This window comes from Meriones unguiculatus, chromosome 6 (assembly GCF_030254825.1).
Source record: "Meriones unguiculatus strain TT.TT164.6M chromosome 6, Bangor_MerUng_6.1, whole genome shotgun sequence".
Lineage (NCBI taxonomy): Eukaryota > Metazoa > Chordata > Mammalia > Rodentia > Muridae > Meriones > Meriones unguiculatus.
The window spans coordinates 46873858-47000591 of record NC_083354.1 but is presented as its reverse complement, the minus strand read 5'-3'; the positions used below and the strand labels follow the sequence as shown (position 1 = coordinate 47000591).

Below are 126734 nucleotides of genomic sequence, written 5' to 3'. Positions count from 1 at the left end.
CTGAAGTCCTTGCTGTGTGAACATGAGGACCTAATTTCCATCCCATGCACCCCATGTTAAAGCTGGGCTTGGTGGTGCACCTGTAATTGAAGCCCGGAGCCAGGTGCATCTCTGAGACTTGCCAGCCTGGCTCAGCCCACCTAATCAAATTAGCAAGCTTTAGATTCCGTGAGGAAGCCCAGCTCAAATGAGAAGGTAGAGATAATGTACCGCATTTTCACTCTCCATTCGTCAATTGGTGGGCATCTAGGCTGGTTCCTTTCCCTGCTGTTGTGGATACAGCAGAAGGAAATATGGGTGTGCACGGCTCAGGTCTGCTGTCTATGGAGCAGACTGTTCAAAAAGAGAATAACGGGCTGGAGAGGTGGCTCAGGGGTTAAGAGCACTGGCTGCTCTTCCAGAGGTCCTGAGTTCAGTTCCCAGCAACCACATGGCGGCTCATAACTGTCTGCAATGGGTTCTGACGCCCTCTTTGGCATGTACCATATATGCACACAGGACACTCATACATAGATAAATAAAAATTTAAAAAATGAGAAAGAGAGCTAATTACCTTATTAAAAAACAGTATAACGACATCTAATAGCTTGTATGCTGATTTTTCAAATTAAGAAATTAGAAAAAAATTAAGGTACTGCATAATTTGAGGGAGATGCCTGCCATCAACCCCTGGACTCCACATGTACCTACACACTAAACGCACACACACACACACACAGAGACAGAGAGAGAGAGAATAAAGGGAAAATGATTCTTAAATTGACTATCCCAACACATAACATGCGTAAAAACAAGATCTATCAATGTCATGATAATAATTATTAAAATTTTATAACCATGAATAGATCCTATCTAAATGATAAATCTTCTGTTGTTAAACTCTTAGGTTAAGATCAACCATTTTAACACACTCATAACTTGTGAAGGGATTTAGAGTGTTTACTTGTCTGTGGGAGCTGGGGACGTCAGCCTGCTCTTCCAGAGTCTCAAGGAATTATTTCCCTGGGACAGAAAGGGGGAGCGGCTGGTTAAACCTGGCTCCTCAGCCGCTTCATGGCACGGGGGTACCTCGTGTGGTAAGAAATTATTCATTTCAGTGGCAGAACAAGAGTCAGAGGCTGGGGTGGGATAGAGAACAGCCCTGAACTGGAGAAGTGAAGGGCCATTCGGCAGTGAGAAAGAAATAATTGGCTTCCTGAATCCTAGGGCTGTGTCTGCTCCAGAAAAAGAGCCACGTTGTGTAATTGAACAAGCATCTCAGATGAGCAGTGTGGTTCGGATAGGACCCCAGGTGAAACATTTACTGTCCTACTCTTGACAACACCAGTGGCGGCTTTTGTTGAAGCTGCGCCTTCTTTATGCCCCGACCAACATGACATAGCCTGGGGCAACCCCACTCTGATGCGGAGCGGACGTCCCTTATTTACGATGCTCTCACCCCACATCCCTGCCCACCGCGCCGGCTTGTGCACGCCGAGGCCGTAAAGCAAAAAGCAATCCAAGCTCAGAAAGCCTTTGCGGAGTTTATACATCTATTGAAGATTTGAGGGCGTGTGGGGAGGCGGGAGCCATTGCACAGTGGCACCTCATGGGTTTTCCTTCTCCTTTACTGTTCTCTTCAATCATCTCCCTGCGAGACTGGAGGCTGTACCAAGCTATACGCCATTCCCAAGACCAGGCTTACCACAGACATCTCCTCTCCCTTTCCCGTTCTCCCGTTGCCCTACATTCGCCTCTAGGGTGTGAAATTGTAGGTGTGTGCCGCCACACCCAGTTTTTGAGGTGCTGGGGATCAAGCATGCTAAGTAAGCGCCAACTGAGTCCCACCCCCAAAGGAGCGCTTTCTTGAGAGCACCCCGGAACCTAAGCTGTGCATCTATACCTTTTCTATCGGGAGCAGTTATTTCAGATATTAAAAATATGGCCTACACCGAGGTGGGCCTTATCTACGCTACCCAAAAGAGACAGTTAACTTGATTTTTGGCTTAACGGTTCCTTCAATCGGAAGGAGCTTTTTGTTGTGGTTGCTGCTGCTTTGTTGTTGTTTGTTTGTTTGTTTGTTTGTTTAATTCAGTTGCATAGATGAGCTCCGCTCAGAAATATTTTGATTTAGTAAATGTGATGTATTTTGAAAAAAAAAAAAAAAACTCAAAAGTTTTAACTGGTGCCACGAATAATTCTAGAAGCCATCCAGGCTTGAGGAAGACTCCTCTCTCCTTGTCAGGACCCAAACCGCTACTCTTCCCTCCTTCCTCCCCCACCCCGGGCTTAACCCAGCCAACCACTTGGGGCTGTACATAAAGGTTTATTGGAATATAACCATGCTTTACTTCTGAGTATCAGGTAGGGGCATGTTTGTGCTATAACGACAAAACCTAATAATTTGGGCAGAAACCTCAAGAGCTGAGGGTCCTATCTGGTCCTTCATAGAGAAATGTGGAACACTGCTCTAGTATGTTTGATAGCTAATTGCAGAATCGTGTTATTATTTTTAATGGAAACTAGGTACAGCGGCGTAATCATGAGTGACTAGAACACCACCCTGCTGGTTCCTTTACTGTCCTTCACATCCCAAAGATGATCTTAGGCCATTTACCAGCCAGGTTGATTTTTTTCCCCTAAGTTGTATTGCCACCTACTGGTCAAAGTGTGAAATCACCGATACACGGACAAATCCTCTATTCATTAATTCCACAAATTAGGGTCTTGCTTCTGGACTTTGTAGTAATGGACCTTTTTGGCGGAAATGAGAAAGACTAGCGTGATTAACAATCAGTTTTTCCCAGGTGTTTTTCTCTTCAAAGACTTAATTGTAGCACTTCCAGTCCGTGGGGCATTTATCCCAAGGTGCTACGAATATTCGTGATGGTATTCCTGTCTTTAAGGTTCAAGTACAATGCTATTGAAGACATGAAAACTTCAGATTCGTTCCCCTTCTCAAGCTGATGGAAGGAAAGGATATTCAGACATTGAGATGCTTACCAAATGGGACTGTGCACACGCTGGCGGTAAGAAGGCAGACAGCAGAGATGGAACCATTGGTTTGCAACCTTGACTACCGAGTAAATGCTCAGCGGAGCTTTTAAGAGGCAATGATGTGCAGATCCTGTTCCCTGGAGGTTCTGGTTTAATGAGTCTGAGATGAGGCCTGGCCTTTTTGTTTTTTTGTTTTTTTTTTTTTTTTCCAAGTTCTCCGGGTAATTTTAATGAATGAGCAGCAAGGCTAAGAGCCCTGTTCCTCGGCAGTGTGTCTCAAATGATATATCATTAAACCATCATGGCTCCCTGTTCTTATCATGTCTCGGATGATAGGATATATTCCAACCATCATGGTTCCCTATTCTTATCTTGCAGATTTTAATTTGGTAGCTCTGTGATGGTGTCTGAGGACCAGATCCCTACTAAGCTTCAAGGAGATGCTATGGGTGCCTTCCGGAACCATCCTACTAAAATCAGGAAGGAATTAGGCCATTCCTGTCCCCACTTTCTATGCAAGCTCAGGGTGCTGAGATATTTAAGTAGGTGAGTTTCATCTAGAAGTTAGCTGAACGTGGAGATTTTAAGGATGCATTCTCGGAAACTCAATATATCGCCATTTCTAATAAATACCCAGGGAATTCATTCACCATTTCTTTCTCTTTTCTTTCTTCATTCCTTCCCTTCTTTCTTTCTCCCACCTCCTCCTTCCCTCCTGTCACCTCCTCCTTCCCTCCTGTCCCCTCCTCTTCCCTGTCCTCCTTCTTGTGTGTGTGACAGTCTTACACTCTACTCAGTCTGGCCTGGAACTAAGGTAATCCTCCTGCCTCAGCCCCCTTAGTGCTGGGACTTCCGTGGAAATTCAGAATCAGAGAAACAGATACAAAGTGTCATTTTCTCTGAGACATTTTGAAGAACAGTGTCTCTGTTTGTTAATTTAAAATGCTACTCAAATCATATGGGAACATTTTTTTTCCTCGAGAGTGAGAAAAAAAATATTCCAAAAGTTAGTGGCTGAAAGGAAGAGCAGTTTCCTCATATTCCTGACTTTACTTGGCACACGGATGATAAGGGACTTCTCAAAACAGGAAAGATGACCTTACAGCACATAGCTCAGGAAGGGTGGCTCAAAGGCTGGGCCCAGCAGAGACTGCCACCTGCACACGAATTCATCAGTGTGGCATGCTTGGTTTACGGGCTCCCAGGGAGTTCCAGGATACCCTACATAAGGTGGCCAGTCTCTCAGGGATCCATCTTAGAGAGGGTCACAATGCTGCTTCTGCTACAATTTATTGGTCAAAGCAGTGACAGGGCTCACCCAGACCAGAGGCACGAATGTGGCCCCAGGAAGACTCCCACATGCTGCCCCCAGCTAGGGCCCCATACTCAAAGGGCTGAACTTTGGGGCTAATACTCTGATGCTGTTGCTTGAAATTCCTCATGATTTTTGAACAAGGGCATTACACTCCTCTTTGGCACTTGGTCCCACAAGTGTAGCCCCCTCCTTGTCTCAAATTCTATCTTTCAATGGGAGAAGTGTTAAAAATGTCAGTAACCAAGGCAGTTATGGTGATGCCCATCTGTAGTCCAAGCTCACTGGAAGTGTGGGATGGAAGAAGTGAGTTGAAGGCCAGCCTGGGCTGCAGAGTGAGGGCCTATCTCAAAAAGCCCCTCCTCGTATGCTAGCTTTTAAAACCACACCGTGGCATGTGTTTGCAAGTCGTGAACAACTTTCAGGAGTCAGTTCTCTACCTCTATGACCTAAGTCTCAAGAACTGAACTCAGGCCAGAAGTCTCAGAAGCAAGGGCCTTTGCCATTTCTGTCCCCCAAACATCTATCTTCAATCAGTCACCAGCCGCCTGCCAGAAATTTCAATTCTCACTCTATCTCTGTGTTCAATGTTGAACTTTCAAAATGAAAAGTTAGTAGGTTCTATTAAGCATAAAGAAGAAAGACAAATTATGAAATTGAGATTAGGCTATATTCTGCCATGCTTTAGGATTAATAAACACAGCCTGAGTCTGCTACCCTGTCATACCAGGCCCCTGCTCTCTCCCCACTTGTGGTAACCTTTGAGCTTGCTCCATTGGTTTGCCCACTTAGACACTGATCAGTGTTTATCCAAGGTCAACAAGGAGGCTGAATGTATGTATAGTTACTTGATGAGAAAGATGGTGTGTCTGCCATTGTCTCTATAGATGCAGACACGTCCGGGGTCTCGGCAAACCTGGATGTGTGTTTGGAGCATCTAAAAGAGCCATGTGAAGGTATCTGAAGATGATAGTAACAGCTAGTCTAGTCCGTGAGCTCTCTGCAAGCTGAGGTCACACTCTGTCTCTCCCGATCAACAGTTGTTTGCACTCCCTCATATGCTCAGGTGAGGTCCCATAACTGGTGGCAGAGCAACAATAGCAACCAGAAAATTACAAAAAGCAAATCTCTCCCAGTTGGTAAAATGTTGCATTGCTTTTCTCATGGTGACAATACTTGTCAAAAAGTAACTTAAGGAAGAAAAGAAGGTGGGACAGAGGGAGGGGGAAGGAGGAAGGAGGGAGGGAGAAAGGGCTTATTTGGGTTCACGGTTTGAGTGTACTGTCCCCCACGGCAGGAAGGAATTGTGGCCAGACTATGAGAAGGCTACTCACATTGCATCTGCAGCCAGGAAATAGAGAGAGATGAATCCTGATGGCCCAGTCGCCTTCTCCTGTGTACTCACCCTGGAACCCCAGCAGGTAGAAGGTGGTGCCCACAGTTACCCGTTGTCAGCTAAACCTCTTGGGAAAATGCCCTCCCAGACATGCCAAGATGACTCAGAATCCTATCAGGTTGACAATGGAGATTTATCCTCACGTGTGTGGATGAACTGATGCAGAACGAAAAGTGATCCTTGCAGGGCTTTGCACAGAGTATGCAATGACTGTTGTAACTGTTGGCATGAGGATGAACTTTCAAGAGATACGAACATCCAGCATTCTGGATAACTGTCAGAGAAAAGAGCTACATTTTGAAGAAATGAGAGTTGGCAGAAAGTATCACAAGGAAAACAGCAACCATGTTGTTGACAAAAGGAATGTGTCCCAACAAAGGTGAAGTATATGTCAAACATGGAGACATCACCAAAGGGACGATGGGAAAAGAGAGACTGACTGTTTTAGGGCTCTTAGGAGAATCTGAATTCACACAGTGTCAGTAAAGTGCAGTTCGTTTCTGTCATTTGGAGAAGGTGGGTGATGAGTTTTATGCATGCACACTCATGGATGTCCTCAGCTGAGTCACATTCCAAAGATGGACATTTTCAAATGAATTGTCAGCTGTCTAGAGGTTGGGACAGAATGTGTTTGCCTAGCATGTATAAAGCACTAGGTTTGATTCCCAGCGCTACATAAACTAGTCATGGTGGCATATACCTGCATTCTCAGCACCTGGCAGGTGAAGGCAGGAGGATCAAAAGCTTAAGGTCATCCTTAGCTACAAAGAAAGATTGAGACCAGTCTGGGCTACAGGGGACCATGGCTTAAAAAAAAAAAAGGAAGGAAGAAGGCAGGAAAAAAAATCTAGAGAATGGTCCCTAAATCTCTGATCTATGTTAAAGGAGCAGACATTAGAAATCAGCAACTAGAAAGGATCTGAGAATGTAGGGAAGTTCTTTGGGTACCTAGGTAGAGCAAATGTTTTCCTTTAGAAACCTTATGGTAATGAGTGGAGAAATTAATATGTAATCCTTCAACTTAGAAGAGTACAAAGGCCAGAAAAATATCTACGGGGTCAGAGAAAAGATGGCCAGGTACTTTGAAGGAAGGAGTTCGGGGACCTTTGTTCAGCGATCAGAATGGACCAGCCTTCCCAGAGTTGTTTGGAGAAAAGGCTGTTTGCTACGCGGTAAACGTGATGAGTCAAAGATGTGACTTCAGCTCCTGAAGGTGCTGACAGCAAACCACTCTCAGCCATCAGTCTCCACCAGCTAAAGGGAGCAGATGGCTAGCTTAAGTGAAAATTTGGAGTCCTAGCCCCCAAAGCAACCTAGGACAACTCTATAGGGCCATCCCGGCCTCAAAAGTCCCTGTGGGGTTGGCAATGCAGCACTGTCCTTCTGCCAATCCTCACAGCTTCCCCTTCCTTGCCTCAGCATTCCTGGTAGGCATCTTGTTTGGTTATCTACATCTGAGAGTATGGCTTTCCAAGAATCCCGACGATGCCTGTAGATCAGATGGAAGTCTACGGTCAAAAGAGCCACCAAAGACTATCTCAGGTCAGCCTAAGGAGGTTCTTAGGATAGATGCTTAAAATGCCAACAGATTTCTTGCAGCTGGGGAAGGGGTAGCAAGAGCTGGAATAAAATCATATCATCCTTGGGCAAGGGCCTTCCAGCAATGATGGCAGAGCAGAGAAAATGGCTGGCCTTCTGAAGAAATTTCAAGACTGCCTAAGAAGGAAAGGGCAAGTATAAAGAGGACCAGCGCCCATCCCACGACAATGTCAGTCAAAGACACTTCTGCCCTTTTCGTCTCCTCTAACCTGGAGCACCAATCTGGGATGGGGAAGAAGATAAGTTAACAGACCAAGGTCAACTAGAAACAGAATGAAAAGATAGCGAGTTCCCTTTCTGCAAACCCTGCAATTATAATTTCGTCTGGTTATACAGCTCCCAGCATCCCTCCTTGTGCCAGCCGTTATAAAACCTGAGCTTATCAAAGGCCGGTCCTGAGTGGTCTCAAGTGCTGACGCTTCCAAGTTCTTTCCTGGCTGGCGTTTATTGATGACATGCACATTGAGAGGCACCCTAGGCCCTGAGCTGTCTCTGGAAAGGAGCCGAGGACCACGGAATCAGCGGCGGTGGAGCAGGGTCTGGTGGGTATGCAATCTAGTTCTTGCTGACTGAGACTTCACGCAGAGGAAACCGAGCAGCTAGCTCCCTTCCCGCTTGCAGGCTTGGGCTTAGTCTGGAGCTCTCCCTTCTGGATGTCCCAAGTCTAGCTCTTCTCCTGGTTCTGCCCTGCTTGCCCAGCTCAGTCTCCCCGCCTGTTTCTGCCAGCTCCCGGCCGTGATACCCACAGCGCTCTTCCTTTCTTGCGAGCCTCCCCCATTCAGCCCTTTTCTCCCAGTCTCTCCCTCAGAAGCCCACGCCCGCTATGACGGCCACCGCCCGAAACCTGACTCCCGTCCCTCGAGGCGCGGCCTTTTCCTCTTCTGGTTGTCCCGCCAGGACCTTCTCCAGACTCTGACTCTGACTCTCTCCCTTCCCCCCGCCCCGCTGCCGCATTTACGCCCCCTAGCCGGGTTAAGCCCCCCAAATCTGCCGCAGCACCCTCTCCGGGCCCTGCTCTTACCTAACCACGCCTCCTCTCGTGCCAAGTCCCACCCCTCCCGTCCTGCCAGTCCTCCTCTCCCGCAGCCGCAAGGCGCCCTGCCTGCTTGGCCACGCCCCGAAATTATAACCACGCCCCTCCCCAGGCAGCGGTTCTTCTTCAACACCACCGCCCCTCTCGGTGCCACGATCCGCCCCTCTCCCCAATCGCCAGGCCGGGCTCGCTCACGGCCCCGCTCTTTCCTCCGCACCCCGCCCCACCCTCTCGGCCACGCCCTGAATGTTCGTGCCCCGCCCCTTCTAGCCCCGCCCTTTCCCTGGCCACGCCCCTCCCTGGTTCCAGCGTCTCGCTACCGCGCTCCTCCCTGCTCGCCAGACCCCGCCCTCTGGCCCCGCCTCCTCCTGGCACCCAGCAGGCAAGAAACTTCGGCGGGGCCACGGGCACCATGGGGACGGCCTCGTCGCTGGTGAGCCCCGCTGGCGGGGAGGTGATCGAGGACACGTACGGGGCAGGCGGCGGCGAGGCCTGCGAGATCCCGGTGGAGGTGAAGCCCAAGGCCCGCCTGCTGCGCAACTCGTTCCGCAGGGGCGCGGGAGCCGGGCCGGGGTCGCTGCCTCGAGGGGCGGGGGGAGGCGGGCTGGTGGGCGCCAGCTTCAAGTCCACCGGCTCGTCCGTGCCCGAGCTGGAGTACGCGGCGGCCGAGTTCGAGCGGCTCAAGAAGGAGTATGAGATCTTCCGGGTCAGCAAGAACCAGGAGTTGCTGTCCATGGGCCGCCGAGAGGCCAAGCTGGACACCGAGAACAAGCGGCTGCGGGCGGAGCTGCAGGTAACGCGGGACTCCGCGCGCCGCCAAGCGGGAGGCCCTGGGGAAACTGAGTCGCGGGCTCACAGCTCGGCCGCTTGGTGGCACCACCCTCCTACCCCAGGTGCAAACCAAGTTGTTTTCCAAGTTGGACAGAGGCCGCTCCTGGTTTAGGACGACGTGTTATTCGAGTCTTAAATAATTTCTTACCAGCATCTTCACAGACACCCCGCCCCCTTTAACTTCCGTTTCTCTCTTGTAGATGCCCTGAATCAATCAACCCGAGCCCTGAAGCTTCACACAACTTCTCCCGGTTTAACCTATCTCCAAGAAGGAGCTCTTGGCTCAGCTTCTTCGTAACGTTCTGTAGACATAATGATAGGACAGGCATTTTTCTGGAAACCTCCCGATGTCATCGTCTTTAAGTGTTGTGTTTGAAAACCTTCCTTGAGAGTACTCAGATTCCCTTAGTCCATTTGGTTGGTGGACTCAACAGTTATTGCCGCGCTATTGTAGGCCTTATAAGAGATAGGAGGGAAAGCAAAATTTCTCAGAGCAAAACTCCGGGACTACACAGCATGGTCTCAGAGCCTCTCGGAGGGTCATGTGTTTAAGCCTTTCTTTTCTGTGGGAAGGATCTCTGACAGCCCGAAAGCTCCAGGGCCCATATCGAAGTAGGACTCAAATAAACAGATTTTTTAAAAGAAGCCTCCTTCGTTCTAGTCAGGCATCATCCCATGAGGTTTTATGAAGTCCTTCATCATCTGTTATGCATATTGGGAGGCCGAAACAGTTGCCTATGTAACGTGGACTTGCGTGTTTCTTGTGTCTGGCTTCATGTGTGTACACTGAATCATGTGAGTTGGCAGGTAGAAAAGGGCAGGATAAAGAGACCAGTGCAGGAAAGGCTGACATCCACATAGTCACAGAGCACCCCTGTCAGCCATCCCAATTCCCTGTGTAACCCATTGTTCCTTTCTTACCTGCGTGATCTTGAGAAAACTCTTCCACATTTATTTCACTCAGCCGTGTTGGCATTTACTGGATCTGGACTGTGAATGGCTGTGTGTGGGGCGGGGAAGGGATCAGTAAAATGATTAATAGATAATGCCAAGGAGCACAGAAACTTTCGTCCTAATTATTCTTCAAGCTGAGCCTTACAGATTGCAATTTTGTTCTCTTAAAAACATGAGGCATAGAAAAATTCCAGAGCTGGTAAATTAGTTCAAAGAAGAAGCATCCATTTCTTTTGAAAGCTCACTACTGAATTCAAACATGTTTGCATTTTTTTTCTATTTTGCTTGAAAAAAAAAAACAAAACCAATAACATAGAAGTGCTTTATAATGGATGAAATAGGGAGCAGAGTATTAGAGATCCCAACATAGGTAAACATATGTATAAGCATTTAAAATGCAGGTGAGAGACCGTTTTTGTTAAGAGGTAACAAGATGAATCGTTGCAGGCGCTTCAGAAAACTTACCAGAAGATACTTCGGGAAAAAGAGGGTGCCTTGGAAGCCAAGTACCAAGCCATGGAGAGAGCAGTCACATTTGAACACGACAGAGACAGAGTCAAAAGGCAGTTCAAGGTAAATGCCTGGTATTCCCACCTCTCACCCCAAGCGACACACATTAAAAACTACTTTCTAAGAGCTCGTTTGAGCCAGGTGTGGTGGTGTACATCTCTAAGCCCAGGACTCTAGATGCAGAGGCCGACAGAGTGAAGTGGAGGCCAGCCTGGTCTACACAGTAAGTTCCAGGACAGCCAGAACTGCATAGTGAGACCCTGTCTTTTAAACAACAACAAAAATTTCATCTGATATCATATTGAATAAAGATAAATTGAGTAACACCCATGAAGGTCAGAAGAGCTAGAGAAGAAAGCGTTTTGTATTTTCAGTTAGGTATCATTTATTTGATAAGGAGATATGAAAGTGATCATTTTATTGGAAATATTGAATGATGAGAGGGTGAAATTTTAAGTTTTTATCTTTAATTAGTGTGTGTGTGTGTGTGTGTGTGTGTGTGTGAATGCAGCACCTGCAGAGGCCAGAGTTGTAGGATTCCCTTGGAGCTTGCGTTCCAAGTCGTTGTGATCCATCCAACGTGAATGCTAGGAACCAAACGCTGCAAGAGTTTGGGTTTTCTGAAGGAGCAGTAGGTGCTCTTCGCCGCTGTACTATCTTTCCAGCCTCCAGGAATGTGTGTGAGGTGAAGCATGTGAACTGTTTGGGGGAGATTCTGTACTTTATCTGTTGTGAGGAAAACAAACTTATTATATGTCACACAAGACATGCACCCATGCCGCCAGCCTTCCAGCAAGTTCCATTGTGGACAATAAAATAAGGGCCTGGAGACGCCATTCTGTTACAGATGAGGAGACTGGGAATCCCATGGATACTGACTTTATGAATAAATGGTCCCCCCTCCCACTGAAGAGTTGGTGGCACAATTTTGTGATTATGAAAAAAAAAAGTTTCAAAATTAAATTCTACTTCTTGAAAGATTTTCAGGGAGACCAAAGAGAATGAAATTCAGGACTTACTGAGGGCCAAGCGGGAGCTGGAGAGCAAACTTCAGAGGCTGCAGGCTCAGGGTATCCAAGTGTTTGACCCTGGGGAGTCTGACTCAGACGACAGCTGCACAGACGTCACAGGTAAACACACTTTGTGTTCACGCTGCGCTTTCTGCAGAGATGCAGTGATGCCCAGAGCCAGCTGCTGCAGATCTTTTACTCTCTATGCACAGGCTTAAAGTGCCTACTCTACCCTTGCAAACAGTGGAGGGCCTCCAGTATCCTGTTCAGCTGTCAGGACCTCCTCTCCTTGAAGTGTATGATACCAGGGGACTAGGCTTTCTCTTGTCATCATATTTACCAACTATCCTAGTTCGTGGTGTGCCTGTGTGTGCTCTCTCTCTCCATCTCTCTCTGTCTGTCTGTCACTGTCTCTCTCTCCAGCACTCCACAACCCACCACCCCCATCCAAGGTAGCTGTTCTAGATCACATCTGCATTTTCTCCAAAGGAAAAAAAAAAGAAGGGAGAGTGTGTGAGATGCTTTTCTTGTTGCTGTGACAAAATGCCCGGCAGCAAACTACCTAAAGAGGAAGGTCTTGTTTCCGCCCACTGCAAGGATGTCACTGGAGTATGAGGCAGCTGGTCTTGTATTCACAGTTAGGAAACACAGCAAAGATCTGTGCTCAGCTTGCTTCCTCACTTCTACGCTGTGCGGGACCCCCAGCCCCTCGGGTGTGATACAGCCTACATTTAGGGTGGCTCTTGCTACCTCAGTTAACCTAATCTAGATGGTCCCTCTCAAACATGTCCAGAGGTTTGTCTCTGCAGCGAGTCTAAATCCTGTCACTTGGACAATCAAGATTAACCACACAGGCCTGGCTTCCCCCAGGCCTGATGACCTGAGTTCTCTCCTGGGACCCCCACAAAGTTGCAGGACAGAACTGATTCCTGAAGCTGCCCTCTGACCTCCACACACGGGCCAGAGCAAATGCGTGCCCGCACACACACACAAATTATAGCACCACAGGTACACACCTTGGTTTTCCTGAAGGCACAACCTGAAATACAGTTACCTCTGTTCAAATGCCCCTGGCGGAAGCCAGGCCTAGGAAGACTGGAATGTATACTGGATAGCCAGGCAGACGTGTGCCCAGCTAAAGTGTGAAGAGGGCCTATGCATCCTGGAGTTATGTTCCACAGATCACCTCCCATTTAGTGATGTATTTGCAGCCTTGTACAATACCTGCATTGTATGTCACTGTTTTCAACGTAAAACCTCCGGGTTGAGAGTGAACATATAAAGCACTTTTCTAGTAATAATGAAAAGCCTGAAACCACAGAATCGAAGGCATTTTCCGTTCTTCAAGGAAATATTAATCAACTGTGAGTAATATGAGAAAAGGAGAAAGCTTCTTGTAGGTGTAAGGAGAAGACACTGTGGGACCTCTGTTTATAAAGGTCGTAGTGTGGACTTACAGAGTGATGTATCTGGGAGTAAGATATGGCAGCCAGCAGTTCCTTTCTAGTGTTCATTTTATTCCCATTGGATTGTGACTGGCAGCCTGGGACTCTTATCACTAACTTTTGAGAAAAAGATGCAGTGATTCCCACTGGCCAAGAGCAGTTGAGAAAGTGCCTTCTGCTGTGGCATAAGTCTGACTGACTGCTTCCATATTGGCTTTTTCAAATGTACAAGGTATCAAAGCCACTGTGATGGTCTTGCAGGTTAACAGAAACAAGTTAATGCTTTCTCCTTGGTATTTCTCCTGGGTACATTGGTTTAAACCAGAAGGATACTAGTTGTCAGCGCCTCTTGACAGTCTCCCTTCAAAGTCCCTTCATAAACTGGCCATGGTGGCATCCACCATTAATCTCAGCAATAAGGAGGCAGAGGCAGGGAGTTCTCTGTGTTTGAGGCCAGCCTGGTCTACCTAGTAAGTTCCCAGACAGCCAAGGCTAAGTCTCAAGAGAAAAAAAGTTCCTTCACATCTTAATTGATGTGTAAATGTCCAACTGCAAGCAGATTTTTAGAATTGTTTGTGGTGTTTTTAAGCTGCCTCATCTTAATTTTTCATCTCACTTATTAATTAATTTATTTTGTGTATATGTGTGTGTATTGTACTCCAGGTTTTGGACTCAGATCCTCAGGCTTGGTAGCAAGTGTCTTTACATGCTAAGACATCTTGCTGGCCCTAAACTGCCTCTTACTAAAGTCCCTTTGCTTCTTAAATTCCCTTTACTTCTTCCTTTTCCTATTTTAATCCCTTCTTTGATTTTGAGATGATAACCAGAATTCCATTAACCAGATTCCGTTAACTGGAACAGAGGTGCTTTGCCAAGGGTCAGTGCCAAAATGTTTTGAAAGCCAACATTTGGATGTGCTTATTGCATTTGTAAGTAGCGTATCTTGACATGAAAACCCCTCTCTGACATATGTGATGAGTTTTAAGATATTTGGTAACCGGGTCTTAATGAAATTCTGATTTCTGGTTTATGACAGCTGCCGGAACCCAGTGCGAATACTGGGCCAGCCGAGCCTTGGGAAGCGAGCACTCCATAGGCAGCATGATCCAGCTTCAGCAGTCCTTCAGAGGCCCCGAGTTTGCCCACAGCTCTATAGACGTGGAAGGCCCCTTTGCAAATATCAACCGAGGTAACCGGTCCCTTGCCCAGCAGCTGTGACCCTCGTGTTCTCGAATCTTGTGCACCAGGGCCTGATATTAGTGTTGTGGCACCTTCCGTTGGCAAGCCAGTATGTACAGAGGCGGTAACTAACCAGTCTGAGGTGAATCGCCGTAACATGCTACTCCTGCCATCCTGGCCACCCAGGTGCTAGCAGCTGTGTCAGTCTCTGAACTTGCAGGTGCTTTTGTTGAGCTGCAGGACTGTGACATAGCGGAAGTGAGAAGCAAAGTCTTGCTCCTTTGATAGTACTGAAAGAGGGTGTTATAAAGCAAAGTATGAAAAGGCCTGTTAGATCACAAGAATGTGTCTATCATTTTAGTATTCCTGAGTACCCCCAAAGCTCTGAGATGTTCAGAACTGCAGAATCACTGCAGACCCAAGAGCCTGTGAGGAGCTCCACTCTATTCCTTAAAACAGTGAAATCATCTCACTGGAACAATGCAGAGCGTTGTTAGAGTGTGTTCTTGACTGTCACATAGTTCACAATTTCCCCTTCCTACTAAATAGCATAAACCTGCTTTCCGTTTTACGCTGTTCCTGAGCTCTCTTTTTGCCTCGTTGCATGCAGGAATGAGGAGGAGAAATGAGACATCACCTTGGGAATGCAGGCTCCCTTCAAATAGCAGAACAACTGAGTGGCTCGCGTAAAAATAGAATTGGAGCCACTATCCTGGGGATCCATGGCTCTCCAGGGGACACCACTAGTGGCATTCATTGCCTCAGATGCCACAGGAGAACATGAGGCTAGAAGTTGATCACATTCTTCTAGCTTTGTTGGCGTTAACACGTGGCAACAGATTCCAGCCCGTGTCTGTTGGGTTTTCTCAGATTTACTTGGAATTCTTCTGCCAACTGTATTCTGGTAAATTGCTCATGGATTTATGGGAATTTTACTTCCAGATGACTGGGACGCTGCTGTGGCTGGTTTGTTGCAGGTCACCCCCTTGCTGTCACTCTCCCTGTGGAGTCACTCAGTCCGATGTTACCTCATCTACTCTGACGAAACCCAGCCCGAAATGGAACTTTTCCTCAAGGTGAGAACAGTCATAAATTGTGTATCGACTCATTGAAAATACAAAATCTAGGGCTGGAGAGATGGCTCGGGAGCTAAGAGCTCTGGCTGCTGTTGCAGAGGACCCGGGCTTGTTTCCCAGCACCCACGTGGTGGCTCACAACCGACCGCAATTCCTGTCCCAGGGAGTTGGATGCCCTCTTCTGTCCTCCGTGGGCACCAGGCATGCGCACAGTACATATCCCCAGATGCAAGCAAAACACCCATATGCATTAAAAAAAAAATCTTAAAAAAAAGATAGAGAAGCTGGGGCGGTGGCATACACCTGCAGTCTCAGCACTCAGGAGACGGAGGCAGAAGGGTTACAGTTCGAGGCTAGCCTCGACTCCACGGTGAGATCCCATCTCAAAACAAACAAAATACAAATTAACATTACATTCAGACTGTAATTGACCTAACTAAGTAGCTCGATACCTGTGCGATTATCCAGCTTAAAGTACCGAACATCCTGGGCTTGCTTGTGATACAGTTCGGGTGAGTATTCACGTGTGTGAAGATCGACATTATGCTAAGACGACTAGTTTTTTTTTTAACTTTCTGCTAAAACAGGGACAGGAGCTAAGGCATGAAGATGAAACTAAGAGGTTAAACCTAAAACACATCATTAAGATGCCACTGTCTTAGGGGCTCGTGCCTGTAATGCCAGCATTCGGGAGGCAGAGACAGGTGGATGTCTGTGAGTTCGAGGCCAGCCTGGTCTACACAGCAAGCTCCACAACGGGGCTGTTATATACAGAAACCCTGTCTTGAAAAACAAAACAAGCAAACAAAAGCCAATGTCTTAATGTCTTAACTTTTAGTAGAAACTATAGTTAAAAATTTACATAGTAAAATGGCCTTTTCGTATTAAGTATTCTCCACAGTGTTTGAGTCCTTCTTTGGCTATGTCTAATTTACTTTAAATCTGTTTTAGATAATATCAAAGTTCAATCCTTATCACGACTTTGAACTTCTCAAGGCATCCCATGGGCATACTCTAAAGTAGAGTTCGGCTACAGCCTGTGGCCACTCCTGGCTTACTACCTGGTTTCATGTAGCCCAGAGCTAAGATTTGCTTTTATATTTGAAATTACTGGAAAGAAGAAATATAAGAAGACTGTTTCATTATGTGAAAACTATATGAAATCCATACTTTATTATCTGTTTTAAAAAGTGTTATTGGAGCACCTCCAAATCTGTGTGTATGTGTGCGACTATGTATGTGTGTGTGAGAGTGAGAGAGAGAAAAAGAGAGAGAGCAATTGATCTATAGCTGCTCTACTGAAGGAGTTAATTGGGACGAAAACCAAAGACACTGAAAAAGTCCCCGCTATAACATGAATTATTAAGCATTATTAATTTTGTAAAAATATTTGCCACCTGACCTTTTGAAGGAGAAATCTGTCTGCTACCGTCGCAAGTGAACTTTAAATGCATCTGCCCCAGGATAAACCTGCTGAATTCATAGTCTACAGATTGTTAACAGATTTATTTAACGTTACTCTGTGATATTACTTAATCTTGGTGAAATCATAGAATATTTTAAATCTCAAAGCTTCCATCTGTAAATTGGATGTAGATTACTCCCAAGGACAGCTGGAGACTTCTAACTAATTGCTAGCATAAAAATCATTATTTAGTAATATCCTTTATCATAGACCAATATTTTTTTCATTAAGCGTTTTAAATTTTTTATGTTTCTGGAAATGAAATCTAGGGGTTTTCATATGCTAGGCAAGCCTGCTATCATGGAAACTACATTTCCTAGCTAAAGTACCATATTTCACACACACAGAGAGACAGAGAGAGAGATTTACATTTGGATCCTTTAAAACAATAAAAGAAATTATTCATGATAAAAATATAATAATAAGAAATATCAAATCAAATTAACCTAATACTATCTTCTGTTGTTTGGTTATAAAATAAATAATTTTCTGAGCTAGAAAATAGCCATTTTGTTAAGCTATTTTTTTTCTAGAAAGAAATTTACTTTTGCTCTATAAGATTTTTTAAAATGTGATTATTTTGATTTTTTGTATTAGAATACAGCTTAAAGAGGCTGTTCTAAAGCATGCCTCTTAAGTGATAAGATTCTCTATACACCTATAAATATACCATTTATATATTTTAATTCATTTTTAGGACCATTCACCTAAACTTAAAAGAATGTGCGAGACAATGGGATATTTTTTCCATGCTGTTTATTTTCCAATAGATGTTGAAAATCAGTACCTCACGATAAGGAAATGGGAAATTGAGAAGAGTTCTTTAGTTATTTTATTCCTTCATTCAACATTGCCAAGGTAAGCCAAAAAAAAATCTCTAATTTATATTCGCACTAGCTGTAACTAATGTGAACTTGAAGATAAAGTCTAATTCCATTCTCATAGTCAAAAACAGTGTGTGAAATCTAATAAACTTTAAAATGCCTCACACTCAAATAAAAAATGTAAAGTTTATACCATTAGAGCTACCAGGATCGTTAATATAAGGACTGTTTAATCAGCAGGTGGCAGATCATGGCCCCCGGGCCAAATGCTGTTAGATACCAGCTTCTGTCAGTAAGTTTTTTTGTTTTGTTTTGTTTACAAGCCATGAAAACATCTCTTTTATTTATTTGAATGAACTTATCACCCCATTTCTTGATATAACAGATGAAGACAAAAATCACCAAGGCAATCTATCGAAACAAAGTCATTCTGTATTTATGACTTAAAACAGTGGTTCCCTTTTTTAATGTGAAGATTAGGTATCTGCTTGAATAGATGGATACAGTTTCTAACCTTACCAATTTTGGCAATAATTATGATCTAACAATTAAGTTGACAAATGTTCCACTTTAACTTGTTGAAGATGTAAATCTCTAGGACGCAAAGAATTTTTCCCTTTCTGCACAAGAAAACAAGATTATATTGTTGCTACCATAGTGGTTTTTTCTGGTTTCTCAAAAATCCTTTCACGTTTTCTTTTTCTTTTCTTTTATTTATTTTTTTTAATTTATTTTTTTATTAATTACACGTTATTCACTTTGTATTGTCAGTAAATTTCATTGGAACACAGTTACACTCATTGATTTGCGTGATTGTTTTTAGCATCTGCTTTCATACTATAACAGTACTGTGGAGTACTTACATCAGAAACCCTATGTTCTACATAGCCGAAAATGTGTATTGTCTGACTTTACAGAGCAAAGCTGGCGGCTTCTCATTTCAGTGCACAGTAACCCATACTGCCTTCTCTCTTTGGATACAATTTGAGAGATGTGCGGTTTCAACGTGAATGTAACCATGTTGATGAATCTTACCTATGAGGTTTTTTTTAATCAGTCCAATACAGATGGTGTAGATATAGATAAAAGACAAAATGGGCTTCACGGGAAGTTAGCTGTGCTATCCAGATGTGCTGACTGGAGGAAGCCGTGCGGGGCATTAGCTGTCTTTGAGGATTGCAAGTTGCAGACTGTCCCAGGCAACTTAGCAAGATCCTGCCTCAAAATGAGAAATCAAGGGCTAGAGGTATGCAGCCCAGCTGGGAGGGGGCGTTCCTAGCCTGCACAAGATTCTGGGATCAGCCCCCAGCACCACACAAAAACGGGCACGGTCATGCGTGTCGGTAATTCCGGCATTCAGAATGTGGAGGCCAAAAGGAAGGAGAGAGCGAGGATAAAGCCCAATGGTAGAGTAATTGTCTAGTGTTCACGAAGCCTTAGATTGAATGCCCATTTACACACACACACACACACGCACACACACACACACACACACACACACACACAAATACGCCACACTCATATACACAGTGCAACACACACACACTCACACCCGATAGATAGATCACCTCATGGACTGTAGGTATGTGGGAGCTCTTTGTCCATGGCTGATCTGCCTCCATTGCTCCTCTGCCCCACTGTTTTGGCTTCTTCCGCCTCATGACGTCATTTCTCCTCTACCGACTCACTGAACATTTGCCTCTCTGGCTGGATCCTCCCGAGCAGATGGGCGAGCTGGCTGGCCTCCTTCCTCTCGATGTCAGCAGTTCCCCACTAGGGAGCCGCCCTCTTTCCTCCCACCAGAGGGTTTGAACCACATGCCGGAGCCCCACATCCAGCTGCCCCGTGTGTCGACTTTACAGGGTGTGGTTCTGAAATAGGTCCACACTAGTGTTCAGGTGGACTTCAGACCTTTCTCCCAAAACAGCATGAAAGGACAGTTACAATGCTGGGCTTTCATGGGGTTCAGTCAGTGTGTCAACATGGAAAACGTGCGAATCAGTAGAGATGATTGGTACAGAACTACCTAATATGACATTTTTGTCTTTGGAATTATTTTAAAGTTCTGATTTTGTAAGCCCCTTTCCCTCCTTACATGCACATCAATTTGCCTCTCCTGAGATGTTTCACTTAGTATTTTCTTGAAAAGGGAAATTGCTTGCAATGTTTCTATGGTATAGAAAACCTCAATAGATTATATTTTTTCCAGAACCTTCTAAAAATTATGGCTGTGGTTTCCTATAGCAAAGTTTTTGTTTGTTTGTTTGTTTGTTTTCTTTTTTAACCTTTACCACGGGTTAGCCAGGGGTTTCGCTAGCCATTTGGCAGGCCCTATTGCCCTACCAGGTGTTTTCCTGTAGTAGACTCTGGATATAAGGATTCAGAACGTGAAGTAAGAAAGAGCTAGAGAAAGGAGGTCTCTTGAAGTTTTAGGGCTGGTGATATTTGTATTTTAATTTAGAAAGTATGTATTTAAATTAGAAAGTATGTATTTGAAATGGAATCTGTTTTCCATTTACTTTCAAAGTTTCATGAGCTTGGTTCATTATTTCCAGCTATGGAGAGTGTTTTTGAGAATCTGTATGTTTAAAATGAATCAGTTATGAAAGCTCTATAGCTTAAGGCATCATTTATGTGTCTTATTCTTACTGGCTAATGAACATACTTTATTTGCAAGACTATGTTACAGTGGTACTATAAAAATGACCCAGTCTGGGAACTGGAAAGATGGCTCAGTAGGTGAAGTGTTTGCTGTACACCCATGAGGACCTGAGTTCGAATCCCTGAACCTACATAGAAGTTGATAGTGCTATGAATATCGGTAATTTCAGCACAGGGGAGGGAGAGAGAGGAAGAAAGATTCCTAGGGCTGTGGTCATCCAGGCCAGCTGACTCAGTGAATTCAAGGTTCACTGGAGAGTGACTGGACAAGACATTTGACACTGATCTCAGGGCACACAGGCACATGGCAGTGTGTGCACACGCAAACACACACGTGTTTTTGGAAAGCTTTTCTTCCTCCGTAGCTCTTGTCACTGCGGCAAAGCCCATTTGGGCACTTAGACTGGTCACCCAAGTATCTGCTGCCACAGTGCCATGTAGCCCATGAAATGGCAATTTCCAATCTAGCTTTTTACTGGAAGACTGTGAGGAAGCCTTTCTGCAAAACCCAGAAGGAAAACCGCGATTAATCTACCATCGGTTGGAGGATGGGGAAGGCACTTCTGACTCTGTCCAGCAGTTACTGGATCAAGTTTCTAACCTAAGCAAGACCACCAAAGCCAAGGTAAGACACAGGATATGTCAGAGGGCGTGCATGGCAGAGGTAAAGCCAGATCCACGTGGGGCGGGGAAGGAAACCAGGGTGTCTAGAGAGAAGGGACACACAAAAGGGGTGACCTAATTAGATCAATCCTGAAAAGCCTCAGAGGTTGTTTTCAGGACATAGGCTTTTCCTTTGGAGTGGGGGTGGGAAGGATGGGTTGGCTTTGGGCAGCATGGCGGAACCGGCGTGGACCTCTCGTCAGTGACTTCCTTGAGGAATAGAGTAGTTTGGAGGGTAGGAAGAAGTCTGAGATCTGGTACTGCCATCTAGATGAGAGCTGCAGGGGCTCCCAACTGGAGGGTGATAGACAGGCTGAGACACCCCCCACACACACACACACAAAAGTATACATTGTTCACACTGAATCTCTGTGTGACCTCAGACAAAGTATTTAACTTGCCTCTGTTTCCTCTTTTAAACAAGGTTAAAGTATATCTTTCTTGTAAGGTACTTTCTAGGATAAAAGAGTTAAAAGTGTTAAAAGCCTTGAAGCAGCCTCCTCTTCCTCCTCCTCCTCCTCCTCCTCCTCTTCCTGCTGCTTCTGCTATGTTTCCTTATTACCATCAAACCCTCTTTTTCCCTTAGATCATCCATCACTCAGGAGATCCTGTGGAGGGAGTGTATAAAGTTTACATGGGTGTGGAAAAGATTATTAAGCAGGTAAATATGCTTTTCCTCTGTAAGTTTTTATCTAAAATAGCTTAATAGTATTTTTTTAAAAATAATTTTCCAGATAAAACTACTTGTGTGTCGTTTTTGAGAACAGGAGATTTCTATGGTTCTATTGGGAGCTGGTCCTGGGGTGAGGCCCTGATACTGTCAGGACCTGCCTCCCAGAGCAGGCTGCGCTTCGACACCTGTCAGGTGTAAAATGTATCACAAACAGGAAAATCCAGAGGAGGCATTTGAGAACACATGCGCATTTTATTCCAAAGAGAAGCTTCTTATGTTCTTTGTGTACTTTTTTTAAAGACGTATTTGAGATGTTACCTACCTTGCTATCTCTAACAGCAGCAGAGAAGGCAGGAGCACCCTTCAGGGAACAGGAACACGGTACCTGGAGGCATCTGGAGCTGGAAATTTCCTTGAAATCTTATGTACTTTTTTAAGCATAGTTTTCTATAGCTTGTTGGTATTATGACTGAGATTATTTTTCATGCAAAAAAAAATTTCAGGATTGTGTCAGCAAAAATACAAATAGATAATAGCAAAAGATGGAGGTCACCCTTCTCTCCAAGTAAAATGAGCAGGGTAGGAAGGTGTGCCATGCTTAACCTGAGGGTGCCTATGTTTCCCCAGGAGCCAGAGACCTTTTCCAAGAAGGAAGGAGTCGCATCACCTTTTGTTTTGTTTGGGTTTTGTTTTGTTTTTGTTTTTTGTACCAGAGATTCCTCTGTGTAACAGCTCTGGCTGTCCTGGAACTGATTTGAAGACTAGGATGGCCTCGAACTCACAGATCTGACCGCCTCTGCCTCCTGGGCACTGTGATTAAAGGCATGGCCACAACACCTGGCCCCACATTTTCTGCTTACATTGGATTGCAGCTATAAAGGCTTGTCATCAGAAAACATGATGGAGAGATACTTGCCAGCATGTTCGCATGGCCTGCTCCAGTACAAAGGTCGCCTGGATGATTCTGAGCTTTTCAAGCTTACAGTTTTAGGACCGAAATAAGTAAGATGAATGGAAGAAAATGAAATAAGCCATATTATCATCAATGTAGTTTCAGGGATCCAATATAGAGACTAAATGGGACAGCAGAGAGCCTTGGTATCAGGAAACTCCATCTAAAAATGGGCAGTGGTGGTACATACCTTTAATCCCAGCACTCAGGAGGCAGAAGCAGCTGGATCTCTGAGTTTGAGGACAGCCAGGGCTACACAGAGAAATGCTGTCTTGAAAAAACAACGAAAAAAAGAAAAGAAAAAACTTCATTTTAGTAACTCGATTTTATGCCATATCTCTTGGGCATAAGTGCAGCCTTTGAAGTCCTTCACTAGTGGGGCTGAAGGAATAGAGACAGCTCAGTCTCTAGGACAGTTGCCTCACAAGCGTAAGGACCTGAGCAGGAGTCCAAGCACACGCTTAAAAGCACCAGGCATGATGGTGTATGCTTGTAACGCCAGCACTGGGGAAGGAGAGACAGGAGGACCCCCTTGGGCTCACTAGTCAAACCCAGTGAGCCAGTGAGAGACCTTGTCTCAAAGAACATGAGCAGTCCTGGGGATAACACCCAAAGCGGTCCTCTTTCATCCATACTCGTGTACACATGCACACACAGGAGCTCTTTTTAAAAAGTGATTCACTAGCCAGATATAATTACAGCTATTATATAGAATTTTCCAGAGAACAGATCCCCAAAACACCCTGATTTTACTTTAGTTGAGAGGAACGCTTTATGTTTTAGTATTTTCATTTTATACTAGGATTCTTATGGTTACAAATCTATTGTTAGAGATACTTACAGTAACTCTTATTTTTATAAGCTGAAGTCTGGGCCTGTGCCCCTCAGTAGCTAAGGCCCTGCCACCTGGCCCCGGCTTTCAAGTCTCCGATTTTTGCTTCCTTTCCTGTACTTGTTCTTTGTACTCAGGACATCCTTGGCCTCGAGAACACAGAGGTGGAGGTGAAGGATGGGGGCAGCGAGGATTCCACTCCCGAAGAAGATGATTTTGGGGATGTTCTATGGGACATACATGACGAGCAAGAGCAGATGGAAACGTTTCAGCAGGCCTCTAACTCAGCCCACGAACTGGGATTCGAGAAGGTGAGCTTCTGAGCCCTCTGCCCAGGGGAGAGCAGCGGCTGAGCTGGGGAGATGGCACGGCTGGTAAAATTCTTGTCGCCTAAGCGTGGTGACCAAGTTCAGATTGTCAGCACCCATGTCAGAAGAAGAGTGGAGGCTTACTTCTGTAACACCCCGCCCCCACCCTCGTTGGTAGGGAGGGGGAAGGTACAGGAAAATCATTGGAGCTCATTGGTCAGTGAGCCTAGCCAATCAGTGAACCTGAGCTCAAGGAGAGCCGCTGTCTCAAAAAATAAGGTGGAAAGCGATAGCAGGAGACGCCTGATAGGAGCATCCGGCCTCTACCTGCAATTGTGCGAGCGCGTGCGCACACACACACACACACACACATACACACTTTAAAATAATGAAAAAATAAGTTATTACTTAAAGGCTGTCATATTCGGGTTCGTGACTGTTGCCCGCTCTCAAGGCTGGATGACCCATGTTGAGATGTCTTTAGATTTGTACCCTAGGAAGACTATGTGACGTTGACATGTATTTGTAAATACCAATTATTTTCATAGAGGATGGAGTCATCAGCCATGCACCCGTTATGCTGCCACCAGCAGCTCACCCAGATCAGGCTAGGAAATGTGAAGGTAGTAAGGCCCGGCTGTCGGTTCTTCCCAACTGTTAAAAGAATTAAAATGACAAACGTTCTGGTAGTTCACCCAATAGGTAGATCACCCATTCAGTTTTGGTCCAATCAGTGTCTATAAACATCTAAACTAATTAACAACCTGACATCTACTAAGGAATATACATGTCCAAGTTAAAAAAGTATGTAAACTAATGTACAAACTAGTTTTAAAATGTGTATGACCTTATGTATGGGAAGAGGAGAAGTGAGAGGGGAGGGAGGGGTCCTTTAACGGGCTGAGCCATCTCAGCCTGAGTCCACATATTAATTTTTGAAGACTATCACAGTAATTAACATAAGCTGCTGCATTTTTGTAGCACCCTTAGAATTTAGACTGTGCTTATTTCTTGATTCCGTCAAATCTCTTGACCACTCGAAACTTGACCTTCTTATCCGTAAACTCAGAGTAGCTAGTGCCACTCCCCTCATTCAGCCAGATGGCATCACTGGCATGGCATTAATTTTTATCTTACGTAGCAGTTGTTTTAAGAGAGGTACTGATTTTATAGTGCAGAAGAAGAAACTGAAGTCTGGCACATTTTCCCATGAGCACACATGGAATACATTTGAACCGTGGTCCACATCTGAGGCTTTTTCCTTTGCAACAAGATACCCCAGCTGGGGGATCGTAGATCTTCAAGTGGGTTTTCTGTGGAACCACGAACCATTGGGATCTATAGGGTAGTAAGTCAGCAAAGGCCTCCCCCTCTTCCTTCAGACACAAGCCTGCTATGGGAACCACTGGGGTTCCTTGGCAGTTGACTCATGCCTAAATATGACAAGCGGAACAAACCGAAAGACTACTCCAAGGATGGAAAGTTTCTTGCGGTTGGAGATCTTACTGCCATGAAGCCAGCCTAAAGCCCACCACAAGCTAGTAAAAACCTCATCAGCAATCAGCTGGCTGTTTACGGACACAACAATGGCTCTGGATACGCTTAGGAAATACTGTGATCTTTTGCCTTTACGAGCATGGCCTTCCAGGTCTAGGCTGGTTTTGTGTAGCTAGAGAAAGCCCGGGAAGGATGGATTCTTAGACTTTGGGTAGAGCTCAGTTTCGTGAAGGTCTAAGGTAGCCTGCCTGAGCCTGGGACTTGGGTAGGGGAGAGAAGCCTGCTTTTATTCGGATCCATTCATAGTAAGCCCTAGAAACCGAGGCAGACTCTGGAACTCTTCTGATCAGGAAATCTAGGGTCTCTGTCTGGGCCCGCACGGCCTTCTGAGATACTTCTTGTGGTTGGTGGGCTCCAGTGTGATGTGATGTCCTCCTTGTGGTATTTCACCAAGCACCTGGATGTTGCAAAAACCCACTAAAATCCAGGCTGCCCCTCACACTGCCCCTCAGTTCTAGCAATGCTGTGGGTCCCTTTCCTGCCTCCTGAGCCAGTGAATACAGACCAGCTCCTATGCAGATGCTGCTGGCTAGCAGCAAGTTTTTGTTTTTGTTCTTTCCTCACACACTTCCTCTAGTGTTTCCAGAGACTGATCAGAAGTTGAGCATCTCAGCTTCTCAGGGGCATATGGGTGTTATGATATAAATGGTTGTTTTCTGTTTCCAGTATTACCAGCGTCTGGACGATCTGGTGGTGGCTCCAGCCCCGATCCCACCCCTTCTGGTCTCTGGAGGACCAGGTTCTGGAAAGTCCCTTCTTTTATCAAAGTGGTATGATGCGATGCAATTAAACCATTCTTCTCACTGTTCTGTTTGGTTGGTTGGTTGGGGTTTTTTTGTTTTTTGTTTTTTGTTTTTTTTTTTTTTTTTTTTTTTTTTTTTTTTTTTTTGTGTGTGTGTGTGTGTGTTTTTTTTTTAGAGACAGGGTCACCTATGTAGTAAAAACTGGCCTGGTTTCATTCTCACTATGTACAACTAAAGATAACCTTGAACTCCTGATCTTCCTGCATCCACTTCCTCTAATGGCATGCTTCTAGTTAAAAGTGGATGTTTACTTTATTAACATTTTATGTTAGTTAACAGCAACTTGTAATTAAAAGGCTATTAGTTTAAAAGGTTCTTTAAAAATATAGTGAGCTCAATCATCTCCTTATTTGTTCTGTTGTGACTAGCCACGGAATTAAGGACTCTGGGGAAATGTTTGTTGTCTAGGTGTATTTGTGGATGTGGACAGCAGGGACCTCTGTCAGCTTTAACAAAAATCCTGTGTTTTCCCCCAAGGATTCGGCTGCAGCAGAAGCATTTCCCCAATACACTGATCCTGTCTCATTTTGTGGGGCGGCCCATGTCAACCAGCGCAGAGTCCTCCCTGATCATCAAGCGGCTCACTCTGAAGGTACGATGTGCTCGCTCTGGAGCTCTCCGGATGTTGTGGCAGGTTATGAAACTCTTGAAACTAAGTTAATAATAATAAAGAGACTTTCAGTATCGTAGGTAGGAAATCACTAATTTGAAATCTGAACTTTCTGAAAGCAGTGAAGATTGGGCATTGGGGCCTTGTGAGTGCGAGGCCAGCATTCTGCCACTGAGCTACAGTCCCGCTAAAATCTGAAAGCCTTTCTATTGAGCATCAACATGACAACTCATGTGAAAATTCCATGTCTAACTCATAGGACATAGCACAGTTAAAACACTGGCTCAGGCTACTTGTAAAGGGCATATATGAAATGTGAGTCTCATTTTTCAACTTCAGTCCTGTTCCCAAGATCACTCAATTACATATGTGAATATTTTCCAGATCCCCCAAATCTGAAATCTGAAACACCTCTAGTGCCAAACATCTTGCATGAGGCATACTCAACCTATGACAAGTTATTCTGGTTTTTATAAGGATTTAAAAAAATAGCACTTGGGGCTGGAGAGATGGTCCAGCGGTCAAGAGCACTTGTTGCTCTTGCAAAGGACCCAGGTTTGGTTGCCAACACCCGGCAGCTCACAACCACCTGTAACTCCAGTTCCAGGAGATTTGACACACTCTTCTGGTCTCCATGAGCACCGCATGCACATGGCACACAAGCATACATGCAGGCAACACATACACACATAAAATAAGAGTAAATAAATCGTTAGCAGTATACAGGGCTTACAGGCGGCAAAGAAGACCCAGCGGGTAACATGCTATTGTACAAGCGTGAGGCCTGAGTTTGCGTCCCCAGCACCCACATAAGCACTCAGGCATGGCAGCACGCTTGTCTGGTAACCACAGCATGACGGAATGGACAGAGGCAGGAGGATCATGGGACTTTCTGGCCACTAGCCTAGCCAGTTAGTGAACCCCAGGTCCAGTGAGAGACCTGTCTGAAAAGGTAAGATGGAAAAGCAGTTAAGGAAGACACCCAGCATCACTCTCTGGCCCTCACATGTGGGCACACACACGCACGCACACACACACACACACACACACACACACACACACTAATACTTGAACAACCACGGAGGGGAGTCAGTGCTGCTGCACACAGTGAGGATGGAAAGGTCTCCCTGCTATCGTGGAGTACCTCTGACTTACTTTCCTGCAGCTGATGCAGCACTTCTGGGCAGTTTCTGCACTGACTCTGGACCCTGCTAAGCTCCTGGAAGAATTTCCACACTGGTTGGAGAAGCTCTCTGCTCGGCATCAGGGCAGCATCATCATCATCATCGACTCCATAGATCAAGTCCAGGTGCCAGCTCTCACTCTGTGTTCTATTAGCAGACACCCTAGGAGACCCAGAATCCCAGCAATGCTGCAGCAGGCATCTCTGTTCTGAGCTTCAGGGGAGGGGATGATGCTGGTCTATTTCTGGGGAAGAAGCGTCTGAATTAAGGAAAGAAGGGAGGAAGGGAGGGAAGGAGGGAAGGAAGAAAAGAAGGAAAGACTGTATGCTCACAGACATCAAGTAAGTCTACATACTGAGCACAAAGTATTTGTTTTTATTTCTATATTTTCTGAGATAGGGTTTCTCTGTTTACCTTCAGCTAAACCGGAACTTGCTCTGTGGACCAGGCTAGCTTTGAACTCAGAGATCCACATGCCTCTGCCTCCCAAGTGCTGGGATAAAAGGCATGCGCCACCATCACCCAGCCCTATTTTGACATATTTTTAAGGCATGTACATTTTCTTAAATGTCCAGAATTCAAATATGGTGATAACAGTGTTTTGCCAACCTAGGGAAAAAAAACATTCCCAAATGAGGGTTGTATCCTTAATAATAAGGAAAGCAAAATGAGACTTGTATCCTATGGGAGAACTAGGAGGATTCTTTTGAAATGCCGTTATTGTAAGCTGACTTCTGCCGTGTGTTCTTAAGCAAGCGGAGAAACACATGAAGTGGCTGATCGACCCCCTGCCCGTGAATGTCAGGGTCATTGTTTCTGTGAATGTGGAGACCTGTCCCGCAGCGTGGAGGTATGGCCAAACCCAGCACTTTCGGAATGGGCAGTCAAGGAAAGGGTCCTGATGCGCTTCTGTGGTTTTATGTAAATGGCAGTGAGGCTGGGAAGAGGTGGATGACCTCAAGCAGAAGACACCCTCTGTAAAATCTGGGGGGAGGTTAGAGCTGGGGTGGAAGGGAAGAGGAGAAATTGGAAATGACTGTAAATTGTCTGAACCAAGAAAGGAAGCTAGTTGTGACTTCCTGGGCTGAGAAAGGAAATGCAGACTGGGCAGGCGTGGTGCGGGGGCCGGGGGGCGGGGGGAGAGTAGGTTGACTCTTGGGACAGTTTAGTTTGAATTGCAAATTGCAGATCCAAGTAATGATGTCTAGTAGGCAGGTGAGTTGGTGGGTGAGCAAAAATGGAGAGGGGCGGCCTGGGAATTACAGTCTAGATACCTGTTATCTAGAATGCAGGCCCGCTTTTATTGACAGCCCTCAGAAAAGTGACCTAAGGCTTGCATCTGGAGGGCAGTATTCCTTAGCCTATTTATTTTTAGCCAGGAAAGACCTTGTCGTATTTTCTTCTACAAGAAAACCTTTCTTCCCCGAATCGTGCCTCCTTAAGAAACTTGAGTGCTGTGTTCAATGCTGTATGTCGGTGTGCACCGGCAAACAGATATATGTGTATATTTGTGCTTTGTATATAAGCATAAGATTGTCTCTATCCCGTCAGTTGTCCTGTAGGGCAGAGACCATCTTGATCTTCTCCTCCTCTGTTTTTATGGCAATGCTGAATGTAGGGCTGACGGTGTTTCTCCGCCTCACTAACATACACGGCCTGTGACCCTCTGCGTTGTTTATTAGCAGATGCAATTATAAACCGTAAACAAATTAAATAATGACTCAATGTGATGAACAATTCCGTATGTTTATTTTATAAAGGCTGTGAAAATGACTCGTGTAATGTTAAAAATGCGTTTCCTTCTGTCCTCTTTGAACAAAAGGTTGTGGCCTACACTGCATCTCGATCCTCTAAGCCCCCAAGATGCAAAATCCCTCATAATCGCAGAATCTCGCTCTGCAGACGTGACGCTGAGTACAGAGCAGGTGAGCGTTGCCACTCCGATGCTTTCTCTGGATGTGACCCCACGTCCTCAGGCTTGCGCAGCCGGGTCTTTATCCACTGAGCTACCTCCCCAGACATCTCCGTCCTGTCTTTCATGACAGATACAGAAGAAGCGATGTAAATATTTTGGCCTTGAGGAATAGTATATAGTATTAAGTAGGGATTCTTTAAAATTGGAAAGTGGCTTTATATTGGATGCATCTTCCTTCTGCAGCTAAAAGTCTGTCTGTAGCCAGGCTCCCGCCACTGCCCCTGGCAACACCACTGATAGGGACAGTTTCTGTGGATGGATGGCTCAGGAGCACTGGCCCCAGCCTACTTCTCTTACTTCTGCTTTGTTTTGTTCGGAAACTGGTGCAGGAAAAGGAACTAGAACAGCACTGCCGCCCCGCCACGACCCGCAATGCCCTCTACGTCACGCTTTTCAGCAAAATGATGGCATGGTAAGTGCCCCTCCACCGTGGTGTTCCGCTGGGAGTTCATCCTGCTGGCCTTGCTGCAGTCCAGTTTCTCAGCAAAGTGAGGGCTGCTCGGACTGGTCTCACGGGCATCAGAGTTCTCCCTATTCTAATGTGACGCTAACACCTGCTCGGGAGAATGTGACTTACTTTTGAAGAGTCATCAGAAGGGATCTCCCATTGTCTCTGTTCTTACATCTAGTCATAAATGTCTCCTTTCCCTATCAGTCATCGATCCGCTGTTCCTAAGCATTTGATCCTTGGGCTTTGGTTTCTTCGGCCTCCCTCTACACTGTCCTCGGTCAGACCCCAAATCTAACATTCTTGCCTTTAGTTTTATGTTTTTGATCTTAGTCATTCTGACAGGTGTAAGATGGACTTAAAGTAGTTCTGATTTGTATCTCCCTGATGGCTTAAGATGCTGAGCATTCCTTTAAGTGTTTCTCAGCCATTTGACTTTCCTCTATTGAGAATTCTCTGTTTGGATCTTTACCCCACCCCACCCCCCCTTTTTTTTAGATTGGGCTATTTGGCTTATTGACATCCAGTTTCTGCAAGAATCTATTTTAAGAGGGACTGTGGGCCATTTTTTTATTAAAAAAAAAAAAAAAACTTTTGGGTGGGTGGAATTTGCTTTTGCAGTGCTTGAGACTGGACCCAGGGCTAGGCCAGGGTGTGCCCTCTGCTACTAGGCTACCTCCCAGCTTTATCTAATGTATGTGAATGTGTGTGTTTATCACCTATGTTTACTCAGTTTATTTATTTTGCAGCACTTAGGCCTGAACCTAGAACCCTATGCATGGTAGGCAAATGTCCTACCCCTGAGATGAGGTCTCACTAAGCTGTAAGGCCAACCTTAAACTCACTGTGAACCCTAGGCAAGTCTTAAACTTGGGGTGTTCCTGCCTTGGCCCCCACCGTAGCTGGGGTTACACTTGTACCACCAGCCCTGGCTTGTTTACTGAATTTCTTCAGTTCACCATGGTCTCAAAATCCTGCTCCGTACAATTTCGGTATGCAGGGCTAATGGTGCTTATTCTGTTCCCTGCATCGTGCTGGAGGTGGCTGGAGGGTAGAGCCAACCCTTACTACTCATTTTTATGTTCCATGGTGAACACTAATTGCTTGACATAAATTGACTCTCAGCACGTGTTCACTGGAATGAGTTAAATGGTATAATAAAATAAACCAAATGACTCCAGCAGCCCTAGAAAAACTGTCATTTTTCTGTATTTTTATTGAATTCCCATTACGGAGTTGTGGCGTAAAAATAGAGGCCACTGTTTTTCTGTGCCCCAATTCTTCACAGATATTGGCAGTCCGTATGAAATCCAGTCTGTTCTCCATTCCCACAGGGCCGGGAGAGCAGGCAACATGGAGGAAGCCCTTCATCAGTGTCTGCAGTGTCAAGATACAGTCTCACTGTACAGACTCATTCTCCACACCGTCAGGGAGGCAATGCCAAGTGACGTGGACAAAGAGCTCATGACCCAGGTGAAGCGCAGTGAGCCCGCAGGACGGCCTGGGGCCTTGAGTGGAGAGCTGTGAAAGGAAGTCAATCATTTTCTGTTTGAGTTTAAATGCCCTGCAGGTGTGCGTGGGAGGCTGGAGCCATGCTCACTACCAGTCTTCCGGGTTATCACTGAGAATTCTCTTCTCGTGGTTATTTAGTGTCCTGTTTCTTGTGTGTTGGAAGACAGGGTCTTGCTCTACAGCCCTGCCCGCCTGCCCTGGAACCGAGGCTGGTCTCAAGCTGGCAGCAATCCTCCTGGGCCAGCCTTCCAAGTGCTGGGATTATAGGCTTGCACCATCGTGCTTGCCATTTACTCCTTAATTTGGCTTGTCTTTTTTCTTATTGGTCTGTACTTGTTTTTCTTTTAGGATTAGCTTTGCAGTTTTGTTGTTTGTTTGTTTGTTTGTTTGAATTCTATGTATGCTGATGTGCATTTTGGGACATAAATGTGTATGTGAGTGCAGGTTGCCCTGTAGGCCTGAATAGGGCTCTGGGGGCCCTGGAGCTGGAGTCAGATGTGGTTGTGAGCCTTGGTGTAGAATGCTGGGAACTGAACATGGGTCCTCTGGAAGAGTAGCAAGGGCTCCTAACCACTGAGCCACCTCCCTACTCCCAGGTTTTCTTTTCCTTATTGGTCTGACGCTCTTAAATACTCATATCGAATACTAATTAGATATCTTTCCTTTCTGTCTTGTCATCTATGGTGGTATTCATTTAAAATTTCATTTGGTAAAATCAAATTTACCAACAGTTCTGATCTGCTGTGCCTTTAAAAACTCTCTGCTGCTTTAGGTGTTTCCTGTGAGGTGTGTGTACATGTAGCTTCATTCAAAACCTTTTATATCTTTGTGTGTAAGTCTTTAATTTGCGTGGACTTACTTTAGCTCATGTGAGGAAAAATGATCTACTTTTTAGCCCTTTGTCACGTGATTTATCTGATATATATCCGTCTGGTTTGGAATGCTACCTGACAGATGCCAGGCTCACATGTGGGTCTGCTTCCAGGCTTTTCTATTCAGTTCAGCATTTTTTTTTTCCAATGATATATTGTATTAGAACTTTCAGATGAGCTCTGACATGTTGTTGAGCAAGTTGTCTATGGGGGGAGGGGTGTTGGTAAGTGGTGTGTGTATGTGTGTGTTGCTATGTATGTGATCCTGTATGTACATACAGGTGTTTGTGTGGGAGAGGGCACTTGTCAGTTTGCCCACATGTGGAGGTCAGAAGTTGACACCAGCATGACTTCCTCAGTTGCTTTTCTACTTTCTTTCTTTTTCCCTTTGAGACAAAGTCTGAGTAAAAAGTTAAGCGTCGCATCGTAGGAAGTCTTGGCTGTGGTCTCAGAGTTGCCCTCTGGTCCCCATATGCCCTGTTCTCTATCTAGATCCTCTGCCTCATCAACATTAGTCACAATGGCCTGAGTGAGTCAGAACTGATGGAGCTGTTTCCAGAGATGTCCTGGGCCTCCTTGATCTCCATAGTTCACAGTTTACACAAAATGTGTCTGCTGACCTACAGCTGTGGCTTGCTCAGGTTTCAACATCTGCAGGTAAATGTTGTTTCTAACACCTTTTTAATACAAACGGTGTTTTTTGTATGGGTTTTGTTTTTGGTTTTTCTTTTCTTTTTTTTTTTTACTTATAAGTATCATTGTAGCATTTTGTGCTATGTTTTACTGTATTAAGTGAAATGTTTCAGATGTTAACATCAAAAGCTAAGATTTGGCACTATGATGTTTTTTTGTAGTGACTTTAGATTATGTGTGGAACTTGCCCAACACTGAGCATGTGTAGAGCCTTCCTGAGGCAGCTATTACTTCAAAGGTGGTACCCAAGATGCTTTAGTTCTAAAGATCTGCTGTAAAATGCTGTTTGTCGTTAACAATAGTGTATGGCACACTTCAATCTTAATAAAAGGAGCCAGGCTCAGTGGCACATGCCTCCCATGCCTCCCAGGAGCTGGGAGGTGGAGGCAGGAGGATCAGGAGTTAAAGACTAGTCTCTGCTATGTAGTCTAGCCTGGCTGTGAGATCATGTCTCAAAACCCAAATTTATTAAGAGGAGCTAGGTATGATGGCACATGACTATAATCTCGGGAGGCTGAGGCAGAAGCTTTGTAAATCTGAGGCCAGCCTAGGCTACACAGCAAGAGGCAAGTCTCAAACCAAAAAAATTAAAAAAAGTATCTCTCTAATTACATGTTACACTTAAAATGATTTTTTAAAAAGAAACCAAACAAGCAGAGACTAAGTTCTTGCCATACAGGTCTTCATTTGCTTGGTTAGAATTACACCAAGATGCTTTATATTATTTGTGGCTATTGTGAAGGGTGTAGTTTCTCTAATTTCTATCTCAGCCTGTTTGTCATTTATGTACAGGCTGCCGATTTTTTTTTTTAAATTAATTCTTGGCTCCAGCCACTTTGCTGAAGCCGTTTATCAGCTGTAGGAGTTTCCTGGTGGAATTTCTGGGGTCACTTATATATACTATCATAACATCTGCAAATAGCAATACTTTGATTTCTTCCTTCCCGATTTGTATGCCCTTGAAACTGAGGGTGGGGACATCTCTGTGACAAGCTGGAGGCCTAAGTCACAGAAGGCTCCTGGGAAGGTATGAGGAGGATTCAAACAGAGACTCCTAGTAGCAGAGGCCATAGAGACTGAAGGGGACACCCTCTAGACTAGTCTTCTAGTAAAGAGAGGGATCCCCAACCCACCCACAAAAACTTTGACCCAAAATTTACCCTGCCTATGAGATGTGCAGGGATAAAGAGCAGAGATTGAGGGGATGCCCAACCGATACTTGACCCAACCAAAGACCCATCCTACTGGAGAGTACCAACCAGACACTATGAATGGTACTCTGCTAAGCCTGCAGACAGGAGCCTGTCAGAGTTGTCCTCTGAGAGACTCTAAACAGCAGCACCTCAAAACAGATGCTGAGACTCAGCCAAACATTGGTTGATGCATAGGGAGTCTTGGAGAATAGTGGGAGGAAAGAGAAAAGGACCCAGAAATGACAGGAGCGCCACAGAAAAACAATAGAGCCAACTAACCCAGGGCCAGAGGGGTTTGCTGAGACTGAAGCATCAACCAAGAACCATGCATGAACTGGACCTAGGCTCCATACAAAGATGTAGCAGATGGGCAGCTTAGGCTTTAGGTGGGTACTCTAATAAGGAAAGTAGGGACTGCATCGAACATGGACTCACTTGCTAGCTTTCAGATCACTTTTGCCTGGCGAAACTGCCTTTACAGGGCACAGGGAAGAGGATTCGTTCAGTCCTGATGCAACTTGATGAGCTGGGATGGGGGAGAGAAAGAGAGGCCTGGGAAGGGAGGAGGGGAGGAGCTACAAGGATGTAAAGTGAATAAAACAAATAAATGAGAAAAAATGAACAAACCCAACAAATTCCAGTCACAAAACACATAAAGCAAAATCAGAAAGGATCTTTCTTTCTAGGAATGTAAATATAATGCAAATGTAAGGGTCAGACCCCTTTCACAGCTGCTGGCCCCAGCTCAGGAGCTGTTCAGTGCTTGGCGAGTTCTGAGCTGAGCAGACTGCCCAGCTTCCCACAGTGCTGTGAAGGGACTAGAGATGGTCCTTGAAGAGTTGAGACCTGCTGTGTGGCTCATAGTCGTAAATCTGCAGAAAGTATGGGCCAATAGAATCCCTATCATATCTAGTGCCATGACTGAATTGTGTATGGAATCTTTCACCCGAGGGTGCTGCATCCTCTCTGCCATTATAGAATGCTTGTCATTTCACAGTTTTGTTCCTTTGTCCCATATGAATTGAACATAATTTACTCTTTTGAGGTACCCTTTCAATCCACTTAAAATTTTTTTTTAATTTTTAAATTAAGCTGTGCTTTGTGTTCTTAATTTTTACATTAAACTAAGCTTGCAACATCAGCATATCCTGAATTTTTAAGTATTGTGGGGCTATCTCTACAACATAACTACAGGAATGAAAGGATTATACATTGCCTTTTGCAGATCCGCTCTCAGGTGTATAGAGACTTAACACAGAAACCAGTATTCTCTTCTTTCTCCTCCCAGGCCTGGGAAACAGTGAGGCTGGAGTGTATGGAGGATGCTGCTCTCATTTCTTCATATAGACAAAAGCTGATCAGCTATTTCACCTCGCAGCTCAGGTACCAGCAACGTCTGCTCTGTTCTTCTGCTGCACCCTTTGTGTTCTCCTTTCCCTTCCCTTGCTTGTAAGCTGAAGTGTAAACTTCAGCCAGGTCAGGAGACACAGGCCTGTGAAACAGGCTACTTAGGGAGACTGAGGCAGGAAGACTACAAGTTTAAAGTCTGCCTGGGCTACTGAGTAAATTCAAGGCTAGGCCTGCAAAACTTAGTGAGACCTTCCCTATCTCAAAATTAAAAGCTGGGAAGGTAGCCCAGCACCTACCTAGCATATGCCAAACTGTGGATTCAATCCCAAGTGCTGGGGGGGCGGGGGAGTAACACTTTAATTATAACCTGGAGAAATTTATCCTTTCTTTATTCCATATTACTATCAAGAATGAAATACCATTTTAAAGAAATATTTTGTTATTATGATAAAGGTGAAACTTTGGATGACATTGATACAAAATCAGTTTGTTGTCTTTACTTTTATTCTGTTTGAATAATTTAAAATATATATCACATATGTGCATGTTCTCTCTCTCTCTCTCTCTCTCTCTCTCTCTCTCTCTCCCACACACACACACACCTCTGTGCATGTATATTCAGGTTTCTTTTAATGCTTCTTCTTTTTCTACTTTTCTTTGCCTTTATTTAGGAAAATACCTTTAGCAAGTAGAATTCTAATGTTCTGGGCTTTCACTCTCTTAACCCTTTCAATGTTTCAATGTTTCATCTCCTTTCTCTTATCAGCCTGGGGAAGAGTCTGGTCCAGAATATCAGGGGTTTACCTTATAATAAGAATGGTAAAACATTTCTGGTATCAGCCTAGCTCTCTTGGCCTTGGGTTATTCCAGAGTTGGAAGTAGTGGTTACCTGTGTTTATGTCCTTCCTGCGGTCTCCTGACACCTTCAGAGCCCTCTGATGCCGAAGGTCTCACTGTGTGCTCTCTTCTCTCCCAGTCAGGACAGAGTGACCTGGAGAAGCGCCGATGAGCTCCCCTGGCTCTTCCAGCAGCAGGGAAGCAAACAGAAGCTTCATGACTGCCTCCTCAATCTCTTTGTGTCTCAGAACCTTTACAAAAGGTCCGAAGCTCATTCTTGATCGTCTCTCCCCAGAGGGACAGATTTAAACAGCTAGTTGTTCTGATTAACAACACTGGAGAAATGGAATTGTTTTTAAATTTTAACTCACAGAAGGCTTGATAGCACCTGAAATACAAACGGGGGGGTCAAGATAGGGGAGATTCCATAACAGTTTATAAATTGTCATGAGATCTTATTTGTCCAGGGGTGGAGGGAGTACATTGCTGCTTTTCAGAAATCAGCTGGAATATTCTCAGAGAGATTTTATATCTTATTCTTGCATTTAAGCAGATTTTAAACTGTGCAAAGAAACTGTTCCCAGTGTCTCAAGGCTTCCAGGTCACCCAGGTGTCACCTCCAACCAGATTCTGGGCTCCCAGTGGAAACTGACCAGTGTGAATGTAAACATTGCTCTGTTTCCTCGGTGCACTCTGTCCCCTCTTTTGATCATTTGAATTTGCTAATGGCGTCCCTGTACTTTTATTAGCCCAACTTTCCTCAGGAAGGATTTTGTTTGTTTGTTTGATTTCTGCCTCATTTAGAAAGTTAGAATGTCTCAGAAAGCAAAGGTGTAAGTTGATTTGCTCCTGAGCAAATGCTCACAAATTCTTGGACCCAGGGAGCTCCATGCCAGCTGTTTGTGAGTTCTGTGACCTCATACTTAGCGTCTGGCTTGGCGTCTTGCTCGCCCTCCTCAGTATGACCTGCAGATGAACGTTCTTGCTTCCCCCAGCTCCTTAAGACATTCGAGGTGGCTACGCTGTGAGAGCTGGACTGTTCCCTATTTTCTGCTATTCTAATTTCCATCCTTTAAAATGATCTGGGGGTGAGCCGAGTTAACCTGAACATAAACTGTCTACCAGGGATTCCAGTGAATCTGCACCAGACCCTAAGCAAGATTTTAGCAATAGCCACCAGCATAGCCAAAGGCCTCCTGTGTCCTCTGCGCTCAGACAGCAGGTGGTGCTGGTATCCCTGTCTGTACAGACAATGGTGAGGGGTGTCAGTGGTCAGCCTTCTGCAGATGCCACAGCTGGGAGCAGTGGATGGGTGACAGTGCAAGTCTGGCCTCACTGTCCCTGTTCTATGCTTGCCTCTGTGTAAACCGCCAATAGCTCCGTAGGGAGGAATCCCGGCATTTTCATTTGCCACAGACCCGAAAGGATTTTTCCCATCAAGTTAACATTGTCTGTTGGAACAGAGGACACTTTGCGGAGTTGCTGAGTTACTGGCAGTTTGTTGGCAAAGACAAAGGCGCAATGGCGACCGAGTACTTTGAGTCCCTGAAGCGGTACGAGAACTGCGAAGGCGAGGAGAACATGCTGTGCCTGGCCGACCTGTATGAAACCCTTGGCCGGTTTCTGAAGGACCTAGGCCTTCTCAGCCAGGTAACTAACCTCAGTGGACTCACAGGCAGGATGGCTCCCCCCATGTACACGTCTCTCCTAACCTGAAGGGGGAGCTGTTTTCCTCTGTGGGTGCTGAGATCTGCCTCTCACCTTTGTGCCCAGGCTGTGGTGCCTTTGCAGAGGTCCCTAGAAATTCGGGAGACAGCGTTAGATCCAGATCACCCGAGGGTAGCCCAGGCCCTCCACCAGCTGGCCAGCGTGTACGTGCAGTGGAAGAAGTTTGGTGATGCAGAGCAGCTGTATAAACAGGCCTTGGAGATCTCGGAAAATGCTTACGGGCCAGACCATCCACACGCTGCTCGGGAGCTTGAGGCGCTGGCAACTTTGTACCACAAACAAAACAAGTAAGTCTTAGATGACTCACACTCTGCTTCATGAAGAGAGGATATGTAAGTGGCAGGCTTTGCTTTGTGTTCAGATGGCATTTCCTGCGATACACAAAGAAAGTCAGAATTCCCAGGGTTTTCTTCACTGAAGAGGCATGAAGGATAGGCTTCAAAGTCGTGTAAGTCTGGCTCTCCCACCAGCCATCACTGTAATGCTGAGCACATTACTACTGCAGGGACATGAGCCATTCTTAGTGGCCGTGACTAAGTTTGGCAAGAAAGTTTTATTGGCTTCTAGCCATGTTCTTATGTATTACCTAAATCACTGCTATGCTTCAATGGAAGGAAGGTTTTCTTAGTTTTGCCTGAGGCAACAGAGCCCACAAAGCCTAAAATATCAACTTCCTAGGAAATGTTGGCTGATCAATAGTGTAATAAAAAGGCATTCAAAGAAAAGGTATATATACCTTGGCAACAGAGCGCTTGCCTAGCTTGTATATAGCGTGGGTGTGATTCCCCTGATTCCACATCAGTCAGCACACTTTTTAGAAGCTTTTCTACCTACTGGGTACCTGCCAAGTGGCATCTCTTCCTCTTTCAGAAATTCCTTCCCTTCCTCCACCATGTGGGAGACTTCCTGGAAGTTTTACTTAAATACTGCTTCATACTGACTTTGCCTGGATTTTTGCACTTATAGCTAACCAAAAATTAGTCTGTCCAGATAAAAGGTGTCCACTGCAGATTAAACTTTGGGATTTTTGAATGAGTAGATTGCTAGAGATTCGGGTAGCATTAAATCAGTTTGAAACAATTAAATGTGAGCTTTATCGAGGATTGTGTGGGTCTCTTCAGAGACTCTGACCTACATGAGCCCTGGAGTCTGGTTGTACTTGCCAGGCTGCACTGTCTCAGTGTCTGCATGTCCCTGAATCATGACTCTTGGAATTTGCTCTTTTCCCTGACTTACTGTATTCTCCCCTCCTTCTCTCATTTTTGTAAAGGTATGAACAAGCTGAACATTTTAGGAGGAAATCTGTTGTAATCCGTCAGCAAGCCACAAGGAGAAAAGGCAGCCTGGTAATAAGCTTTTGTTCCTTGAACTTGAGGAAAAGAAGAGGTCTGGATACCACGAGGGCATAAACCTCACGTTGAAGACCTTGGTTTTAAGTGACTTACAGACAGGCACCGATTGGGGTCTTCCCTTTACATCTGATCATGGTAGAAGAGTGGTATTGTTAAAAGCCAGAAGGTGTTTAAATTACAAAGCCCAGCTGAAAGGAGGTTCTGGAAGGTTCGGTTTCAAGCTACTTTGACTCTTTTCTGGGGAGAGCTAGGAAAGGGAATAGAAGTTTAATTAACAACTTCTGTGAGATTCAGACTCAAGGGAAGAATTGTTTCCCTTGAGCGAACAACGTTGTAAATGTTTCTAAGTTACTGATAAAAACCTAAATAGAGCATGTTTAGCTTCATACTTGTCTGTACGTCAGGTTGGTGAGAAAAGCGTTTGCTGCACGGGCATGAGGGCCCAAGTTTGATTCCCAAGCCCCCACACTAAGAAAGGACAAAGGCTAGCATGCTGACACACTTGTGATCCCAGTACTGGGGAAGTAGAGACAGGAGGATCACCGTCACTTTCCTGGCCTAATTGTCGATCCCCAGGTCCCAGTGAATGACTCCATTTCTAAGAATAAGATGGGTAGCAACTGAGGGTCAACACCTGAAGTTGACCTCTGGCTTTCACAGGCATATGTGTGCACATATGCATGATTATAAAAATATAGGTATAAAATGTTCTGTACAGGACAACCTGATGCTTGTGTGTGCAGCTGGAGTTCATAAAGATTGGTAAGCTGTTGCCTAGTCTTTTTTTTTTTGCAGTGCTTTGACATATGCCATGCTAAGATTCTTCATGATCATTTTTATAAAATAGTGCTTAATGAATTTGTAGAAATAAATACACAGTCACCTCATAAATGCTGTATTCAATGTGCTACTTAAAAGAACGGCCATCTAGATGAAAAAGAAAGGCTTTTGTTAGCACCCGAGTAGATGCTTCCAGGGTTGAGGCTGGTGCTCAGCAGTTGTGGTTTTGTGTCACTGCAGTATGGGTTTGCCCTGTTACGCAGACGGGCTCTGCAGCTGGAGGAACTCACCCTAAGCAAGGACAAGCCTGAGAATGCCCGAACCCTCAATGAACTGGGTGTCCTCTACTATCTCCAGAACAACCTCGAGTGAGTAGCATGGCACTCATAACGAGATTAAGTACCCACCGTGTCTCTTCGGTGTAAAGCTGTTTTACATGTCTTTCAAGTCCAGAGTTAGGAAAAACAAACACCTCTGCTAATTTCCTGTTTGATATTGGCTTATGAACATTCGCACACATAATGTCTTGTTTGCTTTCCCTTTCCACGTTGCTTCTGAAGCTAAGTGTTATTCTGCAGCTTCCCCAGCATGGCCTTCGTGCTTATGGTGAGTGGGTCAGTGTGGACATTGCAGGTGAGATCTCACAGAAGCAACTTCTAACTGGCCAGAGGCTCTTAAAGACAGTGGCCGGGCACTGCTTTCACCCCTCAGTTTGCTTAGAAAAGACTTCACACCTACACGTCCACTGTCTGAAAAGCAAGTGTGTCATGGTTTCAGGAGAATACAGCACTTTGCATCTGCTTCACTTAAGTTCCTTTTAATAGCAATTATTTGGTAGCAACTCCTAAGGACAAAGGAGCAGATGCCAACATCTTTCATTTGGCACAGATCTGATCACTGTTGAGGTCTTAGAAGGCTGTTTCCAAGAATATCTGTGGGTTTTTCTTTTAGGAGAAATGGAGTTGATACCTGAGCAACCATACAGATGCCTCCTGGGAAGCAATGGGAGGGAAGGGCGGGGTAAGGCAGAGGGGTGGGTGTGGGCTTCAGTGTGTCTAGGAATAAAAATGTTAAAAATGTTTCTGCTCTCCACATCACTAGGGCTTAGGGACCTGACCTCTAGAGAGTAAATTGTTTAAGGCATTAAGGTTTTATTCCTAGAACGGCAGAGCAGTTTCTGAAGCGTTCCTTGGAAATGAGGGAAAGAGTTCTGGGCCCAGATCATCCAGACTGTGCCCAGTCCCTGAATAATTTGGCAGCTCTTTGCAACGAGAAGAAGCAGTATGATAAAGCAGAGGAGCTGTATGAACGCGCCCTGGACATCCGGAGACGAGCCTTGGCTCCTGACCACCCTTCGCTGGCCTACACAGTGAAACATCTTGCAATCCTGTATAAGAAGACGGTAAGTTGGCCTCACCAGGCCTGCATGCAGTGCACCAGAGACGCCATGACTGCTGTCAGCTGCTTAGTTTACTGCCAGATGGGAGGATATTGCAGGTGGGCTTTTTAAAAAATATTATTTCATTTTTAGCAAACAAGAACATGAAGGTATATATTGTTTCAGATTTAATCCAGTCAACATACTGATTTGGTTTTTCTGAAAATACATTTCAACTACAAATCCATCTATCACCCTGGTGAATGAGTTCCTTTCAAATGCAAAACATTTTATCAACATTATGAATGAGATTTTTTTATATAATCTCAGAAACTTTCAAATCCCCCTTACTGTACTTGCTGTTAACCAAAACACGCCAAATCACCCAATGGCGTGGGCTGCAGAGAGTGCCATATTTTTTCCTTATTATTATTATTTTTTTTTTTTTTACAAAATTGTCATTTTATTGCACTCTTCTCTGATTCTGTCTGCAATTAAATGTCAGCCCTTTGCCATGGGAGTAAAGTTTGGATTTTTCTATCTGTTCAAAACAAAACTTGGCCACCATCTGCAGTGAATGGTGCAGCCACAGAGCTGCCAGCTGTCCTGCGAAGCCGTGAGGCTCCCTGGCTGGTGGTCCCGGCACAGAGGGTCATGTGGTAAGGAGGGAGTGTGTTGTCCTCTCAGGTCAGCTTCTAAGTTTAATTCACCAAGAAACCCCAGAGGGGACCTGTCAGTTGGCGGGGAGTGATTTTATTTTGATGCCTCTATGAATTAGGTACAGCAGCAGATCTACACCACTGCATTTCTCTTTTCCTGGAAACACTGGATGGATCAGTAAAAGTACAGATTATCTTTCCAAATTATCAGACAATGTTTGTGTTCCCAACAGCTTCATATAAGTATTATATTGGATTTTTTTCAGTGGCCTATAGGCATAACCGACTGTAGAAAATGCTTCTGCAGCTTTATGTCTAGGGAAAGCTCTGGTCAGACAGTATTTATTGTTTTAATGTTTTGTTAGATTACACTTTTGTTTTTAAGGGAAGAGTGGACAAAGCCGTACCTTTATATGAACTGGCTGTTGAAATTCGGCAAAAGTCCTTTGGCCCAAAGCACCCCAGTGTAGCTACTGCCTTGGTGAACTTGGCAGTCCTTCATAGCCAAATGGTAAGCGTCTATATTTCAACTGTTTACAAATGAATGATCTGAAGGTAAAAATATATAGATAAATGTGAGTTAATGGCACAGTAAGGAAAATATAAGGTTATTTAGCAGCTAATGCTTCCTTTTTAAATACTCCAAACATTATTGAAGTTAGACTTGTAAGCTGGTTCCTTTCTGAATGTAGGAGACCAGCTGACTGCTAAGTTGAGATCAGGTTTGCTCTTCGCATTCTGGAGACTCCTGTCAGCCACAGACAGAGCATCTGCCTGGGTACCACCGGGCGGCAGGCTTGAGCTTATATTACAGCATCAGGTCGGATTGTTACTAAACCAAGTCTAAAACTTAGAAGAGTATTTACTTTCTGTTACTCTGCTTCTCCAGTTATGAGTGTCCATGAAATAATGTTCACTTGCATCTCTTAGGATATTAAGATTTTCGAAGTGCTTACCAAAGTAGGTCAGCTCAGTACAGAATACATTAAAAGTAATTTCAGAAACACTGTTAGGTGAACACCATTACTTCTTGTTTTTTTAATAAGAAAAAGCACAGTGACGCCCTGCCACTATATGAAAGAGCATTAAAGATTTATGAAGATAGCTTGGGACGGATGCATCCTCGAGTTGGAGAAACACTGAAAAATTTAGCTGTGCTCAGGTAAGAACTTTTCCTCTTTTCTCTGTCCCAATATTTACTAGCTTTGTCTCATCACAGAGCAGCATGGCATATTTATTGCTGAAATGTCTTTCCTGGAGGGAAAGTAGTTGTTTTGGTCTCATGTAGCTTTGGAAACTCCTACAGTACTCAGAAGCACAGAGGAAACAGGTTTACTTTTTGGAGGTGTGCCAGTAGTGAAGATGGCTTATACCAGGTGCTGCCTCTGAGGTGATAGGGCCACCCACTAACCTCAGAGCTGATGAGTTAGGTGTGTGTTGTTTCACTTGCTCCTGTGTTCATTTGGGGATGCAGATGATAACAAGCCTTAGCATTTTTACCTATTACAACATGGTATTAATGGTGCATATACAAGAGACAGAAAGTTCTACAGTAGACAACAGAGTTTGGGAACCCTGGCTAACCGATCTACCTGAGTGAACGTCCTAGAGGAGAAAGAAAAAGTGCAATGGTAATGGGAAGTACTTGCAGCTTGTTTTTGTGTATCTTGGATGGCTATTCAGAAGCAAGAGCTTGATGTTAACAGCACTGCATTTCTCACGTTTTTTCCTCACAAAGCTATGAAGAAGGGAATTTTGAAAAGGCTGCTGAACTATACAAAAGGGCAATGGAAATAAAAGAAGCAGAGACATCACTTTTGGGTGGAAAAGCTCCCTCAAGGCAGTCATCAAATGGAGACACCTTTATCTTTAAGACAACTAATTCTCCTAATGTTTTCCTTCCCCAAGGACAAAGGTAACAGTATCAATTCTTTGCAAGAATACCTCAGGCTTAAACAGTATCTGGAACATTCTAATTCAAAACTTAATGCTTTTAAAGAAAATCACTTTTAACTTATAGTGTTATTTAGCTGGTATTTGTTTGAAGTTGTACTGGATCACACTGAATTGTTGTGTCAAGTTTAAGTTGATTAATGAACCCATTTCCTATGGGATGAGAGAGTATTCAATGGCATGAGGAGTTTGTTGGTTTCTGCAACAAGAGCTGGCAGGAGCCTGCTCTTTTTCTCCCTCAAGAGCAGCCTGAGCTCTGCTGTTCATCCATCTGTTCTCAGCAGGGCTCTGATACAGTTCTCTACCTCAAAGAACTTTCAAGGGCTACAGGGATGTTCATGAAAGGTCTGAACTGCCTCCTATGAAACAAAGTAGACAGTTTGTATTCTGGGTTTGTATGTAAGGATATGCGTGCGTAGACATGTGGAGGTCACAGGTCAGCCTTGGGTATCATTCCTCAGTTGCTGTCTACCTTTTTTTTTTTTTTTTTTTTTTTTTTTGAGGCAGGGTCTTGGTGACCTGGTGCTTAGCTAAGCTGACTGGCCTTCCAGCCTCCTAGTGACCTATCCTCTTGCCTCCACCTCCTTAGACAGGATTACAGGCTTCCATTTCCATGCCCAGCTCTAAAGTAGGTTCTGGAGGTTGAACTCTGGTCCTTAGGCTTACATGGCAAATGCTTCACTAACTGAGCTGTCTCCCCAGCTCGTACCATGTGTGTGAATCTGTGTAGCTCAGGGTGACCATGGACTCATGGTCATCCCTCCTCAGTGCTGGGACCACAGGAGCATACCACACCTGGCTTGGCCAATGAGTCTTCCTTTGCCCTAAGCTGATGTAGTCAGCCCCTGCTTTCTGTGCCGTCTCCAGGGAAGTTATCACTGTGCCACACTGTGCTGCAGTGTCTGCTGGCATCCACGCAACCACAGTAGTCAGGCTCCTTACCATTCTGATCTTCCTTAGTATGGTACCAGCCTGCAATCCCAGCTCCTCACAGGCTGAGGAAGGAGGTTCTCAAGGTCAGGGCCAGCCTAGAGTATGGGGTAAGCTCAAGGCCAGCCTAGGCAACTTGTGAGACCTTGTCTCACAATAATAAGGTAGAGCTGGAGACACAGTGGTAGTATGCATCAGATCCTAGGTTTAGTCTTAAGCACACACAAAAAGCCATGACAATTTCATTTCTTTCTTAAATGGTCTGAATCAATCTTGCTTTACCTCAGTCAATTAGTTGTTGTTTTCATCCTGAAAATTAAATATTTTTATAGATTTTGTAAATACTGTCACATTTTAGATATTGTTTTTTGTATATTTATAGTAAAATCCTGTAAGATCTCAATTGTGTATTATTGTAAAGATGATAAATATAAAACTGTATTCTGTTATTTTAAAATAAAAGTGCAACTGCAATTTCTTTGTTTTACATTGTGTAGCAGAGGGCTGCTTTGCAGTAGAGGGCTATTTTGCATTATTATTTAAAAATAAACATTGAGCATGTTTTAGCAGTCTTGAATACTAGCCAAGTTTACTCAGTGGTTTGTTCAACTCTGGTGACTGCAGGGCGTGCCTAGTGTCATGCAACTCCCATGGGAAGCAGTAGCCAGTGTCATCACCACCCACAACTTACAATTCAGACTTCGAGGACCCTCCCTGAGGCCACTCAGAAGCAGCCTGAGAGCTAGGGGCCAGGAGCTGTGAGTTTGAGAAGCATTGCTGAAGTCTAGAGTCTATGGTAACTTAAACTAGACAGGATGTCACAAAATAAGCTTCTCCTACCTTTTGGGGGAGGTTCAAGGTTCAGAAGAAGCTAAAATATGACTGTAACTTATCTTCTGGGGTTTACCCGCTGTGAAAGGTACAAGTAACTGAATTCATGAACATATTACACATTGTTTTCACAACTAATCTGTCACACTTTAAAATCTGATTATTTCATGACTAATTTAATACACTAAAATAAAGTATTAAGTTTACCACCTCAAAAAAACTTTAATATTATTTTTTTCTTCCAAAATTTGAGAATTATACAAAAATATTTTAGAAACTAGTGTTCTTTAAGTGACTTTATGGCACAAATTATAACTGAGGTGGTCACTAAATTTCTTTTCCCCTAAACTATATTCATAATAAAATCATTATTTTACCTGTATGTTTTTGCTAACAGCATGTTCTCTGCCTTCGTGAGAATGCTGACTAACAAGTGCAAGTAACATTTGTGTGTAGATCTGTGAGACAATGTTCACATTCCCATAGACACTTGATTCAAGGATTGTATTAATGCTAACAGATATGATTCTCAATTCACGCATCTCGACAGCAAAATGGTAATTTTCAGTCAAGTCCCTTAATCATAAACAATTGGCAGGAACCAAATTTTGCTGTAACTTGTCTTCAGTACTATACAGAAAGGGAAACACAGAAGACAAAAATTGATTTGGGCAATCAAAGCTGCTCTGATAGTCCTAAAATCACTGCGCTTTCCTATGGGTCCAGGTTTGTGGATATCCAGGGAGTACTTCCATGAGAACAAAACACAAAAGCCTTACCTTTCTGTTAACAGTAAGAACAAAGTTGTGACTGGTTTTACTACATCTTGACTCAAGTCTAGAGTCACTGTGTTAAAGTATTGGGACTGCGTGCCTTTGTTAGGATCCACAGTGATTACAAATCTGTCCAAACCTCTATGCAGTAATTCACAGCTCACTGGTGGCAATTCTCTTCTGCTGTCTACTGTCTGCCAACTGTGGGAAGAACAGAACACTACTGAACAGCTGCCTGTGGCCAGCTTTTTTGTTGTTGTTTGTTTGAGATGACAATCTATTATTTTTTTTTTTTTTTTTTTTTTGAGACAGGGTTCCTCTGTGTAGCCTTGACTGTCCTGGACTCTCTTTGTAGATCAGGCTGGCCTGGAACTCACAGAGATCCACCTGCCTCTGCATCCCCAAGTTCTGGGATTACAGGCGTGTACCACTGTGCCCAGGTGATATCCAGTATTTCTAATGAAAGATATTAGCAGAGTGAGATGCGTTAGGATTTGGGGCAGTGTAGGACACTGTCAAGCAGATCTTTAGAAGGTGGTGGCTCCCATGCATTATACTTTAACCAAACCTATAAAACTTAACAGTTTTAAGTAAGTTTGAGAAAATTCATGAACCAGTATTCCTAAAGACTTACAGAAAAAATGTATTTCATTTTTTAAATTTAAAAAAAGTCTAGTGATTTCAAAAGTTATTCTCCAATCTAGTAAGTTCTGTGAAAATATTTGTAAAGATTTATCAAGGCAACGTAAATCTAAGTTTCAAAGCTAGAAACTCTCGACTTCATTATAAACATGAAAATCCACATCTAGAATCTCAAAACTAGGACATCAAACATACGTCTGGAGTTATTTTACAAGTCGGGAATGGCACTTTTAATGTTTGCTCACATTTTCTGATACATACAATTTAGACATTCATTAGTATTCATTTCATAAGTTCAAGGTAAAAATCATCAACTGTCATGTCAGGCATCAGTTTACAATTTAAGTGGTCACAGTTAAGAAATGGAACCCTGGCAGGGAATACCTGTCAGCCACTGCAGAGGAAATGTCGAGTTTCTCCCCCCCCAGGAAAAGCCTTGTGAGCATCTCACTACTTTTGGAATCAAGTAATCAGGAACAGTGTATCTCAAGAACACTGTACCATGCCTGCACTTCAGTACCATGGTGGCTCCAGGCACTTCTGCTACAGACAGCACCGCCTTTCCCTTGGTCGGTGAAAATGAGAATATAACTGATGTTTCCTGAATGTACTTTTGTCTGTCCATGAAGATGGCTCTCATTAATCTAGGCTCTGTTTTAAATATTTAGCCCATGGGTTAACACACTGCCAATGAAGACATTCTGCTTGTATTTTATCGAAAAACACCTCAGGGATGTTTTTATTCTATAGGCTGTTTCAAGTCACCCCTGCCTGGTCAGAGCATTAATGGGTGACAGTCCAGAAGGAAGGCTTTCACCCAGACACTTGCCGGCCACAGCCGCCAGGTTACACATCTCACCCTCCTTCTGTGCTACTTACTGTCCAGGGCCTCAGGGCAGAGAGGGAATTACTGTAAAGAAAATTATAGAATGGGATGAGCCCCTCCTCTCCTTTCTGTAGGAGCGCTACTGACGTGGTTGCAGAGGGAAGCACGAGGCAACCATCAGTATTCAGTACAGCCTAACAGCTCAGTGACGATGCATATACCAGTTACGGTGGCCCTAGGCTTATCAGTTCTGACTGATACCAAGGGAACAGCCTCAGCACAGGAAGTCAAACGGATGCCATCCACTGTCTACATGTTCTTCATCTTGGCCATGAGATCTTCCAAGCTTTCACCAGAATCTTCCACTGTTACTTCAGGAACAGAATCCTCTCGCTGTCAACAAAAGGAGGAAATGCAATGAAAATGGAACCATGTAAAGCCACTTGTCCTCACAGGCTGCTTCACTCATGCTCAATGCGACTGCAAAGCTGATTTTCTCTGATAAATACATTTTGAAATATTTAGGAGAAATAAAAGTTCTTCATATTCCCCACCAAAATTTTGTTCAGAAAGCAGCAACTTCAATAATCTTGACATTCCTATTGAGTTTATTTTCAATATAAACCTACACTTATTTATATCAGACCATGAAGTTACAGTACATGTATACACTGTGTGATGTTCATGTCATACAAGCCTATCTCCTCAAACCATTTCTTTGTAATCAGAACATTCAAAGTTACTGCTGGCTTTCTGAGCATACAACAATGACTACCTACAGCCACCCTCTGTGACAGTCACCAGAGCTTAGTGTTGCTGGCTAGCTGTAACCTACAACTTTCCATCCTTCAGCCCATGCTCACCATCGGGAACACTATTCCACTCTCAACTTTTATAACATCATACTTTTTAGAGCCCACATGAGTGAGATCATGTGGTGTTTGTCCATCTGTGCAAATCGTATTTCACTTAATTACTTCCAGGTCTATGTGACACAAATGACAGGTTGTCATTTTATGGTTCAACAGTATTCCATCCTGTGTGTGTGCGTATACATCTATCTTTTATGAATTAATCAATAGACATTTTGGCTATTTAGATATATCCCTGGTGAGACTGCAGGACTGCATATATGGACCCTCCGTTCTGTTTTCCATAATGGATGTGCTAATGTACACTGCTGATAGCACTGTATTATTACATTCTAGGTCCATTCTGCATTCTTGCTAATACTGCCTTTTTCACTTGCAGTGAGACGGTTTTTATCTGCACGACACTGATGATTAATGATGTTTGGCAACTTTTCAGTCACTATTGCCTATGTGTATGTCTTTTTGTCTTGTGGTCCCAGCTCCCGCTCTTAAGTCTTCACTTGAAGTCTTCACTTGAGAAAGTCTGTATTTCTATAGTTTGCTCATGTGCATGCTTTCTCTCTCTTTCCCACTCACCCACCACCACTCACCTCCCACCCATGGCCTCCACTTCCATATCAAACTTGTAAATCTCCAGCTTCAGTCTCCTAGGTGCTAGGATCACAGGCACCATCACCCATTCCTGAAGTATGCTAAAGTGGGTTTGTGGCTAGAACTACCAACATGTGAAAGTAGTATTTTAATTTAACCAAATTGTGTTTGTTTTGGTTTTTCAAGACAGGATTTCTCTGTGTAGCCTTGGCTGTCCTGGGCTCACTTTGTAGACCAGGCTGGCCTTGAACTCACAGAGATCCACCTGCTCTGCCTCCCCAGAGTATTGACATTACAGGTGTGTACCACACCTGATTCCAAAATATATACTTGATACATCAGTGAAATTTTAAGTCTCTCCTTTCTCAGTTTCAAATGAGCTGTGCCTATTTCCATGCTGACATATCCATTTCTTAATACCTCACTGCCTACAGTGTAAATATCTAAAACAGGAAATGCCTCACCAGCCTTCAAAAGCTGAAAGAAGATAAATATATATTTCCTCTTATCTGATATTTACATATGGGTAAATCTGATTTCACAAATACCTTCTTTGGGACTGTGTATGCCACTGTAATTCCTTCAGGTAAGGTGGGAATGGGACCCGAAGAGTTCTTCAGTTCCTCTTCTGAAACCTCAGATACCAGCTCAATACCTGTAAGTTACACGTGACCTGTGCTCATTATCAAGAGAACTGTTACTTATGCTTTTGTATAATCTTGTATTCCCAACAAGACAACAAAGAATTATTTAAAATTTTGTGTACATTCCTGCCCAGAAAAGTGTCTTCCTAAGTGAGTGGGGTGCACGAAGGCTTCTTACCCCACTCGTTGTCTTCATGAACCACCTTCTCCTCCTCCTCGGGTGCGGCCTCCTGTGTAGGCAGTGCTGCCGCCCTCTTCTGTAAAAGCAAACAATACAAACTGTTGTTATTCCTCAGCTCTGCTACATTCCTCAAGAACTCAGCGGGCTTTTTTTTCTTTTTTCTTTTTTTAAGATTTATGATATATGCTCTATCTGCATGTACACCTGTGTGCCAGAAGAGGGCATCAGATCCCAGTAAAGACAGTTATAAGCTAACGTGGTTGCCAGGAATTGATCTCAGGATCTCTGGAAGAGCAGACAGTGCTCTTTACCCCTGAACAATCTCTCCAGGCCCCATACAGTGCTTTTATCTTACCAAAAGCAAGAACAGATTTTTGTTTTTTAAATGTGCTAAATTAAATAAAACTGTAATAATCCCGAATCCATTTACATTATTTCCCAGATCTGTTTCTTTTGAAAAGCTGTCCTACATGATGTGATCCTCAGACTTTCTGACTGACTATATATACCTTATATTCTTCCTGTTGCTTCCTACAGTTTCTGTCGTCACATTGAGGGTTTGGCTTCATGGACATGGTAGGAAAAAAATCCTGCATTGCATTGTATCCAAGGTAAAAACTGACGTTGCCAAATTTTAACAGAAACCTGGAACAGAAGGTCAAATTAGATAAGCATTGTGATGAACACCTTTAATCCCAGCACTTGGGAGGCAGAGGCAAATGGAGCTCTGTGAGTTCCAAGCCACCCAGGGATACACAGCGAGCCCCCTATGTTTTCAAAACACAAAAGAAAAAAAAAGCAAATTAGATTTAAACAAAGAAACTTTATTATTTACTAGAAGTACACTTTTTAAAAAGGACTTTGGAGTAGAATTTTATAACAAGCAACCTACAAAATAGCAACTTTCTCTACCTTATTTATAGAACGGCTCACAGTAGAGTCTTGGATATTTGTTCAATAAATGAAGGAAGGAGAAGTTCACGCTCTTTCATCACTGTTTAATGAGCCTCTGATAAAAATAAACTGCTGGCAAGTGACGTACTGCATGCTGACCCTCAAAGAAGCGCCTTGATCTTAGAGGACCTGCCATGTGAGAGATGTGTTCTCAAAACCCAAGCGACTGGGGCTTGGCAGATAGCTCAGTGGATAAAGTACTCGCAGTGCAAGCATGACAGCCTGAGTTTGGATTCCCAATGCCCACAGAAACAGCAGGCATGGCATCATGAGCCTGTTATTCCAGATCTGAGGAGAGGAGAATGGAGACAAGAAGATCTCAGAGCCTTGCTGTTCAGCCAGTGTAGCCAAAATGGTGAGTTCCTACATCACTAAGAGACCCTGTCTCAAAAAATAATGTGGACCACAGCTTAGATGCAAGGCATAGAGAAATCAAGCTAAAAGGAAGCTGTAAGGCTCTCCCCACTGGCCAGCTTTTACAGTACTAGAAGATGCTATAAGGCTGTTAGGAAAAAAAGGCATCAATGGCCTTATCCATTAATACCAACCTGCCAGACAACATGTGCCCACAGGTAGAGTGATGGTACTAATGTTGGCACAGATGTGGGGTGGGAACCAACCACTCTGACTGGATTTGATGACTGCTCCACAAGAAGGAATTCAAACTTGGTACTGCAAGGGCAGTCAGAAACCATAGCCATGGGGTCCTAGGAGCAATTTCCAACTGCTATTTAAATAAGTAACCTACCACTGTACCAAACTATTTTCTAAATAGTTAAGCTTATGTCCATAAAAGGTGCTACCTCAGCCCTAGTGAAATAAGCCTCTTTTTGCAATGAACAGCATTGAATACAGACATATGGCTGCTCACGATGCTGAGGCTAAGTGACAGCTGAGTGTCACTTAGGACATTGACAGCTCAGGAACACTGCAGAAGAGGAGGTGAAAAGAATGTGAGAGCCATAACACAGGAAGAAGAGCTACAGAATGCTATCTACTAGGCATAGCACCACCACTGTGGTGATGAGCCCAAAGCAGCTGTGGCTGTTTGCAATGGGTCCACACAATTCTGGGTCTATCAACAGTCAATCATGGACCAGAGAGGCATATAAGGCCCTACCCCTCCCTGCCCAACACTGTCTGCTAGTGGATTCTGAGGAGAGGGCAGTCATTATCTTCAGCTGTGACACCAACAGATGTTCCAAACCTATGGCCACACAGATAACCCTGGTTAAACTTAGTGGGTCTTGAACTAAAGACAAAGTCATGCATGTGGAAAGATAAAGGGGCAAGAAGAAGTGAAGAAGTTAGAGCAATCAGAATGCATATCATACATGTATCAAACTGTCAATAGTGAATTCAGAAGCCATTTAAAGGTAAAGAGACAGAGAAAGACACACATCGCCCTCTGGCCTTTACATGTGGAGGCACAGAAAAGCGTACTTCATCATATGTGCACACATGCACACCCCCAAACACAGACAAAAATCTGAGACGTGATGCTAAGTCTAATTTTAAAGACTAATATGACCTACTATAAACTATAATTTTAATACAGTAAACTAAAACTATACTAAGTCATTGATGTAAGTAGTATCAGGTGGAGTCAAAGCATTTCCTACACATAGAAGTCCGTCGTGACCCTACCCCTGCCAAATACCATTCCCTGTAAAAGCTTGGTTGTGTGTGTGTGTGTGTGTGTGTGTGTGTGTGTGTGTGACAACTTAACAAAAGCCGGATCAACTGAGAAGAAAAAAATGCCTCCATCACATTGGTCACATCGGTCTGTAGGCAGGTCTGGGGCGTTTTCATGATTAACAATTAATGTGGGAGTGCCCAGCTCACTATGTGTGGTGACACCCCTGGGCAGGTAGTCCTGGAAAGTATTAAAAATAGGTTAAGCCACAGGGAGCAAGCCAGTAAGCAGCACTCCTCCTTGGCCTCTGCTTCAGTTTCTGCCTCCAGGTTCCTGAATTCCTGCCCTAACGTCCTTCAATAAAGGACTAAGATGTAGGCGTGTAAGCCAGATAAACCCTTTCCTTCATGAGCTGCTTTGGGTCAAGGTGTTTATCACAGCAACAGAAACCCTAGCTACAACAGCTTCAACATACAAGAGAGTACATAAAACTAAATGAGGGCTGGGGAGATGGCTCAGTGGGCAAAGTCATGAAGACCTGAATTCAGAGTCCCTGAATCCATTAAAAACTTGACAGTCGTGCACGACTACAGCAGGATGGAAGGCAAAACAGGAGAGACCCTGGAAGCTCATAGGCCCAGCTATCCTGGTGCATGCCTGTACACACACACAAACATGAATGGGAACAATAAAAGGCCCTAGCTCATAACAAGGTGGAAGCTGAGGACTGACAACTGAGGCTATCTACTGACTTCCTCATGTAGAGGCTAGTGTGCCTATATACACACACAACATCAATGCATGCGTATACCCACATAACATATACACATAAAGATTAAAATAACATGACAAGAAAATTTTTTTCAAATACATATATGTAAAGCTAAATATGTAATAAGGAATGAAAAAACCTGCAGATGATAGTACAATGATCACTCATAGAAAAAAAACCCTAAGTGCCCATCCCTTTTTTAACAAGTAAGCAGAAAAAATAGCTCTTCTTCAGATTGGCAAAGCACTAAGAGGTTGAGGATACTAATGTTGCGGACAGCATGTGCAAGCCAAGTCCCTTGAGTCTTTGACTGACAGTATAACACCTTTCCAAAAACAACAGGGTGATTGGGAACTAAATTACAGAAACTCACACTAAACAGAAGTTTAGTATTCAAGGACCTATGTAAGATGCTGTCTGCAGCACATGCAATAATAAAAGTGTGGGCAGCCTAAAGGCACATTACTAGAGGAACCCTGAGGGAAACTTTCTTGTAGCCAGGACGGTTTTCCCTTTTCGTGTTCTTAGTACCTAGACCACTGCCTTCAGAGTTCTTGTCGTGTTATGACCTCTGCTGGAGCCACACTTCTCATATCAGAATGCCTCATTTACCATGCTGCAGTTTGCGATTATACTGGAGACTTTAAGAGACATAACTAGGCTAGTAAGCCTGAAGTGGGACAAAAATTAGCCAGAGTTAGGGAATTCTAAAGGACTTCTCCTGCAAGTGTTTGTGCCTTATCTCCACCCACTGTCTAGGTCTATACAGCTTAGTGCTTCAGAGTCATGTGTCACACAACAGTTCAATCAGCAACAGATGACATATGTTCCAGTGGTGGCACAGGGTTATTTGGTCTAGTGTCTCTGAAGTGCAGTGTGTTTGCGCCTTGTTGAAAATGCTTAATAATGCATTCTCATAATATAGCTCTCTTACTCAGGGGGGTAGGACTGGGTATACAGACCGTGGCTCAATCATTTTACAAGTTATTCCAAACGCAGGGGATAACTGACACTTACACAAACATGTATGCATGCACACACTCACATAGATACACGTGCACACACACACACACAAGCGTAACGTTAACAGAAGTCCATGTATGTATGATATACCGAAAAGCAAATTTAAGTTTAAGATAACTACTTAGTTGGCAACACCAATTCTTGGAGTATTTTATGAAATATGTTTATATCAAAACTGTACAAAACAATTCAGAAACATCAGCCCTCACTTACTTTAATACATTCTGTACCAAGATCCCTGCAACCACTCCCATGGTGGTGGGGAGACTGGCTGCGCAGACGCCTTCTCGCTTCAGGGTTTTCTCATCAATATTTGAAGCAACGACAAGTGGTGGCGCACACTGCGTGAAAAAGAATGCACCAATTTCAAGCGGATGGAGAGAAAAGACGAAACATTCCAAACAGTATCCCAGCCCATTTCTTTGCTCCTCTGTATTAAGACATGGATCACGAGAAATCACTGATATCTACCCGTGAGCCTAGACAATGCCTACCGCAAAACAAGCCGACTCTCCAGGGATCATGAGCTGGATGTGCCCGGAAACTGCATTTTCACTGACCCCAGATTCCATCCATGTCTGACCAAGTTCATTACAAGCCTTAACAGAAAAAGGTGAAAACACAAAACACAAATCACCGCCAACCTCATTTGTGGAACATCAGGCGTTTTCTAAACGGATAATGTGGGTTCCGGGGTCAGAAGGAAGAGCTGCAATGGTTAAGTGTCAGTACTCCAGTAACAGCAAGTGCCTTACCCTGAACCACCGCTTCCTAGATGTCTTCAGATTAACGCAAAAACCTAGTTTTCTAAAACTTCTACAATACAAAAATGCCAAGTATCATTTAAAAGTGATTCACAGAAAAATACTTTATCTTTGGGAAATGTTCTCAGTTTAAACATTTAATACTAGTAAGACAAAGCAGCTGAAACCAATGATGAGCTGGTGAGCTAGCCCGGCAGGTAAAGGTGCTTGCCACCAAGCCCACTGACCTGAGTTCAGTCCCCAGCCCTACATGGTAGAAAGAGAACCAACTCCTACAAGTTGCCCTCTGACCTCCACATGGACATGGTGGCCCTACTCACATACACAGACACACACACACTAAATGAATGTATCATAAAATATTCATTTACTTTAAAAACCACACAGCAGAAACAGCTGCTGCTTTACACATTAAAGAGGGGGAAATGTCACAGATGCGGTCAGAAGCTTGGACCACAGTTTAAGAGCAGGCTAACTGTGACGATAAGAGCTTGAACTTAGAACACTTGGACTAACCCAGGGCTGCAGCGCTCATGACACTCACTGTATTTATTGCCATTCGAGCTTCAAAGTTGTCCACACAACTAAGAACCAGGTCAACAGGTGTTCCTTCTTCCAATCCGCCATTACTAGAGAAGAAAAATAAATTGTATTTGAGGAAAATGAGGATACAAAACACATTTATTTCTTCTGCCTGTAACCTGGTGGCTGACGCCCATAAGTGCTACCACCTGGGAGACTGGTGCACGGTGACTGTCACTGGCTCCATGACGATATGAGATCCCACCTCAAAATACAACCAAAAGCAAACCCAAACCCCCAGGCCCATATTAAATCTCCAACTTGTTTCTTGAAGGAAGATCTCAAATTTGTGATCCTCCTGCTTCAACCTCCAAAGTGTTAGGATTACAGGCATTCACCACCATACCCAGTGGGACACGAAACACACTGTAACTGAATTTTATTTGCGCAGTCAATTTTCTTTCATTAAACGTCTGAACACAATTATAAGTGTTTAATGTTAAGGACCCCATATAAAGTGGTAAGCCACTTTCTGAATAGAGAATTAATGATTTTAAGAAACATCACAGAAAAATTACTTCTCCTAAAAGCTGAAAAATTTGTCAAAAAAATTTTTTAAGCATTTGTTTAACTGAGCTGGACATGAGGGCGTTACATAAAATATTATAAATTTTACCGTATTCTAAGCATGAAATGTTCAAAGTTTTCCACTGTGGTGATATTGTAGTTGTGAACTTCAAACAGAACGTCAGGGTTAATGTTCCTGAGAGGAAAAAGCAAATGTTACAAACCCCCCTTATACGAATAGGAGGAAAAGCAGAAAAGAGAGGGCTAAGGAGCAAGCAGGATTTAAGTGGGTCTGAAGAAGAGCGGTCCTCTCTGCTGCTCTTGTTGCACTCAAGGATGAAAACACATTATATCATCTCTGTCCAACCCTCGGCCACAGGCTGCAGCTGCTGAAGAACTGCGAGTGCAGCCCACCATATTTGGATGACTATGTCTTTCTGCACGGCCAGTGGTGGCTACCCTAATACAGACAGTCATAAAGACTACAAGACTGCTTCCGTATTAACCCAGCGCCTTCACTGCTACTGGAAGCTCCAGTTCAGCCCGACAGTTTATGTCTCATTCAGTCTAGTCCAAGAATGTCTGAGGCCCCACAGTTTAGGGCTTGCCCATGAACCAAACCTGGCCCACTACTTGTTTTGGTACAGCCTTTAAGGTTAAGAATTTCCTGGTTTGGATTTTTGAGTCAGTATCTTGCCATGCAGCCCTGGTTGGCCCAGTAACTCGCTATGCAGACCAAGCTGAACTGAAATCTGGGCCAGTCCTCACACATGCCTCAACTTCCTGCGTGCTTGGATCTGCAGCATGTGCCACAATATGCCACTACAAACAATGGTTGGGGGGAAATCTTTTTCAGAGTACATCACAACGTGTAAATGGAATTCCGATTTCAGAGTCTAAAACTCCACTTTGATTGGAACAAAGGCATTCTCAATCATTTGGTGTTGTCTATGGCTAGTCTCACACTGGCTCCATAGTTAGGCAGTGGCAGCAAAAATGAAAATATCCACACTCCAGCCCTACACAAAGTCTGCCATCCCAGGATTAAGACAGAAGAGACTGCTCTGCCTAAGTGAAATACGCATTTCACAGAAAAACCCAAGTGCATTTAGAACAGCTTAGCTCACAGCAGATACACAAACACTCCACCCCATGTGGCCCTCGACTGCCATCCCAGTCACCTCAGGGTGTGCTCTGCTGCTTGGACCTTACTCAGGCCTGCTTGATGAGGCTGGAAGAAGAGTCGATTCATGTTGGCAAGTTCCACCTTGTCATAGTCAAAGAGTAGCAGCTAAAATGAAAACAGTGGTATTTCAGTGAAAAATGACATTTAACTAGAGGATTCACCATGCGATAGGCTGAATGTTAGTGGTGTGATAACATCAGTTACTTCTTAGGCATTTGCTGTCTTGCAGTGGTAAACATCCTTAGAGGCAAATGCACTGCTCCTCTTATCCTCAGTTTAGTGACAAGGCAGCTAGGGTGGCGCTGAAGGACACTCAGCTAATACATGGCTCTCAGCACAGCAACGCTCCCCTAACCCAGTGCCATGCTGCTTCTACAGCCCAGCTCAACGAGAAGGAACATTCGTTCCATCTCACTTACACATCCTAAAACTGTGCCAAATTCTACTTCATTCCTTTTCGCCCTTGATTCTCTTTAGATGACATACCACACACCCAAGTCAGGGCTACAATTCATTACCCACAGAGAATTACCTACCACACACCCAAGTCAGGGCTACAATTCATTACCCACAGAGAATTACCAATCAGTTAATTACTGTTTCCTGCTTTATTCTTAGGTCTACTTCAGTGTTTGCTATGTACACATCATTTAAAATGAGCAGAATTTCACATTTCTTATCCGTAAGAACAGGTTATAAATGATATTTATCCTTCTCAATGCAGGAACAAACAAACAAGCAGAAAGCCTATGACAACACACAGAAAATTTTAGTATTTTGCTAGCAAAGTGACTACATAGGCCCTTTATAACTCCAAAGCCCCTTAACCATCGTTCATTCAATAAGAGAGAGAGGATTAAATCTGAGTTTGTGACTCCTCGCTAGCTTTATAAAAAGAAGTGAAAGCTGTTACTTTGCTACTACTTGGCTTAGGTCACAGAGAAATGCATTGACTTTCTGGCCTCTAGCACATCTGGAAAGCAAAGCTGCTGGTGCAGACTTGGCAATCCAGAGAGATGTAGATACTTGCAGAGATTAAGGAACAGGCTCTGGGTTTTCTAGGCACTACTTCCCCACTAATTTCATCAATTAGCTTCTTATCTATTTTACAGATAGAAGAAAGAATGCCTGAAACTCATCTGTTTAGTCTTGGTTTACAAACCTGGGTATATAGTGAGATCATTGGAAGAGTTACTGAAAATGCAGGTGTCTGCATCTCATTGCCAGAATTCCTATTTACATATTATTAGCACAAGTAAACATGAGAACTATCAAAGTCTTCCAAGATTCTAATTATAGCAGACCCCAGGAAAGACTTGAGGCCTTCTTTAGCATCATCTGCATTCCCTGAAGTTTGTTAGTGGGGTAAAAAGCACTTCCCCAACATTAATACACAAGAGTCAATATGCGATGCACCTTGAAGTCTTTCTCCCTAGCATACGTGTAAGCAAGGCTCCAGTCATTCTCAGTGTTCAGTTTTTGCCTGTCAGGATTACTGGAAACCAGTTATGACAATCTTCAGGAGTATCTGACACCTACAGGATTAAAACCACATAACTGAGGTCTGGCAGTCTGTTTTAATATGGCCACATACTCAACTTTTAACTACTGACCTCAAGCATCTCCAATATCCCCTCAATCAACCCAGTACTCAAGTCATCTGCAAGTAATTTTTGGCCTGCTTTTGTAAACCACTTCAAAGATATTTCATTCATTTATTTATTTATTATTAATCTGGTTTTCCAAGGCAGAGTTTCTCTGTGTCGCCCTGGCTGTCCTGGAACTCCTTCTGTTGATCAGGCTGGCCTCAAACTCAGAGATATGCCTGTCTCTGCTTCCTGAGTGCTGGCATTAAAGGCGTGCACCACCACTACCTCATTGATATTAAAATTCTTAAAAGCATTTTTAAGTTTTTATTGGCATAATTTTTATATTGATAAATGACCATTTTTGCCACCTCTATCTTTTAATATTAACTTACTGACAAACAATACTGGAGAATGTTTTATGAAAATAACAGAAGGCAGATAATTGTAGAAAACATCCATTCAGCCACTAAGTAACATCAATTGTCCCTGGGTTTATAAACCTAAGATTAGCAGATTAAATTCTGGCAGAAGGTTACTTCTTTTCTATAGTTCAAGTCCATTAAAAGAAGAAAACAAAATGGCTAAAATTAAAAAAAAACAAAAACATCTCTTAGTTCAAATTCAATGCCACTAGTTCAAATTCAATTCCACTACATGTGTGTTTACCTGAGTACTTAGTAAGATTTTCAACATTTGAGTACTTCATGTTATACTTTATCCACTTAAATGTATTGTCTTTAGTATCACGGGGTTAAATAAGACAAAACTCCATTGTTAAAGAACCGTAAAGACGTCACGTGGCAAAAATTTAATTTTAAAGGGTCGGCACTTTTTAAAATCAAAATAAATGCTCAAGTTGAATCCTGTTCCCAGAATTTGTACTTTGCTCCTCAGCTGTGCCATTTCCAGTGAGCCAACTGTGTAAAGGTATGCAGCCTAACGCTGACCACTCACAGTGGGACACAGGAACCCTTATTTCAGGAATAAAAACCCAGCAGAATCCCCACTGGGTGAGCTTGCCTATTGATTTAGCATGGCTTTGCAGCCTTCTGCAGAAGTAAACTTCCTGCCTGCCTAAAATGGTATACACGATGTGGTGTTTGGGGTGGGGACCCCAGAACCATTTCTAACAGGTTCTATATCTAAACTAATTCCAAATTACTTACACTTTACGCTGCCCTAAACAAAAGTTCCTGGACCCAATTAAGTACCTTTTGTTTAGTCAGCAATAATATGAACTTTTGTCTGGAGAAAGCTATTACTTGGCCTTTTGAGAAGAGCAATCTCCATGAATATAACAGAACTCAATAAACCACTGAATGAGCAGAGAGTGCTAATTTGTACCTGATTTCCTCCAGGAGCAAACAGTTCTCTACTGGACAGGCAAAGAGAAATCTTTTTACCTTACCAATGCCACATCTTGTCAGCATTTCAGCAGTTACGCTACCAACTCCACCAACACCTACTATTGCCACAGCATAGGTACGGATTTTCTGTGGAACACAAAATGGTACATGTGGTAGTTGACATTCTTCATTTGATTTGTCATCAGAAATTATTCTCATTTACTGAAATCAAGTTCTGAAGCTTAGAAAGGTTCATCATACCTCATAGTCACTGACAATCCCCATCCGTTTCAATGCCATCAGACGGCTTAAAGAAAAAACAAGAAGTTTTAGAGCTTTTGCAGTTTTGTTTTGTTTTGTTTTTAATATATGTGTGGGTGGGTTGCTTGTATGTTTGCCTGTACATGCAGTGCCTGCAGAGGCCAGATGAGGGTGTCAGGTCACCTAAGACTAGAGTTTTGCATGATGAACTGCCATGTGGGTACTAGGGAGCAAATCTCAGTCCTGTGGAAGAACAGCCAGTGCTCCTAACCACTGAGCCATCTCTCCAGCCCCAAGCTTGAAATCTTTTAGGTAACAGTGATATTTATAGACACTCACCATCAAAGAAAACAATCACCAAATCACCGAATTACTACTCCTTCAAAAGAGGACTCTGGTTGGACATGGTGGCATGCATTTGTAATCCCAGCACTTGGAAGGCTGAGGCAGGAGGATTAGGAGTTCAAGACCAGCCTGGAGTACACAACAAATTTGATGGACCACTAAACTTAAAAGCTAACTTTTACTAGATAAGTTAAGTCACTAAGCTTAAAAATATGGACTCTCCTGGATGCAGCCTGTGAAATAGTATTTTTCTTCTAAAATACCTTCTTTATCCTAATGTGTAGCCAAGATTTACACCTAATGGTCAAAATGAAACGTCATTATGTTCCCTTGCTTTGTTAGTATTATAAAGACAATGAAATAAGCTCATGGCCTTTGCCCATAATGAATGTCTGTTTTTTGGAAGCATCTGCTGTATGCTAAGGACTCTAAGAGGCATTTTAGCTACTGCTCATCTGCTCTATTATCCTGAGAGAGAGAGGGAAGGAGTGGAAAAGAGAGAGAGAGAACTGTGATAAATACACATATGTACATAAAATATGCAAGTACTAAAGTTTTCATTTGGTTGTTCTTTATGGTACAAGTGGATCCTTGGCTGTTAGGAAACAGCCAAGAGGTCTGTTAGCAGACCTCTGGCTGAGCCCTTTCTTCCTACTTTCAAACCTATGTGACCATATCTATAATTGCATGCTATTACATTATTTTCACTTCTTGCTTTTCAGTCTTAAGTCTTAAATGCCCGTCACTGATGGACAAACACTTCCCACCCCAGTACCTTGGTCATTTTGGTGAGATCATAACTGCTCACTGCTGCGTATTTTAGAACCTTCCCTTTCTTCCATAGCCTCCATTCTTCAAGGCAGCAGTTGGGTCTCCCTTATGCCCAATTTCCTACATGCTTTCACTCACCTTAAAGCTCCTCTATGTACATTCACATGCAGAATTACCAAATTCATCGTGAGAGTGTCTCTAGACTCTCGGCACCCACAGTCCTTTTTCTGGAACTTCACCTATGTTAAAGCTACCTGGTTTTTAGCCTCACTGCTTACATCCTTATTTACTTAGAAGTAATCCAATGCCACAGAGATCCTATTGTTTACATAAATCCATCTAAAATAGCTCTCTATCACTTTTCTCACCTGCAGGGTGAAAGCAAAATAACAGCAATCCCACAGGGCTGTGGTGAGAAGAAAAACATATGTAATGGAAGATCTAACTGCATGCTACTGAACGCAGTCTTGTATGAGGCTTGCCATGAACAGCTGCTGTTCTAAGAACTTCACATAAACTGCTTCAGTCTTCATAACTATGACAGAAACAGGCATTCCTATGGTCCCACTTTACAGGTGGTGATCTAAACCAGATCAGCAGTTGTTAGAACCAGTTGGAAGTTACTGGCTACTCAGTTAGCTCAGAAATGAATGCACTCAATTTTGATGCACAGGTCTTCGCCTTAACCAATGCTCTGTATTCTCCCTCATAAATTAGTAAGTCCTTTTAGGGAGAGCAAAGGAAAGGGGTAGGCAGGCCTGGCAAAGTCTACAGTCAGCGACGTTTGTAAGCACCTTGGTAAACCCTAGGAACTAATTCTCCCTCTACTCACCCCACCTAAGTTACCCTGAGAGGCCTTTAGGAAACTGTAGTCTATTCTTGGCAGCTTTAGCTTTACATGAGATGTTACTTTCTGACAGAGCTTACTATCAATCAGCCTTACGCAGAGCGAGGTAGACTAATAATGACAAAGGCGACTGGAAACTAGGTGCTGGACAGCGAACACAAAAGCTGCACCATATGGATGCCTGGCTTGGACTGTTTTGTTGTTTGGTTGTTTTGTTTTGTTTGTTTTTTTAATAAAATGTTATTTTTCTTCTTTGCAGAAGGGGTCTCACTACACAGCCCAAGCTGACCTGGAACTCGAGACAAGCCCACCCCCCACCTCACCTTATCAAATGCTAGGATAATCAATCGTGAGCCACCACGCTTGGCGAGGATTATCTTCTGCTAAGCATAAGACGTGGCCTTGCCCATCTGGAAACAGGACCTCTACGCGAAAAAAAGGGGCCGAAGGAGGCGCGCGGAACCCTTCAAGGGGAGTGTGGCCCTGACTGCCCCGCCGTGGATCACCTGTAGGGATTGGAGTCCACCACCTCGGAGCTCATTTTCTCGATGCGGGTCCGGCCGCCCACTCTGTGGTCGGCCCCCACAGCCCGCGGGCTTCTCTCCCTGGCGAGTTCCTGCTCCAGCTCTTCAACCCGCTGCCGCAGCCGCTCCACCGACTCGGCCATGGCTGAGCCCCCGGCGGCCGCCGCTCCCAGCCCGGGCCGCCGCCGCCGCCGCCGCCCCACGCTGCTCCGCTGGGTCCGCGAAGTGCAGGAGGAATGGACACAGCCTTCCCGGTCCCGACACCCGGGAAGCACCTCCAGGGATCCCCGTGAGACACGTCTCCGTCACGCCCACCGGGCTTCCGGTGCGCCGCTTCCGGTGCGCCGCCTCCATCGCTCCCCTCGGTAAAACCGTTCCTGGGAAGAGTTGGCCTTCTTCTCTAGAACCGAAAACCAGGTCACAGCAGGGCCAGTGTCATGTGTATCCAGAGCAGGCTGACGGCGACTCTGCTTTCTAGTCTAGGAGACCATGAGAAACACCAGGGTCTTTTACTCCGGGGCTCTAGCTCCTGGCGGGCTCTCTTCTTAGTGGGACCGCACAGGCCTTCCGCCTGACGCATCATTGAAGCTAGGCTGGAGGATGTGTGAGTCTTCACTAGCCCGAGTGACGCTTGGGACCTACTTTTTCTGTAAGATCGAGGCCCCCCCACCTCTGCCCACAACAGGCGCTTCCTTCGTTTCTCTGCCGGACCCTATATTAGTAGACTCAGCTGCCCACAACGGCTTAGAAACCGCGCCCAGAGTCCACGTGATTGGCTTCCTCTAAGCCCCGCCCTGACCACGCCCCCAAGTGCTAGTGTGTTTTCTACCTTGACGCCACCTCTGTGCAATCTGTGGATTCCTTGCCTTTGTACTCTGTGACAGCGGTGGCAGTCGTAGAGATGGATGTCACCAGTGACACCGTGGAAGTTCTACCCCAGCACAAGTTCGACATCAGATCCCTGGAGGCCTACCTGAATCAGCATTTGCCTGGTTTTGGGTCAGATCCCCGGGCTATTCTGACTGTTACTCAATACAGGTATTCTCGCCTCCAACTGGAGCGTGTCTGCGCTTGGCTATTTCCTTCCTTTGGCTCTGGGTGGGATTCTCTTTTGCCCAGTTGCAGTTTCTTTCCCTTCGAGGACGCTTCCTGCATGATCTGTCCTCGAATCTCAGGCTAGCCTGAATTGGAGGGCAGTCATAGAGGTGCAGTGTCCATTATGCAATGCAGTCTTGTTAAGGACTAAAATGACGTGCCTAATTCACTGAGAGAGATGAGGCTGGACGCACTTGGATACCTTCTGTGATCTTTTTGTGCTACGACCTAAAGATCATTTTCTGAGGGGCTTGTGCCATTTTGATTACTTGACCTTAGTCACCTGAGACTAGGTTAATAACACCACCTGAAATATACAAATTCAAATTCTAGACATTCCACTTAGCCGTTTTCAGCACCGCTTATGGCTTAAATTCTTGAAGCAAGGGAATTAAACTGATGAGATGACCCTGAAGAGTACCTTTCCCCGCTGACAAACGAATCTGAGTTTAGTCTGATGTTTTACAATAGATAGTTTTCCATTTTTATATGGTTCCAATAAGCTGTGCCTAGCCTTGCTACCTGGGGATTTAACTGTAACATAAACTCGGAGACCAAAGTTTGTTTCTTGTAACATTTGCCTGTTCCTATGAGTCTTGATAAGGAAATGAGTTAATGTAGGCGAAAGGGCTTCAGGATTGAAATATCTGTGGAGAGGTGGAGTAAAAAATAGTTGACACTTCTAAAGTTAATGCTTTGTGTTGGAAAACAGAGTAAAACAGATCAAAGTTCAAAGAGCAGTAGTCCTCTCAGTGTGAAATTCGGCCAGCTGGTCATCCTGCTTTCGGATAAAGGTTACATATCCTCAGGCTACTGTAGTCCTCTGTTGATTTAAAATATCGTTTTAACTTTTTTATTTTATTTACATTAGTGTTCTGCCTCCATGTATGTCTGTGTGGGTGTCAGATCCCCTGGAACTGGAATTACAGACAGTTGTGAGCTGCCATGTGGGTGCTGGGATTTGAACCCAAGTCCTTTGGAAGAGCAGCCAGTGTTCTTAACTGCTGAGCCATCTCTCCAGCCCTTATTTAAAAACAATTTTGAATTAAGTTAATGTTCACCAAAATCATGATCAATAAATGAAATTAGCTGTGATACAAAAAAAAATATTTTGGAAGCTAAGCCTGGGTGCTTTAATCCCAACACATGGAGGCTGGGGAAGGATGATTGTGAGTTTGAAGCCACCCTGGGCTGTGTAGCAGTCCCTGGTCTGAAAATCTATTTTTTCCTGAAATGTTATACATGCTTGATTTAACATTGATGCTGTCCAACACAGTAGACACATTCATTTCCAGGACATATGAAAAATTATAAAAATTGAAAGCTTACTGTGCCACAAAAATCTTTTAAAAGTTTGGGCCAGTGAGATGGCTTATCGGGTGAAGGCACCTGCTGCCACGCCTGGCAATCTGAAGTCAACCCCAGACACCACACTGTGGAGGGAAAGAGCCAATTCCTGCAAGTTGTCCTCTGACTGCCATGCATATGCCCCCCCCCCCAGGGAATAAATATGAAAAGAAAAACCATATGTTTCTCAATAGACATGCAAATATTTTCACAGGATGAAAATGGCCAATAAATACAATGTAGGAACTAATCGGTTTGTGTGTTGAAGAGCTACATAGGTAATAGTTTTAAGTATACACATCACTTGCATTTCTATATCTTAGCAACAGTTAATATGACACTCAAAAGGTCTGATAAGAACATTAAAAAAACAAAAGCAAAAAACAATTACCTAAACACCAGGATAATAGAAGCTGTGTAAGACCTTTGTATAGAACAGGACAAAACCTTATTGTCAGTTTTCAAATAACCTTAGAAATTTAGAAATAACATACATCAGCAGGAAAAGTCAGTATTATAAATTTTTGCTTTTTGTCCCAACTGATCTATAGCTTTGATTCAAATCAATGTCAATCAAAATTCTATTTTTCTCTTATTTAAAAAAAAAAAAAACAATGTTTCTAAATTTTATGTGAAAGACCATAGGGTTGACAAAAACATTTCTAACGAACAACAGAGTGGGAAATCTGAGTTAAGGTGGCATATTATCACCACACAAGTAGGTAAATATGCCGATGAGAGAGAGAGTTTACAAGAGAGACACCCACATGTTTATAGAACTTAAATGACAGTGCTGACACTTAGAATCAGCTCTGGGGAAAGGGAAAGAGCCACAGGTAAAAGACTTCAAGAGCTTGTGATGAGATAATTACTATCTCTATGAAATACTACTGTTTGTAAGGAAGCTGCTCCCCAGGCTGTGGGTCTGCTTCATAGAGCAGAGCTCCCCTTAGCATGCTTGATGCTAAGGGTTCAATCCCCACTGCCGCGTAAACCAGGAATAGGTTGTGGTGATACCTGTAATCCTAGCACTTGGAAAATAAAGACAGTAAGATTAGGAGCTCAAAGTCTTTCTTGAGCAGCTTCACATTGTCCTCTGACCTCCTTATATGGTGGCATGCATGTTCACACACATCATGTACAAGCACTATATGTATGCACATAGACATATGTATAGTCTATATGTGTGTATGCATTGGTTAGGATATTGATTAGGATACGAGACATTAAGGACTGATTAAGATTTGAATCATTATAGCTACCATTGACCAACACGGCATTACCCTGTAAACCTGAGATCAGAAAGACATGCACACCCATTGCCCCTGAAATATTATTTCTTAGAGTTAAAAAAAATTTCATGCCAGGATATCAGGAATATTTATTGTGTTGCCTGTAACAGAAAACTTTGGTTTAAACACAGTAATATTTCTTAGTAACAGAAAAGAAGAACAAATTGCCCACTTGCATAGTGAGCTACCACAGATCAGTGAAAGTGATGCAACCACAGCTATACATAACACGTATAAAACCATGGATAAATATAGAGCATGTTGCTTAAGGAGATAAACTTCAAGAGAACAGTGAGTACGAAATTCAAGACACAGAGTTCTTCAAAGATCTGGTAATTTCTTCAAAATAGGATATGGTGTTTGTTTGCTGTAGTTATTCTGTGCCTTCCAGATTTTGTAAACATTCTTTTTCCTTATACAAAAATTTTAGCTTTCAAATATTAAGTCTTTTTGGTGAGATAAAATATAATTAAACAACAATGTAAACATTATATAGCTCAATACAACAGAACTCGAGTCTTCTTGTGCCTAATATGTATGAAACACTGATGTCACTCTTCTGCAGTCTCCATTCTATTTGAGGAAGACAGACAATAAACAAGAATGATTTCTAAATATTATTTGCGGGTTTATATGTGCTATGGGGCATAGAAAATGTGGAGGGGAAAAAGCAGGAAGATTATATGGAGAAGGAGGCACTTAACAAAGACTAGAAGGGGTTGAGGATGAGGCTATGAAAGCTTTCTGAACACGGGGATGACTGAAGCAAAGGCCAGGGGCTGGAACTGTGCCACGTACATTGAGGAATACTAACCAGTGTGTCTAAGCACTGTAAACAAGGACCGTGAGAGCCCTGTGCATAGTCACAGGGACCTTTTCCCTTTGCTCCGAGCGGAAGTGGGAAAGCTTAGAGATTTGTGAATCAAAGATGAAATCATTTGTCATCATTTTTTTTTAAGCAAAATTCTGCTTGCTGCGTTGAAGTTGACTCAAGAGGGCAAAGGTGGAAACAACAGCACTGTATTACAGAGCTCGGCCTTGGTGGGGCGAAATAGGTGAGAGGTGATCACAGCCTAGGCAGCAAGAGTGATTGATTAGGTGTTGAGAAGGGAAGACATACGGGTTCTCTTTTGCCATGGTAACTAAGCATGGGGTCAGCATGAACTGAGAGAGAGGTGGCCTTAAAGGGGATCATGGTTTGAATGTGAAACATCCTAGCAGGCTTAGGTGTTTGAACTTTGAACAGGCAAAGTTTAACTGCTTGGCACTCCAAGTGCCACCTTTCTAATCTAATGATGCACTTAGCACGTAGGACCCCTACCTGAATCAAGCTACCTGTACCTTCTGCTCCAATCAATGCAGAAGGCCGCTCCTGCCTTGGCAGTCCCTGGGTGACTGGCTTTTTGTGCTTGGTATCCATTCACGTGTGTCTCAGAACATATGGAAAATATCCTGGAACTAGATGCGAAAGGCCAGTCCAGTCTGGATTAGTTTATGGTTTTACACAGTAAGGCAAATTGTGTCCTCTGATTCACCTTTCAGGGGAATTGTGTATTTACCATCTCATGCCTATGCTTGATTGGGCATGCATATGAGTAAAATCAGGTGCCTCATGGGAGAGTACATTCACAGTAAAGACTAATGTAACCCACGCCTGTCAGTCAAAGCAGAGAACCACCGTCAGTATGCCTTTTGGCAACAACTCTTCTTCCTGGACCCCACAAAAGAAAGCCCCACGCAGTAACCACTGCTTTGGGGTACTCTCGCTTAGGTAGCCACTGTTTCCTTGTATTTGACCCTACACCATCTCTTTATATAGAACTTCTTGCTGTCTTGACAGTAATGTGAACTTTTTCAAGACACCCGAAACCTGGGAACACGCAGACCACTACAACTGAACCTTTGGGACATGTGGCCTCGCTTGTAGAAGTGGGTTGCAGGGAGCTGTCCTTGAAGGTCATATGTGCTTCTGATGCATATGAGAAGGTCATATGAGTTCTGATGGAACTCTCTGCTTCCTGATTTGCCAAAATGTGAGAAGCAGCTGCTGAAATCTCCTGCCACCATAGACTGAGCCACTGTGCCATGCTTCTCCCATGAGATAGGCATACACCCTGAAACTGGGGACAACAACAACAAAATGCTCCCTAAATTGCTTCTGGTAGACATTTTGTCATAGTGATGAGAAATGTGCTAATACAGAAAAAAAAATATGAAAGTTCTGTTGGTAAGTTTCAGGACGGTTTTTAGACAGTTAAGTGAATATGTTAGAATAACCAACTCGATACAGATTCAGGGCTGAGACCTGGTCTAGACAGGTTTGAGAGCAGAACAGTGAAGGTATTGGAAGCCACGAAGTAGAAGGCTTACCTAGAAAAAGAGTCTAAATAAAATGAGGTTCGGAAACCCAGCCATAACACCCCAGTATTAAGAAGTGGAAGAGCTATGAGGAAGCTACAAAGGAGTTTGAGAAGAAGTGTCCAGAAGGTAGAAGAGTGTCCTGGTTTGTGCTAGTGACCTCGAAAAGGCAGCATTAGTGGAAAGATGGGAATGGAAGCTTGATTGAAGTGGTTTTAAGACAGACTTTGAGGAAGAGAATTGCAGACTTTGAGGGACAGGTGGTGAATGGGACCAAGCAAAGACTTTAGGAATAGCTAAAGATTTATATACAGATAGCAGTGCTTAAGAAATTGTGCAAGAGAAAATTCTAGAACAAAGAACTTAAGACAAAAGAATGATCTGGAATACAATCCTGTTTGTAAGTAAAAGATGAAGTTGTCCAAGCTACTGGTGGCCCCCTCCCCAGGCTGCTGACTACCCCTGTGGTCAGCCCAGCGTTGAGCTACATTTCCTTGTCTTTTATGGCATTTCAATAGGATTTCAAGAAGGAGACATGTTTATAATTGACCTTTTAAAAACCTTTTCCTCTAGATCAGGACAGTCCAATCCAACCTTTTTCCTCCAGAAAGGATCTCAAGCCTATGTTCTCAGGAAGAAACCACCAGGCTCTCTTCTTCCCAAAGCACATAAGGTATGGTTCAGAAATGCAGCAAGCAACTGCCTCTGAAAAACACAAGACAATTTAAACTGCATGAAGGTCTTCTCATAGTTACTGACTAGCAGAAATGCACTTTTAATTAAATATACACTTGAATTGCATACCCTTTAGTTAGTTATTCTTATAAAACTTTGTTTCTCAGTTTCTCTCTTAACCCAGCTATCACACAAATAGTTATTTTATTCAACATCACAATATTAATTATCACACAAATAATATATTTTATTTAAAATGTATTATTTTTAAAAAGCTTCACAGCATAACTGAGCAGTTTTAACTCTATTCTTAACCCTCTAAGATAACTAGGCTTCTTCCCTGTGTGCATCTCAGAGATATTTGAACTTTGTAGCTTTTCTTTTTGAGCTCTCTCTCTGCTGGTCCCTCCTGAACATCTATCTGCCCATGGCTGAATCCCCTACTTTCTCTTCTAACTCCTCCTCCCCTGGCTGGCAGGAAATCCATAGTTGGCTGTAAGCTGCTTTATTGGCATATCAGGGGACAAGTGGGGAGCAGTGTTAACACAACATTGAGAAAGGATGTTTCAGACCAAGTATTGTGACCAGATATGGTCGGTATAGAAATCAGCATTTGAATTACACAGTAACCTTATACCCACACTCTTTTGTTTAAAAAGGATCTGTGGTTGAAATCTAAAACTGTGTTTAAACTGTCATCCTGAACAACACCAGGTCTCCTGGTGGGCTTTGTTCTTCCCTGTAGATGTGTTCTAGATGCTTTGGTTTCCCTACATATTAAGAGTATTATCTATAATGACAATCTTTACTTGCTGAGTCAGTTTAATGTATTTACTTCAGGCATCTTATAATCATAAAGTGGTTAAAAAAAAAGACGTGAGTAATCATTATATAGTAGGCCTTAAGTTTTAGACTCACTGGGGAGAATTATGAAAGATGTTTGTTACAAATTAAGTTTTGTAACTATTCTGGGTTGTTCACTACCCAATATATACATACCAAGTTATCATGCTATACTTCATAAATACATTAAAACATGATTTTCTCAGTTAATTTTTAAACTAAAATTTTCTGCAAAGTCAGGAATTATCTCTCAGGATACTTAGAGAGCAAGAGAGGACATAAATCCAAGTGCTAGAGAGCATTCTGAGTACTCTATGCATGTGTGATGTTACTGTAATCATGCGTTTTCTAGTCCTTCTCCAGGAAAGGTCATTGTGGATAGGTCTGATATCATAGCAACAGGAAAACACAAATTCTGACTTTCTTGGCTCCATCATATTCCTGAAAACATGAAGCAACTTAGGTGCTTTAAAAAAAAAAATAGTAAGTTGGGTAACTTTTGTTAATGCCAAAATAGCATGACTAAAGGAAGAGCTCCACCCCTTCCTAGAAATTGCTACCTTAGTAGCAGTCCTCTCTGATTCTCTTCTCAACTATATCCCACTAGAACCCAGGAGAGCACACCATGCTCTCAGCCTAAGCGCAAGTCTCCATGGATGTAGACTGCCTTGTATTAACTCCTTCAGTTGTCCCCTCCGACTGTGGTTTTAAAAGCAGTGCTCCAGCTTTGCTGCCCGTGTGTGATTCCCTACCCCTTATGCCCCCGCCCATCTCCACCCCTTCTCACTCTCTGGCATCAGAGTGCTTACACACATCTCTTTCAATAGCCATTGGCACTATTGACTGTTCTCACTTGGGGTTTAGTTACTTCCCCCTTCCATAGTTTCATTACTTCATGAAGCCGTCGTGAGCTACATGGTTTCCCCTCCCCAGAACTGGTCAGTAGCCCCGTCCCAGTCGGAGTGAGGCCCTTTGCACATGCATGAATCATCCTTGCTCGCCTGTATCACAGCTCTGCTGTAAGCCATGCCCCCTGGTCTTTTTGGGTCAACCTGTGTCCTACCCAAGGATATCGTTTTTCCTCTTGTCGTAATTGGACTCCAGCTTACTACCAATTTGCTTCTGGATGCCTGGTTCCCAACCCCGCATAGTTATCTGGATCCCCAAAACAGACCAGGTACCTGTAAGGGTCTTCATGCCCCTTCCTTGGAAGTTTGTTTCTTCCTTGATGTCCAAAAGGAATGGGTGATTTTCCCTTCCTACAGCCACCATCCATGTCCCTCAGCTCCTTTATCTGACTAGGGGAAATCCATCCTGAGCCTCTTGAGAAATATAAAGGGAGAGATTAAGCCAGCAAGCAGGGAACTCCTGAGAACGGAGGAATGTTCTTTAACAAAACTGGTGAAATGTAGTCAGACTATTTCCTTCATGCTACAAGGGCCATACAAGCGCCCATCTTTTTACCCCAATTAAATTATCATGATTTTTAATCTAATGATTGAACAAGCCTCCTTTCAAAGGAATTGTTGCTGTCAGCTCTGGCTTATGTATTGAGACAGTTTTGTAACCAGTAGCCTTGGTTAAGGTTAGATCACATACAGTTACTAAATTTCTCTGATTCTGGCTTTTAATAATCCCATTTAGATTGACAGAGAATTCAAAGTTCAGAAAGCCTTGTTTTCCATTGGATTTCCTGTTCCCAAGCCTCTCCTGTACTGCAGTGATGCCTCCATCATCGGAACGGAATTTTATGTGATGGAGTGTGTACAGGTAGGTTAACAGTCTTACTTGGTTGTTGCTTTTATTTTTAGTTATGAAGTTAGTTAGTGCATTGTAGTAGTCAAATGTGACAGCCACAGCTGATAGTGTTTCTTTAACATTTTAATGCAGTTCCTCTCCAAAGGCTTACAATTTTGTTTTGAGTACACACAATGAGGGAGGCCTGAAATGGACTAGGAACAAATTTGCTAGGTAGGTCTCACTGTCTTATTCTTAAACACTCCTCTAGGTGTCAGTAAAGAGCTACCTACAGTGGTAGCAGCCAAACAGGAAGGTGGGGATGTACCTATGTATTTGTGTGGTGGTGGGGCTCTTCCACACAGAAAGAGCAAATTCAAATTGTTTTTAATTCAAGGATGTGGCTTATAAGCAGTCTAAAGCCTGCAGGTTCATCCTGGCATGTCCTTGTATTTTGCCTTTGGCATATATCCACTTACATATTTCACAAATAAACCCACGCCTAACATACTGGGTAAAATGCATATTTTGTTTGTCAGGTATTTAAACCAGCCGTTGTTATCACTTTGATAGGGTCGAATCTTTCGTGATTTTTCAATTCCTGGCGTTAGCCCAGCAGAACGTGCAGCCATATATGTGTCTGCCATAGAAACTTTGGCCTGGCTACACTCACTGGATGTTCAGTCACTGCGGCTGGACAGATACGGTACTGGAGTCGGGTACTGCAAAAGACAGGTGAGCTGCCCACAGTAAAAAGCACGTCATGTTCTCAGAAATAATGCACTATAAACGACCAGCCAAAGTAAACCCGTAATTATGTGGCTCTTTGAAATGTTGCTGTTTTAATATCACCCTTGGTAATATATCCAGATATGTTTTTAACATTGAAAAATAATGAACATTGAAATAATAATGTTGTGTGTGTGTGTGTGTGTGTGTGTGTGTGTGTGTGTGTGTGTTGAGTGGGTGCACCTACACCTATCTGTGCAGGTACATACATGGAAGTATGGCACATGGGTGTGGAATGGAGGCCAGAGATCAACCTGAGTTGTCATCGAATTGGTTGACCTAGAGTTTCCTGGTCAAGCTAGTGTGGCTGGCAAATGAGCCTGAGGACTCTTTCTGTCTCTCTCTTTCATTGCTACATTTCCACACATGTACCACCGTGCCTGCCTGGCTTCCATTGTCTTCCTCTTCCCTCCCTCCCTTCCTTATGTTATCTTCATTTAGGTTCTGGGAGTCATGATTAGGTCCCCATGCTTGCCCAGCAAGTCCTTTACTGAATGAGCCATCTCCCCAGCCCCTAATTTGATTTTTAAAATAACTTTTGTTCAGTAAAAGCTTCTGTATCAGCTTTTCACTCAGTTTATCAATAGATCTTTCTACTCAGTTTCCCCTTTCTGAGTTGTGATAAGCAAATATCTGTTAAACTTTCATGAGCTTAATACTTGTGGTATACTTTTTTAAGTATCAAGAAAGCAGAAATAAGTTCTTTCCCTAAAGAAACTTGTGGTTGTCGAAGTTGGAAAGTGGTCTATTTCCCTGAATTTATTGCCTAGTAATAAATTGCTTATTGCTCATCATGAGAGCTGTATGTCCAGGGCATGGGCATTGGCATGCCTTTGCTTGGATGGGAAAAACTTAGTGGGAAAAAAATAGTGTCAAGCGTTAAGAATGAGATGGTGTCTCCTGCAGCCAAAGCCAAGCAAGGCCGGGCACACACAGGCCACCTTCTGTTATGCGTGTGTCCTCTGAGGATGGGGTAGGGAGAGTCTGAGAGAGGCTTCACTGTGTGCTGTGCCGGGTGCTGCACGAGCTGTAGACACTCTTGTTTATAAATCTCTGCAAAACCCACAAGACACGGGTATTATCCTCACTCTGCAGATGAGAAATTTGAGGTTTATACCGACAATACACAGGTAAGCACCTCAGTCAGTAAGACCCCAGAGATGAAAACCTTTGCTCTGTTGTACTAAATTGAGAAGACATACATTGGGCAAGGGAGAGACATGAGCAGCCAAATAATGTGGTATCATTTATTAGAGGACTCTGAACAAACGTGGATTTTGTGCTTCAAAGTCTATGAACAACACAAAGTCTGGTCTGCTCTTGCTGGTACATTTAAAATACGCTGTGGGTGAAAGAAAGGATGTTAAATGGAAAAGGCTCTATCTAGCCTTCATATCTCCCTTTTCATGGAGAAATTGTCTGCTGTGGTGTGTGTGTGTGTGTGTGTGTGTGTGTGTGTGTGTGTGATTGTCTGTTTATGGGGTGTAGGGAGTGTTGTTTGTATTTTTTCATTTCTTTCTTCCATGAAGTAGTTACTGAGTGAAGCCCATTCTTGACACCTATGCTAGCATAGGTCCAATTGAAACCTCGGTAGGTAAAAGGGAGCTAGCTGATGTTAGGCTGATAGGAGTGTTTCAGGCTGCTGGGAGTTTCATGTGCGGAATGTTTTGTTAAGCATGTAGGAGTAAGATGGACTTTGGCACAGAAGAACTTGTTTTAGAGTAGCTGGCTCCCACATTCTATTTCACATTTATGGCGTACTCGTTGATACCTCTAGGTATCCACCTGGACAAAGCAGTACCAGGCTTCGGCCCATCAGAACGTCCCTGCCATGGACCAGCTCTCCGAGTGGCTAATGAACAACTTGCCAGATAATGACAATGAGGAGTGCCTGATTCACGGAGACTTCAAGCTGGATAACATAGTTTTCCACCCCAAAGAGGTACTGTGAGTTGTATCTGTGATGTGTTGTATAGGTCTGACCTGAGATTCCAGAGGGAAACAGATGTCCCCTGGTCATCCTTCACCCCGACCCACAGAGTCCTGAAAGATCCTAGAGCAGTCTGTTCCTCCCCACACCTCAGGATGTCTCCAACTCAAAGCCTCTGGAGAAGAGTCCTACAGATTTTTTAGCGTAGGGATCTGTCTGCCTCTGTGACTGGTCCTAATCTTAAACGGTGTCACAGCCATCACTTAAATAGGACTTGGAAGTTGCTCTGTATCACTCTTGTCAAAGAAGATGTCAGCTTTATGTTAGCTTGCCTATGCTCTAACGCTTTCTTCTAGTTCCCTTACATTACTTTGAGCTCTTCTGTCCTGTGTCATGGGATTTTTTAATTTGTTTAGTATAAGCTTAGGAAAGAATCCCAGAAGCCCCTTTGAGGCTTCCAAATAAAGAATTATGTGAGATTAACCCACTCTTTGCCTGTATAAATACACACAGTACTTCTTTGGAGAGAACCCAAACAAATTAAGATTTATAGTTTCCCAAGTCTTACTTCTTAGAGGAGTATTTTCTAAGCTGATTAATTTCCTCACAGTGTTAAGTTTGTGGGACTTGTATCGCTCATGTATGGGGCTTCTTACTTCATATCTCTTCCCTACAGGAAGAGTACAGGGAGAAAATGAATAGCATAATTGGCATAAGGCATAATTAAAAATAGAACAACATTAACTGAATTTCATAAACACACATAAGCACATTTGCCAGCAGGACAGAACATTTTTCACAGACAAGTCAGCTTGGGTGTGGTTGTACAAGCCCATCTTGCAGTCCAGTTATAGACTGATATCTAGAACAAGCTGAAAATAGCCTAATTTGAAAATACATTCAAGATACCTAGTCTGTTGAGCATCATAGTTTAGCAGCACAATCACTCTGATATGTCAGTTGCTTTCCTGTGTGACGCTGTGCCTGCCTCTGACTGCCCAGCATGACAAGGACTGTGATGCCTCAGGTCACTAGCAGGAAAGACAGAAATTCAAAGTGTGGTGTATACTGAGTGTAAATGGTCTCTTTACCACTTTAAAGCCAGAAAACCATTGTCCAATCATCGGAAGGACTGTGTGTGGGTGTGTGTAACTTTTGGTCAGTGGCACTAAATATTCTGAATTTAACTTTGCCAGCTTTCCACTTTAGGCTTAGGGAATGAAGCAATGCTAACTTGTACCCTAGAAAATTATAACAGCTTGTACCTAAAAACATAGCAGAATTTGGTCTGTCTTTAATGTGTATTATTTGATTTATTGATATTTTAGAGCCCATCTTTCAATATGCTAGAGTCACCTGTGCTCTGTAATTCAGGATACTTTTAGTCTTCATTGAAGGCAAGTAAGAAAAAAAAATCTAAACCTCCATCTTCTAGTGGGTTATATTTGTTGACTAACATTAAAATTTTAGGGTTAGTCCTTACATACTGAGTCTGATAGTAAACTATAGTAAATCCCAATTGCCTTCCTACTTCTATAGATAGTCTCTGGCTTTAAGCCCATTTCTTAAGGAATTAAAACACTGAAACAGGCATCATCTGTGTTCAGACAAGCAAGTCATCAGAATGCCTGGGAAAGGATTATCTTTAAAGAGAAAGCACTGAGGGTGTGCTCTCACAGAGGACCTGAGCTCAGCTCCCAGCACCCACTTAGGGAAGCCACCAACCACCTATAATTCAAATTCTAGGGAGCCAACACCCTCCATTTTCTGGCCTCTCTGGGCCCTGCACACAGGACACACACACACACACATTTACACACAGATTAAATAATTTTTTAAATGAAAGCGGAAGATACATATTATGTTTACTCGGCTGCAATGCTAATTTGTTAACATGCTCATATCCTTTGAATGTTTTTAGATTATATGATAGTGGGAATGTTTTTATCTTCTATTTAGTAATCTCATAATTATTAACTAAGTTGAATTTAATCAATTTCTGCCACCAGAAAATAAATATTGTTACTGATTCTTCATGGAATAACATGTGGCTGGCAGAATTCAAGTCAAAAAGCATCCTTACCAACTCCGCTCAGAAACATTCAGGAAGGAAATAATCACTAGGAAGGAAATATAACATATCATCCAAGGGAACTATACAATTGGGCATAGAAGGAACGGTCCTGAGTGGACTAACATGAAGAGTTAACAGCACCAGCTGCTCTCCAGCAGCAGAGAATCTGGTGCCCCCTCTGGCTTCTTCAGGCACCCCATATGTGTGATGCACTTAGATGCAGGCAAAACACACATACACAAAAATAAAAGGTAATATAGAGATATCCCGAGAGCTTATCCTCCACATTCCTCAACATGGGTCTCATCCAGCTGGGCCTGGTACATAGCTGATGCCCAGTGTAGTTCAGCTCCCCTCCCTCCTTCCCCTCTCCTTCTGTTTCCTTCTTCTGCTTCCATCTTACCTTCCTGCAATGCCTGCCAAGCCTATCATTCAGAGGAGCTTCAGGTACATTACATCTTTAAGATGTGTGTCCTGGTTGCTTTCTAATGTGATGATAAATACCGAACAGTCATGTCTTGGGAAGGAAAGGGTTTATTTGACTCACACATCCTGATCACCATCCATCACTGAGGGAAGGCAGGGCTGGAACTGAGCCTGCTTCCTAATGCAGCCCAGGGCCACCTGCCCTGGAATAGTGATACTCACAGTGGGCTGGGCCCTTCCACATCAATCTCTAATCAAGAAAATGCCCCATATCTGCCTAGAGGCCAATCCAATGGAGACACTTTCTCAGCTGAAGTTCTGTCTTCCCAGATGACCCTAGCTTTGGTCAACCTGACAGAAAGTACCCAGCACCAAAACTTTTGGAGTTGGGATGGAATTATTTGAAAATTTTAATTCTACTGTTTTAAAATTTGATTGTTTAAAAATTTAATTGTTCTGTAAGGTTTAAGGTTTTTTTTTTATTTAAAAAAAAAAAACAACTGTAATGTTTTGGTTTTGTCTTTAGAATATGATGATTAGGAAACAAAACAGAAACAGTTTTTGGTGACCAACCTTCCAGGAATGTGTGCGGTAGGCCAGAAAAAGCACATTCCTCAGTCATGCACCCTGGTTACTTTGTGCAAGGGGACACAGTAAAGAAACCACCAACATGATTTCTCCATCCTTAGAGGAAGGTTTCTATTGTGAGTAAGAGAGGGAAAACGTCCAGGGGCAACTGAGAAGATCCAGAGCAGAGAGAGTAACGGTCTGGGCCATTATGACACAGAGTCACAGGCTTAGGGGCTTGAACGGCAAACACACGTTTCTCACAGTTCCAGGAACCCAAGGTTAAGATGCAGCGTCCCCTGGGGCTGCACTTGGCCTTCTTCCTCAGTCCTCCATTGGCTGGGGGTCAGGGAGGACCAAAAGACCTTCTGTGAAGGCTCTGATCCTATCAGGAAGGCCACTGGGGAGTAGACTTTAAACCTGTGCCTCTGAGGGTTCACAGATACCCAGTCCGCCCGTGACAGTGGTGAAATCTGATTTCCACCTTAGACCTTTAAACTCAGTGCTGCATGACCACACCCCCCACACCCCTGAGCCCCTGCAGTGATCAGCTGTTGAAACCCCGTATCTTTTATCACGCACATCTCACTCTCTACTCTTTTATTTCTTGTCTGTTTGAGACAGGGCATTAAAATGAAACCCAGACTAGCCTCAAACTCGCCATTCTCCTGCCTCAGCCTCCTGAGTCCTGGGATTATATGTCCACATAGCTTCTTTTATTTCTTTCTTTCCTCCTATCATTTTTTATGTGTACGAATGTTCTGCCTGCTTGTCTGTCCGCATACCACACCTATGCCTTGTCCCTACACAGAAGTCAAAAAAATGGTGTGAGATCCCCTGCAACTGGAGTTACAGATGATTGTGACCTGCTGAGTGGGTGCTGGGCACCAAACCTGGGTCTTCTGAAAGGGCCACTAGTACTCTTAACTGCTGAGCCATCTCTCCAGCGCAGACCAAGTTTGGCCTTGAACTCAAAGAGATCCACCTGCTTCTGCCTCCCGAGTGCTGGGATTAAAGGCTTGTGCTACCATCACCCAGCTCCTGTAATTCTTTCTGCCTCCTTTGAAATGAGCAGATTTGATTACCCCCTTTTCAGGCTCCAGGATTCCTCTGTGACTTCATTTGACATTTTAAAAACTGTCTTCTTTAGTATTTACTTTATTAAAATATTTAGACTCGAGGTATATGTGAGAATTAGAACATTCTTGAACTTAGCTCTTCAAAGTTTTGCTGCCTAGTATCAGTTGTATCACTGGGCTATAGCTTCGCATCTTACTCAAATAAGGCCTTTCCTCCCTATGCCTGTGGATTGAACCTAGAGCCAGGGAAGCGCTTTAGCAATGACCTTTGTTTTCTAGCCCTTTCTTCACTGTTTTTTTCTTTTTTTGAGACACTGTCATTTACTCTGTAACCCAGACTCTGACTTAAATATAGATCTGTGTGATTCAGAGCCCAGATATGTCTTAAGTTTTTCCAAAGACTCAAGGGAGTGAAAACACACAAACAAGCAAGGAAGCTTGGAGCATCCTGACTCACATTGCAGTTTCATCTGGCCAAGTATTGTTACAATCCCCATAGAATAGCCTGTGGAGGGTCCTTTCTGAATCCAAGACACACAATGTCACACCACTGTATAGAATCTCTAATTGAGGCGTCCTGCTCTGCAGTTCAGCCCCTGCCTCAGTCCCTTGAAGTAAACTATTGCTATTAGCTTGGTGCATATCATTTTAACTCTGAAGATTATTTGGTGACCTTTAATTTTTTAAGCTATATTTATTTATCTTGTGTGTGGTAAGCTTGGGTCACACACATGCATATTGTACATGCATGGGGGGGTAACAGAAGACAACTTGAAGGGATCAGCACTTTCCTGATTATTTTATATCACTTACTTTAAAATATTATTGCCATAATCGTATGTTTATTGTATAATTAGACTCATCATTAGAGCAAATGCTTTCTTATACATTGATTCTTAAAATATAATTAGTAATTAGAATTTCTTCTTTACCACAGTTCCTCCAGGTTAAGAGGTTTGAGCTGTGTTTGTATCTGTTTGTTAGCAGAGATGTCAAGGTGGAGTGCAGGAGGATTGGCAGCCAGCAGTAGAGCCAGAGGCCTTGTAGACAGTCAAGGCTAGTTGGTTTTCATAAATGAGACGCACCACTGTGGGCAAAGGCTACAAACTGGGACCTCATCTTGCATTTTGATGGAAATCTGGTGGTTGAGATGCACTGTGTCCTGTGCTCACTTACTTAGTTTGTTTGGAATTTCAGTGTGTCAAAGGCGTGTGTGCATCTTGTTGCAGTGTCGGGTGATAGCAGTATTGGACTGGGAGCTTTCGACCTTCGGCCATCCTTTGTCAGACTTAGCCCATCTTTCCTTGTTTTACTTTTGGCCCAGGACACTGCCCATGATAAACCGAGGCTCTCACATTCAAGAGAACACAGGTACAGAAAAGCAGTCTTATTAAATCCTCTTTATTATTGCCAGAGCTGAAAGACATTAGTTTTATGATGTTTTTGTTCCTTAAAAATGTTTCTAATTCATATTACTGGTTTTCTGAACATAACATTTCACTTTTTATAATCTTTGACAATGCACAGATTTTGCATATAATATTACTTGGGGAATCACTATTTAGAATAGGCTTAATACTGTCTGTGTTTGTATTGTATCTTCTTGTGATTTTTATTAAGATTTATGCTTTGGGCTGTTTTTATAGGAATACCATTGATGGAAGAACTGATTTCAATATATTGCCGTCGCAGGGGAATTGATCCTAATCTTCCTAACTGGAATTTCTTTATGGCCCTTTCATTTTTTAAATTGGCTGGAATAGCACAGGTAATTATTTTAGCACAGGTTTCACCATTCCTTACTGATGCACTGTGAACAGTGTTTTCTGGTTCAAGCTCTTTTGTCTTATTCTTAGGCCACTGTGCAACTCCAAGTGTCAGATATCAGTAACATGTATTAGAACTTATAATAATAATAATAACAATAATAACAAGACTTCAACGGGAAGAAATCACACATGTGCTATGACTTTTTTGTGTAACAAAAAAGGACAGCGAGAGAAGGCGTGTAATGGCAAAGTAGGGAGAAATGTGGCGGAAGACCATGGTGGGTACCTGGTGTAAAAGCAAGCTAAAATTCTCTGTCGAAGACCAAAAAGTCTTCTCCCCTTGTTTAGTCTGGGAGCCACCCATGGCCTGATGCCACCCATATTCATCCTGGGCAGGAGCACAGTTAAATCTTTCTAGAAACGTACTCATAAACACACCCAGAAGTGTGTTCCCATGGCGATGCTAAATCCGGTCAGACTGACAATGAAGGTGAGCAGTCATGTGGGGGAAGGGCTGTATTAGGTTGGAAATACAGAAATGGAGAATTGTGAAAATGCTGATTGACATTCAGCCAACACTGCTCGAAGGAGACAGTTTTGCCTAAATTAGTGATCAAAACTGATATTAAACAGTAAAGGTCATCTCATTCATTGCCATCTTGGCTTGAGTATTGGATGCTATGCTGTTTTGATACCTATGAAGGGAAAGCAATGATCAGTACAGAAAGTGCAACTTGCAGGCTGGTTTTTCTGGCAATGGCTCATTTTCAAGTTTTGTTTGAGTTATCAATTACACTTCTGCCTGGATTAGAGTATCACAGCTACATGACACAAGCAAGAGTCTAACCCAGAGGTACACAGTTCCCTCTGCATGTAAGTGCACAGCCTCAATGGTCTGATTGACATCTTTGGACTCTGTGAGTTTAGTTCTCCACATGGATCACATACTAGAAAGACTAATTGGATGATTGAGGGACCATTTTCAATGAATTTTAATAGCTCTATCTCAATATGTTACTTGTAGGGAGTCTACAGTAGATACCTCTTGGGAAATAATTCATCTGAGGATAGCTTTCTGACTGCCAATACTGTGCAACCTCTGGCAGAAACTGGATTACGGCTCTCAAAAAGGTAAGGAAAACAGATTCTTTGGGCAATTCAATTTACAGCCTTTATTAGCTAGGTCTCTTAAGTTCCCAGGGAGCAGGAAATGGTAGTTATTGGGTGTGGGGAGGTCAAAACTTTAAGAAAATGGAAGTTATATTGCTGCCCAGATAGGGCTGTTATTGCCAATGAGGGTCATGTTCTTGTAATTGCTATATACCTAAAAATAAACTGACCTAAATATGTAAAGAAAACGCCCATGTTTATAATTAAATGTGTTCTTTGCCACTTGAATGTATAACTTTTTAACTATATAGGTGAACATGTTTTTTATAATATTTGTGTTACTTACACATACTTATTTAAATGATCTTATTTATTAATAGCAATGCTACTTTTTCTTCAACATTTTACAAGTGTCTTTGAAACTCTGTCTCTTTCAGGGCAGCATTTCTGAGGAGTCTAACCCACTCTTCCAGTCACATTTCTGCTTCTTATACAATGTGTGTATAATACTAACCTCAAGAACACACTAAGTCCCACTTTCCCATGACATAACACTGGGATAATTGTTTTTTACAACTCATTTCTAGATTTCTCTGTATGACTTTTTTTTCCAACAGAACAAGGGCTCCATTGTGTTTCTTGTTAGTCTTTTAAGGTCATTTTTTAAAATGTTCTGCTCAAGTATCTGTGAAACACATGTGAAGAATAATGGTCAGATTTGTACATAACTTCCTTGTTCCTTTGTGGTTTTAACAGCTCACATCACTAAAGCTAGTGCTGATTGAGACCATGTGAGGCTTGTGTTTTCCCAAGAAGTTCTTTAAGCATTCAAGCTTAGTGATCAAAATTAAGCAATTATATGTTTACTCCATATTATGAAGACCAAAAATAGTCCATGGAGCTAAGGTCGTAGCTCAGCGGTAGAGCTTGCCTGGCTGTTGTAAGGCTCATGGCTTGCCTCCTCAAGCTGCAGATAGCTAAGGAAGCAGAATTCAACAGCAGTAAGCCCAGGCCTCCCAGACATGGCATTTTCTCCTAAGGATATTTTTGGTTAGCTAAGGAGACCTTAAAAAAAATACATAATAATGACATCTTTGTAATCTTTTATTTTTTTTTTCTTTTGCCAAGGACTTTCAAAACTGCACCCCCACAGGCTGACCCTAAAAGCCAGCTGTTTGTACAGACCAGGAGAGGCCAGGAAGTTCTCACTAAGGTTAAGCAGTTCATGAAGCAGCACATCCTTCCTGCTGAGAAGGTAAGGTGTGAGTCTCCTGGCAGCCAGACTTTCCTCCATCCTCCCACTTACCTTAAATCACAGCCTCATACACATTTAGAGCTAAAAGATGTGTGGAGGATATGCACACACCTCTACAGGAGTAGAACGAGGCCAAAGGGAGCAGGCAGTGAGGGCCTGAATACATGGGAGTAAAACATTACGTCCAGCTGCTTTGTGCTAAGGCGGTGACCTTCAGCTTTTGTTTAAATGTGGATGCTCTGAAAATTTGAGAACTGCAGTTGACTCCCAAAATAGACAAGGCTGTGACCTTTGGCCTATCATTTCAAGTCGCATAAATACTACGCATTCTTTCCCCATAAGCTATTGCTCTAAGGGGTTACATCAAAGAAGTTCATGGATTGTAGTGAGGCAGCATTCGTCCCATAAAGAAGTGTGTCCTGGGTACCTAATGACAGACTGGATACCTAGTGAGCAGCTGAAAATAAGAACAAGACAGACTGGGTTTGTGTGCCCCTATGGAAAGACAGGCGGTAAAAAGAAGACAACTGCTGTAAAGAAAAGGAAGAAGAACATTTGACAGTGTGTGAGGGACACAGGTATGTATATGTGAGGAGATTGTAAGGGCGTGGTTCCAGTCCATTCCAGGGGTATGTTGTTGGCCTTGTGCCGATTAGTTTGTGTGGCCTCAGTTTTTCCTTCTGCAACAAGAGTAAGTCTGGCTATATACAGTAAGTCTTGTTGTAAGTACCTCTGGCTGTGAGAGTTTAGAGCTGGGCTGGTAGAGTCAAGTGAGGGACTCGAAAGACCAAGAGTCTCACACAGTGCTCAGAAGTAAGATGCCTTTACGGGGAATTAGGGTTGCTGAGTTATATGACTAGTTGCCATGGTGGTAAATATCTGAGATAAACATTTAACATAGAGTGAGATAGATTTGCTTGAAGAATACTGAAGTATTAATTCTAAAATTGACACCTCTTACATCCAGTGACACTGAGTAGTTTCTGCTCTAGCTAGTGTTTGTCCAATTTTGAGTTTAAAATTAAGCTTTTGTATATCAAAAGTGGAAAACAGCACTTTTAATTCAGTATGGCTGTCTGATACACCATTATCCTTCCTCGAAGAAATTTCAGTTGAAGTTTTAGGAAATTAAATTTTAGGACAATGGAATAAATCAGTGAAACAGAAAAGGTGCACACCAGAAAAACAAATGCAAAGTAGATTTGAAAAACTGAGTGGATCATACAAAAGAACAGATCATCATAAAGAAAGGTGCATCTTGAAAAATTTTGAAATGAAAGTGGGCTTTTTCCATAATGGTGAAATAGGTGATTGGGTGATAAAGAGAGCAAGTGGAAGAGAGAACTCAAAGGTGGCTTGAAGAATTATCCAGCTTCTTGGACTGGTCCCCTTCAGCCACACAGCAGCTGTATTTGTCCCAAGCAGAAGGCTGTCACAGTACTTGAAAACAACAACAAAATGCTTTACGTTCCATGGAGGCCAGAGCTTCACCAGGAATGTGAGTAGGGCTAGAGCAACACCCTCAATTGTTCAGCTTTTTGTTTGCTTGGTGGAGTCTGGATGGAGATCCCAGCTCACCCATCAGTTCATTTAGTTTCTACGTGCTCACACTGAAACAAAGCCTCTCTGTTGCATGCCCGTGCCTGCAACCAGCCCGTGATTCTAAGGACAAGCCAAGATCAGCAGATGGAAGTAAGGGGTTTTCTCCTTCATCCTTAAAGTCAAACAGGTGTCCCAGGGACACTGCAGCAGGGCCGGGAGGGGTCAGGGAAGGCTGTGGTACCTCTGAACTCCACGTTACTCAGCTGGGAAAATATGTGCACAGAACTTACAGTAAAAGTAAAAACCAACAAAACCCAGATGGACTGGAGAAAGCAAAGGTTGCCTAAGCTTGTGTGCTAAGAAAAGACACTCTGTGTTGGTGGAGCCCTTTTTAAATCTGGGTTCCCACATCTGATAACGTGCGGTATGTCTTCATGCGGACACTTGTGCCAACATGTGTAGTTTTATCCTGTAGATCTGAACAGTGCTAATGCCCAGCTGTGGGTCATACTCTCGAATGATTGCAGGTACTTAAACAACAATTCTCAAGATAAAGGCGAGAGAACACTGAACTGTGTTCAATGTTATTACAGCTGAGGTGCCAAACCAAGTAGGCACATCTAGAGAATATTATATCTATGCTACAGCACCATTTTAACAGCAAGTATCCTTAGCTACTAAAATTCTTGATGACTTTTTAAATATTTTTGTGTGTTTTCCATAATAAGAAAAAAAAAATAAGGTCAGGGGGACTATTTCTGTGACCTTTTGAAACTCCTTAGGTATCCTAAAATGAACATAACCAGTATCTTTAAAGTTGTACCCACGCAGCTCTTCCTGGTGAAGACAGTGATGAACACTAACGCTGGAACGCGTGACAGGAACAAGCAGCGCAGTGTAAGGAGCACACACAGGTCATGGTGGTCAGCTTACCGGAGTCTGAGGGAGCCTCTTCATGTTCACCAGATGATATGGATAAATGCAGGGACTCTTTCGGGGCTTGTTGTCTACTTATTTAAGGACTGGTAGGAATGGACTCAGGTGGATGCTGAGGGCAATTTTATTAGGCACCCCATGGCAGTCAAGTGGTACATCTCGGCAGCTGCCCAAAGGAGAAGAAAAAAGCCATGCCATGACACATAAGATGGCATAGAAATCACCGCATGGCATCAGGTAGCCACAAGGCAGAGAGGGAAGCTGTGGAGAAGAGTGAGGAGGCATAGCGGAGCAGAGAAAGCATGCGTAGGTTCGGGCCAGTGTCCACAGAAGGGAACAGGGAAAGTGGAGTCAAAAAAAATAGGCAGAGCCAGCTGATCCCCAAGTAGCTCCTGGGGATTCAGGCTAGGAGCAGTTAATTCTGGGAAGCAAAAGTATAGTAGTCACTAAAGGAATTAGGATTTCTCCTATCTCTTTAGCATGGCTTAAAATGAGCCCGCCCTCCTGGGGCATGTAAACACAGGCATAATTTGATTTCTCAGAAAAGAGATAGTCAGCATGAGTACATCATAAACATATTTCCTAATATATTTATTACCAAACATAATAGCATTGACTTCTTATGGCAACTCTGGGAATAGAAATAATATGCAACCCCAAACCTCATTTAACTGACTTCCTGACAGATGTGACAAGCGCTCTCCATCCTGGAGCCTTTGAAAGTGCAGGCTTCTGCCTTGTCCAGCACTGGACTCCAGACTAGCCTTGCTTCCCCTAGAGGAATATTGTTAGCAGTGCTGAGAGTCCATTGCTGAGAGCAGTGTATTTTGGAAGAATAATCTACAATAATTGATGATACACATGAAAAGTTTTGACAGTACCTGTGATCTTTAGCCCTGTAATTCTCTTAGCTGAAATGTTGAGAAAGTGGTTGATAGAGAAATGCTGTAAGTATTTGTTTATTAATATGTCTCTAGAATATTGGAGAATTTTCATCCAGTATTTTCTTTGTGCTGTTTTAGTTGTACAAATCGGAAGTTACTGTTTGGCCCGAACAGTCTTATTTAGATTTACTCACTTTGCTATTATATCATCATTAATTCTTGCAACTCAGATGTTTCTCCTGGAGCCAATTTCCTTTGCTGAGAGTCTACCGGGGCTTTTGTTGCTGTTTGTTGGTTTTTGTTTTGTTTTTGAGGCAGTAACTAGTCCTTGCCAATTGATGATGCTTTCATTTTGTCCTAGTTCTTTGAAACTCCATGTTATGTATTGAGACAGTGTCTCCCTAATTAGCTCAGTCTGCCCTCAAACTCATGATCCTTCTGCCTCAGCTTTCCAAGTGCTAAGATTATAGGTATGTGCCACCACTAGCAGCCAAAAGACAGTTTGGGAATATGAATTCTAGGTTGTTAATTACTTTCTCTTGGTAGTTGAAGATACTCACCCTTGATTTTTTTAACATTCTAATTATATTTGTTTATTTGTTTGGGGTTGTATGCACATAGAAGTCAGGTCCTAGGGATTGAACTCTGGTCGTCTGGCAGCAAGCACCCTTACCCTCTGTGCTGTCTCACTATGCTCTCCCCTTGATTTCTAACTTTGTTGTTGCCATAGAGTCAGCCGCTCGACCTCATGAATCAGTTATATCCTTCTTCACTCATGTTTTTCTTCTCTTTTCTGTGTGGAGTAAGTTCTTTAGATCTGCCCTCCAGTGCTGTTATTGTTGTTTTGTTTTGTTTTAACTGTTCCTGGACCACAGTTCAGTCCTCCATAGTCTGCTATTGTCTAACTTTGGAAAGTGTCACAAATACCTGGAGAATCCTTAAAGAACAGGGGCCCAGACTCTGCAAAGTGACTTAGGAACTGTACTCCATCAGTCTTCAGGTCTCCAGGGGCCTCTGGTCCCACCACCCTTTGAGAAGCCATGATAACATTTTTAAACTTGGTTGCTCAGGCTTTTGTCTCCTTGGGTTGCGATTCAAGTTTGCTTTGTCAGTTTTACTAGCCCATTGTCATACATGTAATTCCTTCCTTTGTTCCTGCAATCTACTGACCACAAGTATTTTATGCCATGAATGTGAACATTATCTATGGTTTTAAGGAAGCATGATTGTTTTTGTTGACATGCTGTTTTTGCTGATTCTTGCCCCTGATGTCTGGTTTCCTGGAGTGATTAGTGATTTTTCAGGGTGGACTGTGGGCGAATTTTTTTTCAAAGAAGTTATATGTGTTTTTGTACAAAGCTCCTTCCTCCAGAAGGGCTGGTTTTGTTTCTGCCAGCGGCTTGTGGCCACTCTTGGCAGAACATTGTAAACCTAACTTGGGTTTGAGGCTTGAGGGCTGTACATGTCTGGCATTTTGATCCCATTCTTGGGTAAAGTCAGGTTTCAGGGAATGATGTTTTTGTTGTTGTTGTTGTTGTTTTTTCTATTTCACTGCAAGCTGAGGGCTGTGTGGAGGGCCTTCTCCCCAGGGTCTGTCTCTAAAGGTGCATATTTTTGTGTGTTTCTCTGTTCGCTTGTTCCCTACTTAGGTTTTACTGCTCAAGCCTGCTGGCTTTGATAGAATGAAAGATCTTTATGCTCTCTTCTGCTGTGTTCAGCCCCTGGCCTTATCGCCCGCACACCTGCTGAGGTTGCCCGTGTAGAGCCTAGGTCAGCCCCCACAGCCCAGAGGACAAGCTTAGCCCACCCTCCCGCCTGTCTAAAGGGAAAAGCTGTTTTGTTATTTTCTTTCCGGGACAACTGTGCATTACTTAATGTATCTTTAATTGCTAACGTTTCACCCAGTCTTTTGGGGGGGGGGGTGTCTATGCCCACTTGTGTGCTATTGCTGGAAGCAGAACACTGACATCTTGGGTATATGATTAGTACTGTCTAATATTGAGGCGTCATAACTTTTTGATGAGCAAACATTTAGAATTTTTAATATTCTACATCTAATGTTAAGAAGAAACCTTACTAACCAGGATGATGACACATGCCTGTAATCCCAGCACTTAGGCAGCTGATGCAGAATTATGAGTTTCAGCCCAGCCAGGGCTCCATAGCATGACCCTGTCTCAAATCCACACATATGCGGGTGGATGTGTACACACACTCACACATGCGCTACTCATGACAATGTTTACTTTGTATTAACTTGGCCTAATCATTCTCCCTTCACCATCTTCAGGAAGTAGCTGAATACTATGCTCAAAGTGGAAGCTCAACAGAAAAGTGGGGGCACCCCTTAGTGATTGAAAAACTGAAGGTAAGAGAGACAAAAAAAAGCACTCAACATCCGGAAATGCATATATTTGGGGGATCTTAATTATTGTTTTATGGGTAACAGATAACTACAGTGATAACTTCTTTTTTCTTTTCTTTATGATCTTGATATGTTGATCAGGCTGGGCTGGGATTGTGGCGATCCTCCTGCCTCTGCTGCCCCAGTGCATGGATGACAGGCATGACAGCTCATGCTCCAGGAATAACTTTCTTTGCTCTTGTTGGGTTTTGTTGTTTGTTTGTTTGTCAAGACAGGGTTTCTCTGTGTAACGGCCTTGGCTGCCCTGGAATTTGCTTTGTAGGCCAGGCTGGTCTCAAACTCACAGAGATCCGCCTACCTCTGCCTCCCCAAGTGCTGAGATTAAAGGCGTGTGACACCATGCCTGGCCATGAGGAATAACTTAAGTTTTTAAAAATCTTGTGTGGACGTGGTGGCTCACACCTGTAATCCTAGTCCTTGGGAGGAGTCTGAAGGTGGAGGATTGCTGCAAAGTAGAGGCCAGCCTGGGCTATGTAGTGGGTCAGCGCTACAGTATGAGTCCCTGGCTAGGCAGAAAAGGGATAGGGGAAGAAGGGAGGAAGAAAAGAAGGGAGGAAAATAGGAAGGAAGGAAAAAGAAATAAAAAGGGAAGGAAAGAAAAGGGAGAAAAGAATTTACTATCAAGACTGGGCTACTTGGAATCCTGAATGTGGTTCTGATGAAGATAATCTCTTTATGCTGCTCCTTGTTAGCCATCACTGAAGTGAGGGGAGGCTGGAGCAGGGCAGTGGGACGTGGAGGCTGGGCTGTAACTTGGTGAAAGAACTCCCCTCTTGTGTATGCAAGGCCCTGGGCTTGTCCAGCAAGGAGCAGGGACAAAGCAGGGCATCTGTCCGCAGTGGTGTCAAGTCACATTTCATGTTTCCAGATCTTACCAGCAATACATATAACAAACTACAGCACATAAAACATTGGCACAATCACACTCAGATGTGTATGGGCATGATTGCAATCGTTCTGATTAAATGAGAGGCATTAAAGCATGCAGATTTAGTGTTTAGAGCCAAACCTAAGAAAGCCTGGAAAGCAAGAGAGTTCCTCAGTTATTAACAAACTACTGCTCTACATTGAGATGGTAACCCCTTGATTTAATACAGTATAGAATGCAATGAAACAACTCAATAAATGTTTTTAAACTTAAAAAACCATTAACAGCAATATCTGTTTAAAATAAGCTTCTTTGTTTGGAAAATTTTGATCATTTGTCCATCCCCTTGACAGGAAATGGCCAAAGCAGAGGGCCTGTGGAACTTGTTCTTGCCAGCTGTGAGCGGTCTCAGCCAGGTGGACTACGCCTTGATTGCCGAAGAGACAGGAAAATGCTTTTTTGCTCCAGATGTTTTTAACTGCCAAGCACCAGGTCACTGCAGCAATTTTCTCTGATGCTTTGAAGGGTGTTGAACTCTTTATTATAAGGAAGTTTTCCTATACAAAGTCATTCATTTAGAAATTTTCCCATAATTTTCAGCTACTCTGAATGCAGAGTGGATTTGAGGTCTTCAGTGAGCTGTGTAATCAGCGCCATTACATTAAGAGTGCCAGTAGACAGAAGTAGCCACCAGGAGGACTGGTTGTATAAACACCCCTCTTCCTGGTTGGGGTTGCATATTTCTGTGGCTAGCTGGAAGTGATAGAAATTTCCAGGGCCTTTTGTTGATTTCTCAGTCTCTCCATTGTGCGAAGCTCTTTCTCACAGGAGGCTGCCTTTGTTTCTGCCAGGGGCTTGCAGCCCTCATTGCCAGCACACTGTAAACTTAATTGGCAGAAGTTCCTGTCATGCCCCTGCCAAGCGGTCCCCAGTGCTGCCTTTTATTGTATGGCCCTGGTGCTAAGGCCCTCCCCCGAAAAGTTGCTGCCCTGTTGAGCAAAAGCTACAAAATGAATCTCTACACATAGAAACCCCATCTTGAAACAAACAAACAAGCTATGAAAGCTAAATGAGAATTGCTGCAGTTCGGGACAAGGAGTTCTTTCAGAGGGTAAGTAGAGGTTCTTGCAGGGAATGCAGCTCATGAGCAGTTTACTTACCCGGGCCGGGCAGGCTTTCACAGGGACCTGGCCCAACACGTGTACCTGAGGAGCAGCATGCACACTTAGGGGCTGGAGCCTCAGTATAGAGGATCAGCTCCTCTCCAGGAGCATGGAGTCACTCCTGGCACAGCATACGAGTGTCACACAGTCAGAGGTTAAGTCAGGAATGCTTCAGTCCTGAGTGAGTTAGACCTCCGTAAAGCCACGGAATGAACTGATGCCGAGTACTTGTAATGATACAGCATGCCATCTTTAGATGTTCTGTTTAATGTATGTTTCAGAATATTTTCATCATCACACATTTTATTTGAAAAGATACCATCTGTATTATCTTCATAAATGTGGATTTCGCAAGTGTTTATCAAGTATTTATCAAGTGTCAAACCAACACTTCCTTCTCTGGTGTAGACACGGGCAACATGGAGGTTCTACACCTGTACGGCAGCGAGCAGCAGAAGCAGCAGTGGCTGGAGCCTCTCCTGCGTGGGGAGATCACCTCTGTCTTCTGTATGACAGGTAGGGACAAGTCACAGCCAGTCCCCCGTCATCACGGTCCTGGGGGTTATTGTGGGGGGATGGACTGAAGCAGTGTGGGATGTGGGTCGGCTGTAGCCAACTTTGCTCATGGCCAGAAATGTGTTTATTTTGAGCCTGGCTTGGAACACTGGCATCCTTAAATGCCAGCAGCGTTCAGGATAAACACTCCTATCCTTCGGGAGGGTTCTGGCTGTGTCCTGGCAGTCTGCTTCAGCATGAACAGTTCGGTGATGTCTTTTAAATTACATTATCTCTACAATTACTGCTCATTGACATCCATCCCTGTGATATTTATATGAATATGAACTACTCAACTGTTCCACAGCCCTAGAAAGACAGAACTTAAACCTACGGAAATATTGTTGAAACCACAGTGTGGAGGAGAAAGCCAGGGACGCGGTGATGAGAATGATGTTAGTACACTTGCGCATTGGAAACAATAATTTTAAAATTCCTTTAAAGATGAAAAGTATCACCTCATACTCAGTTTAAAATTAAATTTGATTTGGTCACAATGTGACCTTTCACTCATGGCCAGATTTTATCATTTTCTACAACTGTTTATATAATAACAAAAGTTCTTTCTACTTAAATCATCGAAAGGCACTGATTAAACACCTACAGAATGATGCAATGACGTAGTGTTTACAAAGAACAGCTTAAGGTCATGAAATAAGCTTGCCAACCCCTTTCTCTGAAAACAACTTTCCAGCTTTAAAACAAAATGCATGAAGTATCTAAGGACTCACTTCAAAAGAGCAAGAGAGGAACTGGGGGTGTGGCTCAGTCTGTTTGCCACACAAGTATGTGGGTCTGAGTTCCATTCCCAGAATCCATATAAAACAGCCTGATTTTATGACACACAGATGTAATCACAGTCCTGGTTGGGAGGGGGGGTAGAGACAGGAAGATCCATGAGGCTTACTGACCAGCCAGGCTAGCCAATCACCAAGTCCCAGGCCAATGACAGATCCTGTATCAAAAGGAAAAAAGAAAAAGCCCAGGGTAGACAAGAGCCTGAAGAGAAATGACAATTGAAGTCATGTCTGGTCTCCATTTACACATGTGTGCCAGTATGTGAGCATGCTAATACACACACACACACACACACACACACCAAAAATAAATTAAATAAATAAACATAAGAGCAATATAGGGACAAGGTGAGAGTGGTTTGTAAATGCTGTAGAGTAGGCAGAATTTAAGGGTATTTAAGGGCATTGTACAGAAAGCATTGTGGAGACTAAGTGGTGAGAAGATTTGAATGTTGTTAGGTGTGGCCCGGCGGACACACTCCCAGGAGCACTTACAGGTACAGATAGAACTCGTTAGTGATAGTAGAGGGATCCAGCCTGTCAATAGTTAAAGCAAATCTTCATGTGGAAAGTCAAAGGCAGTATTTTTATCTATTTTTGGTGATTAGAAAAATGACAAGGGAGTTGCATCCCAACTCAGACATCAGCAAAGGCACAAAGAAGACAATTGTCAGTACTGATCCCACACTTTTCCCCTCCATCTTCCAATTCATATTTAGTGAATGCTTACAGTGTGTATGTTAGCAAAGGACAAAGAGGGAAGCGAAAAGATAAAAAGGTTAAAAAAATAAAATAAAAACCAGCATCCCTCTGTCCTCAAAGAACTTGCACTTCCTTGTTTCAGCCTCTTCGGCTAATGACTGATTTCCGCCTGCCTGTAATCAAGCCATTGTTCTCTTCCAGAGCCCAATGTCGCATCAAGCGATGCCACGAACATTGAATGCAGCATCCAGCGAGATGGAAATGGCTATGTTGTTAACGGCAAGAAGTGGTGGAGCAGCGGTGAGTGTTCTCTGTGTTCCTGTCACCCCGTTGCTAGAGCAATGCTATCTGTTCCCATCACTGCTTCACGGTCCCGGCTTTAAACTCTGCCTCTGAAACATTATCAAACTTAGGAACAGTACCAAGAGAAAAGGTGAGTTGGTAAATTGTGGAGCCTGGATGTAGATCGATGGTGGTAGAACACATGCGGGGCGTGTGTTTTGGGTTCAGTCTTAAATATCAGTGACAATGGTATGTGTGGTACATATTTTATTGCCTAAAGCACACGTTTAAATGAAAAATACGCTTTTAACATAGGCTAGTATATTTGCTCATTAGTTCTCATAATAGGCCAACATACACGGGCAAGTTCTTTAGGACATTATGAAATTAGACTCCAGATAACATGCCTTTTAAGGCTGGGTACCAGAATATGCATGATGAACCCAGCACGTATTTGGATCATTTTCTTTGGTGACATCATCAAAGCAAATTGCATGTTTAAGAACTTTCCAGAATGTGTGAACATCTCAGCAAAGTTTATGGGGTTGGCCTTTTTTTTTATTGCCATTCTTTCTAATATCTTATAAAATCACTTATAAATTAAGAAACAAAAAATAGAGTAAGTTTTTTTGTGATTATTTAAGCATTGGAATTATTATTTAAGCATTGCAAAAATAACATTCTTTTAAAAATTTAGATAATTACAAATAATTGTAAATTTCTCTTAGCCTAAGTTTCTTTATTAATTGGTTTTAGATTGCTAGATTCACAGCATGATTTTTTTTTTTTTTTTTTGAGACAGGGTTTCTCTGTGTAGCCTTGGCTGTCTTGGACTCACTTTGTAGACCAGGCTGGCCTCAAACTCATGGAGATCCACCTGTTTCTGCCTTCCCGAGTGCTGGGATTACAGGTGTGGGCCACCGCGCCTGGCTATGATTTTTTTTTAAACTTTTAATTTTAAGTTACTGTCTACTCATAGGAAGTTACAGAGATAGTACAGGATGGTCCTGGGTGCACAGTGACCTCTCCTATAGGATGGTCCTGGGTGCGCATTGCCCAGTGTTTCATATTACATAGTTATAGTCACAGCCAACACCAAGGAGTGAAGTTCACAGGGAGCACATCTAGACTGGAGTAGCCACCACTGCTGTGAAAATGCAACCCCACCACCACCACCACCACACACCCGTCCTCTTCATGGCACAGTGCTTCTCTGCCTCCTGCCATTCTCCTCTCCTGTCACCAGCTTTAATTTCCACATTTTGCCCGTTTGTTATTGCCTCTCCGTTCGTTGTCTGTCGCCCTTCCGCACCCATCCCTCTGCCTCCTTGTTGTCCATTGCAGCAACAGCGTTTGATATTTGACAGTTGAGTCTCAGTGTGACACAAATATTCTGTCTGAGGAAGAAACGTCCCTCATATGTGAGTATCCAAGCAAAGAGCAGAGCGCAGTTTTGTGTTTAAATGGTAAAAGAACTGGTTGGCTCTGTAGGACCCTCAGAATCGAAAGGAATTTCCTCCACGTTCTGTCTCTGTCTTCTCCAGGACCCATATTTCTTGGCCACTTTCATGATATAGGTTTTGAAAGAAGCTCCCATGAAGACATAGAGGACAGGGTTGAGGCAGCTGTGGAAGAGCGCGATGCTCTCTGTGACCTGGATGGCAACATCCATGCGCTTGCTCATGTCACAGTTGGTGATCAGCAGGTAGATGGCATCTATGGCTCGGCAGAACTTGACGATGTTATAGGGCAGCTGAGTGACAATGAAGACAACAACCACCGTGAGCAGAACCTTGAGGGGGCGAGACTTTTTAATGTTTGGCATCTTGATGAGTGTCCTGGCAGTAATGGCATAGCACACCCCCATGATAAGGAAGGGAACCACAAAGCCGATGAAGATTTCCAGCATCTGAATGGATGCCTTCAGGGATGTTCCGAGGTGGTGGGGAAAGATGGGAGTGCAGCGAGCATTCTGATTCACTGTGTAAAAAACCAGCTGGGGGATGCTCAGCAAGATGGCAGCCATCCACACGCAGCAACAGATGATCCAGCAGGGTCTCCCCACTCCTGATTGGCTGGGGGCCTTAGTGATTGCCCAGTATCTGTCAATGCTGATACAAGCCAGGAACTGCATCCCAGAGACGAAGTTTACTGTGTACAGGGCCGAAGTTACTTTGCACATCATTTTTCCTAGAATCCACCCATGAACTGCATTAACTGCCCAGAAAGGCAGTGTGACCAGAAGCAACAAGTCGGCTACAGCTAGGTTCAGGATGTACACATCTGTCTTGGTCCTCTGCTTCTTGTAGTAGGCATAAATTGCCACAACTATGGAGTTCCCTGCCAGCCCAAGGACAAAGGCCATGGTAAAGAAGGCAGGGAGGAAGACTTTCGCAAACTGCCTGACCTCTTCTTTTATGCAGATCACTTCATACTGACTGTAGTCATGGGTATCATTCATCTCATTTTCCTCATAATAGTACTCCATTGAGTGATTCTGCTCCAGAGCCATGGCACCAAGCTGGATGGCAAGAAAACAGAACACTCACTTCAGCACTGCTCAAAAGGAATCGGCTTTGGCCCAGCATGTGGCTTGTGTTTCCTTTAGAGAACAGATTGTGGCGGTCACACATGTGAGCCTGGCTCTCACTATGAAAACTTTAATAGGAAGCACATTGAGTCAGTTCCCCCCCCCCCCCCGTCCTCTGTTCCTACAAGTCTGCAAGAAGGAACTGGAGTTTCTCCATGGCCAACAGGCACTATCCCAGCCCTTAGTTACTAAACCCTAGGTAAAGTTGAAGACTTTTAGGTAATATGAGTTGTTGTGTGGGGTTTGTGTGTGTGTTGTTCATGTGTGTGGGTGTGTGTGCACATATATTGATGTTAGGAGTCATTAGAATACTCTCTACCTTACTTATTGAGATGAGGGCCCTCACTTGAACCCAGAGCTGCCAGCTTACTGTGGACATCTGGTCTCCATCTTTTGAGTGTTAGGGCTGTAGGTGAGCACCCCTCATTTACATGCACCCTGGGGACTCTAGTCCTCACACTTGTACGGCAAGCACTAACCATGGAGCCATCTACCCAGTCTGGTTTTTATAATATAAAATTTAATCAAAGAGCAGAAGAAATGTTGCGGTTTTTTTTTTGTTTTGTTTTGTTTTGTTTTTTTATAAATGTAACTTCAGTCTTCTGGAGTATATCTACAATACATTAAAATAAGTTGTTTTACTTGAAAAAGAAATACTTAAAATTTTTATTCTAGTGTTACTTATAATTTTAATTTAAATAAATCTGCTTGGCATTGGTTTGCTTTCCTACAAGAAAGCCTCATTTAGCCAGCTTGCCTCCCAAGCCTGTCACTACTTGTGTCACCTGGTCCTTCTCAGCTGAAAACTAGCACCATCTTTGATGTCTTGCTTTCCTCGATCCCTAGTTCCCTGTTAGTCTGTAAGTTTGTTAGCAATCTTCCTGCCAGAGCCTCCCCAGTGCTGGGGGTGCTGGTGTGAACCACCACGCACCTGGGTTGCATGTTCAGGTTTTACCTTGCATACACACACGCACGCACATGCACACACATGCACACACACACGCACACACACACCTCCCACTGAATGCTAGAATCTGACTGTTGTTCATCCTCCTCACCAACTGTTTGTCAAAAACATTCTTCTTGCTGTCAGTTGGTATTGTACCTCCTAACTTGCCGATCTACCACTGCCTGGCTTAGTTCTTTACCTGGACGGCACTTCACTTTCCTGAGAAAAACATACCACAAGCCCCTTACAGTGGTAGCCAAGGTTCCCTCCTGCCATCCCTCCCCTCCCTGAGCTCCTCACAGTAGACAGTAACATGCTGAGTGGCCAGCTGTTGGCTGCCACGCTCTGCATCTGCATTGTTCTCACCTGCCTCCCCTCACGAGTAAGTTAGCTTGGAGTTTTCCTCCCTAGAAGACTCTTCTCAATCAATGATCTGACTCCATCTTGTGGAGAAAATGTATTTCCCAGCTCTAAGTTCTCCAAGGTCTGAGCAGTTTGACTTCTGATTGTGACTGAAGTTTTATTTACATACCTGGTACACTATAGCTGCTCACTAAATATTTGTTAAGCTCTGAAGATTTTGCTACTCCATATAAGGCTGTTAGTGCAGAATGGATGGAGGGTATGTGAGGGGTCTCCTAACTTGCACTCAGGAATCACACACCGGCTAATAGCACTGCAATGTACAAGAAAACTTGCACAAAATTCACAAGTTTTAATATAAATATTATAATGACTGTCAATATTTTTGTTACTGTTTTTTCAGCTTCTCTATTTTGGTTTGGCTATTTTTGTCCTTCAAAGAATCTCTGATCTTACAGAATCAATCATGAAAACAGTATTTTCAAAACAGTACAGGAAAGAACATTCAGTTTCAAAAAGAAAAAAAAAAAGGTCTTTAACTTGCTAACTCTTCTTTGACTGAGTAAAGCAAAGTGATGGTGCCCCTGAGAGGAGTCGCTCTGGAGGGTTTGTCTTTATTGTGCAGAAACGAGGCAGCATCAGTCTGCAGTGACTATTTCATCATTGAAAATGATTCAAAAGCTCCATTAATGAAGACTCCTGTAGCCTCCATGGTTTATGAATCGTTATTAACACAATATGAACTTTGTTCTTTCCTCTCTGCTATCACAGAAATCTTGAACTTGATAAAGAACAATAAATCCAAATAAAATATAAGACAAGTGTTTGGAAGTCAAGATGACTTTCCAGAAGTGTAAGAGAATCAGAATGGGAACAGAGACTATTTGCAAAAGTACCCTTCTTCAGATATAGGGAGAGTTTTAAATGCTTTTTTAGATATTTTAAGGTCAAAAACATTTATTTTAAAGAGCAGAAAGAAATGATTTGTTGAACCCTATTTGTTCCATGACAAACTTTCACAAATCAGCAATGGTATGATTTCCTCTCGGTAGGTTAAAGTGGAGAGATTTTCCTTAAATAGATCTTTGTGGTGCATGTAAATGTTTAAAACTCAGGCACCAAGTCCCCCATCCTCCACTAAGATAAAAATACAAAATCTTTGGGCTTACAAAAAAAATAAAAAAAATGCATATTCAGGTCAAAAGGAGAAAAAAAAAAAAAAAGAAGAAGAAGGAACCAACCTGTTTCAGCTGGGAGAGGCGCAGTCTTGAGGGCAGAGGCAATCAAAGGACCTTTCTGACTCAGGCAGCTGTGTTTTCTGTTTTACACCCCGCCTTTATCTTGGATCCAAAAGCGCTTTCCTGAAATGTAACCTCCCTTGATTAAGTGCTCCGTAAACCTTGCTGTGGAGTCTGTCCAAATTCTTAAATGTCCCGGGATACAGATGGAAGGAGTTGCAGTTTGGCTCCCAAACTGCAGGACTGTCAGTGTGCACTCAGCTGAAGGCAACAAGAAAGTGCCTGTGGCTCACCAACTCCTCCTCAGCCAAGAGGGGGACCCTGAGAGCATGGCCAAAGGCCCTGCTGGGGGAAGCTACTACAGCAATACTTGAGAAAGTTCTTTTGTCTAAGAGAGAAAACCAAAATGATTTTAACCCAGAAAGCTACCTTTTTGAAAACCAAATCGGACAGTTACAGCAAAACTTACTGTTTCCATACAGCACAATTTCTTATTTCCGTTAAGCAGAGTCCTTGCTCACTGCAGCATTATCTCTGTGCTTCAAAGTATGCCTTTCTCCATGGCTTTCTCGTTCTGTTTTGTTTTTTTTGTTTTGTTTTGTTTTTTCTTAGAACCTTTTCATCATGGGCCAGACACAAACCTTCGAAATCCTCTGTGTGGAGAAGCTGTTTTCCCCAGGCTGTCAAACAAGGCACAGTAGAGAAGACCAGGAGATTAATGTAAACTGGGTCCTCAGACTCTCGCCTCATATTTGCATGGTGTTACCCCATTTTCTCATGCAAAGCTAGCCCTGTGTCCACCTGCAGAAGTTATTTTAGACCCAAGCCCCTCTTTTTTTTCCCCCTCTCAATGATTGATACAGCCTGCATGTTGATTCATGCAAAAAAAGACTCATTAGTCGGTACCTTTATCTTCATTTAGCCCCGTGTATGGCTTGACATGCATAGTTACCTGTCCTTGAGGAAGCATCCTCTGCATGCAGCTAGAACAGCTTACCACCCAGATTTGTGTCATTTTCCATTTTCCCTGGTGTAAGGATTACTCCATAGCCCTTTTTAATAAGCATCAAAGTAAAAAGTTCCTGAGTGAGCAGTTACTAACTGAGGCACACAATCTGTTTCTGAGCAGTGTTTGTTTTGTTTTTATTAAAGTTTGTGGGTGTTTTTGCCTGCCTGTATGACCGTGTAGCACATGCCTGCAGTCAGATCTACTGGGATGAGTTACAATTGTGAGCAGCCATGTGGGTGCTGGGAATTGAACCAAGTCCTCTAAGAACAACCAGTGTTCCCAACTGCTGAGCCGTCTCCCCAGCCCCAAGCTAGTACATGCGTATCCATGAATGCAAACAGATTAGGGTTAAGGATAGCTCAGGTGATAGAGTACAAGCCTAGTCTGGGTTCAATTCTCAGTCCCATAAAAGCAAGGTGGACTGACTCACATCTGAAATGCCATCACTTGAGTTTGAGGCCAGATTGACCTGGGGTCTGTGAGACCTTGTTTCAGAAGAGAGAAGGAGGGGAAGGGAAGAGGAGAGGAGAGGAGAAAAATGTATGATACATATACGCTATGGCCTTCTATTCAGCCATAAAGAACAAAAGTATTTTATGGGCATTGGTGTGAGGGTGTCAGGTCGCTTGGAATTGGAGTTATAAACAGTTGTGAGCTGCCATGTGGGTGCTGGGAGTTGAACTTCAGGCCTTTGGAAGAGCAGACAGTGCTCTTAACCATTGAGCCATCTCTCCAGCCCCATAACTAATTTTTTAAAAAGTGTTCTTTCCCCTTGGCTGGGCATTCTTTGGATCTCTCGCTGCCATCAAGAGGACACAGCCTTCTATGCTCCCTGCCTGGGCCAGTATATTCGGCCCTTCTCCTCTTGCCTCTAGTCTTCTTGCCCTCTGTATATCAGGGATAGAGAAAGTAAGCATCCAGCCCTCCACTCAGTTGTCACCATGACTTATAATATCCCATGGGCATCCCAGCCTTTTCCAGCCCTCCTTGCCTCTCGCCTCATCCCATACTGCTCACTCCTTAGCCTGTCATTTCTCTCTTCTTAGAACATACAAGGCACCATCCTAAGGAGGACCCTGTACGAACTCTCCAATTTCTCTAGAATGTACTTTCTCTCGATATCTGCACAGCTCACATCCTCATCCTTAGCTACCTTTCTTCTAAAGCCCAGGACTATCTGCCCAGAGAATAGTGTTGCCCACAGTGAGCCAGACTGTCCTATATCTATTAAGCATCAAGGCAGTCTCCCACAGGCATGCTCATCTGCATGTTTCGGTGAGATCTGGGAAATCCTTCAGTTGACACTCCTTCTCAGATGACTCTAGGCTGTGTCAAGATGACAGTTAAAGCTAACTAGGGTGCTCCCAAAGCACCTCACATCCCACTCCTAGTACTTTATAGTATTTTCTGTCTTCCACAGCTGTCTTGGACTCTGTGTGTTTTAAGCATTTATGTTGGTATCTTATTCATGATGCCAGCCTGTCAGATAATAAACATATGGACCAATGTATCAGTCAGTTTAAGTAACATTCTCCATTTTGACACCAGGGCTAAACTTACATATTCGGAGTTAGACTTTTTCTGTTTTATCGTGCTATCCCTGACACACTTCTGATACTCCATGATGCTGCCTGTTATGCAGTCTTGATATTGTTTTGTGTATGCTTGACTATGTCTCCTTTTCCTTGTTTACCCTACCCTAAAAAAAAACTGTTTTGTTTTGTTTTGTTTTTTATATAAATTAGATTCCTGTCTTGTGAACCAGTTATAATAATCTTTGCAGCATTTGATTGAAAAAAAATCATTCCCTTCAAACTCAAGTCTTCAGGACATAAAGGGCATCAGGCCTGAGCTGGCAGTGCTGGCACTGTTGGCACGGTACTCTGGGTTCCACCTATATGTGAGTCACGGCGAAAAGACCCCCGGCTATGCGGTGTTTTCATTTCTTCAGATGCACCTAGGAGTCTTGGCGGTAACGGGAACTTTGACAAAGTATGGGAAGGAGCTGGGTGTGGACACGCAGGCTGTAATCCCAGCACTCCCGATACTGAGACAAGGATCACAAGTTCAACGCCAGTCTAGGCCACACGGTGACAGCCCGACTCAAGCCAAACGGCAATTAAATAAATAAGGAAGAAAAATAGTCCTGTGGACTGAGGGACTGGAGAAAAGCATCTCCCACGGTGGGCAGCTTTCAGGACACTCTCTGTTTGTTCTCTTGGCTCCTTCCCCCTTTAACCTCTCTTCCATTTCTTTTCAGAATCCTTATGATTCTCTCTTTTTTTCAAATGGATTGTAAAAAATATTTCCTGTCTTAACAAAGCAAGTGTCCCTTGGTCCCAAAATCGCCTCCCTCTGCATCTATTTCCTGGCTCTCTGCTGGAGGCGTTATTTTGCCAAGCAATAGATGTTTGACTAAATTACATGCTGTGCTACCACCAAGAACACCACTGATGATGGGCTTTGTGCTGAGCATTGCTTACATAACCTTCCGGCCTGTTTTTTAGTGCCCATATTACATGTTGAATTTATATTTTATGAGTGTTTAATGTCACATTTTTGCTTAAGCGGAAGAACATCTTTACCCAAACTCGCCATCAATGGGTCCTTAATTTGCTTTATTATTTCTTCAGGAAATGTAGATTTCTTTTTTAGTATTACAAATCACGTTGCAGAGTGATATCTTTGTAGACAGTGTGATAAAAATGAACTTAATCTAATTTTAGAAACTTTGAAGACTATAATGAGGTGTCTAGACATTATCCTTTTGTCTCTCATGCTAAGATGGTGTTAGCATGATTCACTTGTAGTCATGATCGTGAATCTTTCCACATTGGTGCATAGAAAGCTTCTGTATTTCTTTGAAGGCCTATATTGTGGGCACAGCACAGCATATTTCAACAGTCCCACTAGACACTGACTGAATGTTCTTCCTAATCAATACCACTGATGTGAGAAATGCCCCGGCCATTTCATAGAGGGACAGCCTTATTTACAGGATAAATATAGATGGGAGTTGGGGGGATGGTCAGAAGCTGGGTGAGTCTGTAATTTTGGTGGGCATTGGTAAGTTGTGTTCCTCAGGTTTTACTTAGTTATGCTACCAGCAATATATGGAAGTCCCCATTTCCTTGGCACCCTGCTGACAGGCTGTAGTTAGTAACGGTTTACTTTCCACGTGCCCTTGCCAGCCACATGTGGAACAGTGAATCATAAGCTGCTGTATGTATTACCTTTGACATTTAACTGCAAAATGGCAATTCATCATTGCTTTTTCTGCTTTGATTTGGGGAGTTGGTAAAGTTAAATGCTGAAAAAATCTGTAATTCCTTTCTCTTCTTTTTGAAAATTTGTCCATTGCTCATCTTCACACTGATTCTAAAATATTTTTAATATCTACTTAGAGTATTAAAAATACTGTCCAGAATACTGAAATATCTTTCTAACTTTTTGGTATTTACCTTTATTTCTTAATATAAAATAACTTTTTTATCAACAAATACATTGATCTTTTTCTATTACTTTCGTTTACAGTTTGTGGAGTTTTCTTTGTCATTGGGTTTTTTGTTTGTTTGTTTCTATCTTTCTCTATTGTCTGTTTTCTTTTTTTGAGCAAGGTCTCATGTAGCCCAGGCTGGCCTTGAACTCAGTATGTAGTCAAGGATGAAACTGAACTCCTGATCCTTCTGTCTGTATCAACCAAATGCTGGGATTACAGGCACACATCAGCATACTCAGCCTCATTAATAGTTTTGCATTTTAAAATTCCAATCAAAGATCTATAAATATTATTTTTTTCATAGTTGTTTGTGGGCTGATTCTTTAAACTTCAACCCTAATCCCTTTGGAGTTTTTGATCCATTTACAGCTGCATTTAGCACTTATTAAATAATTGTTATTTAAATGTCAGTCTTTCTGAATAGTTCAGTGTGTGCCAAGGTCTGTTTTCCTTAATAAAAATGGCATAAGCTCTGAGAAAACACTTTGGATAATTTTTCCCTTAATCATGGGATTAGATGATAAACTTTTCCAAGTGAGAATTTTATTCCAAGAAGGTTCTTAACTCATATGTTTTTATCCTGGTTTGAATCACTAATATTAGAGCTGAAGTCAAATTAAATTTAAGTATTTTTGTTTTGGAAAGTCCATAGTGGTAGAAGAAATGTTCTGGAGAACTCCTGGCTGTCTGGCTGTGCTCTGTGTGGTACTGTGGGTTTACATATTTCCTAGATTGCTCAGATCACATACACAATGGTCATGAACATTCCAGTTGCCATCTTTCCTTCTGTAAGAAACTCATCTTTCTTATCATGGTTATCTTTGATCGTTAACCATGTGCATTTAAGAACCTGAGAAAAGGTGAGCAAACACCAGGAGATAGAATTTGTAGTCTGACTGGATGCTGGCACTTGAACAGTCTCGAGGCACAGTCTGTGTTGAGAACCAACACCCTTATCTGGGCATCTGTTTTCATTCACAAGGCCTGAGACCCACAGATATGCTTCGATGTTCTCTGGCTGTGCATTTCCTCTCGCCTGGCTCATTCCTGACGTTCTGTATCCTGTTCAAAGACTAAAATGACAAAAAAGAGGGGGTTTTCTTTTATAGAAGGGTGTTCCAGCTGCCACCCCTGCCAAGTTCTGCCTGGAGCTTGGGGAGGATGATGTATTTATGAGGATTTGCATCTCATTCTTTTGAATCAGCCAGGTTAATTACAAAATAGTGTAAGTTTTATCCATTGTGTATTCACCCTGACTTCCTCTACTTAACAATCAGCAAAACAGAAAAGTTAGATGTTTTGTATTTTAGAATCCAAATTATGCTCCATGTGTTTTTAAATGATAAGACAGAATTAAAGAGTGGTTTGCCCAATGTTTTGAGTTTCTTCAAAATTCACCTGCAATCTATTGAGGGCTTATATGAGCAAGTGCCTGAATCTTTCTCATCTGAAGGCATGGTATTGGGAAACACAGGGGGAAACATGCATTCTCAGTTTGTAAAGGAAGAGGGCTGTGAGCCCAAGTTCCAGGAATGGCGGAGAAGATTGTGCTTGGTTGTTTTGCTGACATGCGGTCTCATGTAGCCCAGGCTGGCCTTGAACTCAATAAGAAGCTGAGGATGGCCTTGAACTTCCAATTCTGCTCTCTCCACCTCCCAAGTACTTTTGATTACTGGTGTGTATGACCACTCCCAGATTTATGTTATTTATTTTTTTATGCACTGTTGGATTGGACCTAGAGAGTCACACATGCCAGACCAGCACTCTAGCCCTGGGCCACATCTCAAGCACAGGTTGCCCTTCTGAAGTCAGTTTCTGATAAGACTTGTAATGCAAACGAACCCCAGATCATGTCAGTATGTTCTGATCCTGTCTTCCGCAGTATGCGCGCCACGGAGCTAGTATGTAGACTTGGCCTAGCAGTTGATGGGTCTCTGGGTGTACTGGCTCTAACTAGGAGAATGTTGTTGAAGAATTCAAACTGAGCCCTTATATGAAAGAGTTTAACTCTGTAATTTCTAAGAATGGAAGCATGACTTCATGGGAGCTAGAGAGATGGTTCAGTGGTTAAGAACACAAACTGCTTTCCCAGAGGACTGGAATCCTATTCTCAGCACCCACATCAGGCAGCTGTGAACCCCTGTTCCAGTGTGGTGACTCTCTGGACTCTGTGGACACCTGCATTGCACTATACACACACAAAGGGGAGGGGGGAGAGGGAGAGAGAAGGGCGGGTGGCTTAAAAGCATAACTTCCCATGATTATGGAGTCAGCAGATAAAGAGGGGAGGGAGAATCTCCCAGCTTAGTATTTTCAGATAAGGAGTTCTAGCTAAACCACAGTGAAGGAGGGAAATTGCCATTTAAAACAAAGTCCAGAAATACTGAAGTTCACGTTCCCTGTTAGTATTGCTGGTAAGCTGTTTGTCACTAAGGTGAGGCTTGAGGTAATTAATGTAGTAGAGAGGTTTCTTTCTGATCATGGCCTTAGAGACCGCAGTCCATGATCATGTGGCCCTGTTGTTCTGGACTGTGGAGCAGCTGTTGAACGACGATGGAGAGGGGTACAGGAGTGGGGTGGCATGTGAGGTGGGAGAAAAGCTAATCAAGGACGGAGGTGGGTCTGGGGCCCTGGGGTCCCCTTTCCCACATAACTTAATGACTTCCCACTAAACTCTACCTCCTCATGGTCCTAGTGCCTAATATTAGTGCTACCCTGGCACCAATCCTTTGCTAACACAGAGGGCACAAGAGGACATTTACCATTTAAACCACAGAGCAAGCAGTGCTCGACTGACCCGAAGCCTCTGCTGTCGCACGCCACCGCTGATACAGCAGAGTACCTGTGGCATAGCAACATGCTTTATTTCAGTAACTTCACATTTTTCTTATTTATACTTGTGGAAATGCTCGTCTTTTTCTTTTAATGAAAAACGTTCGTTCTTTTCTAACATAATAGTTTCCATTTCACTGTATTTGAAACAATTGGATTTAGTAATAAGATCATGTTGTGAATGCCCAGAAGGTTGGAAAAATAGTTCCACATTTTATTGCGCACAAAATGTGGACAATAAGTCACGTGTTCAGGGGAAATAGGAAAGAAATTTTTGATTAACACATCTGTTACCTAATTGTAGTGTAATATCTGTTTGGCCAATTTGGCTTTTTAAATTTCCTGTTCCAGTTAGTTAGAAGACGCCTCCCTTTCTAGTCATCCACAGAAGTCATGTGTACACCTCAGGGGCTGCACGTTCAGGCAGCTCTGGTGGTTGGGGCTGTGATTCAAGTGCCAGCTGAGGTGTGACCTGGATTTGATGCCAGCCTGAGAATGAGTGGAGTCACTCAGTTTAGGCTCTCTGCCTTCTTCCCCAAACCCTCCCTATCATAGATGAAAGCTGTTTTGTGTTTTAAAAATCCACTTAAATGCTTCACTAAGCAAAGCATACATGTAGGATTTCTAGAATTATACATGATCACATGTAAGTGAGAAAATGCTCCTCTGTAGCAGGAAATGACTTCTCCCCTGTGTGCATTTTATGTTCAGATGAAAGGAAAATTGGGAGAGAAAATGAAAAGAAAACCAGATCTAGTGTCCCTGTCCTAGTTGGACTCAATTCTGTAATTTGTTTATAAGATGGTAGCCTTTATTTTCTTCCATCTTGGGGGGGGGGATGTTGAAGAGTCTCACCATGTAACCCACTGTAGTCTGGAACTCAGGATCCTCCCACCTTAGTCCCCCAAGTGCTGGGATTGCAAAGCATGTGGCACCACACGCAGCTTAATTTTGTTAATATATTTTTAAAGTTAGTATTGTCTAGTTGAAATGGTACCCAATAAGAGAAGTTCTAGCAGCCTAACTCATCCTGCCTCCCCATGTGGCAGCACCATGCCTAGAGGGCAACCGCGGCAGCTTTCTGATGTCCACTGTGATTCCATGTGACCAGCTTTTTCCTCCCTCCCCAGCTCCACAGTCAAGACAGCAGCATTGACCCTCCAACTGGAAGGGTTACAATTTGGCTGCTCCTGTCGTAACTCTCTGCATTTTAGTATTACTCCAATTTAAAAGCTTCTAACTTTAAATGAGCTTTGGGGCTCTGAATCCTTGTGTAACAATGTCTCCTCAAGCTCTGGTTTGTAGTGAAAGACTATGGATTCTTTCACCTCTTTTTCTATCCTTTATTCCTTCCTTCCATTGTCCCCATGTCAGCCACAGCTTCTTCCAGTACATGGCCAAGGTCATTAGTACTTACTTCTCTCCCATGACTACACTTGGAGTTGACTCAGGGTGACCCTGACCTTTGAAAACCATCACACAGCACCTACTCCGCAGTGGGGACTGTTCAGTGTTGGTGTGAGTGTCCTGCTGGAGTCCGTGTGCCTCTGCAGGGATGCAATGTAAATTATCTGGCCAAGACCTTTCCTACTATTTGAGGCCCATTAGTTCAGTCCTCCTAATACTTAAACTCATCCCTCTTATAGTTTGTTTTGTATTTGGGCCACGGTTCATGTGTACACCAGGTATTTATCAGAGTTTCTAATTGCTATTCTCTAACCGCAACATTTGCTTTTATCAAGCTCCCACTCCTGGCATGCTCCTTTAATTCTGCGGACTGGTTTTCTTTTTCAGAGACCTCTAGCGACCCCAGTATTTCTTTTCCAGTCCGGACTTATTATTTTCTAGACACATATCAGTGTGATTATCTTGGGATTCATATGCATCACTGAGATATACTACTTTTAAATATTTTGGCTTCCTTTGCTTTATTTGTTCCTTTATTTTGCTTAATTAGATTCTTAACTGTTTGAGAAAAAGTGCATGTTAGGTAAATTATCAAATCTTACTTGTTGATTTGTATGTTTATTCTACCTTCATAAAAATTGATAGTTTAGATAGGTATAGAATTCTGGTCATGATCTTCGTTTCATACAGCATCCCTTGCAGTTTATGAAAAGGATCTGAAGAATTCACTCTCCTTCCTATTAAGTGCCTTGTTTTATTTCCATTAGGATTTTCTCTTTATTACTGATATTTTTAAAATATTACATTTATTCATAGGAAAACTAAGAGGCAAAGTTGAGGCTTCTTCTGTTATTGGCATTAAATTGTTTTCCAGGTGCATGACTTTCCTGTGTAGGACTCCATAAGAAAGTTCTTGGTGGAGCAGCCCTGAGATGTCTCTAGAGTGCTGGCCTCCCAGTGTCAGAGTGACTTCATTTGATCTCCATGTTATGAGCTCAGTACTTTCTTATGAGAATGCAGATTGCTTCATTTCCCTAGTTAAGTCTTTGGCCACTTTCACAGACTCCTTCCCTGTCTCTCTGCAAGGTCTTGTATCTTTCTCTAGACACTGGTGTCTCTATCCATTTCCTTGGTCCACCTTACTGTCACTTGTTTCCCAGATAATATTGGAATCTCTCATCTTTCAATGACCACCAACACCTCAGTCCTGCTTCACCTCCTGTTTCCATTTTCTACAGTTTTGCCTTTGTTGAATGTCTACATCTTTATTTCAGTGATAATCTCAGCAGTGGTGGGAGGCAGACACCATTCTGCCATTTTGAATCCTTCCAGATTGGTTTTGGGAAAGCTATCAGCTCTGTTTTCATTTGTGGGTTGTATCTGTCCATGTATAGTATCCTGTTTCCCTGGTGTCTCCTTAGGTTGAAAACACACAAGAGCTATAGAGCTGTTCTCACTTCATCCTGCTGCTTTGTGAGAGCTACAGACCCAAGTACGAGGCCTTTCAGCATTCTGATGAAAGTGTTGGTGGGAAAAGCAGACTACCCTCACCTTCCCAAGTGCTCTGTTTCTGTTTCTCTCTCTCTCTCTTTCTTCTTCTTCTTCTTCTCCTTCTTCTTCTTCTTCTCCTTCTTCTTCTTCTTCTTCTTCTTCTTCTTCTTCTTCTTCTTCTTCTTCTTCTTCTTCTTCTCTCCTCTCCTTTTCTCTCCTCCCTGATCCTTACCTTCCCAAGCCTTCTCTTCTCTCTGATGGTATCCTCACCCTTACATATAAGTGTGTGTGATCATGAGTATGAACATGTGTGTGTGTGTGTGCATTTATGATATTGCAGTGATGTATGGAGGTCAGAAGACAACTCATTTACAGGAGGAAGTTAACTCAGTTTATCAGTCTCGGCTGTACCTTGGCATCCTGAGTCATCTCATTGGCCTTCAGTGTTTTTGTTTTTTTTCCACAATGTCCGAAGGAGGAATTCTCACAGACCTTAAAATGTGATAAAATAAGAGTTTACATTCAAATTAGAATAACTTTGTTATCTAATTTTCACCCTTAATAAACCAATAAATAACTCTACCATCTGAAGAAGGGATCAGAACCTATAAACTATTACATCAGGTGTATAAAATTTTACAGCCTTTCCAGCATGCTAATGCTTAAAATGGCATGAATGAGAGAGAGCATGGCCATTTTTGCAGCTGTTTCATGTTTCTTTAACATCTGGTTATTTTGGCACAGCAGTTTTCATCGATGGAGTCCTATCTTATCCTTGCCTTTCTCTTCAGTGATGTACAAGCATGTACAAAGCTTCAATGAATCAAATAATTTTCTCCCTTTTTTCACCAGAAATAAACTTGGAGAGAGTAGAACCTCCAGAGTGAAATGTAAAATAAGAGCTTTCTCTTTGTTTTCTCCTGTCCCTAGGTGCTGGGAACCCCAAGTGCAAAATTGCAATTGTTTTGGGAAGAACGGAAGATTCTGTGTCCAGGTAGTAAAGTGCACTGTTCTGGTGGAGGGGGCATGGAAGAATGAGCCAGTTTACTTTATGCCCAATTATTCATCTAAAGAGTACTGCGTGGGCGTCCTCCAATGATTAATGTTGTATATCTGTATCTGGGGTGTTTTGCTTTCAAAATCCATTTGGGAAACGATTTAGGGAGTGAATCTGTGTACTCCCTGCTGGAGAATTTCTGGCTTTAGAAAGAGTGGTTGCTGGAGTTGGTTGGGCAGGCCTGTAACCTTAGTACCCATGAGGTGATGGAGGCAGGAGAATCGGAGTCAAGTCCAGCCTGCTCTACATAGCGAGTTCTGGGCCAGCCTGGGTTATGTAGTGAGATCAAACCAAAAAAGGGGGAATGAATCTAAAGTGTTCATGAATCTTGAAAGATATTTGCATAAAGTGATTAGAAATTAAAATTTTCAGTGTTCAGTCATAGAGAGTTTGGTGTCATGACCAAGGCCCTGGTTCAATCATTGGTACTGTAGAAGAGAGGGAAGAAATATAAACGTTCAGAGTTGTCTGAACTATGGAAGCCTTTGGATGTGTGTGTGTATTAAATTGTCTTTTTGTTTAATTTGGGGTATCAGTTGCCATTTACCATTGCTGAGTAGTGAGCAGCCTCGGGTTTCATCCGTCTCTGAGCCATTGTTTCTGTTCCAGATCACAGCCCATGTCAGACTAAGCTAAGCATGCCTTCCGTGCATTTACATTCCAACCATCCTTGGCTTGCGTGATCTCACGAGAACAACAACCATTTCAAGTCCTAGCACAGTTTCCCCAATGTTTTTCTTTTGTGCAGACACAAACAACACAGCATGATTCTTGTTCCAATGGACACACCTGGAGTGGAATTAATAAGGCCTTTGTCGGTGTTTGGCTACATGGGTAAGTACTCGGTAAACAAGTCCAAGCGTCGCACGCAGGAAGATGAGTCTGCAGAGACACTGAAGGAAGTCGGCAGCGCTGCTGCATGTGACGGGCACCCTTAGAAAGCCCTTTGACCGCATCAGCTCTTTAGCATGCCCAGGAAGGTCCAGACAGAGCAGATAAGAAGAGGGCGGCAGTGCAACCCCGCTTCCTGCCTCTCTGTTTACTGTGTAAAGGGCGGGTTGTCCTCAGGGCACAGGACCGGCTGGCAGCCTTCTCTGTGTGTATGCTTGTACACTTAAAAAGGAAACTTCAATTGTGGGGGGCGGGAAAAGAATCCGCACTTAAAACTCTGAAAGCGAGTAAGACAGCTGGAGTGTCTTAATTTCTCAATCTGGAAATTAATGCCTGATGACACAGCGGTGTGGTCAAGGCATGAATGAAACAGATGGATGAGTCAAGTGGACATAGTCCACCCTGTGCTGGTCCTTCACTGCCATTGCCCTGCGACTTCAGAGGGCAGATTTAAAAACCTCCGTGTCAGGAAGTTTCCCAGGCCTCTTGTAACTCCAGCCCTTCAGTCTGCAGCAACATTGGGCGCTGTGGGCTGAGGGCTGAGTGTTTTACCCTGGAATGTGTGCAGTATTTTCTTCTTTCAGAGGCTACTTTCACAGAATACTTACACTTTATAGCAGAGTCACTGTCTATTGCCACGGACCGGCCCAGTTGGGCTCCCATCGTCCGCGGGAGAACAAGGCTTTAGACAGGAAGACACGATTTCGGCGAAGAATTGACAGACAGAGACACCTTGATGGTTTTGACTCTGCTGCAACTTTACTGAAATCAAGCTAGTATTTTTATAATGATTTCACAAAAGGCACCTTAAAATTGGCATACTTCCCAGAACATTCAGACTTTTACCAAGAATACAAAGTTTACATTTTAACTCAAAATTCAGTCAAACATAAAGCAGTACCCACGAATAATCTTGGCCTAAAAACTTTTTGATCAGAGCAAACAAAGGAAAAGAAACCTCAAATATAGTTTCATTATTGCTAACCACTGAAGAGGAAAGTCAGGAGCTAAGTCAGATGCCTGCCAAAGTCCCTTTCTATATCAAAATCTAACTATACCTTTGTTAACCCTCCTCCCATATGTCCTGCCCAAGATTTATGATTTTCTCTAGGAACAAGGCACTGAAGGGAGGGGGAAACTCCCGCCAGCTGCACCTCTCATGCTATTATTTCTTAAGAAGGAGCCTATTATTATTTTACTATTCTTAATGCCTATTAATACTAAATCTAATTCATTACTTTCCTTAAACTTATTTTTATTAAAGCCTTTAACAATCTACTAATAATAAATTTCTTTATAAAGTTAGTTGTGCTGTTTCAGGTGTCACAGGGAAAGATCAAAGAATTCATTATTCCAGCCCCAGAGCCACAACTGAAGAAGCGTAGAAATCTCAGAACATGTCTCTTTTCCAAGTGGGATGAGTTTGCCAGGGACCTTCCAGGGGGCATTATTTCCGGGGAAATCATATCCCCCGCCCTGTAGCTTATGCTACTATGGCGACACTGGCGTGGGTGTGGCAGTCTATGACTTCCTGGTGCAGCTCATTATATTCATTTTAAGTTATTATTATTTTTTGTTTTATAGATAATGTACATGGTGGGCACTGGGAGGTCCATTTCAACCACGTACGGGTTCCTGCCACCAATTTAATACTGGGTGAGTATCGCCATCCAGTATTGTGTATTTTTATTCCCCGGTCTGAATCTGGGAAAGATACCCAACTTTAATTTAGATACTTCCCATCTCCTTCCAATTAGCAAGGAAAATGTTCGTGTTGTGTATTTTTTTTAAACTAGGATATACAGTTAAATGATAGTTTTATATTTTATATCAGCTGGAAATGTAGCTGAATACAACATTATCCAATTCAGAGCAACATGGTTTTTCTAAAGGCTCCCTACTGGTTTTAAGAAAATATGAATACTTTCTTTGAATTCAGATCCAATACAGAATAAATAGAATAAAATTTATAATGTTTCACTACATGCCTAGGACGACTCGACCCTATCCATGTCATTTTTTTTCCTCAACTCTGGATTCCAAAGGCAAGGAACAGTGTCTCATGCACCACTGTGGCAGTAATAAAGCAACTGATACTTTACTCAAGAAATGGTCCTAATATTAGATCGAAGTCCAAACTCCCCCACATCACAGTGACCGTTATTGCAGAGTTGAGTTTTTCCTCACCGCAAGGCTATTTATAGTGAGGGCAGCTCAGCTGTTTATCTATGAGTTTTCATAGATAAAAGGGACCTGCTGGGCTATTTTCATGTTCTGTTTGCTTTCTCACAGGTGAAGGCAGGGGGTTTGAGATTTCCCAAGGCCGCCTCGGACCGGGGAGAATCCACCACTGTATGAGAACCGTGGGTCTGGCAGAACGCATTCTGCAGATCATGTGTGACCGGGCATTGCAGAGGGTAGCCTTCAGGAAGAAGCTGTGCGAACACGTAAGAGAAGCGTGGCCTTGAACTTGCTGTAGCAGGCTAAGCTGCTCTGACCTTAGTAAGAAGAGCATCGGTGCCGGAGAGGCCTCCTCCACCTGAGCACCGGATTCTCTGCTGTGGGCGTGGTCATGTCCTGAGCAAGCCGCTCCATTTCCCCTCATGAAGGGTGAACCAAGTCCTCCGTGCCCCAACACCGAGCACAGGGAGTGCGAGGAGCCTCCTCAAACTCTTGCTCTCCAGAGAGCCTGGGACATCACAGCCCACTGGGGACTTGGGCGGTGAACTTGCCTTGTCCTTTGGGTTTCTGGAAGGAATTAGAACAGATAAGTGTTCTAATATAGGAAAGTAGCACATAACTCAGAGAAAGAAGGAGTATTCTGTGTTAGGTTTTAGAAAATGGAATGGGCTGATTCTGGAGGAGGCCATTTTCTTCTGATGGAGAAACAGCAATGGGGCCAGCAATTGGTGGGAGGTACATGATTTTTGAATTTTCACCTATAAAGTATATACTGTTGGGATTATTATTTACAACCCACTATAAACGTAGTTACAAATAGGCAGTAAAATTAGATCATGTGTGTCAGCAGAGGGAAGAGGTAGGGCTGCAGACTCCAGAGAACCTTCTACAAGAAGGGGATAGCCAGGTCACTACCCATAAGGCCCTCCTAACACTTAAGAAAGCAAGAAAACTTATGTTAAGTACTTAGTCTTCTGTTTGCTCACGTGCTAGTATTAGGCCTGGCTTGTGTTGACAGAAGTACTGCGCTTACTGCACAGCTGTATCTTACAGCACGAACCCCGCCCACACCCCACCCCCACCTCATTCAGCCAGGACCGTCTCACAATGTTTCACGGCAGCGTGTTGCTTAGGTTTGGTTGTTTGTCTTGTTGGTTGGTTTACTGGTTTGTTTGTTTGGTTGGTTGGTTGGTTGGCTGAGACAGAAATCTTTCTGTGTAGGCCTCACTGTCCTGGAACTCACAGAGATCCGCCTGCATCTACCTCCCAAGGGCTAGGATTGAAAGCATGCACAGCCACACCCAGCTCCCCCTGGGCTTTTGTGGGCTGGTTATGTCTTGTGAAGTATTCCGTCTTCAGTGTTGGTTCCGAGAGCAGTGTTGGTACGGATACAAATACTAACTTGAACAAGAGCAGTCTTGTAGCAGGGGAGGGGCTGGGAGGAGAGGTCTGCAGGATGCAGTAGCCGTAGTCACTTAACGCTAATATTTGTGAAGTGTTTCAGCTCCCTCAACATCGATATGGGTCGTTCACAACATTGTTTTAAGAATGCAGCCAGCCTCGTGACACCATACCCAGGAGCAGTTTGTGGGGAAGCCCCTTGGTATAGAGAGAGCACTGGGAGTCAGCGGCTGAGGGACACTGTGGGAAGAGGTGGGGTCATGATAGATGCAGCCCTGTTGCTCCCAGAAAGGAACTTCAGAGTTGCTCCTGGCATTTGCCTTAACCCTTTCCCAGCACCTTTTTAAGCTTGTCATGAAAGCCCTGGAGCAAGGTGAAGGGGGCCCCATGTAGGGGGATCCATCAGGCATCCCAATCTCAAGGCTCTGCCAGGCGCTTTTGAATGATGGTTTTGTTTGTTTGTTTGTTTGTTTGTTTGTTGAGGCAGGGTTTCTCTGTAGCCCTGGCTGGCCTGGAACTTGCTCTGTAGACCAGGCTGGCCTTGAACTCAGAGACCTGCTTGCCTTTGCCTTCCCGAGTGCTAGGATTAAAGGCATGCACCAGCACACCTGACTTGAATGAAGTTTTAATGCTGCCCCAGGGAGGATTTCTCTCCTTTCCCTTAATATATCCTGCTATGGCAGCGAGGGCTTTGAAACCGTGTGTTTTTTTCCTACTAAAACCCTCTCACATCTGGCTTGAATTAATCGAGCTGGCAGAAGCAAAAAGAGAACGTGTAAGCATGTCATAAACAAGAATCTGCTCCAGCTCTTTTTTTCCCCTAGTTTGTAAAAATGACATTTTGTTTCCCTGAACGTGGAGACTCCTTCCAGCTGCCGGCTAAATTATTCCAGCTCTGAAAAGGAATTTCATCTCAGTCAATACATTTGGCTGTTCCCTAGAGCTTTCAGTTTTCACCCTTCAATGCTTTTTAGCAAATCTGGGGTCTGAGGAGACCCAGCTGGGGACTTCGTCCTTCGTTCTGAAAGCTAAGAGGGAAATACATCACAAAGTTGTGATTTCCCTGTTTTTCATTCATCAAAAAATTCATTGACTGCTAGCAGCTCGCTTGAAGTGAAGGCTGAGCCTGTTTCCACCTGTGAGGCCGGTCCTGCCCTGAGTGCTGGGACCACAGAAGACCACCATGCTGCTTCTGTGGCTGCAGTTTTGAAAACTACAAAAAGGAGCCGATGAAGCTCATTAAAAAAAAAAAAAAATCATTTGACCCACTCTATGCGATCACAATGAAATCAATATAAAAATAGGATTCATGAGGTCATTTACATTTTAAAGTTGAGTGCACATTTTACGCTTCATATTACATTTGCATTCAGATTGGACGTACCTCAAATCGTGGGGGCTGTATGTGGTTGACGAAAGATGACTGGATGCAAGGTGACGGACAGTGGGAGGTTCACACGGCTGAATCAGGCACTGTAGCCTGCCGGTCAGGCTTAGCAGGCATCGCAAACAACAGCTCTGTGTTTCAAACTGGCAACCCAAAAATCTGTCTTGATCACCTGAGATTATTTCCTATGTTCCCTGGGCTTCCAGGCTGAATTATGAATGCCTTGTCGCTTCTGGGATTTGTGCTCCATGAAGCCATATTAAATGTACCTACGTCCTCGGTTCTAAAGTCTGACAAATGAAGAAAACTCCAGAGGATTTCCACTGAGATAAGTGAGAAGCAAGCATTTATTTTTACTGTTTTATTTTGAGATAATTATAGCCATACAGACAGATAGGAGAAATGATGCCAAAAGATCCCTTCTTCTTCCCAGTTCTCTTCAGTGATAACAGCTTGAGAAGGGATAGTACCCTATCAGAATGATGCTGTTGATGTTGTCATGGATACCATTAGGCTACAAAATTTCCACCACTACAGGCTCATTTATGTTGTCCTTTTATGAACCAGAGTCACTTCCCTCTGACCACCACATCTTCATTGACTCCAGCAGTCCTAATCTGCTTCATTTTAAGTAACTTTTTCATTCCAGACATTGAATTATGTAGTATGCAAACCTTGGGGACTGGCTGTTTTCCTCAGTCATGGTTCTTTGGAGAATCACCAAACTGTGGTTCAGCAGTTGGTCCCTAATGCTGCTGAGCATAAGCGTACCGCAGGTGCGATGTGCATCTGCTGAGGGACAGCTGTGTTGTTTATGGTGTTACGGTTTGGGTTGTTCTGGAGCTGACATAGCCACTTGTGTTAGGGGTTCCTGTGAATACTAACTCACCGTTTATCTGAGAGAAATGCCCAAGAGAGCAGATCCTGGGAAATACGGCCACTGTATGTTCAGCTCATAAGCTGTGTGGATATGGCCCAGTTTCTGTGCATCCCCGTCAGCATGTGATAATGTCCCAGTTTTCCTTACGTGTGCATTCTGATTGATTTCTAATGCTGTGTCAAACTGCTTTCATTCATGTCATTCTAATAGGGCATCTTGTCGTCATTTGTCATTTTTACCCTTGGGCGAACTGGATAATTTGGTGTTTTCTACTGAGTGATTTCTGCACTGGGCACTGTACTTTATCAGCTCTGTGGTTTTCAAGTATTTCCCCCCTGGTGGTTTTTTTTTTTTTTTTTTTTCAGTTCTCCTAACAGGGTATTCCGCAGAGCAGAAGTATTCGATTTAGTGCACTCTCACTAAATCCTGTTGTCTTTATAGCCTATGTTTGGGCATCAGTCTGAGGGCCTTTGCTCTGTCCTACTCTCTACTGGAGGTTTTCTTGGACAGTTTTCCCAAGGTCTTGCATTTTGTACTAGAGCACAGAGCAGTGTAGTCTTGGTGTGAGACATAGGCCTTCAGACTCCTGTTTTTTGTCTGTTTGTTTGCTCCAACATTTGTTAGAGAAGGTGCCTTTCCTCCATTTAAATGCTCTTGTGCCTCCGCAGAGTCAGTTGGCCATGTTGGTGGTTCTATCTCTGGTTCTTTGTTCTGTCTGAACTCCTCTTCCTGAATCTTTCTTCACTGCACATTCTTATACAACTCATCTCCAAATAAGCCAGCCTGAATCCTCTCACTTTACTCTCTTTAAACATCAGCCACTCTAGTCCCTTTGCTTCTCCACATAGATTTGCTCTGAAGTTTGCTTTACATGACGTTTGATTATGTTTGCATGGTATAGCTTTTTCCCTTTCTGGTTTTGCCTTTTGGGGCCATGTCATATTTTAAGAACATTTCTTCAAGACATGAACAGACTTACTAATACCAAACAAATACATCAAAGGAGGATCAAAAGCACCAAACATTAGAAAAATGCATGGTGGAAACACAGTGAAGTATCTCTGACTAAAAGATTGCTAACAGTACCCAATGCTTGGGAAACATCCAGAGCTGTCATATTCCACTGGTATAAACACTACTTGGTACAACCACTTAAGCCAACTATTTCTTATAAATGTTAGCCAGTAGCCAACAATTCCGCTTCTGGTGCTTGCTATTAAAAAAAAAAAAAAGAAAAAGAAAAAAGAACAAACCGAACAGAAACAAACAAAAAATAAAGAACATATACTCATACCAAAGGCTGTATAGAAATGTTTGCTGAGACTTCATGGATCAGAAGTTGGTGTCTCAACATCCCTCAGCAGATGAGTGGGTAAACAGACTGTGTTCATCCCTAAAATGGAGGCATTCTCAACAACAAGCATGGCTGGCAGACTTGGGAAAAAGTCAAAGCATTTCACTGGGCGAAAGAAGCCATTCTTCATTGAATACATGCTAGATGATCTCATTCCACCGCAGCCTGAAAAAGGCAAAGCCACAGGGATGATCGATCAGTCAGTGGGAGGTGGGCCTTTGAAATATGGAGTTGTGTGACCAGAAGGCTGCAGCTGGGGAGGTTTGGTGGAGATGGAACTGTGCTGTGTCCCATGTGTGTGTTGTACTCTTAGGATGCCCTCTCAAGGGCTTGCTGCTTGTTTGGAGGTGGGTTTTGTTTGTTGGTTGTTTGTTCTGTGTATGGCTGTCTTGCCTGCATGTGTACCAGAAAAAGAGGACATCCAATCCCCTGGAACAGGAGCTACAGGCAATTGTGAGCTGCCATATTGGTGCTGGAAATTGAACCCGGGTCCTCAGGCATTGCTCTTAGCCACAAGGTTATCTCTTCCAGCCCTGGTTGTTTTGGTTTTTTAAAACAGGATCTCCTGTAGCTTGGGCTGGCCTTGAACTTCTGATTATTCTAACCTCTGCTTCTCAAGTGCTGGTGTTATAGGCACAGGCACTTCTCTAAGCATGGGAAAGGGCTTTTTAATAAGTAACATCACTATAAAGGGCTGCGGGGTCCTCCTGGAATTGTGCTGGGGATAATCTAGTCTGATTAGAACCAGCTCCTCTATTGTACTTATACGGGATTTCAGTAAGGGCTTGTGGCTAGTATTCACAAGGGCCATGAAGAGCAGTGTGACAATAAGGCAGTTGCTCAGTTCAGTCACCTTGACCTCAGACATTAAGATCTCCAAGATAAGAGGCCTGGCCGCTGCCATGGGACACGGGTTGTCGGAAGACACCCAGAGGCCCACTTGCCTCGTGGCCCACCTGCAGCATGAGCCACTGCAGTGTGCAAGTATGTGGTGGAGGGATGGGAGAGAAAGAGAAACAGAACAGTGTGAGCACTATGCAGAGAAGCCGAGCTGGCGAGGATGGGGAGGAACAGCCTGGCGTGAGTAGCACGCCCAGCCACCAGAGGCCATGGTGAAGTCCTGGCCCATGCTACCTCTGAGGGCCAGATCTGGGTCCACAGTCACGCCGCAGCAGGGAATCTGTGTCAGTACCTGTGGCCCGTATTACCACCAAAGGCCATGCAGATGCCTCTGGTCTGGGCTGCTGCCTGGGACCATGTTGAGGTCCAGGGGCTATGCAGAGCTAGCGCTGCCCCTCACCAGCTGCAGCACTCAGGAGAGAGGGCTCTGCGCCTCACCTGAGCAGCACAGTAAAGCAGGCCCTGCCGGTGTGGGTGCAAGTGAGCAGCCCCATCCCTTGCTGCTGCAGCACCGGGCAAGCTAGCCGGGCCAGTGCTGGAGAGCTCGCCCTGGTGGCATGGGTTCGGGAGAGCAGGCGGGCTGACAGCTCAGCTACCATCCAGGACCAGATCCAGGGCTTTAAGTTGGCCCACCTGAACATCTCCCCACATCTATGAACTGCTGGAGCATGTGAGGGGCCTGACCTGCTGTTCCAAAGCTGCAGGGTTTCCATGACACAGAACAACAACAGCATATCCAAGAGGAGTCCCAGGGAGGACCAGTATTGATAGTGTAGCAGGAGCCAGAGGCTGCAAGCCAGACCAATGGCTCATTGCAGTGAACGTTTGCAAGTAAAGATGTGTGGACAAAAGGGTATATTGTGGGACACACTGTGACACACTACGGCGTCCACGCTGAGATTTTATTTGTTTGTTTTGCTTTCTTTAGTTTTTATTGTTATGATTATTTTCTATTTTCTTTTGTCAGGGAAATTCTAAGGGCAGAGGGCCAATCAGAATAGATGAGTGGTATTTCATGATGTGAAATTCACAAAGAATCAATAAAAAGTTTTTTTTAAAAAAGGATATATAAAATAGGTACCTGTCACCACGCCTGACAGACTGAGTTTGGAGATCATGGCACAATACACACACACACACACACACACACACACACACACACACACACACACACAGGGACAGAGAGGGACAGAGAGAGAGAATTTTTAAAACATCCAAAATAATGATTTTTCTGAGTGAATAATGCTCTTTCCACAATCTTCTTTTTTAACTATGTATCCCATAAGTTTGTAGGTAGGCTGGGCTATATCAAGAGAATCAACTCTTTGACTCAAAAATATATGGAGGTGGCACATGCCTTTTCCTAGCACTTGGGAGGCAGAGGCAGGAGGATCTCTGTGAGTTTAAGGCTAGCCTGGTCTACAGAGTGAGCCATGGGCAACCATGGCTACACAGAGAAACCCTGCCTTGAAAAAAAAAAAAATATATATATATAATGCACATATATATGCAGCAAGGCTTTTGGTCTACCATTGGCTTAGGGCAGGGTTAGCAGACAACGAGGCCTCATGATCCTTCCCTCGCTCCCCTACAGGAGGTCGTGGCGCACCGGATCGCTAAAAGTCGCATAGCCATCGAGGAGATCCGCTTGCTGACCCTGAAAGCAGCACACAGCATAGACACCCTGGGCAGTGCCTCAGCCAGGAAGGAGGTGAGCTGGCCACCTCACTACAACCCCCGTATTGCCAGCCGGAGGCGCTGCTCCACCTTCCTCCCTCTCCCCCCGCCCCCCGCCGGCTGTTTCAGGGTGCATGCCCCCGCCTCCTCAACCATGGCACTCAGAATCCAGGATATCTCCATGTGGTTTTGGTGTAAAGACTGAATGTATGTGTCACTTGCTGGCTTAACCCTCACCGGCCTGCCCGAGGGAATGACTTTCAGGATGCAGAATGCCTTCAGAACTGTTAAAATGCGGCAGTAAGGGACGGGGAAGTTCTGGGCTTTCTACGCGCCCAGAATTGATGGTGCCTCTTCCAAGGTGTCCAGCATCTCTCTGCATTTGGCCTCAGGCTAGAGAGACGATGGGTAGGGATTGTAGGAGATGATTCTGCACACAGTAAATGTCCCATTAAAGACATCTATTGCCCTGCCTGCTCGTGTGTCCAGCTTATCTAGAGTAAGGACATCATCATTTTGTTCTAAAAGCCCATAAATTTTCTAAGAAAACAAAGCAAAACTGATCCATGGAGCAAAGACCATGAACTTTGTGTGTGCACAAACATTCCAAGTATGATTTACAAGCTGCCTGAAAGCCTTTTGGAAACAAGGCTACTCAGAAATAAATGTGGTCTGGAAGCGAGATCTCTTTCCAGAAGGTCTCTGCTGACTGAAATACGGCCGCTCAGTGATTGCCACGGCCTTCTGTTGGCCTCCACCACAGATCCTGTTTCAGCAGTGACTTGGGTGTGGGAACACTTCCTTGTTTTATTTCACAGAGAAACACCAATTCTGTCAAATCCTGGCACACTCGGTGTGGCCCTGGAAAAGAACATTCTTTTCTTATCTTGCTTCTGTAGATTGCAATGATCAAAGTGGCTGCCCCAAAAGCTGTCTGCAAAATAGCTGACTGGGCCATCCAGGTGCACGGAGGTGCAGGCGTGTCCCAGGATTACCCTCTAGCTAACATGTGAGTAGACGTCAGTGAAGAGTGTCCGCACTGAGCGCCGGGGAGATGGTGTGGTGGGTGAAGTGCTCTCCACGCAGCTGCGGGGACCCGAGTGAAGGTGGGCGCACTAGCACCTGTCTGCGGTTCCAGCGCCTCCTTCAAGCTGGGAGGCAGAAGCAAGGGAATCCATAGAAGGTTGCGGGCCAGTTAGCCTGGCTTACAAGCAGGGAGCAGAGTGGAAGGGGAGGATCAACATCCGAGATTGTCCTCTGATCTCAAAACACGTGCATGCGCACACTCACACACACATGCACACACATCTTCGCAAACATTAAAAAGAATATATTTTAAAGGATTGGCACTAAAAACACAAAGATTGAAATAAGTGTCATTCAAAAGATAAAATTAGTCTTGTAAATCTACAGATGCTCTGACAGTAATTGCTTAGGAAAAGGATAACGATGCCACCTTCGTGTGATTTAAGGTGAGCGATGAGGGACTCAGCTCTCAGACAGCGGGCAGCCACCATCTGACTCCGTTGTGTGAACCTTTGCCCAGAGGGATGCACTAAGGGCTTCTGGGCTCCAACATGGAGATCTCCCCAGAACCAGGAGAGAGGGGAGGGCCTGGAGATGTGGAGGGGCCCAGATCCAGGCCCCACTCACCCACGAGGAGGCAGCAGCTGAATTTGCAGCCTGACTCTGGCCACTGGGGGCATGATGGAAAGTTCCCTGTTCCCCACACATAGGCACTGTGTCACCTTCTCTGTCTCACTGGAGGTATTACACATCCATTGTTAACCTCGAGGAGAGCTAAGCGTGCATCCCCATCCTGTTGGCTGCCTGGATGCCCCAGATCTCGTAGCTCCACTCACTGCACATAGCACAGCAAACCATGAGTGAGGAGGGTAGCCGGCTTACTTCAGGGACAGCATTGCCTTTTCGTCAGCATGGCGGTGCATGAATGTAATTACAGTACTGGGGGGTTAGGTAGCAGCAGGAGGACCGAGAGTAAGTCCCATCTGGGTATGTAACCATTTAGAGACCAGCCTCAGCCACACAGAGACCCTGCTCCACATTCAAACACAGAACGTTCTGTTTTCCCGAGTTGTTGCTTTTATTTAGTAACATGTTACCTAGTCACACATATTAACTACATATACAGTGGAAAGTGGGGTTCATTGTGGCACTTCCACGTATGTATGCAACCTGCAGGGATGGATGGAAGTTCTTTTTAAAATATTTATGTAGCCCAGGCTAGCCCCTAACTCAACTTGCTACACAGCAAAGGAAGACCTTGAATTTTAGATATTCCTCTTGTCCCTAACTCCCAAATGCTGGGATTTCAGGCATGTGACATCATGCCTGGCTTCCGTGCAGTGCTGGGGATCAATCTCAGGGCATTTCCATGCTAGGTTAGCACTGTGCCAAGAGAGCCACCCTCAGCCTATAGAAGTGCTTTCTTTCACCTCTGGATGTAAGACTTGCTGACGCCTCATTTGTAAGGCTGATCTGATGGTTCTAATCCCCCAGATCTTGCTTGTCTTGGAAAGCACGTCTCCTTCATTCCTAAATCTGGTTTTGCTGGACCTACTTGGCAGGTCCCTCCTTTCAGGACCTGGAATACATTCCTTCCTGGCCTGTAGATTTTCTGCCGAGAAATACGCTGTTAGTCAAAAGAAGACACAGCTGCATGTGGCTAGGTGCTTTTCTCTTGAAGATACTACAATTCCTGCTTTCTCTTGTACATTTGACAGCTTAAGAACAGCATGCCATGGTGAAGATCTTTTCAGATCATGTCTATTTGAGGTCTTAGTTCTCTCTATTATTTCACCAAATAGATTTTATGTTCTCTGAACTTTTTTTCCTTGACTCCAGGTAGTCTAAAAATGCAGTCAGTGGCATCCTCAGAGCCCTGAACGCACTCTTCTTCCTTTGTATGCCTGTCTGTTTTGGTGGAGCAATGCAAAAGAGAGTTGAGAGGCACTTTCCTGGGGTTCAGTTCCCTCCTGGGCATGCCAGAGCCACAGCTCTGACATCTGGTCTGCTCCCGCCACACCTGGGTGGTTTCTGCTAACAACCATCCCTGTGCCTTACTGTCAGGCCCAGCTGTGAGTGGAAGACAGATTCCTGTGCACATGCAGCATCTGGCCAGGGTCCACTGACGAGTGTATACAGGTGGAACGTGCCTGGCTCCTTAGCACTGCTGAGGCCAGGAAGGCCAGGAACAGCACTGGCAGCCACCCTCCCTCCTGCCTGCTAGGGATTACTGCTCCCCCTCTGAGGGCTACTGATCCCGCTGTTAGGACACAGACAGAGCCCCACACCCACTACTGTCTTCACCTCTGAACTGCCAGCGTCCCCACTCTTGCATGGCCCATAGAAACAGTGCATCACTCCGGTTCTGCCACCAAAGTCCTCAGTGACGTACAGAAGCTCCCCTCCGTAGCATCCGCTCCCAGCGTCACATAGTCCAGAGTTACCGGCAGCTCTGGGCAGCCATATTGAATCTTCCTGGGCTGGGAACTTTCAAATGGCAGCTTCAGAAGCCTTTGGCTTTCTCTCTCCACGTACCTTGTACCCTTTCTTGGTTTGGGATGAACCTGACACCGCGCGATTGTGTTAATAACTCTGACCCCCATTCTTTCGCCTTTCCAGGTATGCTATCATACGTACCCTGCGCTTAGCAGACGGGCCTGACGAAGTCCACCTCTCAGCAATCGCCAAAATGGAGCTTCGGGACCAAGCCAGGCGGTTGGCAGCCAGGATGTGAGGGGAACCGTGCTGCTCTATCCTGCTGCCGGAAAGGATGGACACACACACAATCAGCTCCAAATCTCAAGGCTCACGTTTCTGCAATAGTCTGAGCATGGGGCTAATTATTCACCTGTGGTAAAGATCTTAGCACCTATTTTGATTATGGGGTTTTATAATGTTAAGGATCACAAAGACGTGGGGTAAATAGGACATCTCATAGCTCTCATCATTGAGTCTAGTGTTCTAACGCTTTAACATTTGCTTTATACGCATGTGACCTATGATGAGGTCACACTGGGAATGGTAGAGGTATTTCTGGAGCGTCGGCATAAAAAAGCTTGTTAGTTAGACTTTCAGGAATTAACCCCAGGCCTAGTTCATCTTGTTCTGAGGCATATATAATTGTGCCCCCTTTAACAGTGTTTTTGGGGCCTAGATTAGCACCTCAGAGAAAGACATAACTGGAATTTTTCGAGGTTCCCATAATAAGCCTCTTCCTAACCCAACAGGAAGCAATTTCAGTGAGATCTGGATGCAGGTAAAAGCTCAGGAGAAAGAAAATGTAGCACGTTGGAAGAACATATAATCACGGCCACTTAAGTTACGTAGAAAACTCCAAGGAGATCGATGAATAATTGGTACTACATCAAAGCTCTGTGGCTCCTGGTCTGGTCAGGTCGCCCTCGAGGCCATTCCTGTCAGAACTGCCCTGAAGTGCAGCTGTGGGTCACGATGGCCCTCTACATCAAAATGTCACTGGCACCGCAGAAGAACCAAAGTTTTCATTTAAATACATATTTCAGTCCAGTTACTGAGGAAAACTGTTAAGTGTAGCTGTAAAGGCTTGGGCGGGTGGATCTACTTTTTCAGATATGGCTGTTGTGAAATCTCAACACAAAGAGAAATATTTTAAATCCAAATTTGGCATCCAAATAAACACAGTAAGTGTCAAATACATAATTTAAAATATCTTCTGAATAATGTCTTTATATATTGATCATACATTGAATTATATTTTGGTAATATTGAGTTAAATAAAATGTACCCGGATCTTCTCTGTTTCTCATGGCCATTTTATGATTTGAATACCACTGGAAAAATAGCTGGAAAGTTTTTCAAAATCTCAAACCAAATTATTTTCAGTCCTAAAGATCTTTAACTTTTTTCATCAGAAAGTGTGTTCATGGTATGTGATTGTGTTTGGCCAGAGATCCTGTCTGTTTTGAGTGATAGTTCTTCTTGGGGTGTCATAGCGGGAAAGCAGGGGTCTGCCACAGGCCTGGGCTCAGAGCCATGTCATGTTGGCTTGTGCCTCTGGCCCCTCCGCTCTGTCTGCCTCCTTTCATTTTGCTACAGTGGGGTCACCTTTAGTCCTGGAGGATGTGTAAGAGCCATGTAGGAGCA

The 126734-nt window shown here is 43.6% G+C and overlaps 4 protein-coding genes across 5 annotated transcripts; 2 read left to right on the top strand and 2 right to left on the bottom strand.

Annotated features, from left to right (window-relative positions):
* Positions 1-8381: 8381 nt before the first annotated feature.
* On the top strand, positions 8382-46000 carry Nphp3 (nephrocystin 3). 2 transcript variants are annotated; one of them, XM_021647791.2, is made up of 27 exons: positions 8385-9109; positions 10549-10674; positions 11591-11741; positions 14103-14255; positions 15188-15321; positions 17484-17644; positions 20740-20896; positions 21521-21595; positions 23529-23702; positions 25923-26026; positions 26537-26651; positions 27835-27978; positions 28606-28703; positions 29676-29778; positions 30158-30240; positions 31611-31749; positions 33153-33317; positions 35835-35929; positions 36873-36995; positions 38197-38383; positions 38507-38748; positions 39732-39807; positions 40834-40961; positions 41755-41995; positions 43016-43141; positions 43677-43792; positions 44369-46000. In XM_021647791.2, exons 1-27 carry the CDS (start codon positions 8729-8731, stop codon positions 44547-44549), a joined length of 3978 nt encoding a protein of 1325 aa, XP_021503466.1. In that variant the 5' UTR covers positions 8385-8728; the 3' UTR covers positions 44550-46000. The 2 variants fall into 2 exon arrangements, with proteins under 2 accessions (XP_060241377.1, XP_021503466.1); XM_060385394.1 differs by lacking the exons at positions 43677-43792; positions 44369-46000 and having other exon boundaries at positions 8382-9109; positions 42996-43141.
* Positions 46001-47962: 1962 nt separating this feature from the next.
* On the bottom strand, positions 47963-64310 carry Uba5 (ubiquitin like modifier activating enzyme 5). Its single transcript, XM_021647793.2, has 12 exons — positions 63963-64310; positions 61494-61539; positions 61290-61379; positions 58293-58402; positions 57221-57307; positions 56567-56651; positions 55753-55857; positions 55472-55599; positions 51383-51518; positions 50871-50949; positions 50597-50703; positions 47963-48978 (listed from the first exon to the last, which is right to left on the bottom strand). Exons 1-12 carry the CDS (start codon positions 64121-64123, stop codon positions 48895-48897), a joined length of 1218 nt encoding a protein of 405 aa, XP_021503468.1. The 5' UTR covers positions 64124-64310; the 3' UTR covers positions 47963-48894.
* Positions 64311-64523: 213 nt separating this feature from the next.
* On the top strand, positions 64524-126385 carry Acad11 (acyl-CoA dehydrogenase family member 11). The gene is made up of 20 exons (XM_021647792.2): positions 64524-65018; positions 70646-70745; positions 73235-73360; positions 73901-74062; positions 75894-76058; positions 81422-81563; positions 81839-81960; positions 82986-83092; positions 84200-84326; positions 89979-90056; positions 91335-91473; positions 92553-92660; positions 94400-94498; positions 110789-110852; positions 111664-111749; positions 113391-113462; positions 114099-114253; positions 121504-121620; positions 122486-122595; positions 125232-126385. Exons 1-20 carry the CDS (start codon positions 64882-64884, stop codon positions 125344-125346), a joined length of 2331 nt encoding a protein of 776 aa, XP_021503467.1. The 5' UTR covers positions 64524-64881; the 3' UTR covers positions 125347-126385.
* Ackr4 (atypical chemokine receptor 4) lies at positions 94733-99803 on the bottom strand. The gene is made up of 2 exons (XM_021647796.2): positions 99624-99803; positions 94733-97001 (listed from the first exon to the last, which is right to left on the bottom strand). Exon 2 carries the CDS (start codon positions 96990-96992, stop codon positions 95940-95942), a length of 1053 nt encoding a protein of 350 aa, XP_021503471.1. The 5' UTR covers positions 96993-97001; positions 99624-99803; the 3' UTR covers positions 94733-95939.
* Positions 126386-126734: the final 349 nt, after the last annotated feature.

Coding starts and splice junctions, on each gene's coding strand:
- Acad11 (XM_021647792.2), top strand. CDS start 64,882: ATGGATGTCACCAGTGACACCGTGGAAGTTCTACCCCAGCACAAGTTC. Junction 113,463..114,098: donor TGCCACCAATTTAATACTGG/GTGAGTATCGCC, acceptor GCTTTCTCACAG/GTGAAGGCAGGGGGTTTGAG. Junction 114,254..121,503: donor GGAAGAAGCTGTGCGAACAC/GTAAGAGAAGCG, acceptor GCTCCCCTACAG/GAGGTCGTGGCGCACCGGAT.
- Nphp3 (XM_021647791.2), top strand. CDS start 8,729: ATGGGGACGGCCTCGTCGCTGGTGAGCCCCGCTGGCGGGGAGGTGATC. Junction 38,384..38,506: donor ACCTAGGCCTTCTCAGCCAG/GTAACTAACCTC, acceptor CTTTGTGCCCAG/GCTGTGGTGCCTTTGCAGAG. Junction 43,793..44,368: donor AAAAATTTAGCTGTGCTCAG/GTAAGAACTTTT, acceptor TTCCTCACAAAG/CTATGAAGAAGGGAATTTTG.
- Uba5 (XM_021647793.2), bottom strand. CDS start 64,123: ATGGCCGAGTCGGTGGAGCGGCTGCGGCAGCGGGTTGAAGAGCTGGAG. Junction 58,403..61,289: donor CAAGATGTGGCATTGGTAAG/GTAAAAAGATTT, acceptor TTTTCATTTTAG/CTGCTACTCTTTGACTATGA. Junction 55,858..56,566: donor CTCGAATGGCAATAAATACA/GTGAGTGTCATG, acceptor TTTTCTGTTAAG/GCTTGTAATGAACTTGGTCA.
- Ackr4 (XM_021647796.2), bottom strand. CDS start 96,992: ATGGCTCTGGAGCAGAATCACTCAATGGAGTACTATTATGAGGAAAAT.